The sequence below is a fragment of the Heterodontus francisci genome, chromosome 42, assembly GCF_036365525.1.
Source record: "Heterodontus francisci isolate sHetFra1 chromosome 42, sHetFra1.hap1, whole genome shotgun sequence".
NCBI lineage: Eukaryota > Metazoa > Chordata > Chondrichthyes > Heterodontiformes > Heterodontidae > Heterodontus > Heterodontus francisci.
In genome coordinates this window covers 20,312,129-20,456,307 of record NC_090412.1, presented here as the reverse complement: position 1 = coordinate 20,456,307, position 144,179 = coordinate 20,312,129, and the positions used below count along the sequence as shown (strand labels likewise).

The 144,179-nt window shown below is 44.5% G+C and overlaps 2 protein-coding genes and 1 pseudogene across 2 annotated transcripts; all 3 read right to left on the bottom strand.

The window, feature by feature from the left end:
• Positions 1-3,407: 3,407 nt before the first annotated feature.
• Positions 3,408-8,153, bottom strand: LOC137355369 (steroidogenic acute regulatory protein-like). Its single transcript, XM_068020362.1, has 7 exons — positions 8,090-8,153; positions 7,668-7,784; positions 6,829-6,974; positions 5,098-5,256; positions 4,813-4,997; positions 4,615-4,705; positions 3,408-3,518 (listed from the first exon to the last, which is right to left on the bottom strand). Exons 1-7 carry the CDS (start codon positions 8,151-8,153, stop codon positions 3,408-3,410), a joined length of 873 nt encoding a protein of 290 aa, XP_067876463.1.
• Positions 8,154-39,697: 31,544 nt separating this feature from the next.
• On the bottom strand, positions 39,698-133,161 carry LOC137355505 (microsomal triglyceride transfer protein large subunit-like). The gene is made up of 18 exons (XM_068020726.1): positions 132,937-133,161; positions 127,412-127,602; positions 124,241-124,384; positions 122,958-123,065; positions 107,473-107,589; positions 96,263-96,402; positions 94,360-94,507; positions 70,369-70,526; positions 69,074-69,242; positions 64,595-64,702; positions 61,222-61,434; positions 57,879-58,093; positions 55,529-55,626; positions 55,241-55,362; positions 54,300-54,530; positions 52,749-52,873; positions 48,718-48,888; positions 39,698-43,750 (listed from the first exon to the last, which is right to left on the bottom strand). The coding sequence occupies exons 1-18, from the start codon at positions 133,004-133,006 to the stop codon at positions 43,603-43,605; spliced, it is 2,676 nt and encodes an 891-aa protein (XP_067876827.1). The 5' UTR covers positions 133,007-133,161; the 3' UTR covers positions 39,698-43,602.
• LOC137355529 (U2 spliceosomal RNA) lies at positions 88,061-88,169 on the bottom strand (annotated as a pseudogene).
• Positions 133,162-144,179: the final 11,018 nt, after the last annotated feature.

Below are 144,179 nucleotides of genomic sequence, written 5' to 3'. Positions count from 1 at the left end.
ATTCCATCACACTCCTGACTTGTGCCTTGTAGATGGTGGACAGACTTTGGGGAATCAGGAGATGAGTTACTCGCCGCAGGATTCCTAGCCTCTGGCCTGCTCTTGTCGCCACAGTATTTATATGGCTACTCCGGTTCAGTTTCTGGTCAATGGTAGCCCCTGGTATGTTGATAGTGGGGGATTCAGCGATCGTAATGATATTGAATGTCAAGGGGAGATGGTTAGATTCTCTCTTGTTGGAGATGGTCATGCCTGGCACTTGTGTGGCACGAATGTTACTTGCCACTCATCAGCCCAAGCCTGGATATTGTCCAAGTCTTGGCTGCATTTCTACACGGACTGTTTCAGTATCTGAGGAGTCGCGAATGGTGCTGAACATTCCCACTTCTGACCGTATGATTGAAGCAAGGTCATTGATAAAGCAGCTGAAGATGGTTAGGCCTAGGACACAACCCTGAGGAACTCCTGCAGTGATGTCCTGGAGCTCAGATGATTGATCTCCAACAACCACAACCATCTTCCTTTGCGCTAGGTATGACTCCAACCAGTGGAAAGTTTTCCCCCTGATTCCCAGTGACTTCGGTTTTGCTAGGGGTCCTTGATGCCATACTTGGTCAAATGCTGTCTTGGTGTCAAGGGCAGTCACTCTCACCTCACCTCCTGAGTTCAGCTCTTTTGTCCATGTTTGAACCAAGGCTGTAAGGAGGTCAGGAGCTGAGTGGCCCTGGTGGAAGCCAAACTGAGCATCACTGAGCAGGTAATTGCTAAGCAAGTGCTACTTGATGGCACCTTCCATCACTTTACTGATGATTGAGAGTAGACTGATGGGGAGGTAATTGGCCGGGTTGGACTTGTCCTGCTTTTTGTGTACAGGACATACCTGGGCAATTTGGAACTGCAAAAGCTGCTCCCGTGCCATAGTGAAGGCTGGCAGCAGGGAAGCTCAGGTGAAGGGTAAAGTGCTGGACAGGTGAAGTGCTTTCCAAGAAGTTGGCAATTACCTGTCGAGCAGTGATAAGCAGAACTTGAGAGAAGTGCTTTGAACAGCAATCTCTCACCTGGCTGTGGCTGGAACGTTCCCAGCTTCTCAGTTTCACTGAAGAAGCTCTTACTGCTGAGCACTCGCATCAATGACTCTAGAGAGTTGCTGGCATGTCAGGAACCAGTTTCCATGGCTGGGAAAGCAAGGATTCAGTACTACATTTGCATACAGCAAGCTCCCACAGACCGCAATATGACGATGACCAAATAATCTGCTTTTGTGATGATTTGAAGGACACTGGGAATTAATCCCCTGCTCTTCTTCGAAATAGTACCATGGGATCTTTTACATCTACCACCGAGAGCAGTTGAGACTTTGATTTAATGTCCCATCTGAAAGATGGCACCTCTGAAAGTGCACCACAAAGGAGACATTACAGTAAATACACTCCATTACTTTCATTTCCGCATTAGACTCTTGGTTGCCCACAATTTCCATTATGCTCTTTGTATCTAGGTAGCAGTTTGACTTGATAGCATTCTTGTCTCTGAGTCAGACAATTGTGAGTTCAAGTCCCACTGCAGATACTTGAGCCCAAAAATCTAGGCTGACACTCCAGTACAGTCTCTCTTTTATGGCTGATGTAGATGCAGAGCAACAACTATAATTTTCCATTCAGATGGTTAAGCCAGGTAATTGCATCAGGAGTAACAGTGTGTATCGGTGTGATGCTTCCATTGTGATGTCCTGTTGGAGGTGCCGTCTTTCAGATGGGACATTAAACCAAGACCCCGTCTACTTTCAAAGGTAGATGTAAAAGATGCCATGGCACTATTTCAAAGAAGATTAATCCCCAGTGTCCTGCAATCAACATCACAAAAACAGATTATCTGATCATTCTCACATTGCTGTCTGTGAGAGCTTGCTGTGTGCAAATTGCCTGCTGTGTTTCCTACATTACAACAGGGACTACACTTAAAAAGTGCTTAATTGGCTTTGGTGCATACTGAGGTCGTGAAAGGTGCTATATAAATGCAAATCAGTCTTCTACTGTGAAGACTGATGCACTGTACTTGCTTAATGCTTCTGCCATTTTCGTATTCTCCATTATAATTTCTCCTGTCTCTGCCTCTAAGGGACCCATGTTTACTTTTACTAATTTCTTCCTTTACTCATGCTTGTAAAAGCTCTTACAATATGTTTTTATATCTTTTGCTAATTTACTGTCATTCCATTTCCTCCCATTCTTTTTCCTCCCTCTTTATCAATGTTTTGTTCATCCTTTGCTGATAATTAAACATTCAATCCTCATGCTTACTACTCTTTTGGAAACATTGCAAGCTTCCTCCTTTAATCTAATGCTATCCTTAACTTTTCTAGTTCGCCATGAATGTACCACTATTGCAGTGGAGTTTTTTTATTTCTCAAGGAAATGTATGTTTGTTGAGAATTCTGAATTATTTCTTGTTTGTCCACAGTTGTATCTTTTAATCTAATTTTCCAGCTACCTCGGCCTACTCGTCCTTCATACCTCCTTAATAGGCATATTTTAAATTTAAGACTCTAGTTTTGGACCTAACCACATCACTCTCAAATTTAATATGAAATTCTATTGTATTATGATCACTTTTCCTCAGAGGATCCCTTCCCATAAGACCGTGAATTACCCCTGTCCCTTTATGCAATGCTAGATCTAAAGTAGCCTAAGTATCACTAGTATGCAGTGGATGATCAAGCTTGCCAGATAAATGCTTATAAAGTGACTTCTCAAGGAGCTGAAAGCTGTCAGTAGTCTACAAGCCCCAGCTAGTGTTGCTATCAGTATATTCTCAGTTTTCTACTCCTGTTGATTTAAATCTCTATCGGTACTAGTAGCAGGCAACATACCCATGCAGCTTTTAATACATTAGAACGAATAAAAATAAAAACTCAAAGATCCTGAACTGCAAGCAGTTTACTGGCAAATCATTCAAGTAATCAGAAATAAATTAACAATGTTATCACAAAAGTAGCAGCAAATCACACCAGCACTACAGGGTATTTAACAGTCTTCAGTTGCTTCCATCCCTTGCACTTTAAGTACTGTTTACACCTTCCAAAATATTAACACAGCTACTGAAACACAATGCGATATTTGGCTGTGCTTCTACAGAATCGACGCATGTATCATCTGACGCATGAGTTCCACAAAGTATTCTCTTTTCTTCATCTCGCAAATGTGCACTTGAATTATTTTGTAGAATATGTAAATAACTTGTCTCAAGTATCTAATAACACAGCAAACCTAAAGGCACTTTTCCTCCAAGCCTTGATTCATTGCTATGAAATAATATCTTTGTTGCAGCATATCAGTTAACCAAACAATTTAAGGTGCCTCCTAGTGATTCCATTCATATTTGCACTGCTCTTTCTGCTCCCTACGAATTCAGCAGGATACAGAGAACGAACTAGTCGAGAGCTGCTGGCGTAAGTGTTCTGCAAAATCCACTTGTGCCTGTGACAATGCTTGATTGATAAGAGACTTTGGCAGCCAACCCTGTAGAAAAAACACAAATACATCTTAAGTAAGAAGTTCTAACATTTTATCAAGAATATGTCAAAACAGACATGTTCATGTAAGTGTAGAATATTTAAAGAGAAACTATCGATCTTAATTATAGTAAGTTTTTATTTTAATTCATAGTTACTATTACAAACCGATTTTAACATAATTGGTACGATGCAGTTAGTTCCTCTGAGAATCAGTGTTCTTAATGCAATGTTTGCTGTGATACCAAGCCATGTAGATCAGGAAGGTCCCAGAGTTTATCGCTGGACTGTGCTAAGTTAATTGATTTCAGTGAAGGCGATACAATTGGAAACAGTTTCTTCTACCGCTGGCCAGGGACGAGCCTGAGATGCTGCTCTAGCTACACCCACTAGAAAGTTGTATGCACTTGAAAGCCATGATCAGGCTGGGATGTGAGGCTGCCCATGGTTCAATAATTGACACCAAGGGTGAAATCTTTTGAGACCGCCACATCAATAGGCAGAGATTTGCACACAACAGGCTGATTGGAAAATTGTGGGTGCAATACCCGCAACCTCCTGACAAGCCGTTTGCTGTTTGCAAGGCCCAGCCAGTGGTGCAGGGATTTGGAAGGTTTTCTTCTAATTCTCTAGGCTCATATATAAAGAATGGGCGCTTCGGTGGAATACCGAAGTAGTCATAGAGTGATACAGCACCGAAACAGGCCCTTCAGCCCACTGAGTCTGTGCTGACCAAAAACCACCCATTTATACTAATCCTACATTAATCCCATATTCCCTACCACATCCCCACCATTCTCCTACCACCTACCTACACTAGGGGCAATTTACAATGGCCAATTTACCTATCAACCTGCAAATCTTTGGCTGTGGGAGGAAACCGGCGGAAACCCACGCGGTCACAGGGAGAACTTGCAAACTCCGCACAGGCAGTACCCAGAACCAAACCTGGGTCGCTGGAGCTGTGAGGCTGTGGTGCTAACCACTGCGCCACTGTGCTGCCCTTTGTGCCAGTGCATTTTGAACCATTTGTTACTGCTGACAGGAGGAGCAGTGAAAGACAAACCTGGAGGTAGAAACACAGTATAGAGTAACAAACTAACCTTAAGATCCATGCTGAGAAGCCAAGTAAATTGAGTCTTGTTCTTGTTGCCTGCTGGATGTAGGATAATACAGGAAAGCCCAATTTCAGCTCTGTTGGAACAAAAAAGGGGCAAAAATCATTGTTTCACCTTTTTAGCTATTTGCAATAGAAGTCTGCATGAATGAGTTAATCACAATTTTCTGCAGCTGTTCCGTACCTTACAAAGCCTGTCTGTGGTGGCATGGACTTGGATTCTGTAGCTATTCCAGCCAAGTAGCAATGTGATCCTTCTTTCCAGCAATGCCTCACGCTCACAAAGTCTCTCGTTCCAATGATGTTTCCTGCTGTGTCTCCCATGATTTCATAGGTTACCATGGTTTCTTTACCAATTTTTTGGAGGACCTGAATGAAATGTTAACAAATATTTGTCAAAATTACGTTCCTGGGCAAGCTATCCAATGAGTATTGTACGTGTAAGAAGGAAGATTTCCAGTTAACCTACATGTATGTGTTTGACGCTTGGATTCCACAAGCTCATTTGGTCTACTTTTTCATAAAGTTCATTATAGACATGTTCCATAGTTGCATCCAGAACAGCCTCCAATTTGAAGACCTTTCCAGTTCCCGGCAGCAGATTGCTCACAACATTGTCACCATTCTCCTGAAAGAAGAGAGAAATGCATTTCTTATTAAAACCTTAAATCTTAAAAGCTTCACTCTCTACCAGTTTTGTCCCCTGCTCACCTCAGTGGGCTAGTGTTATTAGTTGCCCTCCTGCATCCTACCTAACTTGCCACTCTTCATTTGTGAGCCTGGGAAGTGAGTGTCAGTAGGTTATGCAACCTTGCAGGCATCACAGCTGACCTCGACCTTGGCCTCACTTGACGTAGATACACATGCAGCAGGGGACGCTATATAGTGAGTAGGTATAGCAATACTGGATGGCTTCTATCGGTCATAGTCTAGGGCCAAGGAACAACTATAATGCCCTAAATTTCATTCTAGTTGCTGGAGATCGGGTCTCATGAGATTGGAGGTAATATGTTAGCAAGGATTGATGATTGGTTAATGGACAGAAAACAGTAGAAATAAAAAGGGACATTTTTCAGGATGGCAGGGTTTAATTAATGAAGTGCTATAAGAATCATTGCTTGGGCCTCAGCTATTTATAATTTATATCAATGACTTAGATGAAGGAACACTGTAATATATTCAAGTTTGCTGATGCTACAAAAGCTAAGAGGGAAAATAAGGAGGAGGATGCAAAGAAACTCGAGAATATAGACTAGTTAAGTGATTAGGCAAGAAGGTGGCAGATGGAGTATAATATGGGGAAGTGTGAAATTATCCACTCTGGTAGGAAGAATGGAAAGGCATAATATATTGTAAAAGATGAGAGACTAGTAAATGTTAGTATGAAGAAGGCTTTTGGGGTCCTTGTACACAAATCACGGAAAGTTAATATGCAGGTACAGCAAAAAATTAGGAAGACAAATAGTATGGAAAATGAAAAATGGAATAGTGTAGGTCAGATGGTTTCACAGGTCGGCGCAACATCGAGGGCCGAAGGGCCTGTACTGCGCTGTAATGTTCTAATTCTAATTTTATGCTAGCCTTTATTGCAAAAGGGTTGGAGTATAAGAATAAGGAAGTCTGACTGCAATTATAAATGGCTTGGATGATACCATACCAGGAGTACTGTGTACAGATTTGGTTTCCTTACCAAAGGAAGGATTTACTTGCCTTGGAGGGTTGCAATGAATGTTCACTAGATTGACTCTTGGGATGAGAGGATTGTCCAATGAGGAAATATTGAGCAGAATGGGCCTATATTCTCTGGAGTTTAGAAGAATGAAAGGCGATCTCGTTGAAACCTATAAAATTCTTGAGAGGGCTTGACAGGACAGATGCTGGGAGGCTGTTTCCCCTGGCTGGATAGTCTAGAACTAGGGGTTCTGGTCTCAAGATGAAGGGCTTGACATTTAAGACTAAGATGAGCACTTTCTTCACTCAGAGGGTTGTGAATCTTTGGAATTCTTTTCCCGAAAGGGCTGTGGATGCTCAGTCGATAAATATATTTAAGACCAAGATCGATAGATTTTTGGGAATTAAGGGTTATGGGGATAGGGGAAATTCAGCCATGATCTTATTGAATGGTGGCTCAAACCCTTCTGGTGGTGGCTGTATGGCCTACTCCTACTCCTATTTCTTACATTGTCAGGAAGAAAATTACCATTTTGATTTCTGTTGTCCATCCAGCATCCTGGTTTAAAATGCCCAGAGATTTTTTCAAAGCAGCTTCCCCTTGCTTAACGTAGGACAGTTCTTCTGTGTTGAGAGTCCTGTTTATTTCCAGCCTTTCATCTTCTACCTTAAAAGCTGTGTTAAAACCAAAATTATACCACAAAGTGAGATAAACAGTGCTTTTTTTTTTAAGCACACACTGCTTTCACTCACCCCATTACAAACCTTCCCTTTAGTTCTTTATCCCACCCTCCCTCCCTCCCTCTCACTTGCTTAAAACCTATTACACTCCTAACTTTTCCCAATTCCAATGAAAAGTCATTGACCTGAAGTATTAATTCTGTTTCTTTCTCTGCAGATGCTACCAGACTTGCTAAGCATTTCCAGTATTTTGTTTTTATTTCAGATTTCCAGTATCCACTGTACTTTACTTTTGCCTTAATTCCTTCTACCCGCCTTGGTTTCATAACCTTTTATACCCTTACCTAATAAAAATCTAACAATCCAGTAACTATGGCTTATTAAACAGCCACCATCAGAAGCAGGTGATCTGGCCAAACATACTCCCTCTCCACTCTAGCGGCGGAGACCTAAGCTGTTCCTCTACCGCTGCTCAAGCCAACATCAGCTGTCTTGGTTATGACCAAGGCACAAAACTAGGATCTCCATGGACTGTGTGGCTTACTGCCACCATCATTAGAGGAACTGTACATTTTATTACCATCACATTATTGCTGTAAACACCAAAGAATTACTCTTAATAAAAACTGGATTCTTACAGTTAATATCTCAGCAATATAAAGAAAGCATGTCAAATTGCACGTGTACCATCGTGAAGCTTGTTTTTCTGGGCCGGGCTATCCCAGTTGCCTGACAGAAAATGTTCTTTTATTTTCATTCTTCTCAGTTCATGTGCTACTGCAGCCACTGCAGTTCTTTTCAATCCTGTATGAGTAAAGAAATTGAAAATGTTCAAATTAATCCTTTTAATCTGACTTAGAAAATGTATAAATGCCTCGCACAGCATAGCTGCATAAGTTATTACCATCTGTTCCTCTTAGTTATGGTCTGTTGCATTCAAAGTAACCTAGACGTCAATCTTGTTAACATTAAAATTTCTACTTTGCTGCATTCTTTAATTCAAATTATTTTATGATTGGCATTTTAGTGTAAAAAAAACTTTGAATTACCAGAAGACTGTACACATATTGCAAGATACTTAAATAGTTCTAAAAAGGGCATTCATTTACCTGTCATGTTCCTGAAGTGCTGATGTGAGATTCCACAGCACAGTTTGAACGTCGCTGGTAACATGTTTTTCAGCCACTTTACTGCTCCCTGCTGAGCTTATGCCTCACTTGTACAGTTGCTCTGCCTTTATAGTCACTGCGCGAAGGCCAACACTTCAGATAAGAAGCCTGCAGATAGATACCCACCAGATGAACACAGCATTCAAGGACAGAAGCAGAGGGAGCAATGAATGTAACACTATCATAGGGCACTCTGCGATAGCCTCCTGAGTAATGTACAGTCCTGTGTAATGAAGAATTACTCACTGATGGCCATAAGACATTTCTTCATTTGTGACAAAGTAGCAAGTGTTAGCAAATGTGGGTCAAAATCCTTGAACTCCCTTCCTAACAGCACTGTTGGGTGTACTTACCCCACATGGACTGCAGCAGTTCAAGAAGGCAGCTCACCACCACCTTCTCGAGGGCAATTAGGGATGGGCAATAAATGCTGGCCTGGTCAGTGACGCCTACATCTGGAGTGAGCTGGTTCTAAACTAAGCAGCCTATTCAAATGTCCAAATTTGCATCCAATTATGTTGCTTGTGTAATGTTTGGGAATAGAAATACAAAATGCTGAAAATTCACTGTGGGTCTGATCTAGGATAGCAAACACTGGTTGAGCATATTCCTGGAGGTTTCATCGCAGGATCTCGTGCCTCCCACCACCCACTTCCACCAATGATTGCCGAAATGGCCATCTTCACGATTTAACACTTTCCCCCATCAATCATTACCTGATTGGATGATTTTTAATTGTGTCAAACTGCCTTTTTTTTCCAATCCCCAATATTTTTAGCAATAATAAATGAAAATATGCAAAGAAAATGAAAGGGAAACACTTTTTTTTAATGCCACTATGATTTTTATCCTGAGTTATTTGCAGCAGTGCCCTCTGGATCAGTGGTTAATTGCTGGAGATTCCAGATCAGTCCAAGAGGGTGGACAGCCTGTGGAATAGTGTCAGAAAGGACAAAGATAAACGTATGTTTCTGGCAGTGAGAGCTGAAGTAAAGGAGTGTTCAGGCAATGAGTTAGAAAATGGTATGGTGGAGAAAATGTATGGAAATGATGTTCCATAGATGCCATATTGTTTATACACTGTAATGCCCTGTATTACATAATTGCTTATCTGGAAGTTTGCTTAAACTGAGGCCCCACTTGCCTCCTCCAGTGGTGCAGGTAAACTCTAAAGGTCCCAGGTCACTATTTGAAGAAGAGCAGGGAATTCTTTTGGCTCCTGGTCAGCATTGCTCCTTACACCAATACCAACAGACAGATGAACGGCAGATTCACCTCATTGCTGAGAATTTGAGGAGACATTCACACATCTATCACTAATAACAATGTCATCCATCAGAGTTCCGTTGGATCTAATGTTCCAAAATCCTTTCACCAGCAGGAAAAAAAAACAGGAATTCGGATGGGAGGATTGAATGGAATCCTTAGAACCTTTAGTTCTTTACTAGTATAGGCTCAATTAAAGTCCCAGATAATTCACAAATTTACCTGCAGACATTTAACATGTTGATAAAGAAAGAGAGAGGGAAGAGCAAGAAAGAAGGAAGAAACAAAACAGATGAAAAAGGATGCTAACAAAGAGTTAGAGGTGGAGGGAAGCAAATGGATGACTTTGGTGGACAGAGCAGGCTAGACAGAAAGAAATTGGAGAGTAACATCAAACTCATCTTCAGACCCACAGTGCCCCACCCCAGCTGCAAATGTGTATCAAAGGAAAGTTAGAGCAGAGCAAGAAAGAACAGATCATTTTACAATCATTCATTGATTTAAGATGCTTTCTGTGACTATTACTTCGCTGTGCAGCATCTGTGTATTTTTCATGTTTTCTTTAACTTTAGATGTCAATCATTTGCAATATGTTGTGCCAACCACAAGAGGGTGGTGTTGCAGTTGTTGCTGTCAGTGCTCATGTTCTGATCTGCTTTCCCCAGCACTTGTTTAAATCAACAACAACTTGCATTTACATAGCACCTTTAACACTGTAAAACAACCAAGGCACTTCACAAGAATACGATCAAACAAATGTTGACACTGAGCCTCTTAAGGAGTTATGAGGTCAGATGACCAAAAGCTTGGTCAAAGAGGCAGGTTTTAAGGAGTGTCCTAAAGGAGGAGAGAGGTAGACAGGTGAAGGCATTTAGCAACAGAATTCCAGAGCTTAGGGCCCAGGCAGCTGAAGGCACAGCCAGCAATGGCAGAACAATTAAAATAGAGGATATGCAAGAGACCAAAATTAGAGGAGGACAGATATCCTGGAGCATTGTAGGGCTGGAGGAGATTGGGATAAGTGAGACCATGGAGGGGTTTGAAAACAAGGATGAGAATTTTAAAAGCAAGGCATTGCTTAGCTGGGATCCAATGTCAGTCAGTGAACACAGAGGCACAGGTCTAGGTGCAAATAAGGACATGAGTAGCAATGTTTTGGGTGAGCTTAAGTTTATGGATGGTGAAAAATGGGAAGCTGGCCAGGAGAGCTTTGGAAGAGTCAAATCTAGAGATAATAAAGACATGGATGAGCATCTCAGCAGCAGATAAACTGAGGCAGAGGTGGAACTCAGCAATGTTACAGAGGTAGCAATAAGTGTTCTTACTAATAACATGGATACGTCGGAAGCTCATCCCGGGGTGAGGTTGTGAGCAGTCTGGTTGAGCCTCAGGGAGAGGGATGGAGTTTGTTGCGGGGACCGAAGACAATGGCTTCGGTCTTCCCAATATTTAATTGGAATTGAAGAATGCCTTGCAATGAAAATCACACATTGTGTTGGATAGTATCTGAGACACAGCCATTTGTTAAGCAACAAATGTTTTAACTGAGCTTTCCAGCCTTTTGCAAAACTTGGGAGACACGTAACAAAATAAAGATCTGGTGTGGGAGTAGAAATGGAACAAAAGACAGAAGGGGATTAGAAAGGCATTGAAAAAGAAAGCAAATATGGAAAGCTGAGTGAAACAAACAGTGGAACATAAATACGAGGAAAACAGATGGAGAAAAAATCTAATTAATGAGACATGCTGTTGTGTTAGTAACATTGGAACAAAAATTCTAAAACTCTTATTAGTGAGAGATGCCATATTCAAACCCAACAATGCGCTGCATTACATCCTTGTCTCTTTGGACATATCTTAAACCAAGGCCCATTCCAGCAGTACAGGCAGATGTTAAAGGCCACTGATCGAAGAATGGGGAGTGTTCCTGCTCCCTAAACCAGTGCTGTATCAACCAATATTAAATTAACCGCTGATTCACCTCAGCCTGACAAAACAGCACTTCAAAGACTGACTCATTGTGCCAGAATCTTGATCAGTTGGGACAGCCTATTTAGTAACTGAAAGTGCACCATACTAATACACAGTGATTAAGGACAGTCACACTGCACCCAGTGGAGCAGTAAAGACTACGGTTTTCTGGCAGCACATTCTTAAACATATTTTAAATCCTCTAAAAAGAAAAAGATGCAAATGTCGACAATTTACAACAAATACAGCAGATGAAACATCTGAAAAGGAGGGATAAAGAAACCTGAAGACACAGGCTCAAGGAGCTGAAAGGTGCACTCCTCTTCCTATGTTTGGAGTTAGGACTGTCATCATCACTAGCTGACCCAGATCTTTAAGCTATCTTCTTTCAGAACACCTTGGCCCTGTTGTGGATTTCTGTTTATTTGTACATTCTTCTAGGTGTTTATAAATAGTTAGAGTTAAGCAGCTGGAGTATCTCCACAACACACTGGAGAGATACATACACAAGACTGGAATTGAATAAATTCGCCCTCATTTAGAGGATATTTAAGATAACGCTGGTCACCTCATTCAAAAGATATGAAGCAGCTCACATGAGATAATGAGGATTATGAAAGTTCTCTCCAAGCTCCAACAGTCATCTTTAAATAATTGAAATGTAATACGAAGTCTATTTCATTATAGACTAGAAATTATAGCTTGTGATATCAGTACATGTTTATCTGGTATTCTTCATTTATTTGAAATATAGAAAGACATGCATTTATATAGCACATTTCACAACCTCAGAATGTTCCGAAGTGTTTCATAGGCAATGAAGTACTCTTGTAGTGTGGACACTGTTGTAGGGAAATGGGTAAATGCCTCCATTAAACAGAGACAGAGGAATGACTTTGTGAAGAGTGTTGTTGGAACCGAGGATACTTCAGCACAGCAAGTGGTTAAGGCAGAGACCATTGCTTCTTTTAAGGGAAGAGTGGATAAATACTTTAAGCAGAGTCAGAAAGAGGGCTGTCGAGAGAGCACAGGGCAATCGAATTAGTTTTAGGATGTTCAAACAAGGAGCCCAATTTCAGTGCTGCAAATTCCTATGGTTTTTAAAAGTTAGAAATATATTACTTTGATTGAGTGTAGTTAGAATTAGGAACACACTTGACAGCTAAAAAGATTTGCAGAGTGGAGAGGTTTTTGATTATTTTTCCCCCTCTTTCTCAAATATTTGCTTATCACTGAATTATAGTTGATAAATGCAAATCGCAATTTAAAAAAACAGATATAAATAAGCCAATCCAATGAAAGAAATTTCGAAGACTTGGATTTATATAGTGCCTTTCATGTCCTTAGCACATTCCAAAGCGCTTTACAGCCAATGAAGTACTTTTGAAATGTAGTTGCTGTTGGGATGTAGGAAGTGCAGCAACTAATTTGCGCACAGCAAGCTCCCACAAAGATAAACGAGACGATGACAGATAATCGGTTTTAGTGGCATTGGTTACGGGATAAATAGTGGCCGGGACACCAGGGAGAACTTCCCTGCTTCTTTAAATGGTGTCATATGATCTTTGACAACCTTCCCCATGCCCCTCCACCACCGAGTAGGCAGACAGGGAGTTGGTTTAACACCTTATCTGAAAAATGGCACCCCTGACTGTGCAGCACTGAATGTGTCAGCTCTGGTTACATGCTCACATCTCTACCTCAGTAGGTTGTGAGTTCCTGCCTCACTCCGGATCTAAGATGCTACAAACTGAACCAAGGCTGACACCTTACAATGATTTAAGTGGTTTATGCTAGCATTAAGAATTTTGAATTCAACAGGAGTATGTCAATATAAAGAAATAATCTTCATTAAAATCTTTATTTGAAAAACCTATTTAGAATAAATCATTTTAAAATAAGTTCATGCCATAAATAAACCATGAATTCAGAAGATAGCTGATGCAGCAGTACTTTAAGCCTAATATTTTATTTAGAGTCATAGAGTCGTACAGCACAGAAACAGGCCCTTCGGCCCACCGCGTCCATGCCGACCAGAATGCCAATCTATACTAATCCCATCTTGATGCATTAATTCCATATCCCTCTATGCCTTGCTCATTCAAGTACCTGTCCAGATGCCTCTTAAATGTTGATACTATTCCTGCCTCCACCATCTCCTCTGGCAGCTCATTCCAGATACCCACTATTCTTTGTGTGAAAGATTTCCCCCTTTGATCCCCTTTAAACCTCCTCCCTCTCACCTTAAATCTGTGCCCTCTAGTTTTAGTCACCCCTACCATAGGAAACAGACTCTGGCTATCTACCCTATCTATGCCTCTCATAATTTTATATACCTCTATCATGTCCCCTCTCAGCCTCCTTCGCTCCAGGGAAAACAGACCCAGCCTATCCAATCTCTCTTTATAACTCAAGCTCTCCAAACCAGGCAACATCCTTGTGAATCTTTTCTGCACCCTCTCTAGCTTAATCACATCTTTCCTGCAGTGCGGCGACCAGAACTACACACAGTACTCCAATTGCGGCCTAACCAACGTCATGTACAACTGTAACATGACGTCCCAACTCTTGTACTCAATGTCTCGGCCAATGAAGGCAAGCATGCCATACGCCTTCTTCAACACCCTGTCTAAATGGGTTGCCACTTTCAGGGAATTATGTACTTGCACCCCAAGGTCTCTTTGCTCAACAACACTCCCCATGGCCCTGCCATTCACTGTATATGTCCTGCCCTGGTTTAACTTCCCAAAATGCATCACTTCACACTTGTCTGCGTTAAATTCCAGTTGCCACTCCCTTGTCCACTTTCCCAGTTGATCTATATCCTGTTGTAACCTTAGACAACCTTCTTCACTGTCCACTACACCACCAATTTTGGTGTCATCTGCAAACTTACTAATCATGCCCCTTACATTCACATCCAAGTCATTAATATATATGACAAACAGAGGGCCCAGCACCGATCCCTGCGGCACACCACTGGTCACCGGCCTCTAATCTGAAAAACAACCCTCCACTACCACCCTCTGCCTCCTATCACCAAGCCAATTTTGTATCCAACTTGCTAGCTCACCCTGGATCCCATGTGTTTGAACCTTCTGGACCAGCCTACCATGCGGGACCTTGTCAAAAGCTTCAAATGATGTGAGACAAATACCAGTTATTATATTGCCAATATGGTTAAGTTGAACTTTGAATTGGTACCAAAAGGAGGATACCAAACATCTAGATTAGACACCAAGCACAGTTTGACCTTACATATTAACTTTTAATACAATGAAACATCCTAAAGTACTGCCGAAGTATGAGCAAAGAAAGTAGACATGAGGCAGGAAGGCTTGAAGCACTTAGGAGGGGAAACCAAAAACTTTGCTGGAGAGATTGGTTTTGAGGAGCTTTCTAACGGTAGAAAGAAATTTTGCGAGATTTAGGGAGGAAATTCCAAGAATTAAGAATGAAACGGATGAAGGCTGTGCCGCCAGTGCTGGGGCGAAGGGAGAATGGCATACACAAAAGGCCAGAGACTGAGGAATTGAGCATATGGGAGGGGATATAGGGCTTGAAGAACCTTCAGATATAGGATGATGCAACGTCATGAAGGGATTTGTAGGCAAATACAACGATTCTGAATTTAGTGAATTGGGACTGGGAACCAATATAGGTCAACAAGGATGGAGGTGATGGGCAAGCAGGAGTTTGTACAAGATGGAATGTGACCAACAGAGTTTTGGACACGTTGATGTTTGTGGAAGGTGGTCACTGAGAGACCAACTAAAAGTAGTGACCCAGGTTAATAAGGCCATTAAAAACAGCAAACAAAGCACTGAGGTGCATTTCTACGGGAATAGAATTGAAAAGCAGAGCAGATATGTTAAACTTATATAGAAGATTGGTTAAACAATGCTGAGTACTCTGAACAGTTCTGGTCTCCATGCTATAAAAAGGACACGACAGCACTAAAGAAGATGCAAAAAAGAGGAGTCTTGCGTGGAGCATAAACACAGCCATGGAACAGTTGTGTTGCATGACCTGTTTGTGTGCTGTAAGCTCCATGTAATTCTGTGTAAGAAAATAATTATTTTATCGCCATTTCTTGCCTTCAAAGATTTCCAATGCACAAATGGGAAGAAGGGAGGAATGATTCCACAGTCACCAGTACAAGGAGCTGAGGTGTAAATGGGAAGAAACCTTCTATGCTGGGCTCCTTGCAGTGAATTTTAACCCCAAAAATGGGCGGGTTTGGGTCAGGTGGAAAGTTAAAGTATTAAAAATCTGAGTCTTGACCCTAACCCACCTCCAGCCCACCCACTTCTAGATTTTAACTGCAAGGCTCAGGGAATCCGGCAGCTAAACCCACAGGAGGGCAGCTGGATCTAGGAAGTAAATGTCTTTCGACCTACCTGTTGGATCCAATGTGCCTGCTTGGACTTTCCGCACCCCCCCCCCCCCCCACCCCCCCCACTTTCCCTCAAGGTCTTTGATCTCCCGCTACCCCAGGCCTCTGATACCCCTCCCCACCAGGCCTCCAATTGTGTCTTCCAGGCTATTAACCAACTGCCTCTCTGGACCCCCGGGATTGGACCACATCCCTAGACCCCAGGAGCGGCATCCACCAGGATTAAGCCACTAGGAGTCACATAAAGAGATATTAGGGAAGATGACCAAAAACTTGGTCAAAGAGGTGGGTTTTAAAGAGTGTCTTAAAGGAGGAAAATGAGGTGACGAGGCAGAGAAGTGTAGGGAGGGAATTCCAGAGCTTAGGGCCCAGGCAGCTGAAGGCACGGCCACCAATGGGGGAGTGATTAAAATCGCGGATGCACAAGAGACGAGAATTAGAAGAGCACAGATATCTTGCAGGGTTGTAAGGCTGGAGGAGATTACAGAGATAGGGAGGGGTGAGGCCATGGACAGATTTGTAAACAAGGATGTGAATTTCAAAATTGATGGGTGGAAAGGACTTGGTGCACGTTAGATCACAGGCAGCAGATTTTTGGATGATCCAAGTTTGCGGAATGGGGAACGTGCGAGGCTGGCCAGGAGTGCATTGGAATAATCAATCTAGAGGTAATAAAGGCATAAATGGGAGTTTCAGAAGCAGATGAACTAAGGCAGGGATGTAGTCAGGTGATGTTACAGAAGTGAAAATAGGCGTTCTTAGTGATGGCGCAAATATGTGGTCGGAAGCTCATCTCGAGGTCAGATACGACGCCGGTTGTTAATAGTCTGGTTCAACCTCACACATTTGTCAGGAAGAGGGATGGAGTCGGTGGCAAGGGAATGGAGTTGGAGGAAATTTCTGCTCATTCAGTACTTGATGTCTGACAATTTAGAGGCTGTGATGGGATCAAGAGAGGTGATGGTGAGGGACAGCTGGGTGTCATCAGCATACATGCGGAAACTGATTCTGTGTTTTCAGATATGTCGCTGAAGGGCCTATAGATGAGAAATAGGAGGGAGCCAAGGATAGATTCTTGTGGACACCAGAGGTAACGGTGCAGGAGCAGGAAGAGAAGCCATTGCAAGTGATTCTCTGTGTACGACTAGATAGATAAGACTGGAACCAGGTGAGTGCAGTCCCACCCAGCTGGATGACAGTGGAAAGGCGTTGGAGGAGGGTGGTGTGGTCAGCTGTATCAAAGGCTGCAGACAGCTGGAGAAAGATGAGGAGGGATAGTTTACCACGGTCACAGTCACATAGGATGTCCGTTGTGACTTTGATAAGAGATGTTTCGATGCTGTAGCAGGGGCAGAAACCTGATCGGAGGGATTCAAAACTGGAATTCCAGGAAAGATGGGCATGGATTTGGGCGGTTCCTTCACATTCCAGAGCTTTGAAGAGGAAAGGGAGGTTTGAGATGGGCAATCTTAGTGGCAAAGAAGGCCATGAGCTCCTCGCACCTGTTGAAGGTGAGGGTGGAGGAGGCGAGGGAGAGGGCTTTCATTAGGATGAAGAAGTACCGATGCAAACTGTTAAATATGAAATGAACATTTCATTTATAACAAAATCCAAATGCTCCAGGCTATATCTTTTTTTTAAATCCTAGATCAATTCTTCTGTTTTCTCCTATCTTGAAGGTTCTGACCATTACAGTTCCACAGGCACCAGCCCAGTACTTCATCAAGGTGAGTGCTATTGTTGGACAAGTCGACAGAGACTGTGACTTAGGCTTTCCAATTTGGGACTTGTCGATTGAGGCCTGAGGTGCACTCCTGATCTTGTCTGGCCTTTCAGCCCCAGGGTGTTTTGCGTGCCAGGGACCTGTCTCTGAGCTGATGGAGAAAAGCTGGAAATCATCTTTTAAGCTCTTGACACTGCGGCCGAGGTTTGTGCAGGGCAGCAGCGCTGGGAGTGAAAGCCCCAGTATAGCTTATCAGGCCAGTCACTGACCACGCTGTGGATGCTGGATGGCCGTTCTTAAGCTGGCCAGAGTTCTAACCAGGAAAATGGGGCGGCACGCACTTGGGTCCGGACGTTATGCGCCATCGGCTCCGCTATCTAGAGGCGGAGTTGTGGGGTGGCAGGAGCACAGCAGAGGGTGGGGGGTTCAGGGATCAGAAATGCTAGGCGTTAGTGTCAGCAGGATATTTGACAGTCGACTCCAATCCTGTCGGGGACAACTGCACACAGGAAATTTCCAACAAAGGTCATTTGGCTGCAATCCGTGACCTTTGCTGATTTTCTCCTCCTCCTTAAAGGGACCTTCCTGGGGATATGAAGGCCAATTTGTAACATTGGACCTGCTGTCATGACTGAAACCAGGTGACTCAGCACCAGCAAGGGAATCAAATCTGGAACCTTCTGTACGTTTCTGTACAATACCAAGCAATGCCTTTATCTAGTAGGCCATCTGGGAGTTTCCCAGCCTTACATTCAGCCCCAAGCCTTGTTTAGCCTTAATATTTATACATTATGGAAACAAACGATACCTCAGACTTGTTTTTGATAACTTTAGATGTTTTGTGTTTTAATGGTTTATTTTAAAGTATAATTGCATCATATAATAATCATCTGCAGTCAAAATTAATAGTTACAATGGTGTGTAGTCACAACAATAGATACTGTTTAGGAAATGTATTTTTGTATCAGTGCTTGATTGAGTAAAAAGGTTCCAACTAACCCAAAGGGATAGTTCCTTAAAATGCTGTCGAGAATTCAGTGATTCCTAGGATTCTATACCAGATCTAAGATCTGTCCCTCAATGTTAGTGATGCAAATGGTCCATAAGCAGCAAAGGCACTCATTTCTAAAGTGTATTGGCATATGTTAGAAAATGCAGCATGATTTTCATGTTTCTCACAATTTGGAGTCTAAAAGACAGCAGCCAGATTGTATTAGTGTAGAAAAACAGAAGAGGAGGAGAATATTGCAACTAGCCTGCAGACCGAAAGAACTGTACAGGCGGAGTGAGATATAATCTCAGAGTCACTGGGAATACAGTCAGTTTATTGCACATACTGTGTAGGCAGTCAGAAATGAATATTTCCTCTTGGAAGAACAGACAACTCATTCAGATTATATCTTGCTAATTAGTGATGTTACGCTGATCATTTTGTCATGGGTTCAGTGATGTAGTCATTATTTTACTGGGCAATCCTGAGGTCTGGGCTAATAATGCAGTGAGTTGAAATCCCATCACAGCAGTTTAAGAACTTAAATTCTACTTAAATAAATCTGGGAATAAAACGCTGCTGTTGGAAAACGTGGCTATGAAGCTGTCGGATTGTCGTCAAAATCAAACGCTTTAGGGAGGGAGATCTGCTGTCCTTATCTTGTCTGGCCTATATCAGCCTCTAGGCCCACACTAACATGCAGTACTGGTAGGAGTGACCATTGAACAGTTGTAGGCAGCTCAAAGAAAGATGGTTGGCGTTGTTGGAAGCCAATCATCTCAGCTGCAGGATGTTGCTGCAGGGCAAAGCCCTAGGCCCATCTATCTTTAGCCACTTCATCAAAGACCATCATAATGGCAGAAGTGAGGCTGTTCACGGATGAAGGGGGCATCTGCCCACATACCGCAAGAACTGGAAAACCTCCAGGTTTGGGCTTGTAAGTGATAAGTAACATTGGCATCACACAAGTTCCAAGCAATGACCATCGACAACAAGAGATAATCTAACCCATCTCTGCTTGGCTAATTGCTACAACCCCCACCATCAACATTGACCAGAAACTCAACTGGCCCAGCCACATAAATGCCGTGGTTGCTAGGGCAGGTCAGAGGCAGGACATTCTGTGGCAAATGGCTTACCTCCTGACTCCCTAATATCTTGCCTCGACCTAGAAGGCATAAGTCAGGAGTGTGATGGAATACTTGACTGGATGGGTAAAGCTGCAACAACAATCAAGAATCTCGACACCATTCAGGCCAAGGCAGTTCATTTGACAGCACCCCCATCCACTGTCTTAAACATCTACTCCCTCCACCACCAGTATACCAACTTGCCAAGGCTTCCTTCCCAAACTCCTGACTTCCGCTACCTACAAGGACTAGAGCAAGAGATGCATGAAAACACTATCACCTCCAAGCTCTTCGCCAATCACACGCCATCCCGATTTGGACAAGGATCTCCTTTTTTTTCCATCATTGTTGGGTCAAAATCTTGGGACTCCCTGCCTAACAATAATGGGGAGTGCCTTCACTATACAGACTGCAGCAGTTTAATAAGGGTGTCAATTACCACCTTCTAAGGATGGACAATAAATGCTGGCGGTGCCAGCAATGTCCACATCCCCAGAATGAATTTTAAGAAATTTCCCCCACACTGATGACTCCAGTTTGTTTTGGTATACTTTGCACAGAAAGCCTTCAAATTGACATTCAAAGGGTTAGCATAAAATTTTGCACAGTAATTTGGGTCAAATTGTGAGATTCCCAGCTCCAGTCTTTAAGTAACATTAGCTGCATGAAATGAAACAGAATCTGTGTGGGTATTTTACAATGATGCCCAGATTGCAGATAATTCTTCAAAGTGTTAGAACAGAACTGACCTCTGGTGTAACTCATCATGAGTCACAATCATCGCAGTCCTATATTTTCATGACAAACACCGCAAGCAGAAGGAACCGAGCATATTGATTCAATAAAAAATGATGATACAAAATGTAAAGCTGTCATTGCATTTGCACTGACCTAATGAAGCAGAGGCTCTCATTGATTTCAGCTTCAATGACTCTAATGTGAGCTTATTCTTTTGCACAGAATCAGGAGCGAAGGTGTCAAAAGTCTGTGTTCTATGTTGTTGAACATGTGGAACAGACTGTTCAGGGAGGAAATTTTATTTTTATTCTGTCATGGGATGTGGGCGTTGCTGGCCAGGCCAGCATTTATTGCCCATCCCTAATTGCCCTTGAGAAAGTGGTGGTGAGCTGCCTTCTTGAACCGCTGCAGTCCATCTGGTGTAGGTACACCCACAGTGCTGTTAGGGAGAGAGTTCCAGGATTTTGATCCAGTAGGTTTAGAGTTCGATACAACCTGATGGATATTTGAGGGAGAGGATGGGCTGAATTATGAGGCTGGGCTGCAGGTCCCGATGTCGACTGGAAATGGGTACTATTTTTATTCGGGCATTGAGCGGCCGGGCGCACTCGTACAGCAGCTGGCGAATTAACATTGGGGGAAGTGCAGAGGCCATTCACTCAGTGCCAAGGTGGGAAGCGAGGCCACAGAGGCAGCATCAGCTGCTGCGCTAAATGCTGGCACCATGTTTAAGGGGATATCAGCCCTGCATTCAGTATTGACTGCCTCCCAGGTGCTATCGACCTTCTGAGTGCCTGCCGGCTGGTGACTGCCAGCCTGCAAATCAGAAAATTGAATGGAAACCTGCAGCCACAATGGCAGATGGAGGACCACCCATGTGGCCCAACAGTTCAGCAATGCCTCCTTGCAGGCGGTCATCCAGGCTGCAAGGGCAAGATGGGAGGTAATCTTCCTCAGGGACAGGAAGAGCAGGCCGACCTGCCTGACCAAGCAACCCTGGACGGAGATTGCAGAGGAGGTCAGCAGCCATGCGGTCACCCAATGAACCTGGATCCAGTGCCGCAAACACGTCAATGACCTGCTTTGTTCTGCGAAGGTGAGGACTGCATACCTCTTTTCCCTTTGGGCCTCACATGTGGCAATGTGAGAGGATGAGTTTGACGGAGAGGAAGTGACCACCCAGTCAGTGGCAATGGAGTTAGACAGTAGTGTATCCTGTCAGAGGCATGGCTGCATCTCAGTGAGAGGTGCCCGTCTGTCATTGCAGGAGGCATTCGTGTGGCCCCATCATGGACAGCTGGGCTGCCACCAGCATAGGCGTTGTTCTTTTCTCTATGGGTCGACTAACAGTGTTCACTTTCTGCTTGCAGGAGAAGAGAGCCCATAACAGGAAGGAAAGGACCAAGAAAGGATGAGGGGTGCTGATTTATCCATCCTGACTTCCATGGAGGAGGAGTTCTTGGAAGTGGCAGGGTAGCAATACAGCTGTACCATCCCTGTTGGCGAAGCAGGAGAGTCAAAGCAAGAGAGTGGTTGAGTGCAGGGGCACAAGGGTGAATCTGCCACACACCAGGCATAGTGTTTATGTGTCCATCACTGGACAAAAGGAGCTTCACAGTAAGGATAGCTGGATTGAAGCAATGGTAAGCCCAGATCCCTTCAATGTTTCCGTTCTCTCATGCAGGTCAGGGTCATGCCAAAGAGCAGGAAGCTGGAGAGACCGGGCACCAGCGTCTGAGGAGGAGGGATCCTCAGAGGGTGCAGCATCACATCATTCCCCGCACCCTCCACCAGCATTGACACTCCCCGGTGGGTATCCGTTTGGCACTTCGAATCGGGCACACAATCTGGTGAGCATAGCACAGATGCGCCCAAGCAACTGACGGAGGTAGTGACAGCTGAGGCCACTGACAGTTGGAGGACTGTGGGAGGTCAGGCCAGTGCTGAGCCCCGGGCTGATGTGTCCCTGCAGTCGTTGGAAACATGGCAACTGCAGCAAGAAGTAAAGGAACACCTGGCGGAGCTGCCAGAGGCTATGCATGCCCATGCAGAGACGATGGAGGAGTGCATCCAGGCCATGGGTGCTGCCATCTCTTTGGTGTGTGCGCGCTTGGCTTCCTCCAAGATTGGCGACCCTGGTGGAGAGCCTGATCCAGCAGACCACTCAGTGGATGCCAGTGCTATGCACACACCTGCATGCCATCACCTTGAAGCAGTAGCAAGATGAGAGGGGGAACGTGGTGCCTGGAGTTTCCATCAGGTCCTCGGGCTTGTCAGGTCAGCAGAGAGGTATTGGGAGGAAGAGCAGCTGCCTTTCGCATCCGGGGGCTCCTCTCAGGGTGTTCTTGGTGCGGACAACAGCTCCTCAGCCCCTCTGCCAGTGACACCAGCGTCTCAAGTAGCCGTGACAACCAAGGAGGATCCTACACCTGTGCAGGAGCCCCTCAGCATGGAGTGCAAAATTAAGGAGGTGACAGCAGACCTTCATAAAGGTGAGGCTTTATTGGTATAGTTCCAACAGGTAAGTAAGGGTTATATGAAACGTCTATGTATAAGCACATCCTGAGCCTCCTTTGTGTGTATCTCAATGCGCCTTGCCTATGGTCCCCGGGGTCCCTCATCTTGTATTGCCCGGTCAGCAGCCTTCTCCACATAGTCATCATCAGATGAGATATCGTGATTGTCCAAGGCCTCCCGCCCTCTACAGCACCAGGTTATGCAGAGCACAGCAGACCACGATACACAAGATCCTCGCTGGGGCATACGGAGGGCTCTACCAGATCGATCGAGGCACCTGAATCGCATCTTCTAGAGACCAATGGCCTGCTTGATGGTCACTCAGGTTGCCCTGTGGCAGGTGTTGTACCTCTCTTCTGCACCCGTGCGCGGGTTCCTCACAGGCGTAAGTCGCAGCCATGTCCTCTGTGAGTAGCCCTTGTCTCAGCTGGGGCACCTGGGACTGCTGAAGTATGAAGGCATCGTGGCTGTTTCCCAGGAACCATGCACGCACCTGAAGTATCAGTCTGTGGTGGTCGCAGACGAATTGTGCATTGAGCGGGTGAAAGCCCTGATGAAGGCCACTGGCTGGTCTGTGGGAGCCTTAATGGCCACACGTGTGCAATTGATCACACCCTGCACCTGAGGAAATCCAGCGATAGTCCCGAGAGCAATGGACCTCTCCGCCTGACTGTCCAGATCGACGCAGTAGTGCACATAGTCGCCAGACAGGGCATTGTCACCTTCTTGATGCACCGATGTGTCACAGACTGCGGGATCCCGCACATATCTCCAGCGGATCCCTGGAAAGAAGCAGGAGGGGTAGAAGTTCAGAGCCACAGTGACATTTGGCACCCCTGGTACTGACCCATGGGTCTTAGCTCATCCCGCAGCACAGCAAGGAAATCAGTGACCGCCTCCCTGGGAAGGTGCAATCTTCGTTGACACTGCCTCTCGGACATCCGAAGGTAGTTGAGCCTTGGACGGGTAGACTCTTTCGTGAGCGTGTCCCTCTGTGTCCCCACCCTGAGGCTGGCCCTCTGGTTAACCTAAGGTTGTTGGTGTCCCGCTGTAGGTGTCTGGACCTCCCTCCCTCTTTGTAGCTCCTCCTCCTCTACGGGAGCCCCCAAGCCTGGGTGGATGTGCAAAGTCCACCCCCCACATCGGCCACTGTTGGTAAAATGTGGAAACAATGTCTCTGAGCCTGTACAAAATGGCCCTATCAAATTCCAGCCCATGATTCAGGGACTAACCAGATCGGTATTTGCGATTAATCTCTTGTGCAGAACTCGAGGTTAACTTATGTTGCAGCCATTCATTGTGAAATCATGAAAAAAAAAATCATACAAAGTGCCAACTAAATGTCAAAGATCCAAACCAAGTCAGCAAAGCTCTTGTTGAGATTGTTTAGTCAGAATATTACCCTTTCAGTGCATCTGTGTACTGCATTTGTGTGTGAATTCATAGAAGGAGGCCATTCGGCCTGTTGTGTCCATGCTGGATCTCTGCAAGAGCCATTCAGCTAGTCCCACTCCCCTGCCTTTTCCCCGTAGCCGTGCACATTTTTTTCCCTTCAGGGACTTATCCAATTCCCTTTTGAAAGCCCCATTTGAATCTGCCTCCAACACACTCTCAGGCAGTGCATTCCCAATCCTGACCACTCGCTGCGGAAAAAAGGTTTTTCCTCATGTCGCCATTGGTTCTTTTGCCAATCAACTTAAATTGATGAGAATTGGTCAGATTGTTGCCAGACCTGCTGGGTACTTCTGGCACTTGCTATTCTCATTTCAGAGTTCCAGCATTCACAGTATTTTGCTCTTACCTTAAATTGGTGTCCTCTGGTTCTTGTGCGACCAAAAGGAGAGGTAGAGGCAAATAACATTGACGTATTTAATGGGAAGCCAGATACACACATGAGGGAGAATGAAATAGAAGGATATGCTGATAGGGTGAGATAAAGAGCAGTCGGAGGAGGTTCACGTGGAGCATAAACACCAGCAGTTGGGCAGAATGGCCTGTTTATGTGATATGTATTCTACGCAGTTCCAAGTAATCACAATCATTTGTATTTCTGTTCTAAAACAAGCTGAGGCAGAGTAATATCAGAGTGTATTTCCAGACTGTTGGAAGGTTACACCTCAAACTAGAGGGCAAATACTACAGCCATCTGAAATTTACCTTCCCAATGTTAATGGATGTCCTAACCCATTCAAAATAAGTGGTCACTGCTAAATTAGTGCAGTGAGAATTTCAGAACAATGCATAAAAGAAACATACGGACTATTTTTGTAATTTTCTGCACACTTCGGCTTAGGAAAGTGGTAAACATTCCTGAGAAGTACAGCCTCAGTTAATGGCATCAGCATCAATAGAGTGCTTAATGTGGGAGTCCTGCATCATTAATGATTCCAGCCTTCTGGTGAGATGCTAACATCTGCCGCTATTCAGAGAAGGGTAAAAAAAAAATTGTCCGAGCTAACAATGAGCAAAAAAAGATCAACTGGTTGATTTGCTCTTTGTGGGATCTTGCTGTGCATAGATTCACTGTTGTGCTAGCCGACATCACAATGACTGCACTTCAACAGTAATTCGGTGGGTGTGAATCACTTCAGGATTCCCCGAGGACAGGAAAGGTGTCATATAAATGAAAGTTCTTCTTGGCAATTGGTAAGTTTGATTTATTCCTTCCTGAAGGAGAAGCCAGTGAAATTATTGATCTGTGGGGCTGATTACTTCCGGTCTTGGGGCTGATTTTAACTGACTCCCTCTCCGCTTCCCCCCAACTCCTAGTGTCGTGGCTTGGAAATGGGGTTGGGTCACTCACTGCACTTCAGTAATACTTTGAGTTGGGTCCTGAGATGGGCAGCAGGTTGGCCTGTTGTAAGTGGGAGACCACTGGTTATATGTAAATGTAATGGTTATATGGAACTGGTTGCATATTTGAGGAAGGTGCAGCCACCTATACTGGCATTGACCAATGGTCCTTAAACACACTGCCGAAAGCTGCTGAGAAAACAGCCAAAGTTTCTTTTTCATTTTTATTTTTGTGGGGGGTCCTCTTCTCCCAAACCCCCTCCCTTCCTCCACCCGTTGGTCTCCTTGTAGAGGCCAACTGATTTCCCTGCCCTCTCCAATTAGCGACTTGCCTTGGAGTGCTGGCTTGATGCCCGCAGCTCATTGGCTGAGTGTCTGGCCAGGGCCATGAAATGAAGCTTGGCGTATGGCTCTTTGCTGCCTTTGAAGCCACGTTGAGTGGAGGGTTTGGTTTGCTGCTCTGTCTATGGCTACAGGTGGGAATCCACCCCCTCTGGTGCAGCATCCCTGGATGGCTGTTACCCTCAAATATTTCTAGGTGGCTGTGAATAGTGGTGTAGCCATGGCTACATATGAATGGAGAGTCGACTGTCGTCGACAGTACTATCAAGCAGTACTTACTCATCAATAACCTGCTCAGTGACGCTCAGTTTGGGCTCTGCCAGGGTCACTCAACTCCAGTCCTCATTACAGCCTTGGTTCAAACATGGACAAAAGAGCTGAATTCCAGAAGTGAGAGTGACTGTCTTTGACATCAAGGCAGCATTTGACCAAGTGTGGCATTAAGGAGCCCTAGCAAAATTGAAGTCAATGGGAATCGGTGGGAAAACTCTCCTGGAGTCATACTGAAGATGGTTGTGGTTGTTAGAGGTCAATCCTCTCAGATCAGGACATCCCTGCAGGAGTTCCTTAGGGTAGTGTCCTAGGCCCAACCATCTTCAGCTGCTTCATCAACGTCCTCCCCTCCATCATAAAGGAGAGAGAGGAAAGGTCATTGATGAAGCAGCTGAAAATGGTTGGACCCAGGATACTATCCTGAGGAACACCTGCAGCAATTTTCTGGAACTGCGATGATTGGCCTCCAACAACCACAACCATCTTCCTTTGTGCTAGGTATGACTCCAACCAGTGGAGAATTTTCCCCTTGATTCCCATTGGTTAAGGCTCCTTGATGGATACTCGGTCAAACGCTGCCTTGATGTCAAGGGCAGTCACTCTCACCTCACCTCTTGAGTTCAGCTCTTTTGTCCATGTTTGAACCAAGGCTGTAAGGAAGTCAGGAGCTGAGTGGCTCTGGCGGAACCCAAACTGAGCATCACTGAGCAGGTTATTGCTGTTTAAGTGGCACTTGGTAGCAGTGTCGATGACACTTTCTATCACTTTGCTGGTGACTGAGAACAGGCTGATGAGGCAGTAATTACGGATTGAATTTCTCCTGCTTTTTGTGGCAGGAAATACCTGTGCAATTTTCCACATAGTCAGGTAGATGCAAGTGTTGTAGCTGTACTGGAACAGTTTGGCTAGGGATATGGCTACTTCTGGAGCACAAGTCTTCAGTACTATTGCCGGATGTTGTCAGGACCCATAGCCTTTGCATACAAACATATGGATTCAGAGCCGAAGTAGGCCCTTCGGCCCCTCAAGCCTGCTCCGCCATTCAATAAGATCATGGGCTGATCTGTTTATGTCTCAAATTCCACACTCCCATCCTTCCCGATAACCTTTGATTTCCTTGCCTAACAAGAATCTATCTACTCCTGCCTTAAAATTATTCAATGACTCCACCTCCACCACCTTCTGAGGCAGAGAGTTCCAAAGTCGCACAACCCTCTGAGAGACCCCTAATTTTAAAACAGTGCGGTATCCAGTGCCATCAGCCATTTCTTGATATAACGTGGAGTGAGTTAGATTGGCTGAAGACAGACATCTGTGATGCTTGGGACCTAAGGAGGCGGCTGAGATGTTTCATCCACTTAGCACTTCTGGCTGAAGATGGTTACAAATGCTTCAGCCTTTTCTTTTGCACTGATGTTCTGGGCTTCCCCACCATTGAGGATGGGGATACTTGTGGCGCCTCCTCCTCCTGTTAGTTATTTAATTGTCCACCACCATTCATGACTGGATGTAGCAGGAATGCAGAGTTTTGATCTGATCCATTTGTTGCGGGAATGCTATCAATCGCATGCTGCTTCCGCTGTTTGGCATGCAGGTAGTCCTCTGTTGTAGCTTCACTGGTTGACACCTCAGTTTTAGGTATGCCTGGTGCTGCTCCTGGCATGCCCTCCTGCACTCTTCATTGAACCCGGGTTGGTCTCCTGGCTTGATAGTAATGGTACAGTGGGGGCTTTGCTGGGCTATGAGGTTGCACATTGTGGTTGAATACAATTCTGCTGTTGCTGATGGTCCACAGTGCCTCATGTAGGCCCCATTTTGAGCTGCCAGATCTGTTCTGAATCTATCTCATTTAGCACAGTGGTAGTGCCACACAACACACAGTGTGAAGACGAGACTTTGTTTTCAAAAGGATTGTTGTGCAGTGGTCACTGCTACCAACACTGTCATGGACAGATGCATCTGCAACAAGTAGATTGGTGAGGACAAGGTCAAGTAGGTTTTCCCTCTTGTTGGTTCCCTCACCACCTATCGCAGGCCCAGTCTGATAGATATGTTCTTCAGGACTTGGTCCCCTTGGTCAGTAGTGGTGCTACTGGCTCAGTCTTGGTGATGGACATTCAAGTCCCCCACCCAGAGTACATTCTGTAATCTTGTCACTTTCAGTGTTTCTTCCAAGTGGTGTTCAACATGGAGAAGCACTGATTCATCAACCGAGGGGGTCAGTCAGTGGTAATGAGCAGGAGGTTTCCTTGCTCAGGAATCTAGAGTCAATGTTGAGGACTCCCAGGGCAACTCCCTCCCAACTGTATACCAACTGTGCCGCCACCCTCTGCTGGGTCTGTCCTGCCAGTGGGTCAAGACCTACTCAGGGATGGTGTTACTGGTGTCTGGGACATTGTCTGTAAGGTATGATTCTGTGAGTATTACTATGTCAGGCTGTTACTTGACTAGTCTGTGGGACAGCGCTCCCAACTTTGGCACCAGTCCCCAGATGTTAGTGAGGATGACTTTGCAGGGTCGACAGGGCTGGGTTTGCCATTGTCGCTTCCAGTGCCCAGGTTGATGCTGGGTGGTCGGTCCAATTTTATTCCTTTTCAACTTTTGTGTCGTGGTTTTGTACAACTGATTGGCTTGCCAGGCCATTTCAGAGGGTAGTTAAGAGTCAACCACATTGCTGTGGGTCTGGAGTCACAGGTTAGCCAGACCAGGGATGGACAGTAGATTTCCTTTCCGAAAGGTTAGTTAGTGACCCAGATGGGTTTTTACAACAATCTGTCATAGCTTCATGGCATCATTACTGAGACTAGCTTTCAATTCTAGATTATTAATTAATTGAAATTAAATTCCATGAGCTGCCGTGGTGAGATGTGAACCCGTGTCCCCAGAGTATTAGCCTGGGACGCTGGATTTCTAGTCCAGTGACATTACCACTATGCCATCATCTCATTGCAGGAAGTAGGAAAGGTCAAAGGAAGTAAAAAGTTTATAATATTGATAACCTTTGACCTCAAATACACTGTAAAGTTTTGACTTTTTTTTTTATTCGTTCATGGGATGTGTCACTGGCAAAGCCAGCATTTGTAGCTATCCTTAATTGCCCTTGAGAAGGTGGTGGTGAGCTGCCTTCTTGACCTGCTGGAGTCCAGCTGGTGTAGGTAGATCCACAGTGCTGTTAGGGAGGGAGTTCCAGGATTTTAGCCCAGTGACAGTGAAGGAACGGCGATATAGTTTCAAGTCAGGATGGTGTGCGACTTGGAGGAGAACTTGCAGGTGGTGGTGTTCCCATGTGTCTGCTGTCCTTGTCCTTCTAGGTGGGAGAGGTTCGCGGGTTTGGAAGGTGCTGTTGAAGGAGCCTTGGCGAGTTGCTGCAGTGCATCTTGTAGATGGGACACACTGCTGCCACTGTATATCGGTGGTGGAGATGGTGAATGTTTAAGGTGGTGGGTGTTTAAGAGCAGCACAGTGGTTAGCACCACAGCCTCACAGCTCCAGTGACCTAGGTTCAGTTCTGGGTACTGCCTGTGTGGAGTTTGCAAGTTCTCCCTGTGACCATGTAGGTTTCTGCCACATGCTCTGGCTTCCACCCACAGCCAAAGACTTGCAGGTTGATAAGTAAATTGACCATTGTAAATTGCCCCTAGTGTAGGTAGGTGGTAGGAGAATTGTGGGGATGTGGTAGGGAATATGGGATTAATGTAGGATTAGTATAAATGGGTGGTTGATGGTCAGCACAGACTCAGTGGGCCGAAGGGCCTGTTTCAGTGCTGTATGTCTCAATGATTCTATGGATGGAGTGCTGATCAAGTGGGCTGTTATGTCCTGGATGGTGTCGAGCTTCTTGGGGCTGTCCTTATCCAGGCAAGTGAAGAGTATTCCATCACATTCCTGACTTCTACCTTGTAGATGGTGGACAAGCTTTAGGGGAGTCAGGAGGTGAGTTACTTACCATAGAATTCACAACTTCTGACTTGGTTTTGTAGCCACAGTATTTATGTGGCTGCTCCAGTTCAGTTTCTAGTAAATGATAACTCCAGCATGTTAATGGAGGGGGATTCAGTAATGATAATGCTTCTGAATATCAAAGGGAGATGGTTAATTCTTATTGGAGAAAATTATCATTATCCCATCGCTGAATTGCTGTGGCTAGGGTTGTTTTCCTTGGAGCAGAGAAGGCTGAGGGGAGACCTGAAAGAGGTATGCAAAATTATGAGGGGCATTGATAGATTAGATAGGAAGAAACCTTTTCCCTTAGCGGAAGGGTCGATAACCAGGCGGCATAGATTTAAGGTTAGGGGCAAGAGGTTTCGAGGGGATTTGAGGCAAAATGTTTTCACTCGGAGGGTGTTTGGAATCTGGAACACACTGCCTGAAGAGGTGGTAGAGGCAGGAACCGTCACAACATTTAAGAAGTATTTAGATGAGCACTTGAAACATCATAGCATACAAGGCTATGGGCCAAGTGCTGGAAAATGGGATTAGAATAGATAGGTGCTTGATGGCCAGCACAGACAATGGACCAAAGGGCCTGTTTCTGTGCTGTATAACTCTATGACATGGGAACACCATCATCTGCAAGTTCCCTTCCAAGCCACACACCATCCTGACTTGGAACTATATCACCGTTCCTTCACTGTCACTGGATCAAAATCCTGGAACTCCCTCCCTAACAGCACTGTGGATGTACCTGCACCACATGGAATGCAGCGGTTCAAGAAGGCAGCTCACCACCACCTTCTCAAGGGCAATTAGGGATGCGGAATAAATGCTGGCCTAGCTTGCCACGCATCCCAGGAGCTATTACGATAGATGGCCAAAAGCTTGGTCAAAGAGGTAGGTTTAAGGAGCATCTCAAAGGAGAGCGAGGTGGAGAGATTTAGGGAAGTAATTCCAGAGCTTAGGGCCTTAGTGGCTGGAGGCAGCCAATGTCAAAGGGAGTTGGAGGAATCCAAATTTGGAGGAACACAGTTCTCAGAGGGTGTAGGGCCAGAGAAGGTTACAGATATCCAGTACTGAATGAAACTCAGGTTAGATTATTTCCAAATGCATCATTTTATTCAAAACAAATTGTTATGTGACAATGGCAGATAAATTAAAACAGAAGTTAATTTAATCAGTTTGACAGAAGTTGCATTTATATAGCACCTTTCCTAATGAACTTCACAACCAATGAAGCACTTATGACGTGTGGTCAGTGTTATAATGTAGGGAAACATGGCAGCCAATTTGTGCACAGCAAGCTCCCACAAACAGCAACGAGATAATGACTAGATAATCTGGTTTTAGTGATGTTGAACACGGGATAGGTAAAGGCCTGACACGGGGGAGCTGATTGTTGCCAAAGTAGTGCAACGGGACTTTTTTGTTTTACGAGAGAGCAGATGTGCACTCGGTTTAACATGTCATCCAAAAGACCGGCTAAGTTTTACATTCGCGTCTCTGGGTCGGGTGTTGAAACCACAACTCTGACGCAACTGTAAGAATGTTAGCGACTGAGTCACGGATGAATCAAACTGACATTATCGCTGTGGTAAAGGCTGCATTTCAAAAGGATGGAAATGAGTAATATTACTGAGCATGTGTAGCAGGAGGCTGATTAAACTACTTTAACCACTGGAACAGTTGTCATTAGCATCTGCTGAAATGTATTTTAAGTGAAGTAGAAATTCTAAGCTCGTATAAAGATATAATTGAAAGTCGACATCCTAAGTTTAAACACTCCGAAAAGTGGCTGCTGTGCAGGTGGGAGCGGGGACTTTTGTGGTGGTGAGGGAGGGATGGTCCTGTTAGATGATCAGCTGTAGATTCGGAAGAAGGGCAGAGTGAGTTGCTTTGGATAGGGGACAGCAGTCCGAGAACATCTCCCCATTACAGCTGGCCACATCGAAGTCACATCAGAACAGTTGGACGTGAATAGCTGCTGTCTGCACTCTGCTCCAGAAACACGGCCTAACTGCAGGCTTCAGACGGTCAATAAAACAGCAGCCGGTGTGAAGTAGTAAAACGTCCCAGGGAGCGTAATCAGACAAGATTTGACAGAGAAATATTAGGACAGGTGACGGAAAGGCTTGGTCAAAAAGGTTTCTTTTGAGGAGATAATCTAAGTAGGACAGAGGGCTAGTGGGGCGTAGAGGCTTATGGAAGAAATTCCAGAGCTTGGGGCCTAGGCAGCTGAAGGCATGGCTGCCAGTGGAGGTGTGAAAGAAATTGGGGATGCACAAGAGGCAAGAATTGGAGGAGCACAGGGACCTCGGAGGTTTGTGGGGCTGGAGGAGGTTACAGAGATAGGGAGAGGGTAAGGCCATGGAGGGATTTGAACACAAGGGTCCTGATATCGGGGCCAGGCAAACTGCAGGGAGTAGGATTCCCAGATTTCTGGGCGGGAGACCTGGAAGTCCAGGTTTTCCAGATGTCCTGCTGAAATTAACAGCAAGTCTTCTTGAAATTGGTTTCAGCTGGTTTCCCACCCGACAGCTAGTTTGATTGGTAGGCTGGAAAGCAGCGGAGAGTGTGTGCCAGACAAGTAGGAGAATGCAGAGGGTGGATGGTTAGGGGAGTCAGAAATTGGGGACTGAACACTCAGATCACGGGAGGATCTGGATGTCATGGGTCTCTTTGCGGGGTCTATAAAGAGGTAAGCTTATTGGGCCTGGAGAAAAAGCTCCTGCTCCTCTAAGCCCACAAGCTGTGCTGGAAAGGCATTTAACTCAGTGATCCAGACATTCCCGCCTCCTTTTAACTGCTGGGAAACCTGGCCTTCTTTAGATAATACCAATTAAAATGGAGACAGACAGCCTTCTCAAAAACTTACACTGACCGACCTGCCTCCTGGGAGAAGCTTGGTTGCCCACACCTCCACCTGCCTCCAGTAAAACTGAAAGTAGCCGGGTTGGGGTCGGGTTTGAGATTTACACATTTTTTACTTCCCACCCATGCCAACCAACCTGTCCTTGAGAGTAAAGCTCCCCACAAGGATGAGAAACTAAAAATCAAGTTGTTGCTGGACTGGGAGCCAGTGTAGGTGATTGAGCACAGGGGTGATGGGTGAATGGGACTTGGTGCGAGTTAGGATAGGGGCAGCAAAGTTTTAGATGAGCTCAAGTTGATGAAATGGTGGGAACTGCAAGGCCTGCCAGGAATGCATTGGAATAATTGAGCCTAGTGGTAACAAAGGCATGGATAATCAGGCCCTACTGCATTTCCATGACACACCCAGATCCCAGAGGGGTAAGTACATTATGCCAACCCACTTATGCCACCCAATCACCCTCAGAAACTTTTTTATACATAGACCTGCCCACTGAATAATCTAGATGTAATTAGATTAGGAGACAGACTGATCTACCCAAAGCAGGATGCACAGGGAGTAAAATTCCACCTCAGTACGGGCACACTGCCGTTATACACCCATTGGGTTGGATTTTCCCATCTGGGTTGTGATCTTGACGTTAGCCTCAATTCTAGATCCGGAACCCCAACGTGGTCGTGGCAGGATGTCAGTCTTGATATTCCTCTTGATATTCCGGGGAGGCGTTGGCGTGGTGGTATTGTCACTGGACTAGTAACCCAGAGACCCAGGGTATTGCTCTGGGGACATGGGTTCAAATCCCACCACAGCAGAAGGTGGAATTTGAATTCAATTAATAAATCTGGAATTAAAAAGCTAGTCTAATGATGGCCACGAAACCATTGTCGATTGTTGTAAAAACCCATCTGGCTCACTAATGTCCTTTAGGGAAGGAAATCTGCTGTCCTTACCTGGTCTGGCCTACATGTGACTCCAGACCCACAGCAATGTGGTTAACTCTTCCATGCCCTCTGAAATGGCCTAGCAAGCCACTCAGTTGTACCTAACTGCTACGAAGTCAACCTCACGTGGACTGCAGCGGTTCAAGAAGGCAGCTCACCACTAACTTCTCAAGGGCAATTAGGGATGGGCAATAAATGCTGGCCTAGCCAGCGGCGCCCACATCCCATGAATGAATTAAAAAAAAATTCCTCGAGGTGGCCAATTAAGAAGCTGCCTCCGGGAGGCCTGTCCAACTCAGGCCAGTGGGTGGTCTAGGGAACTGGCAGGCCCAATGATGGGGCCCTACAGTGATGTCAGGATGGCAACCTCACTGGGCGAGGCAGGTGCTGCTGAGGCAGGCAGGAGACCACAAGGCTGCCTCAAGATGGAGGCACCCTCTGAAGAATTAAGAAACTGTAAAATAAAAAACGTGCCCACAGCTGTCGATGCAGCAGTGTGAAGGAGCCCCTCCACAGAATGGCCAGGGGCACGCCTGTGGCCCTCCGATCCCTGCGGCTCTGGGAGGGGCGGACTAAAGGAGGCCTCGCAGGCTCCCTGGCCTGCCACCAGGAAAATCCTGCCACTGCTGGGTGGTAGCCAGTGCCAATCAGACACAACCTCCAGCAAGATCACTAGGAGGCAGGAACATGTTGGGGAGCCACCCTGACCGCAAGAATCTGTAATCTTGCTCGCAGTCCCTTGGCAATGCTGATCATCAGCCAGTTTTAGGAGAGAACAAAGTGTCTCCTTCGATAGGTGTGACTGCAAAGAGGGAGGCAGATGAACAGAAAGTCACCATTTAATACAGACAAATCGGTGGAGCTTTTTTAAATTGGTAAATGTAGGGAATTAATGAGAACTTACTGAACTGCCTGAAATACTCAATGCTCATAATATGTTAATTGACTTGTAACAACACTTATGGTCGTGGAAAATGGTTAGCTCATTTGCCCAATTGGCCGGCATAGGCGGGGTCAGTGCGAGTGGTGCAATGTATTATCTATTCAGATCGCTTGTATTTTATTTATCCATTAACATTGCAGAAATAATAAATCAAATGAAAACAACTGGAAGCAGTAAAGCTACTGGACAGTGGGTATTCTCCCCACATCCTGGAAAAGTGGGAATTCTCCCCGTGTCTTGGAAAATCGTGAATTCTCCCCGTGTCCTAGAGAATCAGGAATTCTCCCCGTATTTTGGGGAGCGGGGAATTCGCTCTGCGTTCTGGAGTCAGAAATTCTCCTCGCGTCCTAGAGAGCGGGGAATTCTCCCCGTGTTTTGGAGAGCAGGGAGTTCGCCACACCTCCTGGAGAGAGGGGTATTCTCCCCGGGTCCCGGACAGAGGGGAATTCTCCCTGCGTCCTAGAGAATCGGGAATTCTCCCCACGTCCTGGAGAGAGGGGAATTCTCCCCGTGTTTTGCAGAGTCTGGAATTCTCACCATGTCTTAGCAAAGATTACATCCTCGACCAATATCACTAAAAATCAGATTAAATAGTCATTCATCTGATTTTCTGCTTTTGGGATCTTGCTGAATTTTTTATATATTTGTTCTCTGAATACAGGTGGTGCTGGTGAGGTCACATTCACTGCTGGTTATCCAGCAGGCTTTAATAGTCAATCAGAGGTTAGAAAAGGCAGAAACAGCAGGTTCCCTTCCCTGCAAGTTACTAGTTGGACTTTTTTTTTACAACAATCTGGAAGCTTCTATGATTATTTTAACTGCCACTAGGCCACTAATCAGCAGATTCAATTAGTTCCATTTTCCAGTGTCCCAGGGTGGGATTTGAACTTGCAGCCTCTAAATTGCTCCTTGAGTAGAATACTCTTTGGCTGCCATATCCAAGCCTACACAGCAACATCCACCACACTTCAGAAAGCAATTTGGGAGGCGCTGAGGATATAAGTACCAGTTCTTGCTTTTTCCTTTGCTCAATATAACAAATTTACAAATCAAAGCTCACATAGGCTTTACTGAAAATCTCATTCAGAAAGAAAGTCAGTGTGACAGAATATCTCCCTTTGAAAATTTCTAGCTAACTGACTGCGTGACAATGTTTGAGGGTGTGAGGCCAATGCTGAACAAGCCCTTTCCTTCCCTCCCAACAACAAATTTTAAGCTCAACAGGGGCAAACTGTCTTTGAGGCAGGGTGGTGAGGGGGAGGGGCAGAGCCCAGGTCCATCACACATCGGCTCACACTGCGGAGCTTTGTGGCTGTGGCGAATTCCCAGGCTTCCCTAGGAATTCCGCCTGAGTCTTATCCACAGAAGGCCTAAAACCACCAGGTGAACAACAGTCATCAACCCTGGTCAACTTTTTGCCCAATTTCCCAGTGACCCCTCTGCCTCCTGACTACAGGATTTGAATTCTTCGAATTGTTTCTGGTGTTAAGTGCCCATTCGTCCCCCCCCCCCCCCCTCAGGATGGCACTCAACATTTCTGCCTCTGCTGCAGGTATGGGTGCCACCCTGAATAGCTAATTCACCACTACCCAGGCTTTAGGACGTGAGGCTGGGACGGGTCAATAGCAGGTTACAGCCCTGGGCCCTGGTAATGGATTATGGAGTTTTTATACAAAGCCTAGTTCTTTTGTAGAGTACCACAGGTTCAAACCAGTACAACCTACCTCACCATGTAGCTTGCTGGAGACATTGTTAATATGAAAGCAGCATAATGACTAGACAGCTTAAACAAATAACGATTACTTCAAGGACAAGTCTGAGAGCAGTTCAAAACCATTGTATTATAGGATTGCTCACATGACTTCAAGCAGGCTGGAATCTGAAGGCTTGGTTGGCACCCCAAGTGTATATCGGGCGGGTGATGGGCACTACAATCGACCCGTCATCCAGTTCGATGCCCGAGCCAGAGTGAAGGCCGGGCCTGATTTACATTCGCCCAGCAAGCTATTTCGATGTTTACAGGCACCTTGCCAGTCTTGGTCAGGGGGGGTTCCGTAGGCTAGGATGCAGAAATATGCCAAAAATTTATTCGGCTGAGAGGGCACGGAGCGAGGCATTTCAGGGGAATTAAGGGGGTGCAGAGAGGGCCAGAAGATTTCTGAGGGGCACAAATGCTCCTCTCAACCCCCCCCAAAAATCAAAGGAAAATAAACGCACCATTTCCCCAGCAGCCTGCGGTGCTCACTTCAAGGGCTGTTGGCGGTTAGACCATTCAGCACCTGGTACCTGGTGCCCACCGACTGCTCTGCCCTTTGATACGGCAAACTGCCTTGGTGGTTTACCCGTTTAGCGCACCAGAATGAGGCCCTCACCTGAAAACTATGTGAAGACCCCCAGGAAAGTGGCTGTGGGCGCGAATGGGGCAATGAGTTCAGTGCCCTGAATTCCAGACAACTGTTATCCCGTACCCGCCCAGCACAGCAACTTAAAATCAGCCTCTCAAGCATTTTAAGTCATATCTAAATATTGGATCATTGTGCCTTGAAATGATCTTTGTTACAATTTCCTGCGATACGAATATTTCTTTGGCTTTGTTCCTTCTAAGTTTAACTTTGTTTAGACTGAGCTCCTCTCAGAACGCACTGAGCTACCGTACAGTGGGACAAATGAATGCAGGCTAGATTTTCAGCTCGGGACATTGATCGGAAACAGATAATCGGATCTTACCTCCGGCAGAGAATGATACAAACCAGAAGCAGGCCATTTGGCCCATCATGCCTGTGCTGGTACTTCGAAAGAACTATCTCTTGCTCAAGTATTTATCCAATTCCCTTTTGAAAGTTACTATTAAATCTGCTTCCACCCTTTCAGGCAGTGCAGTCCAGACCAGAACAACTTGCTAGTTATAAAAGAAGTTCTCATTTCCCCCCTGAATTCTTTGCCAATTATCTTAAATCTGTGTCCTCTGGTTACTGACCCTCCTGCTAATGGCACCAACTTCTCCCTCCCTACTTAATCAAACCCCTCATCATTTTGAATGCCTCTATCAAGTCTGCCCTCAACCGTCTCTGCTGTAATGAGGATAACTGCAGTTTCTCTAGTCCTGCCACATAACTGAATTCCTACATTTCTGGCACCATTCTGGACCCTTGTTAAGATCTTGACATATTTCCTGAAATGTGCTGCCAGAATTAGACACTTCTTAGCAAAACAACGGCGATTCAATTAGGACTCGAGTCTTAGTGGGGGGAAAATTGGGCTTCCAACAGCCAGTAGATAGAGGAGACAGCATGCTTTCCTTCATTGGACGGGGTATTGCATATGGCATGCTTTCCTTTCCTTCATCGGATGGGGTATTAAGTACAAGGGTTGGCAGGTCATGTTACAGTTGTATAAGACTTTGGTTCGGCCACATTAGGAATACTGCGTGCAGTTCTGGTCGCCACATTACCAAAAGGATGTTGCCTGGTATGGAGGGCGCTAGCTATGAAGAGAGGTTGAGCAGATTAGGATTATTTTCATTAGAAAGACGGAGGTTGAAGGGGGACCTGACTGAGGTGTACAAAATCATGAGAGGTATAGACAGGGTGGATAGCAAGAAGCTTGTTCCCAGAGTGGGGGATTAAATTACTAGGGGTCACGAGTTCAAAGTGAGAGGGGAAAAGTTTAGGGGGATATGCGTGGAAAGTTCTTTACGCAGAGGGTGGTGGGTGCCTGGAATGCGTTGCCAGCGGAGGTGGTAGACACGGGCACGATAGCGTCTTTTAAGATGTATCTAGACAGATACATGAATGGGCAGGAAGCAAAGAGATACAGACCCTTAGAAAATAGGCGACATGTTTAGATAGAGGATCTGGATCGGCGCAGGCTTGGAGGGCCGAAGGGCCTGTTCCTGTGCTGTAATTTTCTTTGTCCTTTGAGACCTTTATCCCAGTAATGGGCTGGGTTTGAGTCCAGTTCCAGAGTTGAATGGACAGAGCCACTGCCCTCTGCTGCCTCGTGAGTTACCTCTGAGTGCTACCTTTGCCTAATGACTGACAGTTAAATTGAATAATTTGGAATTTCTGCTCAGTTTCTCCAGCGGGAAATTAGCAGAGCCCCAGCAGACACAATGTAAATGTCTAAAATTAGCTAATGTTATGGCTGGAGATGGGAAAACCCCAGAGAGATTCAGGACCCGTACACCTACCTCACACAAAGTGATACACGTGAACTATATTGCAGAGGCCCAGCGAGTACCAAAGCTTTAGTTCACATACCATGTGCTGGTGCCTTCTTTAGAAGCTCCAGGACTACCTCCTGTCTCCTGGAACTTTGCCAGTGTTCCTTAGGAAGTGTGAGGGGAAGAAACCAAGGTTTTTCCTGAATGCGCTGTAGCTTTTTCTGCTCTCAGGTGCCGGTGCGGTTGGTTGGGCAGGGGTGGGGAGGTTACACCATGTCTGTTTCCACCTTTGTTCTCATGTACACCCAATGATGGGAACTTTCTTCCTGTGCCAGTACTTTGTGTACAATAATTTCTACAACTGGTTAAAGGTTAGTGTTACATTAATAAGAAAGGGAAATGTTTGCCTGCTATTTTCGGTGTCTCCATGAAGTGTTTGGCAGCCAGCAGTACTCTAATGAACACAGGAATTGCTAGATAAAAAAGCACTCAAAGGCCCATCTAGTTGACCTGCTACCCTCCTGGTAGTCACATAATATAACAAGGGAGTTGTTGAATGATTACAACAATCAATCTTTATCAATCAGTCTACAAAGGTCCTGGATATCAGACGGGGAAAACCCATCGGTGGAGAACTTTGGGAACCAGGGATCTAAAGTCACCCGTTCCTCTCAAGAATGCAACACAGTACTATAGCGAGGCCACCAGCTCCCTGGTTACATCACCCTCCATTATCTCTATGTAAGATAACCATTAGGTTCATCTTTAAAACAGAACTTAATCGAACGCATTGTATCATTTAGCGTATAGCGGCCCCGCTAGAAAATAACTCAGAGCGACAGTATCTTCAGGGTTGTCAACTTATTCGCCTGCGGTCACTTGGGAGGGGGAGGGGCATTTTTCTCCTAACCAGTTAGAGTTGGCAACGCTCCAGGATTGTTCTGCAGTCTCCAGGAATTGAACCTTAATCTCCAGGACACTGCAGGGAACAACTCCAGGAAAAACAAATCATAGGGTCATTGAAAAAATCTTTTTAACAAATAAACGAAAATGCTCCAAATAAATTAAAAATAAGGAAGGATGTGAAGGTCATTGAGAGGGTGCAGAGATTTACCAGAATGGTTCCAGGATTGAGGGATTTTAGCTACAAGGTTAAGTTGGAGAAGCTGGGGTTGTTCTCCTTGGAGCAAAGGAGATCGGATAGAGGAGTACAAGATCATGACAGGTTTGGGTAGGGTAGACAAAGAAAAGCTGTTCCCATTAGCTGACTAGAGAATACAGATTTAAGGCTTTAAGCATGAGATTCGGGGGAATGTGAAGAAGAACTTTATTACACCGTGTGTGGTTATAACCCAGAACTCACTGCCGACAAGGGTGATGGAAGCAGAGACAATCAATGATTTCAAAAGGAAATTGGATGGGTACTTGAGGAAATAAACTTGCAGGGCTACAGGGATAGAGTTGGGCGAGTGAGACTCGACAGAGAACTGGCATGGACTCAATGAGCCAAATAGCCTCCTTCTGTGCCATAATGACTCTATTCGAGAGAAAGGTTGTTTGACTAACAGTCAAAATTCATCCAATTGCTAGCAAAAGGTGGAATCTTAGCCCCGTGGAGACAGGGGGAGGGGAAATTTTTTAAGTTGTGCCCTCTGACGCATTCCCACCTCCACACACTTTTGCCAGAGGTGGGCGTACAGTACCAGCAGCTACCCACCTGGCAGTGGTGGGTAATTGGGCCAATAAAGGCCCAACTTAGGGGGCAATTTTCAGGTGGCGATGGCAAATTACCAGTGTTCAACTGACCCCACCCCTTGCTGAGTGCAGAGGCCAGCGGCAGCTTAGAGGTCGCCTCCTGGCAACTGGCCGGAGTGCCATTGGTGCCTGCCTCCTCTCACTGGCCCAATCAATGAGCCGCAGGAATAAAAAGGCCACAGCCTCAGCCATAACCATTCCTGTGGAGAGGTTTTCCCTCCACACTGATGGTCTTAAGAGCTGTGGAACTTCCTTATATTTAACATTTAAGTAGGTGCCCAAGAGTCCCTCCATTTTGAGGTGTCCTCGCACTCCCCTACCTGCCTCAGAGCACCCACCTCTCCCAATGGGACTGCCGGCCTGGCAGTGCTGTGGGCCATCGTATTGGGAACCCACCTGTCATTCTTAATTGGACAGCAAACGGGGAGACGGCCTCTTAAATGGCTGCCTCCCATAAGGTTCCCTGTCAGGGGCCTCTGACCCAAATGGAGTTGAGACCTGGGAATGGTCCGAACCCGCACTTATAAACAATGTCTTTAAGATTCTGCCCCATGCGTCTGTTCTCCTTTCAATAGACAAATTCCCAAAGTGGGAGGGTAGTGCTTCAAAAAGATGATGCGAGTGTGGGGGAGGGGCAGGTCGAGGTGGTGAAACCTCCAGGAATAGACCCAGAGTTGACAACCCTAGAAGTAGTGCGCCCAAATTGAAAAATTTCAAACTGTGACAAAAAGTTAAATTCATAAAGACAGTGCATAATTCAATTAACCGTATATCAAAACAAAATGATTGTAAACGGGGCTGACTGTAATCAGGTTAACGACAGATTTATCAAATTAAATTTACATACAAAAAATGCTTTTATGTACGAGGCCTAACCCTGGGTAGAGTTCAAAGCTGCAGTACTTTGCTTGTTAGTTATACATTGAAATGGAATCTACCCAACATCCCTAAAATCTGCCACAAATTATTTTCTTCAAAATAGAGTATGGTTTGCTGTCTTTGGTAAAATCTTGTTGGTGTTCATTTTTATAGAGAACATGGGGAGTAAAATTAGTCTTATCTGGTAGCGAATCGGCTGCTGTCTGACATCTGCCAGGGATTATCTTCCCTGTTGAAGTCGTGTGGCCCAAGGTTCAATCTGCGGTCTGTGCGGAGTTCATGGATTTCAGCCAGGGCTTCTCGAATGGTCCTCAGCACCCAGTGTAGGAAGGTGGGCAGTAACTGGCCAGGTTTCCGGTTTCTGAATGCAGTGCAGGAACTACCTCCTTGAAAGTTGGCCCGTGTTGATTTTAGATGAGGACAATGATGGGTCAGGATTAGCCCCTCCTTCCAATGAACAAATTGCTCATAATCGCAGCCTAGGCTCTGACACTAAGAAAGGTTTGCTTGGCTGGAGGGCACTCGGATTTCAGAGGAGGTGGGATTGGGGGAAAATCAGAAAAGAAAAACAGAAAATTGCATTCATATAGCACCTTAAACACAGTTAAATATTCCAAGGTGCTGCACAGAAGGGTTATCAAACAGAATAGGCCACGAGCCACATACTGGAGACATTAGCACAGGTGAGCAAAAGGTTAGGTTTTAGGGAGCGCCTTTAGAGAGCAGAGAGAGGCAGAGGGGGAATTTCGGAGCTTGGGTTCTAGACTGTTGCAGGCATGGCTGCCAATGATGGGGTGAAGGGGCTGGAGGATGTGTAAGAGGTCACAGTTGAAGAAATGCATTGTTCCCAGTCTAGTATCAGGCTGCAGATATTTACAAAGATAGGGAGGGGGAGTGAGGCCAAGAAGAGCTAAATAGGAGCAGGGACTGTTAGGAGCGACAGCAAGCTTTTTTTAAAATTCCGGAGTGAGTGCAACATTTGAAATATGGCAGCTTCTATCCAAGTAGAAAACGAGCAGGCTCTTTCAGAGCTAATGGGTGAAAGTAACTGAAAGGGCGGCTCCTGTTTATTCTGAATGCATTAAATCCAATCTTGCAAATGGTAGCCAAACAAACTAATTTTTTTGGGAGGGAAGTTTTAGATAATTCAACTTCTGTTCCCAGCTATCTGACTGCTCATGGAGAAGCACTGCACCTTCAAACCATCCACTGCAACCTCACCGGCCTCGTAATGGCTCGACAGAAATAGGCAGGCAAGTCAAAGCCCATAGTTCTGACCTTGCACTTGACGAACACACAGGAGTGAATGCAACTGATAAGGTGATTAAAGTGGGAAGAAAGAAAAACTGGGTAAAAGGGAAAACAAAAATATTGAAGCATAACTTAGGGAAAGGGAGACTGAATGACATCAAATTCTGCATTATTGGGTTTGAAAGATCAACACATGGCATACTGCAGCTTTGACAAGTGGCTTTTGAAATCGCAGTGAAATGTATTTTGATTGCTCCAAGCAACATGCTGTTATGTCCTAACGCTTTTACCAATTTTCACATTAGGCATTTTTCTTTGAAATCACTTCATTAATATCACCAACTCGAGCATTACATCTGAAAGAGGAATGGTTAACCCTAACTTGCCTGGCAACAGATATACTGAGGCTGGGAATTTCCACAGTCACCTGTAAATGCGATTTAGCCACACTTCCAGCTAAGTTACAGTGGGGGGGGGGGGGGCGGGGGAAAACAGCTCCAAGGAAATTCCCGGCCCTGCTAATTTTGCCCGTTGACTGGACACTCAGTGTCAAACAAGTTCACCACCCAGTCTGAAGCTACACCCGCTCGGAGAGCAGCTTCTTACACATCGCTGAGTTGGCTTGATGCAGTGGTAACTCTGTGCCCTGAACATTCAGTGTTCTCTTTTTCCTGCTGGTAAACTGTAACCCCTTTTGCAAAGACTCATAGATCGTAACCGTCTCTCTGAAAACAAGGAGGAAGAAGACAACTTTAATACTCAAGTTCAAGTTTTGTTTATATTCTGTGATTAAGAACAACTTTGGAGACATTTGAATGTGATAAATACAAACTCAAACGGGAAAATGAGAATGACATTAGACAATCCATAGGCTCCCTAGAGAGTAATTAGTCAGGGGTGAGAGTGCACGCGCGTCTCAGAGCATCATGAGGGAAATTAGAGATAGCATTAGATCCAAGGAAGAGGCATACAGATTTGTCAGAACAAACAACAGACCTGAGGATTGGGAGCAGTTTAGAATTCAGCAAAGGAGGACCAAGGGATTGATTAAGAAGGGGAAAATAGAGTACGAGAGTAAGCTTGCGGGAACATAAAAATTGACTGTAAAAGTTTCTATAGGTATGTGAAGAGAAAAAGATTGGTGAAGACAAATGTAGGTCCCTTACAGTCAGAAACAGGGGAATTTATTATGGGGAACAAAGAAACGGCTGACCAACTAAATGTATACTTTGTTTCTGTCTTCACAAAGGAGGACACAAATATCATACCAGAAATGTTGGGGAACACAGGGTTTAATGAAAGGGAGGAACTGAAGGAAATCAATATTAATAGAGAAATGGTGTTGGGAAAATTGATGGGATTGAAGGCCGATAAATCCCCAGGGCCTGATAATCTACATCCCAGAGTACTTAAGGAAGTGGCCCTAGAAATAGTAGATGCATTGGTGGTCATCTTCCAAGATTTTATAGACTCTGGAACAGTTCCTACAGATTGGAGGGTAGCTAATGTAACCCCACTATTTAAAAAGGGAGGTAGAGAGAAAACAGGGAATTACAGACCAGTCAGCCTGATGTCGGTAGTGGGGAAAATTCTAGAGTCCATTATCAAAGATTTTATAGCAGAGTACTTAGAGAACAGTGGTAGAATCGGACAGAGTCAACATGGATTTACGAAAGGGAAATCATGCTTGACAAATCTACTAGAATTCTTTGAGGATGTAACTAGTAGAGTTGATAAGGGGGAGCCAGTGGATGTGGTTTATTTGGACTTTGAGAAGGCTTTCGACAAAGTCCCACATGAGAGGTTAGCGTGTAAAATTAAAGCGCATGGGATTGGGGGTAGTGCATTGCGATGGATAGAAAATTGGTTGGCAGACAGGAAACAAAGAGTAGAAATAAACGGGTCTTTTCCCAAATGGCAGGCAGTGACTAGTGGGGTACCACAGGGATCTGTGCTAGGACCCCAGCTATTCACCATATATTTTAATGATTTAGATAAGGGAACTAAATGGAATATCTCCAAATTTGCAGATGACACAAAACAGGGTGGGAGGGCGAGTTGTGAGAAGGATGCAGAGAGGCTTCAGGGTGATTTGGACAAGTTCAGTGAGTGGGCTAATGCATGGCAGATGCAGTATAATGTGGATAAATGTGAGGTTATCCGCTTTGCTGGCAAAAACAGGAAGGCAGATTATCATCTGAACAACTATAAACTGAGAGAGGGGAATATGCAATGAGACCTGGGTGTTCTCGTACACCAGTCGCTAAAGGTAAGCATGTAGGTGCAACAGGCGGTAAAAAGGGCAAATGGTATGTTGGCCTTCATAGCAAGAGGATTCGAGTGTAGGAGTAGGGATGTCTTGCTACAATTATACAGGGCCTTGGCGAGGCCACACCTGGAATATTGTGTGCAGTTTTGGTCTCCTTATCTGAGGAAGGATGTTCTTGCTATAGAGGGAGTGCAGCGAAGGTTTACCAGACTGATTCCTGGGATGGTGGGACTGACGTTTGAGAGAGATTGAGTTGGTTAGGATTATATTCGCTGGAGTTCAGAAGAGTGAGGGGGGATCTCAAAGAAACCTATAAAATTCTAACAGGACTTGACAGGGTAGATGCAGGAAGGATGTTCCCGATGGTGGGGGAGTCCAGAACCAGGGGTCATAGTCTAAGCATATGGGGTAAACCTTTCAGGACTGAGATGAGGAGAAATGTCTTCACCCAGAGAGTGGTGAACCTGTGGAATTCGCTACCACAGAAAGCAGTTGAGGCCAAAACATTGTACGTGTTCAAGAAAGAGTTAGATATAGCTCTTGGGGCGAAAGGGATCAAAGGATATGGGGGGAAAGTGGGAACAGGTTACTGAGTTGGATGATCAGCCATAATCATAATGAATGGTGGAGCAGGCTCGAAGGGCCGAATGGCCTACTCCTGCTCCTATTTTCTATGTTTCTATGTTCCTAAATCCTACTCCAGAGACTTCAGCCCATAATCCAAGCTAACACTTCAGTGCCGTACTGCAGGAGTGCTACACTATCGGAGGTGCTGTCTTTTGGGTGAGATGTTAAACTGAGACCCCTTCTGCAGTCTAAGCTGAACCTAAAATATCGAAGAGGGCAGAGGAGTTCTCCCAGTGTCCTGGCCAACATGCATCTCTCAACCAACATCACTAGAAACAAACTGAATAGCCAATTATCTAATGTACTGTTTGTGGGACCTGTTAGCTTATTGGTTGCTATGTTTCCCTCCAATACTGCATATACTTTAACAAAAAATCATTGGCTGTGAAGGAATTCGAGACGTCCTGAGAACAGGGAAAGTGATATATGAAAGTGAATTATTTTTTAACGTCCAGTTTCAAAAGAATGGCTGCTGATTTATAGCCAAACACATGGGAGTGCTGAACTGTTGCTTGACACAAAAAGTGCTGGAAATAGAGAAAAGGTTGAGGGAAGATTTGATAGAATTGTTCAAAAATCATGAGGGGTCTAGGCAGAGTAGATGCAGAGAAATTGTTTCCATTGGCAGAAAGGTTGAGAACCAGAGGACACTGATTGAAGGTGACTAACAAAAGAACCAATGGCAACGAGAGGAAAATCTATTTAATGCAGTGAGTGGTTAGGATCTGCAATGCACTGTCTGAGAATGCGGTGGATGCCGATATAATCGGGGCTTTCAAAAAGGAACTGGATGAGCTCCTGATCAGGAAATTTTTGCAGGGTTATGGGGAAAGAGCGGGGACGTGGAAATGGCTGAGCTGCTCTTGTAGAGAGCCAGCACAGACACGATGGGCTGAATGGCCTCCTTCTGTCCTGTTAGCATTCTATAATATGCAACAGGTTCCACCATAAAGACAAAAGGGTCCATACCTGAAAGGTTAACTTGCTTTCTCTTTACAGATGCTTGGTGTGTTCAGCATTTCCTGGCTCCATTTCCCACTTCCAAATGCTTGTAATTTTCCTTCAGATATTCCATCTCCTGGGCTTATTTCAAGTGTCTTTTCCACACAATTCAACAGCAGCTACACAAAACTGTGCACTGTTTACCTGAGGTTTGAATCTGACAGTCAGATCTTACTAAAGTCCAACCTCAGGCTACATTTACTCAGTGAATAGTATGGGTACACTTCGGCAGCTCAATGAAAACAGTAAGAGTTGTACAGAGAGTCTCTCCCGTGGATACTACGCTACCAATCAGTCTGAAAGCCAATGCCCCACCTTCCCAAAGGGTGTGTTGGCCATGGCAATGCTGGATGATTTGGGCACAGTTGGAAAACTTTTCCCATTTAGCTCTGGCAATGTGGGGCAGATGGGGCATCTTGGGGATATGGGTGTGGAGGTCGGTATCTATCCCCAGACATATAGACCATTTAAACAACAGAAAGTCACACGTGCTGGGAATTGGGGCATGTCCACACACCTTTTCAAAATTGAACACAACATTCTAACTGCAACCTAACTTATGGTTTGGTATGGGTTTAGCATGACCTCTTTGCTTTTATACTCAAGCCCCTATTTATGAAAGTTCGTGTCTGCTTTGTTGTTTTCACTATCTTGAGCTCCCAATTTTAAAGATCTGTGGTTCTGATGAGGGAGTTGTAATCAATGCTGTAGTATTAACTGCCAATCATTTCACACCTTCCACAGTTGTGCAAGTTGTGAAATACAAAGGGATTAAGAAGTTGTGTATCAATACGGATTAGGAGAACGGCGACAACAGCAACTATTCAGAATCAAGACGAGGCACTGGCCCCCATGCAGTTCCAGCTAGGGACAGAATATGGAAAATAGAGAAATTAAGGAAAGAAGGAAAATATTTATAGAGTGTTTTTCACGATCTCAGGGTATCCCAAAGTGCTTCCCGATCAATGAAATACTTTTCAAGCGTAGTCACTGTTGTAATGTAGGAAACATGGAGCCAAATTACGCACAGCAATCTCCCACAAACAGCAATGAGATAATACACAGTATTCACAGCACAGAGACAGGCTGTTCAGCTCAGGTCCACTCCAGTGTTTATGTGCCGCACGGGTGGGTCATCTGTTTTGCCTAGTGTGGGGAGACAGTGGCGTAGTGGTAATGTTATTGGATTAATAACCCAGAGGCCCAGGATAATGCCCTGGGGACAGGGGTTCAAATCCCACCATGGCAGCTGGTGAAATTTAAATTCAATTCGTCAATAAAAATCTGGTATTGAAAGCTAGTCTCAGTAATGGTGCCATGAAACTATCGACTGTCATAAAAACCCAAGGAAATCCGCCGTCCTTACCTGGTCTGGTCTACACGTGACTCCAGACTCCAGCAATGTGGCTGACTCTTAACTGCTCTCTGAAATGGCCCAGCAAGCCACTCAGTTCAAGAGCAATTAGGGATGGGCAACAAATGCTGGCCTTGCCAGCAATGCCCACATCTCATGAAAGAATTAAAAAAAAATTGTTTGTTGAGAAATAAATATCGGCCAGGACACTGGGGAGAACTCCCCTTGCTCTTCCTCGGAACAGCACCGTGGAATATTGAGTGTCTACCGGAAAGGGTGGATTCGGTTTAACATGAGATGCCCTAGTCGGACCACAAGAAAGGTAACAGAAGGAGTTTTGAAGCAAAAAGAAAAGGGTTAAAAAATGAAAGCAAGATGAACTCTTGTTTTATTGATCAGAATGCAGCACAGATCGAGGATTTGCATTCAATGTGTTTTACCTGTACGGGAACGACTCTTTTAGCAGCTGTAGACAGATCAGAATTGGGGAATCCATAAACGCAACAGTGCTGACAAAATCCAAAGAAGCTGCAGCCTCGGAAGTGCTGTTCACCCCCGCTTGAACAAAGGAGGTGTCCACATTGATTACAGAATTAAGCACTAGTGTCCCTCTGCACATCAATGGAAAATGCATTACAATTATATAGCGACAGTTAACAAGGGTGTAAACAAACAAACAGGCAACAGATCTACATTTAGCAGTGCTTGCAGAGTTAATTCTTCACCCTTCCAGGATGGACGAGACACGTTTTGTAAATCCTACAAACTCTATTATATTGCCTACTTTCTTCAGCACTGTGGATACCTATAAATATTGCTTGACAGAGGTTTAAAAAGATAAATAAGATACTGTGGGTAGCAGAGACATCATCCATATGGTGTCTCTGTTGTGCATCTCCATTTTCCGTTGCTCTACCCTTGGCGGTTGTGTCTAGTCCCAAAACTCTGCAATTTCCTCCCTAAATTTCACTGCCTCTTTCCTCCTTTAAGACACTCCTGTTTGTAAGATCTTGCTATGCACACATAGGTTGCTGCATTTAAGAATATGGGAAACAGGACCAGCAGCAGGCCATACAGCCTCTCGAGCCTGCTCCGCCATTCAATACGTTCATGGCTAATCTTCTGCCTCAACTCCACTTCCCCACCCACTCTTCATATCCCTCGATTCTCTGAAAGACTGATCATCAGTCTATCTCAGCCTTAAATATATTCAGCAATGGAGCATCCCCAGCCCTCTGGGGTGGACACAATGGGCAGGATTTTCATGGTGAGATGAGGGCAGGAATGAAGGCAGTCAAGCCTGGAATTTCCTGCTGTGGCTGCCGTGCTGGTTCCCCGGCACAGCCCAAACTCCCAGCCATTTTCCAGGAGGGCGGATCGGGTCCAAAATGGCTACCTGCCTGCAAGTGGTGGGAAGCCTTTTGAGCCAATTAAGGGGTCTATTAAGGCCCCTCTCCCATGCCGATTGGGAGTTTCCAGTCGGCAGGTAGGACTCCCGCAGTGGCCAAAACACGGCCAGAGAAAGGAGGTGGTTCTAGGTGGCACACCGGGAAGGGGGAAGGGGGTTGGGGGTGGGGGAGGGTGGGGAAAGAGGCGGGCTCCAGTTTGCTTTTAAACCACTCCCCCTCCACAAAGACTGTCTGGCAGCTGTGGCCATTTTAACTTTTAGAGGTATTGAAAGTGCTGAGAGACTGCCTCCATCTTCAGGCAACTTCTTTCAATCTCACTTCGCTGCAGTGGCAGGCTGCAGCTCTGTTATTGCAAGAGGGCATCCTATTGGCCGTTCCCTCCGCGACACCCTGGTCCACTCCTCAGTCACCCCCAACAGCCCCTCCCCTTCCCAATGCACCTTTCCACGCAAGTACGGGAGATGCAACACCTGCCCTTCGACCTCCTCTCTCCTCACCATCCAAGGCCCCAAACACTTTGTCCAGAAGCAACAGCGATTTACTTGTACTTCTTTCAATTTAGTATACTGTACTCACTGCTCACGATGTTGTCTCCTCGACACTGGGGAGACCAAATGCAGACTGGATGACCGTTTGTGGAACACCTCTGTTCAGCCTGCAAGCATGACCCTGAGCTTCCTGTTGCCTGTCATTTCAATTGTCTATCCCACTCCGACTCGCACTGTCCTCAGCCTGCTGCAGTGTTCCAATGAAGCTCAACACAAGGTCAAGGAACAACACCTCATCTTTCGACTGAGCATTTTACAGCCTTCTGGACTCAACATCAGAGTTCAACAATTTCAGATCAGAACCTCTGCCCCCATTTTGTTTTGTGCTTTTTTGCTGGTTTGTTTTCTCCTCATTTCTTTCTTAATCTCTTTGTCTTGCGTTCAGACAGCTGCCACTCACACCTCCTCTACAAACATCTTGTGTTTCTTTACTTCTCCCATTACCACTCACTTTGCCTTTGTACCATGAAACCTTTTGCTATTTAATCTCTCCTGCCCTCTACTCTATCACAGATCCCTTTTGTTCTTCTTCCCGCCCTCCCCTTTCACTTGCTGAAAACCTATTATAATTCTAATGTCTTCCTAATGAAAGATCACACACCTGAAATCTTAACTCTGCTTCTCTCTCCACAGATGCTGCCAGACCTGCTGAATATTTTCAGCATTTTCTGTTTTTATTTCATTTAGTTTATTTATTTTTTATTTCTTTATTTCAGATTTCAGGCCATGATCTGTTTGAATGGCGGAGAAGGCTCGATGGGCCAAATGGCCTACTCCTATTTCCTATGGTCTACAGTATTTTGCTTTTGTGTGTTCTAGAGAGTCGGGATAAATGGTTAATGTTCAGGTTGGCAAATTGTAACTAGTGGAGTGCCACAGGGTCAGTTCTGGGGCCTCAACTATTTTACAATCTATATTAACGACTCAGATGAAGGGATCAAGTGCACTATAGCCAAATTTGCTGACGATACAAAGATAAGTAGAAAAGCAAGTTGTGAGAAGGACACAAAAAGTCTGCAAAGGGATAATAGATTAAGTGAGTGGGCAAAAATTCGGCAGATGGAGTATAATGTGGGGAAAATGCGAGGTTATCCACTTTGGTAAGAAGAATAGAAAGGCAAAGTATTTAAATGGAGAGGAACTACAGAATGCTGTGATACAGAGGGATCTGGGGGTACACGAAACACAAAACATTAGCATGCAGGTACAGCAAGTAATTAGGAAGGCAAATGGAATGTTGGCCTTTATTGCAAAGGGGGATGGAGTATAAAAATAGAGAAATATTGCTACAGCTGTACAGGTTGTTGATGAGACCACACCGAGAGTACTGTGAATAGTTTTAGTCTTGTTCTTTAAGGAGGGGTGTATTTGCATTGGAGGTAGTTCGCAGAAGGTTCAGTAGGTTGATTCTTGAGATGAAGGGGTTTGTCTTATGACAAAAGGTTGAGCAGGTCGGGCCTATGCTCAGAATTTAGAAGAATGAGAGGTGATCTTATTGAAATATCTAAGATTCTGAGGGGGCTTGACAGGGTAGATGCTTAGAGGATGTTTCTACTTGTGGGGGAATCCAGAACCGCAGGGCATAGTTTCAGAATAAGGAGCCTCCCATTTAAGATGGAGATGAGGAGGAATTTTTTCTCTCAGAGCGTCGTGAATCTTTGGAATTCTCTTCCCTAGAGAGCAGTGGAGGCTGGGTCATTGAATATATTCAAGGCTGAGTTAGACAGATTTTTGAACTATAGGGGAGTCAAGGATTATAGAGAACAGGCAAAATCAGATCAGCCATAATCTTAATGAATAGCTGCGCAGTTTTGAGGGGCTGTATGCCCTTCTCCTGCTCCTATTCTTTACATTTTTATGTGACAGTTGACATTGAAAAATTGAATGGGAAATGCTGACGTACCAATTTACAACAGTAAATGTTGACAGAAAAGTTTGACCAAAAATAGTGACAACAGCAAGTAAGGTCTGTAAACAAGAAGTGCACACTATGCAAAATATACAGATGTTAACTTTCGGGATTATTCTGAGAGTAAATAAAAATTCTTTCACTTCAATCGGGGATTTTAATGTTGAAGGTGGCACATGCCAGAATATTCTAGAGGAGTGGCAACCTTCTGCAGCTTCAACCTGGTAGCGGTCACTCATGTGTAAGCCTAGGTTATCAGTGCCAATTGAATGAGTCAGAAGAATCATAGGTGATGCAGTTAAACCAATGGAATGGAAAGGGGTGAATTCTAGGAAGGGCAGGCAATCCACTCCACCAGCTTAGCAGACAAAAACCAACCCTCAGTGATCTGTAGAATTGATTCTGATGGTGCTGATTGTCCAACAGTGTCCACAGGAGCACTGAACTTAAAGACTAAAGTGATGAATTAGGGTAATTTAGCTAAGGCTAGATTATGCTGTACAGTTTACTAATTGTTCCGTGAATGGTATCAGTACCACTTTAATAAAAAAAACATAATGAGGTGCTGGACACCTTGTCTGACTTCGATACTTCCACTTACATACCTATTTCTAATGTTGGTTTTAGACTTTTGACTCCACAAGCTGAGTTCGATATTGCCTGAAATGTCAATTCCAAGTCCCCCTTGGAATTCAGTGCTTGCTTGAAGCCCAGACTGCAGTACGATTGCCTGCAGGAGAGAGGGAATTGAACACACTATATCTGTGCAGCAAAAGCAAATGTTTTCAATTGGTGTTGAGTACTCTGGGAAAATGTGTTATCTCTATTACTTACATGCAGTTTTATATTCCCCAAGTTTCCGAAATTGAAGCAGACTAATCTGAAATGCCGCAAGGTGAACAATGACTTCAGCAATCACCTTATTTTCAAACCTGTTTTAATTTCACACCTCGTCCCCACATTTTTCATTTATTTCCTAATTCCTCAGGCCTCACAGCCTTTGTCATACAGACTTTGCTGTCCATTACTTGACTGAAATGATCTGTAACATGATTCCATTCATGATTTCTCTGTGTTTTATAAATATTTTTCCCACCTGCTGATTCTGATTATAATATCCCAATCTGCCTCTTATTTTTGAGTTTCGAATACGGGGCCGTACTCAAAACACTAACTTGTCTGTTCTCTACAAACATATGACTAAACAGCTGTGTTTCCAGCATTTTTTCTTTTTGCTTCTCAATCCCATCCACTTGAATTCCATAAATTTATATTGCAAGTAGAAAATGTTCGTGCGATTCCCCATAGTTAACTATACTTTACATTCACAGACATTTAGGAAACGATTGCTAATGGACTCGCACCCCACCGTGGGCTTTGTGCTGACATTTCACTGCAGTAATGAGGAATTGCTGCATTGTCAGATGTGACGTCTTTGAGATGAGACTTTAAACTAAGGCCCGGTGGATGTGGAAGATTCTGTTGTCTGTTGGACGAGGAGCAGGGAGTTCTCCCAGGGTCCTGGCCAACGTTCCTCCCTCAAACAACACCACCAAAACCGTTCATTCATTTGCTGTTAGAGGGGTCTTGCTGTCCACAAATTATCTCCCATATTTTCCCTCATAACAGTGTCTGCATTTCATTATGGAAAGAGATTTAGGACATTCTAAGAATGTGCTAACGTGCTTCATTATTACAAATTCTTTCTTTCCAACAGCTTACAGTAGAGAAAGGACTGGTTCCATCCAGGATAACTAAAAGGTATTAATTATTTAAAACGAAGAGGTAAAGTAAAACCAGGACAGAATGGTACATTAAAATATCAAAACTTAAATTACAATATTCTCATACTGGATGTCATTTATGTTGTGTGCATGATATAACATCTATAAAACCTATATTTCTCTGCATAAATACAATTATTTTTCTTTGTCATTTTTTTTTCTATTATCTTGGCTTCATTGAGCATTGTCACATACTGTTGCTATGGGCATACCACATTATTAATGCAAACTTGTAGGGACTGGCAAAGTAATAATTTTGATTGCAATCATCTTATTTGACTGTTGCTATTGACTACTGTAGATCAATGGAAAAGTTTATATGCGTTTGTATTAATCTAGTTTGTAATAACGAAGTTTATTGGACTTCATTACCTGTGGATGGTCAATAAGTAAGATGGATCCTTTTATAATGCTTGTAGGCTCTTCAGTGATGGACCAGAGCTTTTCCATTAGGTCACTGTACCCTTGGAAGAACACTACAGGAGGGAATTGGACATCAAAGAGGATCACGGACATACCAGCCATGACTTCATCATCATCATTCTGAACCTCCTGAGAACTTTCTCTGAAGAATGAGTCCAGACCTTGGGCTTCAATTGATACCTGTTCCAGATGTGAAGAAGTGTATGTAATAAATAACAGTGACAACTGCACCATGTCAAATCAGAGCTGGAACCAGTTCAAGTTCTGAGAAAGCCAGGACTGGTATGAGAAAACATGCTGAACACTTAATATGAAGCTGGAGCATCTACTATGTGAAATTGTCACTATCCAAGACTCCTGTAGCCTGTACAGAATCTATCTGGCAGAAACTACTGTGTCACCACAACAAGTAGAATGGTTGTCATGGACATCAATCTCCTGTTTTATGTAAGGGCTTTTCTTGATTAGTTCTTGAGGTGGTGACACTGGGGAAACATCGAGACAGTGGTGGGTCAGCCTACTCTTTGAACAGACTCATTGTTATAATGGTGTAGGTAAAGGTGCAGCAACCTCCTAATCAGCGGCTGTAACTTCAGAGGACGATGATCAGAAATGAGCTGTAAGCAATGTAGAGAGGGTTTCTGCTGACATTATGGCGGAGAAACCCAAGGAAGTTCCCGGTGGGAACGCCAAGATTTTCACCGTGCAAAGATGAAGGATTAGGCTCACATTGTGGGCGGCCAGAATGCTGACAGTAAACAATCTTAATCAAAGACGTGATCCCGTGCAGAAAGACTCCAACAGGAATTTCCACAAATGTAACTAAAATCTAAATATACACATTATTTAAAACAATTATTTAAGAGCAACACGAGAAGAAATGAACAGACCTGAATTGCATGAAGTTTATTCTCCCGGGTAAATACAAAGAAATTGGAATTACTCTGCTGTAAGATTCCAGTGTCTCCAAAGAGTAAATCCATGTTGTATGAGGACACCATATCTGTGGTAACTTATAAAGAAAGCAATTAAATTGAAACAGATTTCTTTAAACAGGTAATATTTAAGTGATTATATATGCAGAAAAAAAATGTAATCCAATAGCTCAATTTTAAATGTTGTAATATTTTATAACCAAAAATAACGAAATGTTACTTTGCAGATTGTGTCTCTTTTACCTGCTAAATATCCTGAAGAAGATGAAGAACTCCCAGTTCTGGACAGTCGATTGTAATTATATATCATTGGGTCTTTCAGGACTTGGCGGATTACTTTGCTACAAAAAATAGAAGTGAAAGGTTTTATGTAAGGTTTAAGAGGTTTTTCTATAATTCTCAATACTGACTGTAAGTGCAACTACAGGGAACATAATTCAACAAGAATTTGGGACAAAAATAGAACTACAACTCAGCATGCAACATATTATTTTCCCACAGACCAGGCTAATGGCATGAAATTATCTTCCTCAACGACTTTAACTGGTGGCCTCTGCACAGCTCGAACGATGAAAATGTACAGAGTGCATATTTGAGAGCTTCATAGGGGTCAAGAGGATGGATAATGTGGAAAATAAAAACTGCTTCAAAAGTGTTTATTCTAAGTTTGAGGATGTGACTTGCTGTTGGGGCAAAGCAGTGGAGACATTTTAACTAGTGAATCCTGATGGATGGGCTCCGCACAACCAATTGCATGAACAAATAAAAACTTACTGACATCCCCCTACCAACGCTGGCAGAGGACCCTTTCTTTGGTAGCTATCCAATCTGCTGCAGGTACTACAAACTCTTTAACAAAAACAAGAAATGCTGGATTCACTCAGCAGGTCTGGCAGCATCTGTGGAAAGAGAAGCAGAGTTAACGTTTCGGGTCAGTGACCCTTCTTCGGAGTTCTGAAGAAGGGTCACTGACCCGAAACGTTAACTCTGCTTCTCTTTCCACAGATGCTGCTAGACCTGCTGAGTGAATCCAGCATTTCTTGTTTTTGTTAAAGAGTTTGTAGTACCTGCAGTATTTTGCTTTTATACTACAAACTCTTTCCTGGGCTATCTAAATGCAGCTCTGCAAATCAATCACCTTCAGGCTATGAGGTAAATTAGGACCATAATGGAACGATGCTGATGCACAGGATTGACTCAGAGGCGTTCCTGCAGAAAGCACTTCTTTTCTTGCCAGATGATACCAGAACTGAGGCGACACTTATAAAGGTTGACCAGGCTAAGACTCTTTTCTCTAGAAAAGAAAAGGCTGAGGGGTCACCTAACAGAAGTCTTTAAAATTATCAAGCGGTCTGAAAGGTAGATTTGACGGGGGGGCGGGGGGGCGTGGGGGGGTTGTTGGGAGAGGAATTCCAAAATGAAGGGATATAAATATAAGAGAGACGCCAATAAATCCAATAGGGAATTCAGGAGAAACATCTTTACCCAGAGAGTGGAGAGAATGTGGAACTCACTGCCACAAGGAGGCAGCCAACGGGGGTCTTGATGTCTGGCAAAAGCACCGCCGAGAACCCTGTGTCACACCTTCTGTGGGAGGCCTGTTGAATCAAGTGCCAATTAGACACTTAACTGGACAGTGGCAGGCCTTCCACGGGATAAAGGACCCCGGCAACGGAAGTCCCGCCCTCTGAGAGCAGCCAGCCAATCACAGGCCAGCAGGTCTTTCAATGCTGCCGGCGGAGCACCCATCCGAGGCCTAGGAGCAACGCTGGACCCAGGACACAGGTAGGTCAGGGTGGGAGGGGTCTCGTGGGGTGGGGGTCATGGGGGAGGAGGCGTAGGGGGCACAGCAGCAAGGGCAGGTGGGTGGCTCTCAGCAGGCCCTTCCCAATGCCAAGTCCCTCGTTCAGGGATTGTGCCTTCTAATGAGGGAACTCACCCCATCCCATCCCTCCACCCTGGAGCCAGCAAGCAGCCCTCACAGTTTTTCTTGCCATGCATTAATTGCCCACTTAAGGGCCTCAATTGGCAGCAGGGCAGGAAGGCCATTCACACGCCTTCACACCCTGGACTTAATTTCGGCATAGGCGGGAAGGTGGCACGTACCCTCCCCCAACCGTGCCTGATTATGTGCTCTTCCCCGCAGTGGGTTTGCAGGCGGAGTAGCTGAGGCGAATAGCTCAGATGCATTTAAGTGGAAGCTAGTTAGACACATGAGGGAGTAAGGAACGGAAGGATATTCTGTAGGGCGAGACGAAGCAGGGTGGGAGGGAGCTCATGCGGAACATAAACACCAGAACTGACCAGTTGGGTCAAATGGTCTGTTTCCATCCTGTAAATTCTATCTAAATCAATGTAGTCCGGATGCTTAACCGGGTCCTAAATGCAGTCACAGCTGATTTGGGGGATTTAGTGCTGCCTGTTGTCAATGATTTGCCCAATGTTTGAGAGGGAATTCGCACACTTTAGCCCACAGTCTGAAACCAGCAAGCTGGTGTATAAACCAGTGGAGGAATCTTTTCCCAAAAGATCTCATTGACCTATGACTGTCAGAGGAACAAGAGTTTCCAAGTTACTGTAACTCTGCTCTCACCTTGCCGGATGATAGTCAGAGCGCAGAATATTCTGTAGTTTTGCTGCGATATACTTTGACGGTTCCGATTCTATTTCTCCAACAGACAGCAAGATATTTTTCAATTCCATAGCTGAAGGGTGGTTATTGAGAATCACATCGAGTGCAGCCAGTCGCACCATTGTCCCATAGTGATTCCTGCTCTGGTGAAAAATCCTGTTCATCTGCTTCTTCACCTAATTGTGAATAAGTAATATTTTTATAGATGTAACAGGTCATCAGTAATGCAGTGTATATCACCAACTTACACAGTTCATTATTCAGTGTTGTCACTAAGCTTGTTTGGTGTATGGGTGTCTAGCATTCCGTCCTTGAGCGCACTCCTCTCCTCACTCTGCCACAAGCAATTTGGCCCTCGAAGCCCGGGCTACCTTTGTCCCATTTATTCTCACATTTCCTACTTGCTGGTTTGTTCTTCTTTGATTTTTCAGGTTTACAGGTTTGGAAGGGGCTGTTTTTAGTGCTCCTGGCTCACTGGTGGATGGATTGCAAATGGAGCAATGATGTAAACTTTACAGGTTTAAGTATCGGACTCGGCACTCCCAGCAGGGAGCTCCGCCTGGCACACATCGGAAATTCAGAGGCATGTGGCACATGTTTCATCCTGTTGATTTAAATGGTTGGAAAGTCATGTGCTGCACATTCCCAAATTTCCATTACACTCTCACTATGAGTAACACTCCCTGTGAGTGATCCGACCTGAGTGAGGCTCCCTGGGGGCAAGGCTCCCTCGGGGCAACATTTCCCATGGGCAAGGAGGCGAGGCTCCCTGCCAGAGGTACAAAGTCATAAAGTTACTTTTTATACGCGACCCTCAAAACTTTGACTGAGGGGACATCAATCAGTTCATCATTGTGCCACTTGCACAACACAGGAAGGATGCACCTCCCACCCACATCGGGTTACAGGGTGACTGCAATCACATATACAACAACAAAAACAACTTACATTCATATAGCACCCTTAACGTTCTAAAATCATACCATGGCACTTCGCCGGATTATTATTAGACAAAATTTGACATTAAACAACATAGAGAGATATTAGGACAGGTAAGCAAAAGCTTGGTCAAAGAAACAGCTTTAAGGATTAACTTGAAGGAGGAGAGAGAAATATAGAGGTGAAGAGGTTTAGGGAGGGAATTCCAGAGCTTAGGGCCTAGGCAGGTGAAGGCACAGCCACCAATGTGCAGTGAAGAAAATTGGGAAACTCAAGAGGCCATCCTTGGAGGAAAGGAGAGATCTCGGAGGGCTGGAGGAAGTTAGAGATAGACAGGAATGAGGCTATGGAGGGATGTGAATACCAGAATGAGAATTCTTAAATCAAAGCATTGCCAGACCAGGAGATAGGGGGATGAGTGAATGGGACTTGGTGTGCAATAGGATATACATGCAGCAGAGTTTACAGTGAGCTCAATTTAACTGAGGGTGAAAGGTGGTAGGCCAGTCAGGAGTGTATTGGAATCACAATGCTCGCTATAACTCCAGTTTCATCAAGCTGATATTGAATGTAATTGTGCTTCCATTCATTTGGTGTCAGGCTGCTGATAGCTTTACCACAATGAGTCTGCGGGAATTATTTAGAAGCTTGTACTAGAAATGGCCTTTGGTCTTTCACTTTCTGCAAACCATTCATCCTTTGCAAGTTTTTTTTGAGCTAACAGAAAACATTTAGAAAATATTATTACAATTGTAGTGATGGTGAGTGTGTTAAAGGAGCTCGACAACAATTAATAAGATTGCGTAGGGAGCAGGAATTGGAGTATGAAAGAAATACAGACAATGCCAAACCCCAATCCTAAATGAAGCATTACTAATCTCCTCCAGCATATTCCACACCCTTAATTGTGAATTATCAGTACATAAAAACTTGAATTTTCTGACTGAATTATTTTAAATTGGTTGCACATGGCATTAAAATAACAATTGGAAAACAAAGGCAAATGTTACAACTCTCCAGAAATTATATAACGGGGACAAGTGTTTCTTGTTAAGTCACTGAGCTGCTCTGAAACCAGCCGCCTAGACTTTTCCTGCAACATTTCACTACTTGGGCAGCAAAACATTTGGTAAATGTAGAAATTTGTGGGATTTGTCATGGGATATGCTGTGCTTCCATGTCTCTTGCCTCAGATATGATTAATTAATCAATTAGAATACAATTAAGCCTTTTTCATAATTTCTACCTCAACAAAACGGTTGAAAATAATTGAGCCATTGGGGTTCGCCCTCGTCAGCCGTTAATGCCCTCAAAATGGGGTCAGTTGCCTTCCCGCCCTGTCGCCACCAGCGATGTGACTGGCACCCATTTTGAAAGGGTCCTACCATCGGGCATCCAGAGCAGCTGCCTGTTTCAGGTGATGGAAATCAGGGTCCTTTGACGTAACCAGGACCCTGATTGCCATTTTATGTCGGAACTGGTCGGAGTCTGCACAGTGCACACTCCATCGACGATGGAAGCAAAGAAACCCAACAAATGGGAGGTGTGGAATTATTTTCATGGACCCTTAGGAGGAGTTCCCTGACAGGGCCCACAAAGCCCCTGCTATCCTCGGGCTGCCACCTGCCATGATTGCAAGCAGCCCCTCCCACATAAATGACCTTGCTTGCGGCCAACCCGGACCATTTTGAGGCTTCAGCAACAGCATCGTATTTATATATCATCTGTAATGTAGTAGAATGTCCAAGGCACTTCAGCTGGGCATTATCAACCAAGAGCTTGGGCAAAGAGGTAGGTTTTATGGAGCTGCGTATAGGAGAGGTGTGGAGAGGTTTCGGGAGAGAATTCCAGAGCTTAGGGTCTTAGCAGCTGAAGGTGCGGCCACCAAAGGAGCGATTAAAATCAGGGATGTGCAAGAGGCCAGAATAGGAAGAATGCAGGTATCTCGGAGGGTTTTAGGACAGGAGGATGTTACAGCGATAGAGAGGGGTGAGGCCACAGATGGATTTGAAAACAAGGATGAGAATTTTAAAATTGAGGCATTGCTTAGCCGGGAGCCAATGTCGATCAGTGAGCACAGGGGCGATGGGTGAACAGACTTGGTGTGAGTCAGGGTACGAGCAGCAGCCTTTTGAACGAGCTCAAGTCTATGGAGGGTGGAAGATGGAAGGCCCATCAGGAAAGCATTGGAATAGTCCAGTCTGGAGGTAACTAAGGCACGGACGAGGATTTCAGCAGATGAGCTCGATCTGGCGAGCTGCATCGGGGGAGGCCTGTTTGACACCCAAACCTCACCTGTGGAACAGGTAGCTGACCAATGGCGTTGGTTGTCCAAAAGTCAAGACCCCATTGTGTGTGACTTTACCTCTTGGGTGATATAGACACCTGGGAATCGCTGCAGTACAGTTACTGCAATAGCTGCTACAGAGCTTGTCTGCCCTTCAGTGTACTGTAACAGAAGTGGGATGGTTTCCGGAAGAAGTGCATTCTTGAGGGCTAGAAGGTACATCTTTACATCTGCCTCTTCTTTAGCCACATTCAGCCCATCCAAGATCACTTTCTTTGCAACCTCAACTTCCTGCGAACAATGAGAAACATACAGTAGAGTTATGGGATGGTCTGACATTGTAACTGCTCATCCCTAGCTTCACATTCCGAATGTTTCCACCTCCCCTTCCCACCCACCTGCCCCCTCACGCACAGGCTCCCTCTCCAAAAAAGGAGCTGAGTTCTGCCACCCTCTGGTACCTTATCCAAGTGATCACTCTTCCTGTGTGATCCTGTAGAATTGCAGAATCGTTACAGCACAGAAGGAGGCCATTCGGCCCACTGTGTCTGCGCCAGCTCGCTACAAGAGCAACTCAGCTAGTCCCACTCCCCCACCCTTTTCCCTGTAGCCCTACAAATGTTCCCTCTTCAGATAATTATCCAATTCCCTTTTGAAAGTCAGGATTGCATCTGCTTCCACCACAATCTCAGGCAGAGCATTCCAGATCCCAACCACTCGCTGTATAAGAATGTTTTTCCTCATGTCTGGACCGAGACTGTTGGCAGATTATTTGGCTGATGACCCATCAAAGCCAAGATGTGAGAATATGAAGCTTCAGTGCTCGTACTTTCCTGCAGGAGTCACTGGATAGTGTTCAGGAATGGGATTTTTCTTGTCAGTAGCCCGAGGTATAGTTTAGTACTTGTGTCATCCTATCTCTCTTTCCCGCAACTCCACCCGCCCCCACCCCTGGCCACCCAACTGAGATAGGGAACTCAGTAAGATCAAGATTTGACTTTCTGAATTTAAAAAAAGACTAACATTTAGATCATACCTTTCACAACTTCAGGAAATGTCGTCACTGTTGTAGGAAACACGGCAACCAATTTGTACACAGCAATGTCCCATAAACAGCAATGAGCAATGATAATGACCAGATAATCTGTTTTTTTTTAAATTGATGTTGGTTGAGGGATACATATTGGCCAGGACACCAGGAATAACTCCCCTGCTCTTCTTCAAAACAATACCACGGGATCTTCTACATCCACCTGAGGGAGCAGACGGGGCCTCAGTTTAATGTCTCATCCGAAAGACAGCACCGACAGTTTAGTGTGCCCATGGTATTTTATTAGAACGTTACCCTACATTTGGTGGTCAGGTCTCTAGAATGGGACTTGAACACATGATCCTCTGATGCAGAGGCAAGGATGCTACCCACTGAACCACAGCAGAACACTGTGATCAGCTTACCTCAATCTCCCAGTGGAATAAGATCATGTGGAGAGGACATGCCGAGCTGGGATAGGGATGAGTGGGCTGTATTTGAGGGCCACTGAAAAAGAGTCTTATGAGCAAACCACATTTTGAATCAAACCCCATCAATTTGAAAATCATTTTGATTCCATTTCAGGGACACTCTCACTTGAGTCGCAATGTCAAGGATTCAAGGGCCCACTCCCGAGACTTGAGTATATCAGCGAGGCTGACACCGAGGGAGTACTGCACTGTTTGAGGTACTGTTTTTTGGATGCGATGTCAAACAGAAGCCCTCTCAAGTGGATGTAAAAGATCCCACAGCACTATCAGAAGAGAAGCGGGGCGCCCTCCCAATTTCCTGGCCATCAGTTATCCCTCAAAGAGCATCTCTAAAACAATTTTATGATCATTTACCTCATTGCTGTTTGTGGGAGCTACTGAATGCAAAATTAGCAACTATATTTCCCTACATTACAACTTCAACCACACTTCAAAAGTACTTCCTTAGCTGTAAGGTGCTTTGGGATGTCCTGAGGTTGTAAAAGGCAATGTATAAACGCCAATCGTTCTTTTACTCCATTTTATGCTGTTTTCCAGTTATACTATGATGGGCAGTGCTGTCTCATTATCTTTCCCAAGACATTATTCTCTAATTGTGCAGCTAGGTCTGTTTTGCTCAGCACCGGCAAGCCTCAGAAGAACCCACAAGTTCAAACTAGTGCTATGACTTGGTGAGATCGGGGTCTAGGGGTTCTTTCTCAGCCTTTGCCTGGACTAACCGTAACAAGCTTAAATTTTAAAAACACTGTTTTTGGCTCCCCCCTCAGTGAATCCTTATTCACTGCTTTCCAATTGTAAGGCAAAGAAATCAATCAGACAGATTTTCTTAGATTTAAACAAGAAAGGTGAAAGTTTATTCATCTTAAACTCTAATTCGGTTAACGAATATGCAACGCAACCACGCTAGCATGCATACGCGATAAACACACACGCATATAGAGACAGAAAAAATAGAAAGAATAAAGGGGAAAAGTTTGAGGCAATATCTGGTAGTTATTTACTATCCTTTAAGTTCAATGTTGAGTCTTTGGTTGCCGGTAAGTCTTGCTGTTCATTGGGGCCCAGTGCACGCTTCAACTTGTTTCGATGTAGGAGTCTTTTCTCTCGAGGTTTATGTGTCTTCAGTGACTTGTGAGAAAGTGAGTGAGAGCCAGCCAGGAGAGAGGCTGTTTTGTTCCAGGTTCAGTTAAAATCTGCAGTCTGTGTTCAAAACTGTCCTGTGAGCACAATTCAAACCTCCAAGTTGGCCAGCAGGTTAATCATGTGACTAAGTTTATTTCAACAAACTCCTGTGTTTGTGGATTCCAAAGCTCTCGGTGGGGGGTTGTAGTGCTGTCTCTTACCCTGACAAGATGTGGATCACCATTGGCCAGCCCAATCTCTGCTAACTGAATCAGTGAGCAATTCTTCTGTCTCTCCAAGCACTGTCTCTTAGTATGCAAATATTCTTCCAGCCACTGCTGATCTCTTTAAACAAGTCATTTCTTCACTCTAGCAACAGTTTAAAAATTAATGTTCATATGATGAAATTAATATGCCTCATTCTTGGCTGGTGGGGGTCTTCATGACACCAGCAACAAAAACTCAACTGCACAAGGGGAATAATTTTAACAACTTTCTCTCTGGGGCCAGTATTTAACCCACAACATCACTAAAGTGGATTATCTGGTCATTACCACATTGCTGTTTGCGGGAGCTTGCTGTGTGGAAGTTGGTTGCTGTGTTTCCTACATTTCAACACTTTAAGAAGTACCTCATTGGCTGTAAAGCACTTTGGGTTGTGACAGGTGCTATGTAAATGCAAGTCTTTCTTTTACTCTGTTTTATGTTCATGGGAGAACAATCTGATCCACTATGTGTTAAAAAAATCTTTCTTGCAAATTATTAATCCGCACATTAGCAATTGGTCAACAGTATTGGAACGACTAACCTGGAGTTTACACAGGCTCCTCTGACACATCTTGCCAATCACTGCTCCGATCACTGAAACGGTGGTCTCTCGGATTTCTCTGCTTGCAATCGTACCTTGAAGCTTAGTCTTTAAGGGAAACATACCGATCAGATTAACATTCTTAGTTTAATAACACCTGTCTCACGGAGGGACTACACTGCGCTTGCCTTGGTTCATCGATTCCTTTCAGTCAAACTTCAGCAGAAAAACAACCAATACCCCTAGATTTCTGAAAGAGGCTCAGATTTACCCCTGTCTGGGATCTAAACTATAGCAAATCGCTGGCATACTCTTGGATTTATTCAAGCTTAAAACTTAATTTGACTTCCATTCATTGGAGAAGTTTAGTTTAGTTTAGAGATACAGCACTGAAACAGGCCCGTCGGCCCACCGAGTCTGTGCCGACCATCAACCACCCATTTATACTAATTCTACACTAATTCCATATTCCTACCACATCCCCACCTGTCCCTATATTTCCCTACCACCTACCCATACTAGGGGCAATTTATAATGGCCAATTAACCTATAAACCTGCAAGTCTTTGGCATGTGGGAGGAAACCAGAGCACCCGGAGGAAACCCACGCAGACACAGGGAGAACTTGCAAACTCCACACAGGCAGTACCCAGAATTGAACCTGGGTCGCTGGAGCTGTGAGGCTGCGGTGCTAACCACTGCGCCACTGTGCCGCCCTGGATGGTTGGTGTACTGGATGGTTTTGGCAGCAGAGCCACATGGTTTTATTTGGCAAAGGAACAGGGCAGCAATTGGGCCGCAACTATTGAACCCTTAGAGATCTCCACTTCTCTTTGTGCATCCCTGATTTTCATCACTCTACCACTGGTGGCTGTGCCTTCACCTCTCAAGGCTCTAGGCTTCCCTCTGTAAGCCTCTCTACCGCTCTCTCCTCTGTTAAGATGTTCCTTAAAGCCCATCTCTGACAAAGCTTGGTCATCTGCCCCAATATCTCACGTGGGTCGGTGTCAAATTTTGTTTTGTTTGATAACGCTCCTGTGAAGAGCCTTGGGACGTTTGACTGCTTTAGAGCTGCTATAAAAATGCATGTTGTTGTTGTTTTGCCAAAACACGTTTCTGACCTTTACTTGGCTCAGTAAACATGGCGTCAAAGCTGGACCCACCAAGTCTTGTTTCACCCAGTGAAGGGAGGCAAACCGAGCACCACAAGTCAATCCATTACTACAAGCCCAGGACAGTGGGTACTGCAATGGACATCCAGGTGCCCTGACCACTAAGTTAGAATTCACTTTCTTGGGTGTGTTGAGTGGGAAGCTTTGTCCACTAATGCTGCATATCACAAACTCAGGGCTCTCGCTGCCCACCATTTTTCATCAATCGCAATGAACAGATGGAAAATTGTGGGCAATGGTGTCTAAATCTCCCTTTAGGCACTGCCAGCAGGTGAGGCTACCCATCAAAAAGTGGAAATTTGGGAGCATCGCCAGAGTTTGAGGGCTACTTCTTGGGCCAAAATGCAATATTTCTTTTGATGATATCGTGAGTAACTTCAATATGCATCATCGCCTTGATCTGACAACTCAGTGATTTGATCTGATTATGCACCAAACTTCAGAGGTTCAGAAATAATTCCTGTGCTACTTTGATGTTATCTTACATGTGGAATTCACAATGATCAATAGATGTGACCTTCTTAAATTCTTTGAATATTCAACCTCCACATATATTGATCTCCTTCAACCTGTCTTTTGATTCACTTTCCTGATCTGTTGCCATAGTCATAGAGATACAGCACTGAAGCAGGCCCTTCAGCCCACCGAGTCTGTGCCGACCAACAACCACCCATTTATACTAATCCTACATTAATCCCATATTCCCTACCACATCCCCACCATTCTCCTACCACCTACCTACACTAGGGGCAATTTACAATGGCCAATTTACCTATCAACCTGCAAGTCTTTGGCTGTGGGAGGAAACCGGAGCACCCGGCGGAAACCCACGCAGTCACAGGGAGAACCGGCAAACTCCGCACAGGCAGTACCCAGAATCGAACCCGGGTCGCTGGAGCTGTGAGGCTGCGGTGCTAACCACTGTGCCACCATATGGAGCCTCTCTCTGTGTTGGAGCTGCTTGCATTAGCAGTTGAGTTTCTCCTCCTTCCTCCAGTCAAAGATCTAATTGTATGGTGCAGGACAAAGCTTCACAGAGAAACAGAACATAGATCACCATCTGCCCAAAATGGCTGAGAAGGTTTTATAGAGGTAACGTTCCGCATACTCTTCTCTCCTCTCTCCCAACATGGATGACAGCAAATCCTATTTGTATCTGGACACAGGACTTTATTTAGACCATTTGAAGAATCAGACATGTGGTTATTAATGTAATTTAAACAATTTGGAGCTTCCCCACTCAGCCCAGCCTGTGCCCGACTTGACATCTGCTGAACCTGCCGGGTTTTTTTTTAGTTTAGTTTAGAGATACAGCACTGAAACAGGCCCTTCGGCCCACCGAGTCTGTGCCGACCATCAACCACTCATTTATACTAATCCTACACTAATTCCATATTCCTACCACATCCCCACCTGTCCCTATATTTCCCTAACACCTACCTATACTAGGGGCAATTTATAATGGCCAATTAACCTATAAACCTGCAAGTCTTTGGCATGTGGGAGGAAACCGGAGCACCCGGAGAAAACCCACGCAGACACAGGCAGAACTTGCAAACTCCACACACAGGCAGGACCCAGAATTGAACCCGGGTCACTGGAGCTGTGAGGCTGCGGTGCTAACCACTGCGCCACTGTGCCGCCCTTTCTTGTGTTTGGCTCATTGCCAGTTTGGGACTATCATCTCAGATTTGCCCCATGCTCACAATAGGAGCTGGGAGGTCATCTGCAGGTCAGGAATTTCAGTGGTGAACCCAGCACTGGTGGAAGCTCTTCCTGCCAATATCCATTGACTCTCCAAGCACACACTGCAATTTTGCTGCCCCCATGCACCAGAATCTACTCGAAAGTTGCTAACTGCCTCTTTGAGGATGCTTCGGTCTCCAGATGCAACACACCAATGTCTACCACCAAGTTTGCCCAGGTATGTGTCACCCAGGAGGCTGCATAGCAGAATGCCTGGGAAGTGGACTAGCAGACTTCACGAGTGGAATTTTATGCTGTCCCCGGCGATGGGTTTGGAGGCTGGTAGAGCACAAAATTGGGTGGGATGGTGGCTGCCATGTTTCCCTACATTACAACAGTGACGACATCTCAAAAGTACTTCATTGGCTGTGATGGCAAGCCCTTCTTTACATTGCAATGAAATGCATTGTAGATTACTGGTCTAATTCTAAAACAAATATTCGGGCCAATAATGTGATGAGAAGCGTCCTGTTGCTATAGGGCGGCACAGTGGCGCAGTGGTTAGCACCGCAGCCTCACAGCTCCAGGGACCCGGGTTCGATTCTGGGTACTGCCTGTGTGGAGTTTGCAAGTTCTCCCTGTGTCTGCGTGGGTTTCCTCCGGGTGCTCCGGTTTCCTCCCACATGCCAAAGACTTGCAGGTTGATAGGTTAATTGGCCATTATAAAATTGCCCCTAGTATAGGTAGGTGGTAGGGAAATAGAGGGACAGGTGGGGATGTAGTAGGAGTCTGTGTAGGATTAGTATAAATGGGTGGTTGATGGTCAGCACAGATTCGGTGGGCCGAAGGGCCTGTTTCAGTGCTGTATCTCTAAACTAAACTAAAGCTATATTATGAGGCATGAAGTCCGATGACTTTGAACATGTCAGAGACCAATGAGGCGAGCCCACATGAAAGAGCACTGGCACCCTGCACACAAACTGTGAGCAAGTCATCTTAGGGACATCCGAAAATATTTCAATTTGTGTCTCTACACATGAAACAACCAGGGAAGATGTTTCCACTTGTGGCTGAGACCAGATCTAGGGGCCATAAATATAAGATAGTCACTATTAAATCCAACAAAGGAATCCAGAAGAAAGTTCGATATCCAGAGTGGGGTTAGAATGTGGAACTCGCTACCACAAGGAATAGTTGAGGCAAATAATGTAGATGCACTTAAGGGGAAGCTGGATAAGCACGAGGGAGAAAGGCATGGAAGGATACGTTGATAGGGTTAGATGAAGAGGGTGGGAAAAGACTGGTGTGGAGTATAAACATGGCTCTATTCAGCCGTATGACCCGTTTCTGTGATGTTAATACTTTGTTACCAGAAGCCTTAATATAGATTTCCCCCAACCCAGGAAAATCCACTGACACTTTACCGGCAAGGAAGCAGCCCTTTATCGGCTGCTGGCATGTAACATTCCATCCCTGCAGCCCGGTGTGTCACGAATGGCATAAAATTATTTAAATACACTGTCCTCATATTATCAGGCTAAGTCAACTCTGTTGTGCTCAGGCCCACTATACCATCATTGTGCCAGCATTACTGATTCTGTAGTTGCTCAACTCATACATACCAGCAATATGTGTAATAGCTCTTTGGATGGTTGTGAAGAAAAGGCACTGGCATACACGAATGTCTGCAGTTGAGAGAACTGTGCCTCCTTGGCAAAGTCCAGATATTCTGAAAGTGCACTCAGGCACGATTCTGTCTGTGCTGCTGTTGCCGTGTCAATCAGAAAGGAGCTGGAATAAATCGCAGATGATAAGAACCCTGCAGCGTGGTCCCCAGGCTTAAAAGGATTGCAATTCTCCAACCAACCTTCAATTTAGTTTCATTTGCAAGCAGGAAGTCAGTTCCAAAAGGAATTTAATGAAAAAGCACAGAACCCAGCATATGTATGAAACAGCGGTGAAAAACCTCACATCCAGTTTTTGCCACACTCCTGAACTACATATCACAAAGGTGCACACTGTGATTTCCCATCAATTAGCTTTACCCAATGGTAAATGACTCACAAAAACAAGAGTGAGGGAAAATCTGACCAGGTAAAGGTGATCATGAAGACTTTGTCTGATTGTTACATCTTATGAAATTGTCAACACCCTCAAAAAGAACATGTCTTCAACTTAGTTAGAAAAAGCACACAGAGGAAATCTTTGTAACTAATGATTACAATGTCACGACATGCGTCACCCAGGCTAGTTCTGCCCTCCTGCTCCCTCAAAAATGAGAGATGAAAGGGAAAGTTCAGCTTACTCATTGTTTGTTTCATTAACTACCAGACTTCCTTTACCATGCTGGAGTCCTCTGGACTCATTGTTTGTTTCTATATTTGCCTCATTATCACCCCCTTTTGTCATCACTTTTGTCCTTTAAACTCTTCTGCCCATCACCCAATCACAGACCTCACTCTTTTTGTTCTTTTCCTGCCTCCCTGACTCTGCACCTGCTTAAAAAAGCCAGCATCATCCACTTCTGACAAAAGGTCATCGACCTGAAACGTTAACTCTGTTTCTCTCTCTCCAGATGCTGCCAGACCTGCTCAGCATTTCCAGCATTTTCTTTCTTTATTTCCGATTTCCAGCCTCTGCAGTATTTTGTTTTTGTTTAAGGGACAGGAGGATTGTCTCCAGTTGCTATTGTGTGTCCAAGCAACACGGTGTCCAAGCTTTTGTCTTCATTGATACCCCAAGATGGAGTCTTCTATTGCCACCCTCGGTATATCCCTGCCTCTATAGCACGAGAGGAGTAGGAGAGTGGGTGAATGATCTCACATGAGATGGGTGCATGTCTGCCAAAGGGCAAGTGATAGGATCCTAAGCATGTGCACATTTATAATCGTGAAAGGAAGATGGACCATTGACTCACATCTCATCGTCAGTTGCCTTCTTCAGTAAGTTCAGGATGTCAACCTTCTTTGCTTCTCTCAGTAGCTGGACAAAAGCCAGAAAAGTCCTTGTTGTAGAAACTTTAGAAAGATCTTGCAGGTCAGTGCGCTTGTCAAGGCTTTTCCAATAGTCATTTGCCTTAAAGAGAAACAAAGTAATCTTTCATTGCAGGTTCTGGCCAATGCTTCTTATCAGATCAATTTAGCGAAGGAGCCTAGAAATATCCAATGGAAAAGGCAGCTGCTAAATGCATGTAGAATTAATCCAATAAGTGACAGCTCCATAATGGTTTGGATAAATTGTGTGGGGAAATTGTGACATGGTTATCCCTGTGTTCTGGCCAATATTTATCCCTCAAGCAACATTGCAAAAAAGAACCAAACTATCTGGTCATTATTACATTGCTGTTTTGTGGGAGCTTGCTGTGTGCAAATTGGCTGCTGTGTTTCCTACATTACAACAGTGACTACACTTCAAAAGTACTTCATTGGCTGGAGTGTGCTTTGGGACATCCTGTGATTGTGAAAGGCGTTATAGAAATGCAAGTCTTTTTCTTTTTCATGACGGAGTGTTGTGCATAAATGTTAGTTTTCATATATGTTCACTGCTATTCGTGACTGTAATTTTCAGTGGATATATCTACTGAATCAAACAATTTTGTTTTTAAAGCTATACCTACCCCACCTCAAAGTTGGATAACTTTTATCTTATGAGCTTGAATGCAGTTCTCCAGTGGCTGAAGTGTTGGTCTTTGTTGAGCAGTCTTGCCCGACTACTACACTCCAATGTCTGAAGTGCAATCAGCCATTGCAAAGCAGGCCACCCTCCTTTTATTCTGTCCTGGCTACTCTTAGTATTTTTAATTCGTTGCAATACTGTTAGGTGTGCTGTAAATTGGGTACGCTCTTTGTCTATGTCACAGCGTACAAATAAACATGGCCATTAGTTTTATGTCCATACTGGTCAATCTTCCAATGGCATTGCACACGTGATACAGCCTTCAGAGGAAGTACGTTTAAAGGGCAGGGTGGGGGAGAAGGGGAAGGGGGGAATAATTGGACCAGGGTCATTTTAAATTCATACATTTTGCTCTTATTTTTCTATAATAGTTTGATTTGATATTGCTCATAGTTACGTGGCAAAATTTATGACAATTTGGGAAGTGGAGTTGTTTGGAAAAGCATGTAAAGCACCTTGGGCTGCTTTACTACATTAAAGATGCTATACAAATGCAAGTTGTTGTTGATATTGTTGAGAAATCTACATAGGAAGTTTCTAGTGCAACTATGATGTAAATATTTACACTGGAAACAGAAGTGTCATTCTCTGTCAATATTTCATCTCCTGTCATTTCCTATTTCTCTGTCCCTGTTATTGTCTCTAATTCGATCTCCTTGACTCCCTGACCTGAAATTTCCTGGAAAGTTTCAGTGTAACTATGGTGTACAAGTGGAGTTACTATTCATGTGTATTCACGTGGAACTGATCCATGTAGGTTTTACTCTGAAAAATTGCTACGTGAGAATATCCTGGATCATTAGTGCTATTACAGAATTACATTCGCTGATTAACATCACTTCCCCCCTTATGCAAAGGGCCAATCAACCCTCGATTCCTGCATTTATAAGCATCCCAAATTTTGGGTGCAGCAGGACCTATTTCTGGTGCTTTATAGCAATTGTTAATGGGAAGTAGGCCAGACAGCATCTGAAAAAGCAGGTTATAACTTTTCAGGTGCATTCACTGAGGAAAAGTACAGATCCGGAATGTAGTAACCTTTCTATTCTCTACCCAGTTACTGAGTAACCTGCTGTGTATTTCCAATATTTCCAATTTTAACTACTTTCTGGATGTCTATTTGATGCTGTTGGGTTTTTAATTTTCACAGTAAAATCAACTGAATTGTGAAAAGTGAACTCAAAACACTAATAGTAATCCCGAAATCTAATGTAATAAAGAAGAATGTAACATATTCAGTTGCTTTGAAGCTGTGACCTTGGCCTTAGTATTGTATTCAGGACTACTTTCCAACTGAAAGCTGTTTTTTGAGTTGCCAGCTTTTCTGTCCTTTGAAGCTGATTGCCAGCTTTTCCAGGTTTTTGTAGGCTGGCATGTTTGCATCATTAGAAGCTTTCAAAACGGGGTGACGGTTGTTATGGAGATACATACGGCAGCCATTCTGCCCCAGCAAGATCCCACAAACAGCAATGAGTCGAATGACCATTTTGGAACACAGGAACAGGAGGAGGCCATTTAGCACTTAGAGCCAGTCCAACCACTCAATGAGATCATGGTTGGTCTGTGACCTAACTCCATATAGTTGCCTTCGCCTCATACCTCTTAATACTTTCGGTTCACAAAACAATCTATCAATCTCAGATTTAAAATTAACAAATGATCGAGCATCAATTGCCTTTGCGTGCAGAGGTTTTTCCTAGCTTCACTTCTGAAAGATCTGTCTCTAATTTTTAGGCTATTTCCTTTAGTCCTAGACTCCCAATCAGCAGAAATAGATTCTCCATATCTACCCTGCCAGTTCCCCTGAATATTTTGAACATTTTCTGTTCTGTGCCAGGGAAAGGGTTGGCCCACTCAAGAACAGAGGAGGGAATCTATGCGTGGAGCTGGAGGAAATGGGCGAGGTACTAAATGAGTACTTTGCATCAGTATTCACCCAAGGGAAGGACTTGGTGGATGATGAGTCTAGGGAAGGCAGTGTAGATAGTCTGGGTCATGTCAATATCAAAAAGGAGGTGGTGTTGGGTGTCTTGAAAAACATTAAGGTAGATAAGTCCCCAAGGCCTGATGCGATCTACCTCAGAATATTGAGGGAGGCAAGGGAGGAAATTGCTGGGGCCTTGACAGAAATATTTGTATCCTCAATGGCTACAGGTGAGGTCCCAAAGGACTGGAGAAAAGCCAATGTTGTTCCTTTGTTTAAGAAGGGTAGCAAGGATAATCCAGGAAATTACAGGCTGGTGAGCCTTATGTCAGTGGTAGGGAAATTATTGGAGAGGATTCTTTGGGACAGGATTTACCCCCATTGGGAAACAAATGGACTTATTAGCGAGAGGCAGCATGGTTTTGTGAAGGGGAGGTCGTGTCTCACTAACTTGATCGAGTTTTTTGAGGAAGTGACGAAGATGATTGATGAAGGAAGGTCAGTGGATGTTGTCTACATGGACTTCAGTAAAGCCTTTGACAAGGTCCCTCATGGCAGACTGGTACAAAAGGTGAAGTCACACGGGATCAGAGGTCAGCTCGCAAGGTGGATACATAACTGGTTCGGTCATGGAAGACAGAGGGTAGCAGTGGAAGGGTGCTTTTCTGAATGGAGGGATGTGACTTGTGGTGTTCCGCAGGGATCAGTGCTGGGACCATTGCTGTTTGTAGTATACATAAATGAGTTGGAGGAAATTGTAGCTGGTCTGATTGGTAAGTTTGCGGACGACACAAAGGTTGGTGGAGTTGCGGATAGTGATGAGGATTGTCAGAGGATACAGCAGGATATAGATCGGTTGGCGACTTGGGCGGAGAAATGGCAGATGGAGTTTAATCCGGACAAATGTGAGATAATGCATTTTGGAAGGTCTAAATTCGTCTCAATTCATTCCATCTTTGCTGCCTTCGGAGAATACTTGGCATCAGGTGGCAGGACTATATCTCCAACACAGAAGTCCTTGAAGCGGCCAACACCCCCAGCTTACACACACTACTGAGTCAGCGGCGCTTGAGATGGCTTGGCCATGTGAGCCGCATGGAAGATGGCAGGATCCCCAAAGACACATTGTACAGCGAGCTCGCCACTGGTATCAGACCCATCGGCCGTCCATGTCTCCGTTATAAAGACGTCTGCAAACGCGACATGAAATCGTGTGACATTGATCACAAGTCGTGGGAGTCAGTTGCCAGCATTCGCCAGAGCTGGCGGGCAGCCATAAAGACAGGGCTAAATTGTGGCGAGTCGAAGAGACTTAGTAGTTGGCAGGAAAAAAGACAGAGGCGCAAGGGGAGAGCCAACTGTGCAACAGCCCCAACAAACAAATTTCTCTGCAGCACCTGTGGAAGAGCCTGTCACTCCAGAATTGGCCTTTATAGCCACTCCAGGCGCTGCTTCACAAACCACTGACCACCTCCAGGCGCGTATCCATTGTCTCTCGAGATAAGGAGGCCCAAAAGAATACAGGTGGGAAATATACAGTAAATGGCAGAACCCTTAGGAGTATTGACAGGCAGAGAGATCTGGGCATACAAGTCCACAGATCACTGAAAGTGGCAACGCAGGTGGATAAGGTAGTCAAAAAGGCATACGGCATGCTTGCCTTCATCGGTCGGGGCATAGAGTATAGAAATTGGCAAGTCATGTTGCAGCTGTACAGAACCTTAGTTAGGCCACACTTGGAATATTGCATACAATTCTGGTCGCCACACTACCAGAAGGATGTGGAGGCTTTGGAGACGGTACAGAAGAGATTTACCAGGATGTTGCCTGGTCTGGAGGACATTAGCTATGAGGAGAGGTTGGATAAACTCGGATTGTTTTCAATGGAATGACGGAGGTGGAGGGGCGACCTGATAGAGGTTTACAAAGTTATGAGTGACATAGACAGAGTGAATAGTCAGAAGCTTTTTCCCAGGGTGGAAGAGTCAGTTACTAGGGGACATAGGTTTAAGGTGCGAGGGGCAAAGTTTAGAGGGGATGTGCGAGGCAAGTTTTTTTTACACAGAGGGTGGTGAGTGCCTGGAACTTGCTGCCGGGGGAGGTGGTGGAAGCAGGTACGATAGCGACGTTTAAGAGGCATCTTGACAAATACATGAATAGGATGGGAAGAGAGGGATATGGTCCCCGGAAGTGCAGAAGGTTTTAGTTTAGGCAGGCATCAAGATCGGCGCAGGCTTGGAGAGCCGAATGGCCTGTTCCTGTGCTGTACTGTTCTTTGTTCTTTATTTTCATTAAATGACTTAAACCATAACCTTCTAAATGCCAAAGAATGTAACCCTAGTTTATGTAATTCCTCCTCATAAGTTAATCCTTGCAGTCCAAGTGTCATTCTGGTAAATCTGTGCTAGGCTCCCTTTAAGGCCAATTGGATTCAGTAACATTGTGGTTATTTTACTGGACTATAATCCAGAAGCCTGGACTAATGATCCAGAGACATGAATTCAAATCCCACCATGTGGCTGGGGTATTAAATTCAATTAATGAAATAAATCTGTAATAAAAAGCTAGAACCAGTATTGGTGACAATGAGATTAGTGGATTGTCATAAAAATCCATCTCGTCCGCTAATGTTATTTAGGAAAAGATATCTGCTGTCTTTACCTGGTCTGGCCTGCACTTGACCCCAGATCCACAGTAATTGTTGACTCTTAACTGTCCTTTGAAATGGCCTTGTGAGCCACTCAAAGGTTCACCACCACCTTCTCAAGGGCAATTAAGATGGGCAATAAATGCTGGCCATGCCAGTGATGCCCATATCCCGTGAATGAAGTAAAAAAAACTAAGGTGTGGTGTCCAGAACTGTTCACTGTACTCCAGATGTGGTCTAACTAGAACTTTTTATGGCTGCAGTATTACTTCTAACCTCTAGCATTCTAGTCCTCTAGATATTTAAACCAGCATTCCATCAGTCTTTGTGATTATTTGCTGTTTCTGGGTGGCATTGGCTAACACTGCCAGGAGATTGTCACATCCACCTGAACCACCAGGGTAGGCAGACATGACCCTAGTTTAACACCACATCTAACAGACAGCATCTCCAACAGTAAACTACACAGGAGTATAAACATAGGTTATAGGTGTTTCCCTTGGTTTGCGATGTGAACCCCATAGTGTCTGATCTAGTCAGAGTCCTAACCACTGAAGCAAGCAGACACTTAATGTCATTAAAAATTCTGTAATTGGTTCCAATCATGATATATTAGGGTAGAGTTGTCTTGTCCCTGCACCTGGGCACATTGAATTTCCCAGCAGAGATAATGACTGGCTCACAAAGGTCTCACTCAGTACCTCTATGTGCTGATCAGTGCCACATAAATAAGTCAAAACTGCACATGCATATCCAGCAACCTTTGAGCCCTGTTCGTGCTATGACCATGGAGACAGGAACAACGGAACTGAACTACCCAAGGAGCATTGCAAATCATTGCACATGCACCAAAGAGGTGATTTGGACTAAGAAAAGGAGGATTTTTCACTACCTCCTCCTCCCTGTGAATGGCTGCCAACTGTGATTGAGTGACATTTTTTCACACACTTTAATGTGATAGGACCCTAAATAAAGGCAACTTCTAAAACATTCATTCTATTACTCATCCCTAGTTGCTCTTGAGAAGGTGGTACAGTCCTGCAGTACCCGAAGGTGCTGTTAGGGAAAGAATTCCAGGAGTTTGAGACGATGAAGGAACAGCGATATATGTCCAAGTCGGGATGATGTGTGACTTAGAGGTGATGGTGCTCCCATGCACCGACTGTCCTCGCCCTTTTCCACATAAAGGGAAATCCTACCCTATGATATTAATAAATCAGCCAAGGCTCCAGCCTTGCCTGTGAAAGGATAAAGAAGCTCTCTTCAAAATATTAAACAAGACGCTAGACTTTAGTTACAACCAATGCAAACACACAACATAAAGCCAAAACAAAAGTTGAATTAAAGTGCATCCCAGAACTCTAAACTGAACAAACGTGCGAAAAAACAACCAAACAAGCAACACTCCCACATGGCAAATCTTAAAAGATAGTCACTGCATTAGCTTTTCATGATGCAGATAGTGTGATATCTCATCACACAAGCACGAGGTGAATAATTTCTCCCCTACTTTTCAGTACACAGAATTTGTCAGGACCACTGCGAGCCTCATCATTGTGCCGTCACCCAACTATTGTGGTCAGATCTGACGCTTTGTGTGGTCGAACTTAGCATGGTTAGATAGGCGTCAGCTCTGGCTCAGTCAGAAGCACTCATGCCTGAGTCAGAAGGTTGTGGGTTGAAGTCCCACTGCAGAGGACTGAGCACACAGTCCAGGCTGACTCTCCATTGCTGCACTGTCGGAGGTGCCGTCTTTCTGATTAGAAGTTAAACCAATGCCCAGTTTGCCATCTCAGGGGAATGTGAAAGATCCCATGGCACTATTCAAGGAGCAGCTGCTGTCTTGGCCAATGTCTGTTCCTTGATCAGCAACACAAAAACTGATTGTCTGGTCAATTTGCACACTGCTGTCTGTAGGAACTTCCCGAGTGCAGATTAGCTGCCAAATTTCCTACGTTATGACAGTGACTGCATAACAAAAAGTAATGCACTTGGGATGTCCTAAGGTTGTCGACCTGAATCTTGGTCTTACTGAACAACACTGTACATTACACACAGACACACACACGCGCAAACAAATACTCTTACTCGCTGCCACTCACTTGTTGATCTCCTGTGGCATTGCACAGAGGAAGTCAAGACTTCCAGGCTGCAAATGAAAGGGGTTAGAGGTCAGGAATTAATTGGACCGGGATGCCAAGAAGTAATTTAGTCCCCATTTTCAAGTTATGCATTCTTTCCTTAAGTTTCTATGATGCTTTGATTTGGTATTGTGACTATATCATCCATTTGGTTTTCAATAAGAGCAGTAATATACTTACATAGGTGATCTATTGAGCAAGTTGGACGAGTCTAGGCTTACTGGGGCAAAGTTTCCTTGTTAGTGTTTGGGTATAAAGCATCAAATGGATGGAGGAAAATTGGGCGGGGAAGGCTGCTGTTGGAGGATTATTTGCTGGTTATGTAGTCAGCCCAATTGTCTTTCCACTAATTTCAATATAATCTGCTCTTCACCTATGTAAGAACATAAGAAATAGAAGCAGGAGTAGGCCATACATCTCCCAAGCCTGCTAAACCATTCAATAAGATTATGGTTTATCTCGTACCTCAACTTCCCTTTCCTGTCCTGTCCCCATATCCCTTGATCGCCTTCATGTCCAAAAATCTATCGATTTCAGTCTTGAATATACTCAACGACTGAACATCCACAGCCTTTGGTCTACAAACTCCTAGCCACCATCTCCATCCCTCTCCCTGGCAGCTGACTTAGGCTGAACTAGACTGTTGGCAAACTTGGTGGTGTTTTTGACCCCAAGATGAGCTTCCAACTGCATGTCCAGCCATTACGAAGAACGCCTACTTCCACCTCTGTAACGTCACTGGACTCTGCATCTGCCTCAGTTCATTTGCTGCTTAAACCCTCACCATGCCTTTTTTTATCTCTAGACTTGACTATTTCGAAGCACTCCTGGTCCACCTGCCATCTTCCATCCTCCACAAACTTAAGCTCATTCAAAACTCTGCTGCCTGTATCCCAACTCTCTCCAAGTCCCATTCATCCATCACCCCTGTGCTCATGATCTGCATTGGCTCCTGGTTGAATAATGTCTTGATTGTAAAATTCTCAACCTGGTTTTCATATTCCTCTGTGGCATCACCCTTCCCCATCACTGTAACCTTCTCCAGCCCTAGAACCCTGAGAGATATCTGTGCTCCTCAAATTCGGACGTCTTGCGCATTCCAGATTTTATTTGCTCCACCATTGGTGGCCATGCCTTCAGCTGCCAAGGCCCTAAGCTCCAAAATTCCCTCCCTAACCATCTCTGCCTCTTGACCTCTCTTTTCTCCTTTAAGATGCTTAAAATCTATCTCTTTGACCATCTGCCCTAATACTTTATGTGGCTAGGTATCAAGTTTGGTTTGGTAATGCTCCTGTGAAGCACCTTGGGATGTTTTACAAGGTGCTATATGATTGCAAGTTGTTGTTGCAGTAAAAACAATTCCAAAGGTTTATAACACTTTAAGTGAAAACATTTCTCCTCATTCTCAGTCCTAAATGGCTGGCCCCTTATCTTGAGACGTTGTGCCCCAGTTCTAGCCTCTGTAGCCAGGGAAAACAGTATTTTAATCAGATCACCTTGCATTCTTCTAAACTCCAGAGAATATCGGCCTGTTCTATTCAATCTCTCCTCACCGGACACCCTCTCATCCCAGGAATCAACGCAGAGGACCTTTGTCCCCTCTGTGGCAAATATATCCTTCCTTAGATAAGGAGACCAAAACTGTACACAGTACTCCAGGTGTGGTTGCCAAAAGCTCTCGATAATTGCAGCAAGACTTCCTTACTCCAATCCCCTTGCAGAAAGGCTAACATATCATTCACCTTCTGAGTTGTTTGCTATGCCTGCATGTTAACTTTCTGTGATTTGTGTACAGGGACATGCAGATCCTCTCTCCATACTGCCATTTAATGGTCTCTCACCTTTTTTAAAAAAAAAAAATCTGCTTTTCTAACCAAAGTGGATAATTTCACATTTCCCCTCATTATACTCCATCTGCCACCTTCTCAGAGAGAGATACAGCACTGAAACAGGCCCTTCGGCCCACTGACTCTGTGCCGACCATCAACCACCCACTTATACTAACCTTACATTAATCTTATTTCCCTCTCACATCCCCACCTTCCCTCAATTCTCCTACCTACACTAGGGGCAATTTACAATGGTCAATTTACCTGTCAACCCACAAATCTTTGGCATGCGAGAGGAAGCCAGAGAACTTGCAAACGCCGCACAGGCAGTACCCAGAAACAAACCCGGGTTGCTGGAGCTGTGAGGCTGCGGTGTTAACCACTGCGCCACTGTGCCGCCCTAATCATCCTTGCCCAATCATTTAACGGGTGTATATTCCTTTGCAGCCTTTTTGCATCCTTCTCTTACTTTCCCACCTAGTCTCGTATCGGCATTAAACTTGGATACATTACACTCGGTCCTCTCGGCTAAGTCATTGATATAGATTGTAAACAGCTGAGGGTCAAGCACAGATCCTTGTGGTTCCCCATTTGTTACAACCTGCCAACCTGAAAAATACCTGTCACGCTGTTTTCTGTCCATTAACCAAAGCTCAATCCATGTTAATACATTACTCCCAATTCTGCAAGTCCTATGTGATGTTTCACACCCAAGCACTTATGGGGATGATCTGTCTCACTGCCTGTGTGGAGATGATTCCATTTCACCTGCTTTCCACTTGTAGTTATAGCTAACAATCCAAAGGGATTTTTCCCCTGGCAGATCTCATCCCAGATCCTGTAAAAAGCTTTGAATGGCAACCAAATAAATCAACGAAAGGGTTCAAAAGCACCTCCTCCAAGCCACACACCATCCTGACTTGGAACTATATCGCCATTCCTTCACTGTCGCTGGGTCCAAATCCTGGAACTCCCTTCCTAACAGCACTGTGGGTTGTACCTACCCCACATGGACTGCAGGAGTTCAAGGCGGCAGTTTACCACCACCTGCTCAAGGGCAATTAGGGATGGGCAATAAATGCTGTCCTAGCCAGCAACGCCCCCATCCCAGGAATGAATATTTTAAAAAAATTCAGTCTTACATAACACAACAAGAAAAGCAACAGTGAAACAATTTTTAAAAATTCTTTCGCTGGATGTGAGCATCGCTGGCAAGGCCAGCATTTATTGCCGATCCCTAATTGCCCTTGAAAAGGTGTTAGAGAGACGCCTTCCTGGTATTGTAGAATCATAGAATGGTTTCAGCACAGAAGGAGGCCATTCATTCCATCATGTCTGTGCTAGCTCCCTGCAACAACAACTCAGCTAGCCCCACTCCCTGCCTTTTCCTCATTGCCCTGAAAATGTATATCTTTAGATAATTATCCAATTTCCTTTTGAAAGCCAAAATTGTATCTTCCTCCACCACACTCTGAGGCAGTGCATTCCAGATCCTAACCACTCGCTGCGTAAAAAAATTGTTCATGCCACCCTTGGTTCTTTTGCCATTCACCTTAAATCGGTGTTCTCTGGTTCTCGACCCTTCCGCCAATGGAACAGTTTCTATTTACCAACTCCGTCTAGAGCCTTCATTATTGTGAACACCTCTATCAGACCTCCTCTCAACCTTCTCTTCTCTAAGGAGAACAATCCCAGTTTCCTGAACCACTGCAGTCTGTGCAGTGAAGGTTCACTTTAAGAAACACTGGCAATGAATGATCAGGCAAAAATCAGGGAACAGAAATCGAGAAGCAATCGCAGGTAACTCAGCACTGTTGAACTTACTTGAACCCTGTGAAAAAGTGTTATTTTCAGTAAGCACAGGCTATAAGAATTTGCTGGTTCTGCTTGTATTGAAACTTTTCTTAAAGTGCATCACAGTTACAAACCAACAGGCCCACCTTCTGTGCTTCTAATTCAATGATTCTAGATAGATTATAACAAAAGAGTACCGAAAAAGATTCTCCTGAATTAAACAATAGTCTTAAATCACAATACCCCATCTTCATTTTCAGCCACACAAGAACCTAATCATCACAAAAAATTACAAATGAGGAAGATCTATCTAAGTTCACCCACCCAGAAAAATCTGAACGCTCCCTCCCCACCAATCCAATCATTTCTTCAATGATTCCGAGGAGTTTATCTCCGCTACTCTTCTCGGATCTTCAGTGATTCCTTGACATGGTGCTGATTCCAAATGCACATGGACAGTCTACCAAATATACAGCAGCATCTCAAACGTCCCTTACCACCAAGCCCTGGGAGTAGTATCTATTGATGGTGCTGCCTTTAATCCCCCAACGCCCCTGAATCCCAATGCAGCTATCTGTCCCTGGTTACATATTCAAACAGGATAGAGAAAACAGCGGAGTGAGAACAGCATTGTAAAAGGGGGAATGGAGAGAAGAACATAAATTAGGAGCAGGAGTAAACCTTATGGCCCTTCGAACCTGCTCCGCATTTCAATAAGCTCATGGTTGATCTTCTGCCTTAACTCCAGTTTCCCGCCCACTCCCCATATACCTTGATTCCCTGAGACACCAAAAGTCTGCTCATCTCAGTCTTAACTATATTTAACAACGGAGCATCCACAACCTACTGGGGTAGAGAATTCCAAAGATTCGTAAGCCTCCGCGTGAAGAAATTTCTCCTCATCTCAGGCCTAAATGATCGGCCCCTTATCCGGAGACTGTGCCCCGTGTTCTAGATTCCCCAGCGAGGGGAAACAACTTCTCACTCTCTATCCTGGCAAGTCTTTCCAGAATCTTGTATGTTTCAATGAGATCAATTCTCATTCTTTTAAAGTCCAGAGAGGATAGGTCCAATTTACTCAGCCTCTCGCCCGAGGGCAACACCCTCATCCCAGCAACCAATCTAGTGAACCTTCAATGTACCGCCTCCAAGGCAAGTATATCCTTCCTTAGATATGGAGACCTAAACTGTGTACCATACTCCAGCTGTGATCTCACCAAAGCCTTATACAATTGTAAAAAGACTTCCTTATTTTTGAACGCCAATGCCCTTCCAATAAACGCCAACATGCCATTTGCCTTCCTAATTGCTTGCTGCACCTGCATACTAACTTTCTGTGCTCCTTGTCCGAGTACACCCAACTCTCTCTGAACATCAACTTTTTTTTTTTATTTCCAAAATATACTTTATTCATAAAAATCTGTAAAAATTACATTGCCAAACAGTTTCCAAACAGCACCAAAAAATACAAACATTGCAAGGGAGATCAGTTTCCTTCAATAATGTCATGGGTTTCTTCCCAACCCTTCCGTTTCACAATTGTCATGTCAATTACAGTTTTACATTTACAGCAATTGAGAATATTAACGATACAGTTCGAGGGGTTTACCATGGATCCAGCCCCTCAGGCAAGCTTGGTGGGGGAACCTTACACTGTGGTCTTTCCCCATTGAGCCTTTGCTGCGGCTGCCCCAAGCTTTAGTGCATCCCTCAGCACGTAGTCCTGGACCTTGGAATGTGCCAGTCTGCAACATTCGGTGGTGGACAACTCTTTGCGCTGGAAGACCAGCAAGTTTCGGGCAGACCAAAGGGCGTCTTTCACCGAATTGATAGTCCTCCAGCAGCAGTTGATGTTTGTCTCGGTGTGCGTCCCTGGGAACAGCCCGTAGAGCACAGACTCCTGTGTTACAGAGCTGCTTGGGATGAACCTTGACAAAAACCACTGCATCTCTTTCCACACCTGCTTTGCAAAGGCACATTCCAGGAGGAGGAGGGCGGCCGTCTCTTCCCCACCACAGCCAACGCGGGGGCACTGTGCGGAGGGGGCGAGACTTCGGGTGTGCATGAAGGATCTGACGGGGAGGGCCCTTCTCACCACCAGCCAAGCTACGTCTTGGTGCTTGTTTGAAAGTTCTGGTGATGAGGCATTCCACCAAATGACTTTGACGGTCTGCTCGGGGAACCATCCGACAGGATCCACCGTTTCCTTTTCCCGTAGGGCCTTGAGGACATTCTGTGCAGACCACTGCCTGATGGACCGGTGGTCAAAGGTGTTTTCCCGCAGAAACTGCTCCACGAAGGATAGGTGGTACGGCGCCGCCCAACTGCACGGAGCGTTCCGCGGCAATGTGACCAGGCCCATCCTTCGCAACACCGGGGACAGATAGAACCTCAGCACGTAGTGACACTTGGAGTTTGCGTACTGGGGATCTACACACAGCTTGATGAAGCCGCACACGAAGGTGGTCATCAGGATGAGGGCCACGTTGGGTACATTTTTCCCGCCCTTGTCCAGAGATTTGAACATCGTGTCCCTCCGGACCCGGTCCATTTTAGATCCCCAGACGAAGCGGAAAATGGCTCGGGTGACTGCCACGGCGCAGGAGTGGGGTATGGGCCAGACCTGCGCCACGTAGAGCAACAACGTGAGCGCCTCGCACCTGATGACCAGGTTCTTACCCACAATGGAGAGAGATTGCTGCCCCCACATGCCCAACTTGTGTCGTACCTTGGCTACTCGCTCCTCCCATGTTTTGGTGCACGCCCCGGCCCTTCCGAACCATATCCCCAGCACCTTCAGGTAATCTGACCTGACGGTGAAGGGGACAAAGGATCGGTCAGCCCAGTTCCCAAAGAACATGGCCTCGCTCTTGCCGTGGTTGACTTTGGCTCCCGAGGCCAGTTCGAACTGGTCGCAGATGCTCATCAGTCTGCGCACGGACAGCGGATCCGAGCAGAAGACGGCGACGTCATCCATGTACAGGGAGGTTTTGACCTGAGTGCCTCCGCTGCCTGGGATTGTCACCCCTCTTATGCTCGCATCCTTCCTAATAGACTCAGCAAAGGGTTCAATACAGCAAACAAACAAGACCGGGGACAGAGGACAGCCCTGTCTGACTCCAGATTTGATCGGGAAACTTTCAGATTCCCACCCGTTGATTGACACTGCGCTACTGATGTTTGTGTAGAGCAGTTGGATCCAATTGCAGATTCCCTCCCCAAACCCCATTTTGGAAAGCACGTCCATCATGTAGGTGTGCGATATCCTGTCAAAAGCCTTCTCCTGGTCCAGGCTGATGAGGCAGGTGTCCACCCTCCTGTCCTGTACGTAGGCGATCGTATCCCTGAGTAGCGCGAGACTATCAGAGATCGTCCTGCCGGGTACAGTACAGGTCTGATCGGGGTGAATCACCAACTCCAGAGCAGACTTGACTCGACTGGCTATGACTTTGGACAGAATCTTGTAATCAACATTAAGCAGTGAGATGGGCCGCCAATTTCTGATTTCTGCCCTCTCCCCCTTCTGCTTGTAAATGAGGGTGATGATGCCTTTTCTCATGGACTCTGACATGCTGCCGGCCAGGAGCATACCCTCGTATACTTCCAGCAGGTCCGGGCCGACCCAGTCCCACAGGGCCGAGTACAACTCGACCGGTAAGCCGTCGCTCCCGGGGGTTTTGCTCGTCTCGAAAGACTCGACGGCCTTTGTCAGCTCGTCCAGAGTTAGCGGCTTGTCCAGTCTCTCCCTCCTGCTGTCATCTAGGACCTCTGTGATAGATGACAGGAAGGACTGGGAGGCTCTGCTGTCTGTGGGCTTCGCGTCATACAGCCCAGCATAAAAGGATTTGCTGATCCTTAGTATGTCGGACTGCGAAGACGTTACCGAGCCATCTTCTTCCTTCAGGCTGCTGATAACAGAGCTCTCTCTGTGTACCTTTTGGAAGAAGTAACGCGAGCACGTCTCATCCTGCTCGATGGAGCGGACTCTGGACCGGAAGATGATCTTGGAGGCCTCCTTGGCAAAGAGCGAGGCCTGCTGGCTCTTCACCTCTTGGAGGTCCTCCTTGACCTCGACCCCCATTGACTGCAACCGGAGTAGATTTTGCATAATTTTCTGGAGTCGGGACAGTTCCCTCTGTCTCTCTCTCTCGCCTTCTGAACACCTTTGTGGATGAAGAACCTCTTGATGTTCTCCTTAATCGCTTCCCACCAGTGAACTGGAGACTCAAAGAGGGGTTTCACGGTCCTCCAACCTTTGTAATCCCTTTTGAGTTCCTCAACGTTCTCTGGGGTCAGCAGTGTCGCATTGAGCTTCCACGTCCCTCTGCCAACCCGCTGGTCGTCCTGTAAATGACAGTCGGCCAGTAAGAGGCAGTGGTCGGAGAAGAACACCGGCTTGACGTCGGTGGATCCGACCGTGACAGCACGGGACACAAGCAGGAAGTCAATCCTGGAACGGGCAGACCCGTCCGATCTTGACCATGTGTATCTGCGCTGCGCTCCGTCTGCAGGTTTGCTGAAGACGTCGTGCAGTTTGGCATCCTTAACTGTTTCTATGAGGAATCTGGACGTAGCGTCCAGTTTGCTGTCGTCACTGCCGGATCGTCCAGCCGCATCGATGATGCAGTTGAAGTCACCGCCTAGGATGACCGGCCTGGACGTCGCCAGCAGCAGTGGGAGCTGCTGGAAGACGGTCAGCCGCTCGCTGCGTTGTACCGGGGCGTACACGTTTATCAACCGGAGCGGAGCGTTCTTGTACATCACGTCTGCTACGAGGAGGCGGCCGCCCACCACCTCCTTAACTTCGGAGATGGTGAAGTTACCTCCCCGCAGCAGAATATCCAGGCCGGAGGAACGGCAGTCATTACCCCCCGACCAGATCGATGGCCCGTGGGACCACCATCGCGACCACTGCCTGTAGGTGCTGAGGTGTGGTATTCCACACTCCTGCAGAAACAGTAGGTCAGCTTTGACCTTGGCAAGGTAATCCAAGGTTGAAACACATCGCGTAGTAGATTTAATGCTACGCACATTAATGGAAGCAATTCTTACACCCATTTTTTACTAAAAATTAGTTGTTGCTTCCCATACCATTTGTCCTCGCTAGTCCCAGTCCTTCGGGATGTTCCTGCATACCCATCGTGTGCGCAAGCAGTTTCACGTTGGTTGGGCTCAGAAACCCCTCCTGAGTTTTCATGCAGGGCTTGTGCCGCTCGGGTGACATCGGGGGGGTCTTGTAGGCAGAGAGCATTGGGTTGTCCTCAGCTGCTTCCATCTGTTCCTCCTCGAAAACGTCACAGCTCCTGGTCTCCCGGAGCTCAGGTGCGCCAGACGTGTCTTTGCTCCCGGTGTCCCGGAGCTGAGATGTGTTGGCCACGTCGTTACGTGTGGGGCATTGGGGTTGGGGCACGCCGGGCCCATCACAGCTTCCAGTGCCCGGGGCCTGGGATGCTTTATCATCCATCTCGGAGTTCTGTCGCCTCTTTTGAAGGGGCTGTCGTTCCAGCATTTCCCCGTCCAGTGAAGAGGAGTTGTTGCAGTCTGATTCAGAAGAGAGCCTCCTCTTGCCACTGGTTTGGGTGGTGGCTTAGAGATGTTTTTTCTTTGTGGTTTTCTTCTGGACAACTTGCCACTGACCTGTTTGTCCATCTGCTGCCTCCTCCTCCATTGATTCTGTCTGTGGAGGAGGGGTTTCCGGGCGCTGGGTAGGTGCTGGGTCGTTGGTTTCAGCTGCCTCCCCTTCCTTCTCAGGTTGAAGTTCCTCACTGCGAAGAAGGTTGCTGGTCTCCTTTCGAACAGCGGACGCCTTCGTCGAACCTTCTCCCGGCCTTTCCTTGGACCTTGCCGCCTGAGCATAGCTGAGGCAACGTTTGGGGCAGGTCTTGTAGAGATGGCCTGCCGCACCGCACAAGTTGCAACACTTAGTCTGCTTACAGTCCTTGGTCTGATGGCCTTCCTCCTTGCAGTTCTTACAAACAACCGTGCTGCAGTTGGCTGCCATGTGACCAGATTTGCCACAGGTGCGGCAAACTCTGGGCTGCCCAGCGTAGACCAAGAAGCCTCGACTTCCCCCGATAGCGAAGCTGGAGGGAGGGTGGATGATGGCTCCACTGGGATCTACCTTCAAGGTCACCTTGACCTGCCGCTTGCTGGTCCAGATCCCAAAGGGGTCCTTGACATCAGTGCTGCTGCCGGCCACCTCAACGTACCTGGCGAGAAAGGCGAGTACATCCACCACCGGAACATGGGGGTTGTAGAGGTGAATCGTCACCACCCGGTCCCGTTGTGACGGAAGCTTGAAGAGCGGCTCCGCTGTGAGGATCGACAGTGGCGCCCGGTCCCCTTTCTCCTTGAACGCCTTCAGGAACTTGATGCATCCCGCCACGTTCCGGAACGTCACGTCGAAGTATCCACTGCTGGGGAAATCCTGCAGGCAGAAGACGTCCGTCGCTTGAAATCCGCAGCAATCGAAGAGAATTTTCTTGATGAAGAAGGTGCGATCGACCGGTGCATCTCCTTCCTTGTCCTTCACGACCACCCGAACGGTGTTGCGCACTCCCTGGCCCGAAGCTCGAAAATTGGTTATAGCCATTTTACTCAAAGCTTCCCCAGGATCAAAAGGCAATGATCATGGTCTCTTCTCAATCAAATAAGCACTGATAAGAACAGATACTACACTTGATCTTAGCCAAAAGGCCGAGAAGCGATGGCTTCTCTGAACATCAACATTTAAAAGGTTCACGCCTTTAAAAAATATTCTGCTTTTCTATTCTTACTACCAAAGTGAACAACCTCACACCTCCACACATTATACTCCATCTGCCACCTTGTTGTCCACTGACTTAGCCTGTCTATATCTCTTTGTAGCCTCTATGTCTCCTCACAGCTTACATTCCCATTTAGTTTAGTATTGCCAGAAAACGTAGATACATTACTCTTGGTCTCTCCATCTAAGTCATTAATATAGGTTGCAAACAGCTGAGGCCGAGCACTAATCCTTGCGCACTCCACTAGTTAGAGCCTGCCAACTTGAAAACACCCCGTTTATCCCTACTCTCTGCTTCCTGTCTGTTAACCAATCCTTGACCCATGCTAATACATTACCTCTAACTCCATGAGCCCTTATCTTGCATATTAATCTTTTGTGTGTCACCTTATCGAATGCCTTTTGGAAATCCAAGTATACTACATCTACTGGCTCTCCTTTATCTATCCTGCTAGTCACATCCTCAAAAAACTCAAATTTGTCAAACATAATTTCCCTTTCAATAAAACCATGTTCACTCTGCTCATACTATGATTTTCTAAGTGTATTAAGACTTCTTCAATAATAGATTCCAGCATTTTTCCAATGACTGATATTAGGCTAATTGGCCTGTAGCTCCCTGTTTAATCTCTCCCTCTTTTCTTCAATAGCAGTGTTACATTTGGTAACTTCCAGTCCTCAGGGACCATTCTAGAACCTAGGGAATTTTGGAAAATCATAACTAGTACATCCACCTCTTTTAGAATTTTCGCTGTCTCTGCTTCTAAGGGACCAATGCTTACTTCAGCTAGTCCCTTTTTTATATACTTGTCCAAGCCCTTACAAACTGTTTTTGTATTTCTGGATAGTTTACTTTCATATTCTATTTTTTTCCCTTTTTATCAACTTCTTGTTCGCCCTTTGCTGGTTTCTAAAAAAACTCGCAACCCTCAGGCTCACTACTATTCTTTACAACATTATAAGCCTCCTTAATGTCGCTAGTAAGTCACAGATGGAACTTGCTTGTTGAGCTTTTGTTTCTTATTGGAATGTATTTTGTTTAACATTTTGAATTGGGAAGTGTTGAATTTCAAAGGAACTTAAGTGTCCTTGTTCATGAGTCACTGAAAGCTACCATGCAGGTACAGCAAGCAATTAAGAAGGCAAATAGAATGTTGGCCTTTATTATAGGAGGATTTGAATAAAGCTGTCAGCCTGCTGATTGGCCGGCAGCTCACTGAGGCGGGACTTCCTCCCTCAAGTGGGTGGAAGTCCTGCCTCGGGACAATTAAAGCCCGGGGATCTGTAAAATACGGGACGGATCCCCAGGCTAGGCGAAGCGGGATTGCCACCAACATTTGCGTCGGTGGCGAATTCCCATCCACCTAGGGTAAAATCCAGCCCCATGTCTTTGTAATGGCGATTAGATCAAAATCATTTATCGCTATTTGTGCCACCAGTTCCTCTTTCTTATTACAAATGCTTCGTGCATTCAGATAAAGAGACTTTAATTTTCTTTATCACTATTCTTTGCATGGACTTTATTCACGAATGCAGTATCACTGTTTAACTCTCTGCCCCTTCAAGTCTCACTCTGCTTGTCTTTAGCCAACTTGCTACACTGCTCTATTGTCTGGCCTTTTCTCTTTAGATTTCTAAACCTCCCTTCACTTCACCCCTCCCCCATCTCTTTTAGTTTAAAGTCTTATCCACAGCCCTAGTTATTTCATTCAAGCAGGACATTCATCCCAGACTGGCTTAACTGGAGCCCATCCCAACATAACAGCCCCCTGTCCCCGCCCCTCCCCCCCCCCCCCCGTACTGGTGCCATTGCCACATGAATTGAAACCTCTTCACATATCACTTTTTGATCCATGCATTTAACTCTCTAATCTGCCTGACTCTATGCCAAGGCTCCGGTAAAAATCAAGAGATTATCTTTGAGGTTCTGTATTTTCATTTGGACCCCGACTCCTTATACTCTCTCAGAACATCATTCCTAGTTCTATCTATGTTGTTGGTTTCTGTGTGGGCCACGAGAATGGATCCTCCCCCTCCCATTCCAAGTTCATCTCCAGCCATGAGGAAATCTCGTTAATCCTGGCACCAGGCAGACAACCCAACCTTTGGAACTCGCGGTCGCTGCCGCAAAGATCAGAATCTATTTCCCTGACTATACTCTCCCCTATCACTGCCACATTCCTTTTTACTCCCCCGACTTGAATGGCTTCCCACACCATTATGGCCAGTTAGTTCACCCACACTGCAGTACTTGTTCTCATCCACATAGGTAACAAGCACAAAGTCAAGGGCTGAGTCTCCTTCATCACTACATCCTGGATTCTCATACCGACCTGAATCACGGTCGCACCCTCCTGTCTCTGACCTTTGACCAACTATAAAGTTCTACTTAACCCAAAGGGTGTAACTGCCTCCTGGAACAAAACGTCCAGGTAACTCTCCCCCTCCCCGATGCCCCACAATATCTGCAGCTCGAACTCCAGCTCGACAACTCTGAGCCGAAGTTGCTCGAGATGCAGACGCTTACCGCAGATATTGGGATTGCAATGCTCTCCACAAACCCCCACATGTTGCAGTCATGTCATGTCTATCCAACATTATTTATTTGACCAGTTCATGCGTTACTAATTTAGTGAAGTGACAGCAAGTTCCAGTTCTTTAGCTTAGAGGCAAAATAAAAACACTCACCAGCTACTGGAGGTAAAACAAAAACAATTTTAAAAGATCAGATAAAAAGAGATGAAGGAAGTCAAGAAAGAGGGAGCGAGAGAGAAGCAGAAATGGAGAAGAGACATGCAAAAGTGAAGGAAGAGGAGAAGCAAAGAAAGAAGTCGACAGGGAGAAAAAGAAAAGTGAACAACAAAGAAAGGCTGGCAAGAGAGGCAGGCAGAAGTAGAATGAGAAAAGCATATTCTCACTCTCACTGCTGACCTGTAAATTTAATGTCACAAAGGTTTTTTTCTCTGCAGCTATCCTGAAATTAATTACCGGTTCATGGCTTTTGGGGAGAAACATTTTGTAGATTGGCAGTTGCTGGCAAATATCCAGCTCTAGGTCAAAGGAAATCAGCAAGGCTTTGACTTACTTGGTTTGTCATATTGATGTTTCACAGTATGAGGAATGCTTTCAAAACTTGTACTCAGATGTACAATTAGAGAAAGCTAAAAGAAATAAATTGCTATCATTAAACCAGTAAATAAACTATCGCAGTACCCACAGGAGAAAGAATTTCATGGCAATTAAAGTAGGTAATAGTTGTTTGCGTAATGCCACAATAATTAAGTGATGTTTGGAATTCAACTGCCAGTCATTATCAGGGGAACAGACCCCAACCTGAACTAAACTGTACTGTTGCAGGTACAAGCTTTTAACTTCAAGGCTGCAATCTAATCTCAAAGTTCAGATGAAAATTTAAAAAAATCATTTACACTTTGCTTTTGCATTCATGCCATCTAATGTCCTTGATAGCATTACTGTTCTGAAATCTCTCCCACTATTTTACATTTAACAAATAACCCATGGGCTATAGCCAAAGGAAGATAAGGCAAGAGGAGAAGATTATTGGGTTACATTTTCTGAAGAGGTGAAAGGCATAATATAAACACATGTTCTTTCTTCTGCTTCCTAATAATTGTCTGATGTCGCTGCCCATTTTGGTTACTTGGCCAAAATGTATTTACTAACCTAACAGATTGATGCAAAATGCTTGGTAGGAATAAAAAAAAACCTGCATTCATTTTTTTTTTTAATTGAAATTACAAATTTCATTGGAGCTGGGATTTAGAAGCAGTGTGCAGCTTAAAATGGGATGGTCTATCCTTCTGGGCTTTCCCAGATGATGACCTTGGGGGAGATATTTAACTTGCTGGCTGGATGTACCAGTGCTGTTTGGATTGGTCGCCTGTTACCGATAATGCCTGATGTACTTTTCCATAGGGGCAACAGAAATTAGCTGCCTTCGATAATGGACACAAATACCCCTTTTATGCCTGAATGGTAACAACAACAATTTGCATTTATATAGCCCATTTAATATAGTAAAACACCCCAAGGTGCTGCACAGCAACATTATCAAACAAAATTTGGCACTGAGCCACATAAAGAGATATTAGGACAGGTGTCCAAAAGCTTGGTCAGAAAGGTAGGTTTTGAGGAGTGGCTTTTAAGAGCAGAGGGGGAGAGGTTGAGGGGGGGGGGGGCGGGAAATTACAGACTTTCAGGCCGAGGCAGCTGAAGTCACAGCCGCCAGTGGTGGAGCGATTAAAATCCGCTATGTACAAGAGCCCAGAATTGGAAGAGTGCAGAGTTCCGGGAGTGTTGTAGGGCTGGAAGAGGTTAAAAAGATAGGGAGGGGTGGCACCACGGAGGGATTTGCACACAATGATGAGAATTTTAAACTCAATGGGCATTGCCGGGAGCCAATGTATATCAGCGTCTATAGGGATGATGGGTGAATGGTAGGTTGAAAATATACCACAGTCGTTCCTATGTACAAAAGCACATCAAGATAGCTACCAACTGATAGATCGCAATAGGTTGACCAACATTTGAGCAGCAGCTGGCTGGGTGCAGGAGACAGAGCAAAAGATGACGCCATGAAATTCGGCTTGAGATTCAGGCTACTTAAACAACGGAATATTAGTTCAGATGGGAAGGCGCAGGAGCAAAATTAAAATTTTTTCAATTGATACTTAAACTTCTAATCACTGCTTCATCTGAAAGGCAGAACAAATTAGGTCAAGATGTAAGCTTTTGAATTAGCTCGAAGATTGCATCGTGACTTTGCAGAATGGAACTGGCAGAAATCCCAAAATCCCAAGGGCAGTACAGAGAGATCGAAGTGGTTTGATTTTGTGCTCCCCAACTCTTTATTAAGCCATGAACCTTCCTTCTCGGGAAGACAGCAGCTGACCACACACTGATCTATCGACTGCAGAGAAATTACATTTGCAAATAATTGCACTTGTGTTCAAATGATGTCCTCTGCTATTAATTCGGCTGTAAAAATGTAATGAATAGATTTAATCTTAATTCCACTAATATTGCACTTCATTCCTCTGCATATTGCTGCCCTATTTCATTTCACTGACACTTGGTACAAAAATGGCTTTTCTGAGAGCAGTCAGTTCTGAGGCATCTTTAGATTGTTCTGAAACTCCATGGAAATGTATGGCTGGGGCAAACCCCATCTAGAAAGGATACTGGAGTGTACAAAAAGTGGGACGGGAGGATACCCATTCCGATGAGAGATTGGTTAAACGGGTGCAGAGACGCTTCGGGTGAATTTAACTGCAAATTTCAACGGGATGATGAAAGGATTCGGGAGAACAGATTTTACGGAACTGGTGTGGCAAGAGTCTCACTTAAATATCATGCACGCTCGGAACTCAACTACGAAGCTCATGTACACCAATTGCAGCCTGCTCAATTTTCGCTCGCTGTTAAAATTAACATTGCAAGATCAATTCCGCTGGTTGTTGAATCAGCAGCAACGGGAACTCAAGGGTATTACAAGAAACATAAAGACAGCACTGATGAGGCATTAATCCTAGGACATTTCTGACCTAGATGGCATGGTCCTTTCAGATGTATCGCCTTAATTAGCACTGTCAGTCTCATCCTTGTTTTCAAATCCCTCCTTGACCTGTCCCCTTTTTTTCTCTGTAATCTCTGCCAGCCCGACAACCCCTCTAAGATCTCTGCGCTCCTCCAATTCTGGCCTCTCGCACATCTCCAATTTTAATAACTCCACAATTGGTGGCCGTGCCTTCAGCTACCTAGGCCCTAAGCTCTGGAATTCTACTTTAAGACACTCCTTAAAACCTCCCGCTCTGACCAAGCTTTTGGTCAGCTGTCCTAAGATCTCCTTATGTGGCTCAGTTTAAATTTTGGTTGATAACGCTCCTGCAAAGGACCTTGGGATGTTTTATTATGTTCAAGCAACTACATGCACAAGTTATTGTTATTTGTTGAATGGTGCAGTATATAATAATACTACCTCACACAGCACAGGATGACACTGAACTTGTTTCATGACCCAGCTTAAGCTAACTGTGTAAAAGAAAGACCGCAAACAGTATCCAGCATCTACTAATCAAACTTGAGACGTTAGAGCACAATGTGGATACTTACAGGTGTACACACTTTGCAGGATGCCTGCTCCAGAATACCAGTCATAGATAAGGGTGTATAGAGCCCAAGATTACGCAGTGTTTCCTCAAGACTTTGCCCATAAAATTCTTTGGGTCGTGGTTCTGAACTCAAGTACTGAAGGAGCTGTCTGTTGTGAAAAATAATAACTTCAGTCAAAAAGGTTTAATAACTGCATATTTCACCCACTTCAGACCTGGAATATTAAAACACATTTGGCACAGTTCAGAATAAGGCACAAACAAAACAGATACTACTCGCATTAAATAGTCAAATGCATTAAATTAGCATTTTGAAATGCTAGATTCCCAACCCAAGCAGCCCTCGAAAATTTCTGTCAGCTGTTAACTTCTCAATGTTTTGACCAAACAAACTTTCCAATATCCGGGCTGGTTTTCCTCTGCTCTACAAATCAGGGCAAAACTGGGCTAACCTTTTGCTCCCATTCCACTCCGGAAATGTACTGCAGTTGAAGAAGGTGGAACCATATAAATTGCATTCCCGATTTCCTGTACCTCACTGTTGGTGGCTGTGCCTTCAGCTGTCTAGGCCATAGGCTCTCTCTGGTACATGTTGAGTTAAATGATTTCAGTCAGGACACTAATATTTGCCTTAACTCTATTGTTGCAAGTCAGCGTCCTCTCTCGGTTGCTAGCTAGTGTCTCCTGTTGGAAGGTCTGTGTGCACGTGTGTGTGTGTGTTTGGGTAGGTCTGTGTGTGAGAGTGAATGTGTGTGCTTCAGAGCGTGTGCAGGCGCATGCGTGAGAGAGAGCGCGAGTGAGTGAGAGAGGGCGTGCGTCTGAGGGATGGCGCGCTTCTGAGATTGAGCACGTGTCTGAGAGAGTGCGCGTGTGTGGCAGTCAAGTGAGGATGAGGTTTGGATGCAATGATCCCTCCCCTTCATGGTCAAATAGCCTGGCAACACTCTGCAACCAGACTCACAGCTGAAGGGTGGTCACTTTGATCGAGGTAAATGTCGCTCAGCAGGAGTCAATGCCTTCAGGAGACGAGGTAGAAACCCAGAGGAAACTAAAATAAGATTAGCTCGCACTCTGCACATTGTTGATGTGGTTGCTCGGTGTAGGGCGATGCTACCACAGGATCAGTTTGAAACTCCCTCATTAACACACAGAGCAGGTTAAACATTCTGGCCCTGGATATCCATGGGGATTCTCCCAGCTGCCTGCCATAACTTTGTTGGAGCCTGAGAGAAACAGCGTAGGCCTTTTTTTTAAAGCTATTTAGGCCATTCCTTGAATGGTTCTGGTGATCTCCCGCAGAACTCTGGTAGAAATTCCAAGCACCTGTTTGAAATATTATGTCTGTTCCCTGTATGGCTGTCAGAGTCCTTGTTTGGGTGGGAATGAAGAGCAGAGGAATCCAGCATCATTTCGGTTGCAATGACATTGTGCGGAAGGCTGGCTTTCGACCCAGTCTATTCATTACATTACCTGCCCGCAAAAAGAATCCTTATATCTGAAACCTGGCTCCCTTTAAAGGAAGAAATTGCATTTATATAGCGCCTTTCATGATCTCAGGCTGCCCCAAAGTGCTTTACAGCCAATGAAGTACTTTTGAAGTGTCGTCACTGTTGTCATATGGAAAAAACTCGGCATCTATTTTACACACAGTAAGGTCCAACAAGCAGAGATAAAGGACCAGATACTGTTTTTTAGTGATGTTAGTTATGGGATAAATGTTGGCCAGGAAACTGGGAGAACTCTCCTAATCTTCGAATAGTGCCATGAGTCTTTTCGGCCTATCCACGAGAGGAGATGAGGCCTGGGTCATATCCATGGAGCACTGCACACAAATACAACACTTTTACAAAAAAAAAACCTTATCCTTCCATTCCACAGCCACGTACAAGTGAAACTTGGCAAACCTTGAGCTGATCTTGGCTCCAATTGTCGATTGAAGATTGAGGTTGATCACATGACTCTCCTCAGTGACAGCTGTCCTGATAACACCATTCTCCACAGAATAAAGACCTTTACAGGTGGGCTGCCACTGAACTCCGAGAACCTTGAATGAAAGGTCAACATTCTTTGATCAAACATCTGTTTTAACCAACAGCTGACTGAAGGACTTCTAAGCTTCTGAAATGCACATCACATTGGACGATCTGACTACTTTCCTTTGGCATTCTATAAATTAAAACAGTTGCATTGGGGAAAGGTAACTGCAGTCGATTAGACAATGAGCTTTCACATCTAGGAGCTGGGTTCGAAAGAAGCCCAGAACAATGCGCTGTCCGCAGTTTAAAACCAGTTCATTATGGGCCTGTGCCTACGTCACAGGGTGGGCCCTTGATCAGTAATCGTCGCAATCTCAGTCAGAAAGGCTGGCGTGGGAAATTAAAAAGATGTCACTGGTGTAGCAGGCGTACTGTGCTGAGGTACATTTTTTTGTCCAGAAAAAGATAGACATGCATTTATATAGCACCTTTCACGACCTCAGGACATCCCCAAGCACTTTACAGCCAATTAAGTTCTTTTGACGGGTAGTCACAGCTATAATGTAGGAAACGCAGCTTCCTTCTGGGAACGCAAGAACGCTGAATTCACCCTGTTTTAGAAAGACGTACGTGCACAGTTAAAGCCTAGAAAACATTCGCTTGATATTATTCCCATATTTCCAGCAATTCACAACTATCTGTCCCAACATGAAGCTAAGCTCAACACATCTAGGTCGCATCTGAAGGTACACATAAACTTGACTCCAGCTTTCCATTCAGATGTTCCTTGGAAGTGCTCACATCAGCAAACACCTTACCCGCTGCAGTAAGTAGACTAATCCCATTCAAATTCCTTTACCATTTCACGAGACGCTACTTAAAGAAAAGCAGAGCAGTTCTCCCTAGTGTCCTGGTCAATATTTATCCTTTAACCAACATCATTGAGATGGATTATCTGGTCATTAAGCCAGTTATGGGATCTTTTGGTTGCCTACATTACAATAGTGATGACATGCCTAAAGTAATTCGTTGGTTGTAAAGCTTTGAGATATCCTGAGGTTGTGAAAGGCTCTATATAAATGCAAATCTTTCTTATTGTCATTGGCCGTTTCATGGGCGTGGCAATGAAAAGGCTTGTATTTATATCGCGCTTTTCATAACCAGAGGACATTCCAAAGCATGTAACAGACTATGAAGTATTTTTTGAAGTGTTTGTAATGTAGGAAGTGGGCAGGCTGAAGGTGGTGAACCTGAAGGCACAAAACAGGTCATGGGAGATAAAGGACCTGCAACATACAGATATTGTTGACATCCTCACTGTATTACTTATCACTGCCTATTGACCAAGGAACTGGATGTTGAAGGAAAGAGTTGGGCTCCAGAAACTTCCTAACAATTGCGATTAAACCCATTAAGACACAAGAGAGTGAAAGCAGATTGAACTCATCAATGATGGTGATAATGCACAAACGGAGGTTAATTGTTTTAAAAAAATCATTCTCGGGATGTGGGCGTCGCTGACAAGGCTGGCATTTATTGCCCACCCCTAAATGCCCTTGTGAAGGTGGTGGCCACTCTCTTCTTGAACCGCTACAGCTGGGAAGCTGGCTGCTGAGTGAAGGGATGTGGGGCAGAGGTGAAGATGTACTTTTAGTTGGAGGAACCTGAAGGAAGGGAGATATACCACAGGTTGTGGACAGGACGGTGTCTCAGTCTCGCGTCCAGGTGGTATGCTGCCATGCTGCTGAGAAGACCCTGAAAACAGCACCAGAGCAGAGGTTGGATGTTTGTGGAGCGTGCTGTGGAAACAGGCAGTGGGATAACAGTTGGGACATCAGAGTGGCCAACACTGAAATTACCAGGCAAGAGCTGAGCACATTGACTGAACATGTTGTGGAGAGAAGAATGTAATAGGCAGGGTACAGCAAGTGTGCTGAATGCACCCTGAGAATGTAAGGGAATAATATGTAGCAACTACAGTATCAATGCCTCTCAAGGTGCTTCACACAATGAATAATGTTCAAGGGGCAGCGACGGTTGTTATGTGGACATATGCAGCAGCCACTTTGCATAAACAGCAATGAGATGAAAGGCCCATTATTCTGCTTTTTAGTGGTCTTGAATGAGGGAAGAATGATGATCAGGACTCAGGCTGGGAAGAGTTCACATGGAAGGTCAAAATTATATTGGCAGGCCATTGTATGGGAACAAATGAATGCAACACCGGCCATGCCCTGACAAGGGCAGAGAGAACAGCTCAACAGTCAGGGCTTGGATCAACTGCAGTCTGTTCGCTTGGTGACTCAATGTTGCTGAACCAATTTCCTGCCACTAGAGGGGAGCTTCAACAACAGTCTTTGAGATGATCAGAAGAGATACCAAGCACTCCAGTTAAGGAAAATCCACATCACTGTTCTAACTAGCAGCCAGGTACCATTTCCCTTCAACACCACCTGCGAACGCCCTACCTCACAGAAAATGTATTTCCTTTCCCAACTTGTCTTGGGGAAAGAATGTCAAAAAGAATCTCTTAACCTTTCAATCTAACTTCTCAACTGATATGGATTGAGGTTCTATTTAAAGATGTACATCCTATTATCCTTTGCTGAGATCTTATTGCACAAATCAACTATTCCTCATCCTGAACCTTCTTAAAGGCTTGCAAATTCTACAATAGTGTCCTCTTGTCCTTTGTTTATTGTCCAAGCTAAACAGGCTGTTCACTGCAATTTTATTTGCCTCCACTCATAGAGTCATAGAGAGAAACAGCACTGAAACAGGCCCTTCGGCCCACCGAGTCTATGCCGACCATCAACCACACCCATTTATACTAATCCTACATTAACCCCATATTCCCTACCACATCCCCACAATTCTCCTACCACCTACCTACACTAGGGGCAATTTACAATGGCCAATTTACCTATCAACCTGCAAGTCTTTGGCTCTGGGAGGAAACCGGAGCACCCGGCGGAAACCCACGCAGACACAGAGAGAACTTGCAAACTCTGCACAGGCAGTACCCAGAATCGAACCCGGGTCGCTTGAGCTGTGAGGCTGCGGTGCTAACCACTGCGCCACCCACTCAATCTTTCTTCCAGTGAAAAATAACTTTTATCACTTAAACCTTTCAACTTTCTGGTCACTTTTGTCTGACCACACTCGCGTCCCTCCATCACCGTTGCAACCCCAGCCCCACCCCCCCCCCCACCCCCACCAGTTTTAATATATCGGTGGCTGGAAAATTTCTTTGAGCTGCTCCTGCTTTGCTGACAGTGCGATGGAAATATAGTCTATCTGCTATGCACGTGCGCAAACAGGACTTATGATGCACTTACAGTCAAGTAGCGGCAGCAGAGTGGGAGCAGCTCTCAGGGTTTTCCCAGATGAAAGGTCACAGATCTAACACATTAAACTCTGTAACTCTCTCCACAGATGCTCCCAGACCTGCTCAGTGCTTCCAAGATTTTCTGTTTTTATTTCAGACTTCTGGCATCTGCAGTATTTTGCTTTTGTCTCAATTTCTATTCCTGGTCTGTGACAGTTAAAAGCTCAAGTTCTGTACGAGAGGCTGTTACCTAAACTGCAGCCCATGGCCAACTAATCAGAGATGATGAAAATAAATATGAAGCCTTAGGGGATGGAACCTTCTAGATAAAAGCAAAATACTGCAGATGCTGGAAATCTGAAATAAAAACAAAAAATTGCTGGAAATACTCAGCAGGTCCGGCAGCATCTGTGGAGAGAGAAGCAGAGTTAACGTTTCAGGTCAGTGACCCTTCATCAGAACTGGCAAAGGTTAGAAATGTCATAGGTTTTAAGCAAATAAAGCGGGGGTGGGGCAAGAGATAACAAAAGGGAAGGTGTTGATAGGATCACAGAGAATAACTGACCAGAAGTTCATGGAGCAAAGGCAACGGTATGTTAATGGTGTGCTGAAAGACAAAGCGTTAGTGCAGAGAGGGTGTTAAATGATGGAATAATGAACAACCCTGGCCAAAAGCACAAACATGAAAAAAAAGTGGGCAAGCACATGGTAAAAACAAATGAATGATGAAACAAACTGTAATAAAATAAAAATAAAAAATAAAACTCAAAATAAAAAGGGGGGCTCTGAAATGATTGAACTCAATGTTCAGTCCGGCAGGCTGTAGTGTGCCTAATGAGATGCTGTTCCTCGAGCTTGCGTTGATGTTCACTGGAACACTGCAGCAAGCCCAGGACAGAGATGTGAGCATGAGAGCAGGGGGGGGGGGGGGGGGGTGTTGAAATGGCAAGCAACCAGAAGCTCAGGGTCATGTTTTCAGACTGAGCGAAGCTGTTCCGCAAAGTGGTCACCCAAGCTGCGTTTGGTCTCCTCAATGTAGAGGGGACCACATTGTGAGCAGCAAATACAGTATACTAAATTGAAAGAAGTACAAGTAAATCACTGCTTCACCTGAAAGGAGTGTTTGAGGCCTTGGATAGTGAGGAGAGAGGAGGTAAAGGGGCAGTTATTATAGCTCCTGCGATTGCATGGGAAGGTGTCGTGGGAAGGGGACGAGGTATCGAGAGTAATGGAGGAGTGGATCAGGGTGTCATGGAGGGAACGATCCCTTCGGAATGCTGACAGGGGAGGGGAGGGGGAAGATGCATTTGATAGCGGCATCACGCTGGAGGTGACAGAAATGGCAGAGGATGATCCTTTGGATCTGGAGGCTGATGGGGTGGAAAGTGAGGACAAGGGGAACCCTATCACGATTCTGGGAGGGAGGGGAAGGGGTGAGAACAGAGGTGCAGAAAATGGGATGGACACGGTTGAGGGCCCTGTCAACCATAGTGGGGTGGAATCCTCGGTTGAGGAAAAAGGAAGACATATCAGAAGTGCTGCTGTGGAAGGTTGCATCATCAGAGCAGATGCGTCAGAGATGGAGACTACTGGGAAAATGGAATGAAGTCCTTGGAGGCAGAGTGTGAAGAAGTGTAGTCGAACCTTCTCGATGTCTGCTTTGACTTAACAAAAACTTGACTTCAAACTACATTGAAAAACTCAACAGGGCATGCAATAGTTAAATGACACAACACAAAGCAGCAGAAATTCTGATCATTCTGGGCAAAGGAGAGGCAATGGAGGCAAAGGAGAGGCGATGGAGGCAAAGACTGCAGACAGTGAGTAAATGGAGTAAATTCATTCATTGCTACAGATAAATAGCAATACATTACAAGAGTATAGAGAGACAAAATAGGGCCCCCTGTACCAATCAGAGTGATAACTGCAAAGCATCTGGATGACCATGAAACACAGGTTAGCCTTGAACCTTCTTCTCTGAAGCATGAATGAGTAATAAAGCTGTTTTGATAGTACACACAGCAGTTTCTGCACTGGAATGCACTCTGCATGTAACTGTGGCCTGCTGATGACATCACTGGGACACCCGCATTGTCCCACTTACAAGCCCTAGTCTCCTATCCACAGGTACAGAAAATATTCAGAGCATTACATCCTCGCTTGCATTTTACAGGATAGATTTGCAGAACTCTGCAGTGGGGGAGTGGGGGGAGAAAGAGACAATCACCAGAGAACCAATGGTACCAGGTCCTTATCAGCTAAAACCATCAGGATATTACCAGAACGTGATTATGCTTTAGATTCTCTAGTTGCTGGAGGTGACTAATTATTTGCTTTTGAACAACCTCAAAACTAGCCAGCTGTACACTAGGAATTCATATGTGTTGTGACAGAAATCACACCTGCCAAACGGAAACCTATTAATTTTGTCATATGGACACTATTTGAACTGTTACTGGACCTTGAACTGCACATTTGCATTCTCTGAGAGACAGTTGACTAGAGAGACAATGGGAGTGCTCCCTGATTCAATTAGCCAGATGAGTTTTGTCAATAAAAGCAAAATACTGCGGATGCTGGAAATCTGAAACAAAAACAAGAAATGCTGGATTCACTCAGCAGGTCTGGCAGCATCTGTGGAAAGAGAAGCAGAGTTAACGTTTCGGGTCAGTGACCCTTCTTCGGAACTGGGAGGAGTTTTGTCAATAGTGATGATCAAAAGACATTGAGAGCCACTGTCTGTGTAAGAGCCAGCATACCACCCCCCACCCCGAGTGCATTTAGTAAGCTTTGAAGAATCAACAAACCTCACAGAAGATCCTGTGTCAAACAAAGAGCTGGTCACATGACTAACCTGCTGGCCAACCTGGGAATTGATTGAATTGTGCTCACGTAAAGTTTTGAGACAGACTGCATTTTGAAGACCAAAGAGAAGCAAGGCCCCTCTCTCTCTCTGTCTCTGACACACGCAAAGTTCCAGGGACACACGGAGGTAACATAAGTCTCAAGGCAGAAGACCCCTTCAGCCTTCTGGTACCAGTGAAACAAATTTGAAAGTGTGCACTTGGCCCCAAAAAGAACTGCAAGACTTAACTTCAATCAAAGACTTTACCTCCAACCCAAAACCAGTAACTGAATTCCATCTACTACTTCAAACCTTCCCTCCCTTTAATTCTTTCTCCTCCTCTGTATCTATTTGTGTGTGTGTGTTTATTGCATATGCATGCTAGTGTGGGTTGTCTCGCGCATTTTTAGCAGTTTTAACTGAGTTAGAGTTTTAAGGTTAATAAACTTACACCTTTCTTGTTTAAACGTGAGAAAACCTGTCTGGTTGATTCCTTTATTATTACAATTAGAGAACAGTGAGCAAGGACTCACTGAGGGGAAGCTAAACCACTGTGTTTTTAAACGTTAAACCCTGTTACGGCCAAACAAGGAAAAGGGCGAGAGGGGAGCCTAAGACCCCTTCCTTACCTGGTCGTAACAGTGTAGAGATATAGACCTGTTAAACACATCAGAAAATTCATATGGCGGGGGAGGGGGATAGTGCAAAAAGGCTGAGTATCACATCAGTCACCCATTCTAGGTCACACCCAATAATATTTAGTTCCACAGACATCAAAGCTTTGCACCAATGCCCAAAACAAATTTTTACCCTCATTTCAGTTTTGGCCATTGCTCTTTTAAATGCTGAATTTTTCAGATGCAGGCAGTGCTGCTAATATTTGAGTCCAATTCCTTCCCTTGTCTCCTTGTGTCTATGTTCACAGTTGCTATATACCATTGTAGCTCATCCAGTCAGCCCCTATCAGAGTGACAGTGACAGTATTTGGCTACGGGCTGAGTTGAACTCGGTCGTGCCCTCCCAGTAGCCACACTTGCGCACTTCCTGTAGGGTTCACTAGGCAGTGATTAAGAGCAGGAATCCTGTCCAGTTTTGTCCTCACTAACCCAGCTGAGACTCCCTGCTTTTAAATAACTTCAATTCCTGGCTGGAGATCTGAAAATTTCTCTGGCTCAAGGCGCAAAACGATTTTCAGAAAGTAGCAGGGAAGATTCAATTGCCTGTGGCATCTCACACTGCATTAGTTACCATTAAAAGAGGAAGAATAATTTAAATAAGTCACATTTTAATTTTCTACCGCAGAAACAAAATAGTCACCATTGAATTTTAAGCCACATATGAAGGGACTTGATAACTCACAAGGGGAAGGAGTACTGGCAAGTTATTAGGAAGGGTGTTTCAGAGTGAAATGGACAATATATTTCTGTACTACAATGCTCCACCTGCTGCGTAATAGGAGAGCTGCTGTTACTCTACTGTGAAGGACACCAGAAACATCATGTGGCCAATCCTGGCTGGATGTATCCCTGGAGATTTCATCACTGACACTTCTCCTTCAACCACGCTCCCGCCATTGGTCACTTGTTGTCCAACATGCTCATCCTCGCCTTCGCACACCAATTGAAAAACGAGCAGACTCCATAATGCCCAATTGGATGATTCTTGACTGTCAAACAGCTTACATTTCCCCATCTCCAATTACTAATAGGCAAAAGTATTTCATGAGAAAAAAAAACCCCAACTTTGTTTTTAATATCCCGCTGTTTTTACTCCCTCGTCACTTCAGGCACTGCCCAGGAAATTAATCTTTAATTTCTGGAGGCTCCAGGGCAGTCCTGAAAGGTTGGCAACCAGGTGCAAGTGGCCCCAACAGGTTGGATGTTGTCTATGATTCTACTGAACGGGGCACGTGTGGGTCAATTTACTGAGACTGTAGTATATTGGGCACTGCAAACTGGTGCCGCTTGTACTTGGCAACTCCCTAACTGTCAGTCCCGAAAATCTTACTCAGATTGCAAGATACTGTTCAATTTTAAATATGTGGCTAATTCCGTGACCTCTCTCGCTCCCAGAGAAAGCGAGGGGGCAGTGAGAGTGGGGGCCATACTCGAAGGGCAGAACCAGGAGTGTTGTGGCTGGGTTGATGCTAGATCCATATAGTATCTTATTGGAGTCTGCTTTGAGGGACATAGTCACAAACATTACTACCAGTCTAAGAATCTCCACCTCAAACATTAACCTGTCTTTACAGTGCTAAAATGCTCAGTGGGGTATTTCCAGCAGCTTCCGTTTTTATTTTATTCCGACAGTTTTCTCTTTAATAGCTGCCACACGACAGGAATAGCATATGCTTGGAGAACAGAGCAGGATTTCTACGCTTTTAATGTGTTGTTGTGAATCCCCAACATCCTTCGCCCCACCATTAACACTGTATCTTCCACTGTCTAGGTCCCAAGTTCTGGAATTCCCTCCATAAACCTCTTTACCACACTCTCCTACTTTAACACGCTGCTTAAAACCTGCCTCTTTGACCGAGCCTTTGGTCACCGATCATAATGTCTCCATCAGCTTGGTGTCAATTTTTGGCTGGTTGTGCTCCCTTGGCGCTATATAAATTCGAACTGTTGTTTACATTTACATAGATGATGACAACACTAAGCGTTTAATCAATGAATGTAACTCCAGATCCTACCAGGATTAAGTAACCTGACCTAGCGGGCAATGAAAAAGAAAGATAACACTTACCAATACCCCATCATGATACCCCCTAACTATTGAGCTCGATTGTCACAGCAAGGATAGTCGCTCAATACTTACCCTTATGTAGATCTCCTGGATCTCAGCCCTCTGAGTGGAGATGTTACTTTGTGTCTTTACCTCATTTAGAGTTTTATTTTCCAAGGGGTATGTGGTCTCCTTATTCCTTATACCTAAATGTACCACCTCACACTTAACTACATTGAAATTCATTTATTTACACGCCCATTTTGCAAGTTTATTAATATCTTCTTGTATTTTGTCACACATTTCCTTCGTATTAACTCTATCCCAATTTGGGGTCATCTTCAAATTTTGATATGGTACTTCCAATTCTCAAGTCCAAATCATTTATGTAAATGGTGGACAACAATAGTTCCTGCACCGAAGCTGGGAAAGCACCATTTCCCACCTACTGTCAGTCTGAGTAACTGGCTTTAACACCTACTCTCTTATCTATTTTGTAGCCAGTTGGCCATCCATTTTGCTACTTGTCCCCTGACTCCTCATGCTCTGACCGTAGTCATGAGTCTACCATGCAGTACCTTATCAAAGGCCTTTTGAAAGTACATGTACATTGTATTAGCTTTGTCTACTCTTTCTGTTACCATTACGCTTGGTCAAGTTTTCCTTCCATTTTGAAATCCGTGCTATTTGTTATATTTTCAATTTTTTGATATTTTTCTATGACATTTTTGAGTAAGGATTCCAATTATCTTTCCTCTCACCAATGTTATATAACTGGTCTATAGTTCCCTGGATTTGTTTGATCTCCCTTTTTGAATACAGCAACATTAGCAGTCGGCCAGTGGTCTGACACTATTCCCTTTTCTACTGAATTTTGTATACATGTATAGTGCCTCTCTCCCGATCTCTTCTCTCCTCCCTAGCTTATCTTATTATATGTGGATGTAATCCATTCAGACGAGGGTTTTATTCTCTTTCACTTCCTCTAGTTTATTATCTCCTTCCTTTCAATCTTAAATGTCTTGATATTCATTTTCAATCCCTTCTTCTTATGTCATGTTCTGGTAAATATTGAAGCAAAGTGATTATTCAATATTTATGACATTTCACCGTCCCTGTGATTTTATCTTGTGCACTCTTTCATGGTCCTATTCCTACCTTAATTTTCATTTTGAAATTGATGTGACAGTAGAATATTTTAATAATTGTTTTCCTAAATTAAAAACCTCACATAGTTAAAGATAGGGTTGTAGACAAATTATCAAGTCGAATTCTCTTTGTGTATGCAATCAGCACAGTGCGATCCCACTATATTGGGACTGTTGCCAACAACAAGGCATGTCACGTGACCTTATTAAGTACCATTAAATCATAAATAGATAACCCTGAAAACAAAAAAAGAGGCTCCCAGGTATAAAGGTTCTTTAAAGAGCTTCTGCTCTTATGCATCCTTTCATATGCAAATACGAGGCCTTGGCTCATTGGCACCACACTTACCCTTAGATTCAAAAGGTCGTGCATTCAAACCACACTTCAGCAACTTGAGCACTTAATCTGGGCAGATGGTTCAGTGCAGAGGGAGAGCAGCTGTGTTAGACAGGCCATCCCTCAGGCGAAATGTTAAATGGAGGCCCTGTCTTTCCTCTCAGGTGGATATTAAAGATCCCATTATGTTAAATACATCGGTGTCCATGGACCCCTAAATCTCTTTGGACCTCTACTGTTGCGAGCTTTTCACCAATTAAACAACACCACAGATCTATCCCTTTTTGGTTCAAAATGGATCACCTGCGTTGAAATCCATCTGCCACAATTTTGTCCACCCACGTAATCTATCAATATCGCTTTGTAAATTTAGGCTCCCATCTACACTACTTACCAAAACATCAATCTTTGTGGTATCAACAAACTTGGGTATATGGCTCTCTATTATGTTATCTAAGTCATTAACAAATGTACTGAAGCCCCAGCATAGATCCATGTTACTTCATCCCAATTCGATTAAATACCCATTGTCCAACTCTATGTCTTCTGTCATCTAACCAATCTCCCAATCAGGTCAATATTTGCCTTCAATTCCATGAGCTTTAATTTTAGTTAATCCTAACCTTCATGGATCAGGTAACTGGGGTACCGACTGAGACAAACTGACACTCAAATTGATGTTCGGAAAAGTAAAACACTAATGTTGCTTGTTTCAGAGTTACATCAACCAACCAATCAACAAAAAATGGAACATACCTGATTGGATGCAGCAAACTCAAATTCTGGTCTCTCACAACTGCGAAGGTCTTTGATCTTGGTCACTTGGCTATCACCAGTTTCATAGGTGACTCTGCAGTTGCCCGATACATCAATCTAAAAAGAGAAACGGATTCGATAAACAATTGGTAGGTCCTCAATGTCCCTTAATTTTAGGAAGCATCCTGCGCCACTCTGCTTGAACTGCATTTCCTAACCCGTCCAAAAAGAACGTTTGCAGCTCAGACTGGTGGCCACTTTCAGTAACTGAACAGCAGAAAATTTGATCTTTAAACATTGCAGGCAGTTCTGAAAGCCTCGCAGCATACAGAAAGAATGATGCATAGATCATTCAAAAAGCTGATGACTCAAGTCGGGACCAAAAACTTGAGAAAGGCTCCGAGTGTAGGCCTTGACCGAAATCCTGCAATTAGATGAGGGAATGGTATATTCGTAAAATGATGCAGCACCGAAAGAGGTCTTTTGACTTATTGTGTCTGGTGCCAGCTCTTTGAAAGATCTATTCAATTAGTTCCACTCCCCTGCTCTTTCCTGATAGCCCAACAAATATTTCCCCTTCATGCATTTATCCAATTCCCTTTTGAAAGTCATTATTGAATCTGCTTCTACTACACTTACAGACAGTGCATTCTAGATCATAACAACTCGCAGTGTAAAAATTCTTTTCATGTTGCTTCTGGTTCTTTTGCTAATTACCTTAAAGCTGTCTCCTCTGGTTACTGAATCTTCTGCCATTGGAAACGATTTCTGCTTATTAACCCTAGCAAAACCCTTCATGATTTTGAACACCTCTATTAAATCTCCTCTTAACCTTCTCTCCTCTAAGAACAACACACGTCTCTGCAGTCTCTCCATGAAACTGAAGACTTTCATCCATGGTCCCGTTCTAGTAAATCCCTACACTCTCTTGAAAGCCTTGACATCCTTCCCAAAGACCAGAATGAGAGGCCATAAATATAAGAGTCACTAAAAAATCCAATAGGGAATTACGGAGAGACTTCTTTTTCAGAAAGTGGTGAGAATGTGGAACTTGCTACCAAAGCGTGTAGTTGAGGCGAATAGCATAGGTGCATTCAAGGGAAGCTAGATATGTATATGAGGGAGAATGGCATAGAAGGATATGTTGATGGGTTTAGATGAAGTGGGGTGCGAGAGGCTGATATGGACCTGCTGCGAAAATGGTCTGTTCCTGTGCTAGAAATACTTTGTAAAGTGTCGTGCCCAGAATGGGCCACAATACTCCAGCGGGGACCTGATCAGCATTTGGAAAGGTTTAGCACAGGCGTGTCTAACCTTTTTACATGACGGGGTGGGGGGCCCACATTACAGTGCTTGACTTACATAGGGGGCCAGTGAGACAATTTTGGAAAGATAAAGGCATTAAAATGTATCTTATTATTAATCAAAACAACAACAAAGGTGCATTTTTATGAAGAAGCTTTAAATAAGAAGATTAGTTTATTGATTTACTTTCTTATCACTATGTTGGACACTGATTTAGTGAGATACCAGGCATTTTTTTGCTTGCACAAGTAACCAATGTTTGCTCACACACTTGTAGCGATGTGGAGTATTCCAGATAGATATCCATTTGTCTGGAGTGATCTTGATCATTCTCTTTCCCTCCCCTCTCTCTGTCTGTCTGTTTGTCCCTCTCTCCCTGTGCTCCCCCCTCTCTGTTGTTCCCCCCCCACCCCGTGTCAGCCTCGCTTGCTGTGTCCCCCACTCTCTGTGTCTCCCCCCTTTCTCTCTCTGTCACCCCCTCCCTCTGTCTCTCTCTGCCCCCTCTCTCCCTGTTCTGCCCATCTATCTCTGTCTCTCTCTGTTCCTCCCCCCTCTCTCTGTTCCTCCCCCCTCTCTCTCTCTCTCTGTTACACCCTCTCTCTTTCTCTGTTAAACCCCTCTCACTGCTACCCCCCCACCGTGTTTCCCCCCCTCTCTCTCTGTTCTCCCCCCCCCGCCCTTTCTCTCTCTGACGGTTGCAGGGAGTGGAAGCACTCAGCACAGCAGCTTTGTGGTTGGTCAGTTTTTTTCTAATTACAGTCAGTTTCACAGCTGACAGGTCGGTTTCCAAACTTCAGACAGATTCGGGGTTTGCCAACGGACTTGAAAAGAAAAGAGTTGGAACCCACCCAGTCTGTGTTTGGTCTCCCAAATGTAGAGGAGACCACATCATGAGCAGTGAATACAATATACTAAATTGAAAGAAGTGTAAGTAAATCACTTCAAAGGTGTGTTTGGCATCTTGGACTCTGAGAAGGGTGGAGATAAAAGGGTAGGTGTTGCATCTCTTGCATGGAAAGGTGCCATGGGAAAGGGAGGAGGTGTTGGGGAGAACTGAGAAGTGGATCAGGGTGTCATTGAGGGAAGTGGTGGAAATGGCAGAGGATGATCCATTAAATATGGAGGCTGTTGGGGTGGAAGGTGAAAACAAGAGGAACTCTCTCATGGTTCTGGGAGGGAGGAGAAGGGGTGAGAACAGTAGTGCATGTAATAGAACAGACTTGGTCGAGGGCCCTTTTAATCATGGTGGCTGTTAGCAATACTAAAGCTCATGGGATTAAAGGGATAGAGGCAGCTCGGATACAAAATTGGCTGAGGGACAGAAAGTTTGCAGATGACAGGAAACTCTGGACTAATAAATAATGAGGAGGATACGAACGGACTTCAGGAGGACATAGACAGGCTGGCGAAAAGGGCAGACACATGGTAGATGACATTTAACGCCGAGAAGTATGAAGTGATACATTCTGGTAGGAAGAATGAGGAGATGCAAATAGTACAACTTAAAAGGGGTGCAGGAAGAGAGAGACACCTGTGGGTGCACGTACACAAATCTCTGAAGGTGGAAGGACAAGTTGAAGTGGCTTTGAGAAAAGCATGTGGGATCCTTAGTTTTATTCACAGTGGAATAGAGTATAAAAACAAGAATGTTATGCTGAACAATTATAAAACACTGCTTAGGCCCCTACTGGAGAATTGTGGCCATTCTGGGCATCACACTTTAGAGAGGGTGCAGAAGAGATTTACTAGAATGGTATCAGGGATGAGGGACTTCAGCAATATGGAGACACTGGAGCAGATGGGGTTGTTTTCCTTAGAGCAGAGAAGGTTAAGAGGAGATTTGATAGAGTTGTTCAAAATCATGAACAGTTTTGAGAGAGTAAATGGGGAGAAACTGTTTCCAGTGACAGAAGGATCAGTAACCAGAGGACACAGATTTAAGGTCATTGGCAAATGAATTCGAGGTGAGATGAGGAAACATTTTTTCTTTTACACAGCGAGGTATTGTCATCTGGAATGCACTGTCTGAAATGATGGTAGCAGATTCAATAGTAACTTTCAAAAGGAAATTGGATAAATATTCAAAGGGAAAAATACAGGGCATGGGAAAAGACTATTTGGACATGGGACTATTTGGAGAGCTCTGCCAAAGTACAATGGGTCAAATAACTTTCTTCCGTGCTGCATCATTCTATGATTCTAAGGGCCACGCCTATGACAGAAAATTAGTAGTTACACTGAAAGTGTAGTGGATTGTATGCTTGTTGTAAATTAAGCTGCAGGTGTGCCCCATGGGAGCAGTTTTCTAAGTGAGTGCTGCCCGCAATTGTCTATCCATTGATACATAGATCGCTGATAATACAGAGGGAAATTGAAGTATACAAAGCATATTTTTCCACAGTGTTGGATTTAGAATTTTGGAAAGGAGTGGGTGCGAGTACTGAAAATGTAACATTGATTTCCTCGGGTACATGATGTTAGAGGGACATTTTGATCTTTGACTCTTTTTTGTCTCCTTTTTTCCATCAACTAAGGGTTGCACATTCAGCCATCAAAAACAATAACATATTCTGGACCAACTTTAGATATTAAAACAAATTGCAGGTTTTGGACAATAACGTACCTAATGAGTCTAAAACAATTGACCTAGATGTACGCAGGTTCGGTAACTGAATGAGGTAATTACCTAAGTACTAATGGACTGTAAACTTATTGAAAACATCATATTGAAATAAATGAAAACAATTCTTTTGATGCCAACAGCAATCGACCACAAAGAGCAAAGTGACAACGATTTATTTCAAGTGCTGGAATAATTCTCAATACACATTGCATTAAGTAGGGAAAAAAACATACTTAAATGAGCCCAGCTGCATCGTAGTAAAGGTAAACCAAGCTCAGTTAATCCTCCTCAGAACTTCTACTCCCACAGAATTAGACTGAATCATTTTAAGAGCAGAAACTGATAATCACATTCTGTTAAGTACAGAACCAAATACAAACACATCATGATCCAATGAGAGAACGTCAGTTGATTTGCTAAATGCTGGACCAATTCGGCATGGGACCAACCCATTCCCACAGCAGCCTTGGCACATGTGAACAACTGCTGGATTTTCGTGCACGTGCCAGGGAGCCCGACCTCTGAGCAGGGGCAAAACTCCGTGCACAGCCACACACCCGATTTCAGGGTATTCTAAGAACATAGGTACAGGAGTAGGCCATTCAGCCCCTCAAAACTGTTCAACCATTTAATGAGAATGTGATTGATCTACATCATAATATTTGCCCACTTTAACCGAGGATTTCCAGAGGCAGTAAATCCACTGACTTGAAACAGCAAACTCTTGGAGCTAGAATTTGATCGCTGCTGTTTTTTTTGCATGGGGGTCACTATTTGCGGCCTACCCACACCTGTAGCCAGCTTGCAAATTTGGTGCTGCCTTCTCATTTACCCGACTTTAGCATTGGTCTGAGCGGGGGCTCGTGTTGCTGGCTGGGTGAGTTAGCAGGGGGCCAAGAAGCATTCACAGAGAACACATGTTTCCGATAGACTGCTCCTCTTAAAGGCAGTGCGTCCCTCTTAAAGGGGAGCTGCAGAGAATTACAGGAGGCTGCTGATGATTGCTATTGCTGCAATTCTGATCAAGGAAAGTAGAAAACCAAGGCAGAGAAAGGGCTTCCAGGTTCAAGGATGTGGCACTGGAGGTCTTAGTGGTGCAGGCAGACAGGAGGAGAGAGGCCACATTTTCATGGGCGGCCGGGAGGCCCTCAAGACAAATCCTCAGAAAGGAATGGAAGCAGGTGACCAGAGAGGACAATTGTTGGAATCTGGCCCTGAAGGCCTGGCAGCAGTGCCAATAAAAGTCTAAGGGTTACACACGGTCAAGATCAGTGACTGCATTTTCACAAGACATCTCCTACTCACCATAACACCAGCCTCTCAGGCACCTAATGGACCACACCCCTATCTGCACTCCCTGCCTCTCAGGACTCATGCTTAACATCCAGATACTCCACCTCACCCTCACACATATTCCAATGATGCCAGCCTCATACCCAGATCCCAGTGCTTACACTATTCAGCTGTAGCAGGCACATCATCCAAACACAGTGCTACACAATCAATCACTCCGTCTTCCAGGACAAGGTGGCGCACAATAGAGCGGAACTGGTCCGAGACAAAGACACCTGTACCTCTGAGCCCTATGGAGGAGATGGCTCTCTGCATCATGGGGCCAGACGTGACAAAGCCGGTGGTATATGGTGACACGGAGAGCATTGAAGTCGATGGTACGTTCCTGCCTTAAGCCCCTTCTCAAATCCCAGCTCACCCTCATCCTGCTATTTGGCACGATGAGCAAGCTACAGATGGTGTGACTATGGGCCCCCTGCTTTCCATCCCACCCCACTTCCCTCACCCCAACCTTCTCCTTTCTGATCTCCTGCTCTTAGGCACCCAAGAAATGGTGCCCGCCCAGGCACAGCCAGACCAGGAGGAAGAGAGAGAGCAGTGGTACAGCACCAATGATGAGGCCTCGTCATTTGATCTGAAACTCGCTGCCAGCACGTACCTTAGAGCCTAGAATTGATTTGGGATCTGCACATGGTAAGTCACTGGGGATGAGTTGGGGGGGGTGGCGGGGGGAGGCGGTAGGAAGGTTGGTTCGTGTGCCAGCTCACTGGAGGGCGCAATTGCAGCCATATTCTACTCTAGAGGATTCAGATGAGGATCTTGGTGGGGGCAGCATACTGCAGAACAATAATGGACATGCACACCGAGATGTTGGGTGCATTGGCTGGCCTGCCAGAGAGCATCTTGTTACAGTCAAGGAGCATGGAAAACTCCGGCTCCATCTTGGCAGAGGACATCGCACAAAGCTTGCCCTCTCAGCAACCTCTGCTCCATCTCAGAGGTACTGCAATTGTTGCCCCAATGCCTTGTTGCAGCCTTTATGTACCAAATCCTCTGCCTTCCCCGTGAAGATGCAGCAACACACTGGCAAATGCAGGAACTGACAACATCTCCAAAAACACTCCACAGTACTTCCAGAGACTTTGCAATTGCAGAAATTAATTACCTTAACTGCAATTTGGATTCCTGGTTATACACGTAATGCTCGTGCTGTGCCCTTCTTGCAGCTGAACTCTTGTTCTTATGTGAGTGGCAAGCAAATATGTTGAATGGACCAGCGTTGTCCAAGTTTGTAGGTAGAATGTCATGTCAGCCAGTCCTACCCAGTGACGTCACGACTGTACCAGTTCCAATGCAACTGGGCACATATTGCAGGCCACTAAATATTGGGAAGGATATAGAGGATGAAATTTGCAGAGAAATTACAATAAGATGAAAGAACCACAGTGTAGTGATAATGGAGGACTTCAACCATGCTCATATTGACTGGCATAGTAACAGTGTAAAGGGAAAAGATGGAGAAAAATTCCTGAAATGTGTACAAGAAAACACTCTTGATCAGCATGTTTCCTGCCCAATGAAGGAGGAGGCAATGCTGGAGCTAGTTCTAGGGAATGGAGCATGTTTCAGTGGAACACCATTTGGGCAACAGTGATCATAATATTATCAGGTGTAGGATATCTATGGAAAAGAACACGGAGTAATGAAGCATAAACATCATTAACTGGAGGAGTACTAATTTCAGTGATTATCTGGCCCAGCTGAATTGGAATCAAAAATGGGTAGGCAAATCAGTAATTGAAAAATGGGAGGGCTTCAATAGGAGATGGTTTGGGTGTATATTCCTATGAAAGGGCAAGGAAGGGCATCCAAACATAGAACTCCCTGGATGACTAAAGATACAGTGGCTGAAATGAGACAGAAAAAGAAGGCTGATGACAATTGTAAAGTTCATAATATAGTAGGGAAGCTAGCTGAATACAGAAAGTAGAGATCTAAAAAAGGGAGTAAGAGAAGCAAAGAGAGTATGAGATTACATTAGAGGTTAGCATAAAAGGGAACCCCAAAATGTTTTATTAGAAAATGAACAGTAAAAGGTAGTCAAAGGAAGGGTGATGTTCTTGTGGAAGCAGAAGGCATGGCTGAGATACTAAATGAGTACTTGGCATCTGTTTACACTGGAGAAGAGGATACTGCCAATGTAGCAGCAAAGGAGGAGGCAGTAGAACTACTGGATAGAGTAAAATAAACATGTGGTACTTAAAAGGTTGGAAGTAGTCAAAGTAGAAAAGTTACCTGGTCTGATGGGATGTATCCAAGGTTACTGGGGGATGCAAGGGTGGAGATTGCAGAGGCTCTGGCCACAATGTTCCAACCCTCCTTGGATATGGGAGTGGTGCCAGAGCACTAGAGGATTGTAAATGTTACATCCCTACTTAAGAAAGGCGAGAGGGTTAAACCCGGTAACTACAGGGCTATGGGGAAAGAGCAGCGGAGTGGGAATAATTGGAGAGCTCTACCAAAGCACAATGGGCCAAATAACCTCCTTCTGCGCTGCATCATTCTATGATTCAAAGAGCCTTATCTATGACGTGAAAACCAGTAATTAACTGAGAGTGCAGTGGATTGTATTTGTTGTAAGTTAAGCTGCAAGTATACCCTGCAGGAGTAGTTTTCTAAGTGAGTGTTGCCTCTGATCTTCTATCCACAGAGATCACTGATAATACAGAACGAAATTGAAGTACACAAAGCATATTTTTCGCAGTGTTGAATTTAGAGTTTTGGAAAGGCAGGGGCTGAGAGCACTGAAGATGCAATGTTGATTTCCTAGGACATAGGCTATTTATTTATTTAGAGATACAGCACTGAAACAGGCCCTTCGGCCCACCGAGTCTGTGCCGACCATCAACCACCCATTTATACTAATCCTACACTAATCCCATATTCCTACCACATCCCCACCTTCCCTATATTCCCCTACCACTTACCTACACTAGGGGCAATTTATAATGGCCAATTTACCTATCAACCTGCAAGTCTTTGACTATGGGAGGAAACCGGAGCACCCGGCGGAAACCCACAGGGAGAACTTGCAAACTCCACACAGGCAGTACCCAGAATTGAACCCAGGTCGCTGGAGCGGTGAGGCTGCGGTGCTAACCACTGCGCCGCCCTTAGAGGGAGGTTTTGATTTTTGACCCTTTTTGGTTCATTTATTCCCAGCAAGTTGGAGCTGCATATTCAGCCATTGAAAACAACTTCTCCTGGATCAACTTTAAATGTTAAAACAAAGTACAGGTTTTGTACAACAATGTACCTAATGAGTGTTATAGAACGGACCCTAAATGTATGCAGTTTCAGTAGCTGAATGAAGTAATTATGTAAATTCTAATAGGCTGTAAGCTTATTGAAAATAAATGTAATAAATTGAGAACAATACGTTTGATGCAAACAGCACTGAACCCAAAGAACAAGGCAGCAGCAATTTATTTCTGCTTTCCATTTTAAGTGCAGGAATAATTCTCAATATACATCACATTAAGTAGGAAAAAAAAACATGAAAAAGCCCAGGTGCATCGCAGTAAAGATAAACCAAGCTAAGTTAATCCTCCTCAGAACTCCTACTCCCACAGATTTAGGCTGAATCAAATTAAGAGCAGAAACAGCGATGTTTAACTGACAACTGCATTCGGTTAAGCACGGAACCAAGTGCACCCAAAGAGAGAACTTTAGTTTACTTGCCAATCCAGCACACCCTCCCACAACAAATCTGCAGCCTTGGCACATGTGAACAAACTGCTGGATTTTTGCGCACATGAAGCCCAAACTGTGAGTGTGTGCAAAACTCCGAGTAGAGGAGCAAACCCAATTTCAGGGCATTGTAGGAACATAGGAACAGGAGAAGGCCATTCAGCCCCTCGAGCCTGTTCAATTAGATCTGTATCTTAACATTTGCCCACTTTTACCAAGAATTTCCAGAGATAGTAAATCCACCAACTTATATCAGCAAACTCTATACATCTACACAGCACTGTGGAACAGCTGAGCATCAACAGGTACCTACAATGGCAATGCGAGCGTGTGTGAGTATACATACATGTATGCATTGGCGTGTATATGTGCATCTGCCTGCCTGTCTATGCCTGTGCAGTGGCATCAGGGTAAGCAACATCAGCGCTAGTGATCAGACCTTTTGTCCTTTGGGCAACCAAACACTTCCAGGTCAGGAACGATATGGGCCCAATGAAGTTTCCTTCTACTGCGCCTCATTAATGAGGGTGACTTTCGCTTTGAAACACCCTTTGGTTTTGCACATGGCATCTACCTTCCCACCGGAGTCAGTGTGGGACCTCATTATAACACGGCAGACTGAGCTACCAAAATGAAACCTGTTCCTTAATAGACAACTCGCCGATCTGGAGGTAGGAAATCGGCCAAGGCAAGGCTGAGTGTGAAGGGCCTTAAAGGGGAGGAGTGTAAGCAGCACTTACATGCAGTATGTCATCTTGTTTGCAGAACCTAAAATAAATTAAATTTGTATGCCTTCAAGGTCAAGAGCGAGTGCCATAAGATGTTTCCTAATCCTCCAGCCCAGCTTTCCTTGACTGCAGCTGAGGATTCCTTCAAATTTCACTGGAAATGGCCATTTCCTGACTTGCGCTGCCCATGGTTGGTGAACAGGAGCAGGAACTGGTGGCATTCAGGCAGGAAATGGGCCTCGAGGTCTTCATTTGGTCATCTGACTCTGATTCACACATCTTCGTACAAAGGGTAGTGGAAATCTGAAACTCTCATTCCCCCCAGAAAACTGGGGTTCAACTGAAACTTTCAAAATTGAGATTGTTAGAGTTTTGTGAGGTGAAGTATTAAGGGATATGCAGCCAAGGTGGACTGATAGAGTTAAGACACAGGCCAGCCATGATCTAACTGAAAGGCGGTTTAGCCTCAAGAGGCTTATTCTTGTTCCTATTTTCCTAAAATGAATTAATGTCAGAGGGGTGGGCAAAAGTCCCATCTCAAGATAAACAATCCCACTCTAAAATCAAAGAAGCAACGAGATAACAAGTAGATGATTAATTATATGATCACAATCAAGCATGGAACAAGATAAGACTGTTGCTTACACAGACAACAAACCATTCCACCCCCCCACCCCCCCCCCCCCCCCCCCGACTCTATTCAACCTGTTAAATTACCCGAGGATAGATTCTACCAGGTTTTTCACAGTTGTCTAAAAGTGAAAAACCATAAAACATCTATTTAATCTCATGTCTCACTTTACACGTCATCAATCACACCTCAATGTAGCATTCCCCATGGTCCCAACAGTCTGGGACATTCACTTTCTACATACTATTCAATCTGTACTTACACGAATAAATCATAATCCTGCTCTTTTTAACACTATATGTTGAAAAAAGGAAAATATAGAGAGACATCATGGACTGAAAATGCCCTGAATGTAAACTTTCAATTGTTTTGAACCTTCTTGATTTTCACAGAGACAAGATGTTAAAAAGCTGCTCAAATGTGTTTGAGATAAAAGCTTTATTTGCCCTGGAGGCAAATTGAAAAAACAGACCAGGGTGTTGAGTGGGCAAGATGTCAAAGTCCTAATAGTTTGCCCAATGTACATGTCCCAAAAATAAAAGGTGCGTAGAGAAAAGCAATTGCTTTCATTATTTAAAAAAAAGTCCCTTTCACATTACTGTTTTAACCTATATTAATTTCCTTGCATATAGTGCACGTCGCCTCTGTTATATTTACTTCCCTATCACACTCAGTTGATAAAGCCCAAAAGTTATAAAACAGGATCTCTTGTGGCATTGCCCATAGTAGGTCAGATAATAGGCTATTTTATAAAGAGAGGTCTTATACAATTCAACACACACAAAAAACCCTCTCTTTTCAACATTTATGAAAGTTCTAACGCTGGCACAACAGGATCGCTTAGTGAAGCAAAGACAATCCAAATAACTTCACTGATCACCAAACCTCCCCTTTCCCCCAACTTCATTTCTTCCCCTTTATTAACTGCAAACTATGGTGTAAAGTTCAAGTTTGGTCCACTCGAGGCCTGAAGACTGTTCCTAGATCAGGTGTGGGATGGGGGGACAGCGGAGAATCTTCTAACATCTTTCTGCTAAACCACGTATCCTGTGCTTTAATAGGTGGGCTCTCGCTTGCCTCTAGTCTCTAACCTCTGTCTTTCTCTCTGGCACAACCTTCTTTCTCTATCTTTTCAATAATATTGCACTCGTTGCTGCATTGACCTTTTCCCTTACTCCTCAGATCTAACCATACATGCCCCTTCTCTGTATTAAAGCCTGGCTACCCGACCAAACCCAACTACATGTGTCAGGCTCGGGTCGGGTCTGTATTAGGCAACCAGCATTTGGGCTGGGGTCGGATCGGGTTGGACTGTACTGTTTTGTTTTGTATTGTTTTTGTTTTAGCCTATGATCTTTTTCTGTTTCAAAAATATGTTTGTTACTTTCAGGTCGTTTCAGGCATTTAAAAAAAATTAAAGGACTCGGGACTGAGTCAGGTTCGGGTTGGCTGTTGTCAGGCTCGGTTTGGGTTTTAATTTTATACCCAAGCCAGGCTTTACTCTGTATCCTCGCTGTGTAGAAATCAAGATTCAACTCAGATTTATCCTTTCCCAGGATAAGTCCTGCAAGTCTTTGGATGTGGGAGGAAACCGGAGCACCCGGCGAAAACCCACGCAGACACAGGGAGAACTTGCAAACTCCGCACAGGCAGTACCCAGAATCGAACCCGGGTCCCCTGAAGCTGTGAGGCTGCGGTGCTAACTACTGCGCCACTGTGCCGCCCATAAACTCCCTCCACTCTGCTAGGATTGCCAACTCTGGTTTGATGTATTCTTGGAGATCTGATCACATAATATTTGCACATATGACATATACCCCCGTTTGCAAATTTTAACACATTTATCTTAGTTGAGTGTCTCACCAAATAAAATAGGTGACGTTTTTGTTTAAAGAACATAATTTAAAAATCAAAGAAAAATGCAAAGGCATAGACAAATTTAAGGATGTCTATATCTTACACCAGCAACTCTTCTACTATTAGTACTTTGCACTCTAATCTCTACTGGTTAAATAACGAGCACATCTTTCAATATTATGCACAGGATGTGGGCATTGGCTGGGAAGGTCAGTGTTTATTAACCATCCCTAATTGGCCTTCAGAAGGTGATGCTGAGACTTTCTCGGCCATTTCAGAGGAAAGTTAAGTGTGAACCACATTGCTGTGGTTCTGGACTGGATGCAATTTTCCTGGGGATTCTGCTGCTCTCCCACTGCAGTTATTGAAGAACGATTTTGTTTTTAGATGATGAAGGGCTTTGATAGAGTAAACAGGGAAAGATTTATTTCTCTGGTGGCACATCAGCGATGAAGGGGCATCGATTTTTATCATTTTCACTGAGAGGGAGGAGAAAGATTAGGAAAAAAAGATTCTTTAGACAGTGGGTGGTTGGCGCATGGAATGGTTTGCCATGGGAATGGTTGATAACGGAAACCACTGCATATTTGAAGAGAAATTTGTATTAATACTAGGAGCAGTGGAAGACACAGGGCTATGGGAAGAGCACTGGGCAGTGGGACTAGTATTGGATTGCCCTAGCTAGCATAGACACAGTGGCCCGAATGGCCTCTTCCTGTCTTGTAAACATCCGCAGCCCCACAGAATAAACTAGAAAGTGGGATCTTAATTTTGCCTCGGTGTTGCTGCCATCATTTTGAAGAGGGTACAGCCCCCTTTGCTAATTTTCTTTTTTACAGAAAGTCTATATAAGGAGGGTGAACAAACCTGTACCAGGTGATGTGATGTTACTCTCAGACTCACTGGATCTATGCTCAGGCTTTCTATCAGTGCCATACACTGCCCTCCCAGACTCCCTAGATCAACAATAAACAAGCTGCAAAAAAAGTTCACCAGACCAGCATTTTATTTATTTTCTCTCAAAGGCCCTTGAGCATTCGCTCCTCCAGTGTGTCTCATTATGGAGGTGGTTAAAATTTCTAAGAGAGTTCACACGTATCCCAGATGGACTATTGAAGACCACTCCTGCACACAGAGGCCACATCTCAGTGACAGGCAGACAAATTGATTGTTTCATAAACTGTGTGAAGCTATCAGAATGCTGACTGCCCCTCTGCAATTCTGCAAATGCACTTCCACAACAACACTGACACCCACAAATCTGGCAAAATCGCTTCTGGCGACATTTGTGCAGAATGTTGCTACTGCAGTCATCGGACCACAGAATCATACAAGGCGGCCATTTGTCCCATCTGTGGCTGTGCTGTCTCTCTGAAAGAGCTATCCAATTAGTCCCATTCCACTGCTTTTTCCCCACTTTTTAAGTGGAGATGTAATTCCCTCTGGAAGCTGCCAGTGAATTTGCTTCCAACACCCTTTCAGGTAGTGCATTCCAGGCCATAATGGCTTGCTGAAAGAAATTCTCCTCGTCTCCCCCTGGCTTTTTTGCCAATTATTTCAATGTGTTCTCTGGTTACTGACCCTCCTACCAGTGCAAACACTTTCTCCCTATTTACCTGATCAAAACTCCTCTATTAAGTTACACCTTAACCTTCTGTGCTGTAAGGAGAACAACCCCAGCTTCTTATGTCTCTTCAGAGAACTGAAACCTTTCAGTCATATATCCTACGTGACCGTTGTCCCGAAATAAGACCTCATCATAAAATCCCACAGAAGGTTTAAATAAAACATTTTAATTCTTTTGAGACAGTAATGTGCTATGATATAAAATAGACCAAGTCAACAGGAAAAATAATCTACAGGAGGACCGGTCACCAATGTTTTGTTGAAGGCCCCTCTTATTGATTACAAAGCAACTTTATGCACTTACTGTTCTCCACTCCCCCCTTCACCGCACCCCCCCCCCCCCCCACAACCTCAGGCAACATGGTCCAGACCATCCTTCTTTCCTAAAAGAAGAAATAGAGTGGTGGGATGCAGCATAAAGGAAAAGAGGGGCGGGGTGAGGTTAATATAAATACGGTCAAACTGTTCATTTTGCAAACAATTCTAGCACATTCTAAATAAAGGGGGTGAAGCTCAGGGCTGCCCATACTGTAACCAGCTGCTGATGGCAGTGAGGTCGGTCAGTTTTTGTCTTGTCTGTTGCAGGGAGTGTTTTATCCTAATGGGACACCCAGTCTTTGGGAGGAGTGGAAAAGCATGAAGAGAAAACTAGCACGATCAACCTGCCCTGTCAGTCATCTCACAGTCATCAAGGTCAATCTATGGTTCACATTGTCCTCCCTTTACAGAAATACAGCCGAAAGGAAAGAAACAAAGAATATAAGAAAAGTGCAAGTCTTGTTTACATAGTGCCTTGTCATTTCTCTCACAAGAACACAAGAAATAGGAGCAGGAGTAGACCATATGGTGCAAAGAGCCTGCTCCGCCATTCAATACGCTCAATCTTAGGCTTCAACTCCACTTTCCCGCCTGCTCGCCATATCCCTTGCTTCCCTGAAAGATCAAACATCTGTCTATCCCAGCCTTAAATGTATTCAATGATGGAGCATCCACAACCCTCTGGAGTAAAGAATTCCAAAGATTCACAACCCTGTGAGTGAAGTAATTTCTCCTCATCTCTGTCCTAAATGATTGGCCCCTTATCCTGAGACTGTGCCCCCTGTGTTTTAGATTCCCTGACTAGTGGAAACAATCTCTCAGTGTCTACTCTATCCAGCCCCTTCAGAATCTTGTATGTCTCAATTAGATCACCTCTCATACTTCTAAACTCCAGAGAATACAGGCCCAGTTTACTCAGACTCTCATCATAGGACATCCCCCTCAACCCAGGGACCAATTTAGTAAACCTTTGCTGTATCGTCTCCAATGTAAGTATATCCTTTCTTAAATGTGGAGACCAAAACTGCACACAGTATTCCAGGTGCTGTCTCACCAAAGCCCTGTACAATTTTAGTAAGACTTCTTTATTCCTGTACTCCAAACCCCTTCCAATAAAGGCCAACATGCCATTTGCTGTCCTAATTGCTTGCTCTACCTGCATGCTAACTTTCTGCGTTCCTCTCAGGACATCCCAAAGTGTTTTGAATACAAAGAATTACTTTTGAAGCACAGTCACTGTTGCTATGTCGGCAACTGCAGCAGCCATTTTGTGCACAGCAAGATCCCGCAAAAAGGCAACATTAGAAGAAAAAAATGGGGAAGGAAACCAAAATTGTTGAAATGAATAGGTTACCTCAGTGATTGTTCCAGAAACCATCTGCAGCTGGAAAAGACTGACCAGACCTCGTTTTAGGTTTAGAATTAACCCTGTTTCTTCAGCAGCGCCATACAGAGCCTCTATCTGAAAGAAATTTAAGTAAATTACTCATGAAAGGCCCCAAATTTCAGACAGCTTTTGTCCAGTATCACTCCGAATAAACAATTACAAACAAGGTCCAGGAGTTACTCATAAATTGACATACCATCACCAACAATCATGAATATTCAAATATTAGGGTTAAACTATCAATATACCTCATATTTTAAATTTAAATGTGATACTACTACAACTTCTGGCTAAATGGGAGATACTCACATATAAAACTTATATTAATAAAACGCAGTTCAGGTTTCATAAACATAAGAACATAAAAAATAGGAGTGGGAGGCCATTCGGCCCCTCGATCCTGCTCCCCCATTCAATAAGACCATGGCTGACCTATCTCAACTCCACCTTCCTGCACTATTCATAAATATCCAAAAATCTATCCACCTCAGCCCTGACCATCCACAGCTCTCAGACCTACAGAAGTCCAAAGATTCACAACCCTTTGAATGAAGAAATTTCTCCTCATCTCAGTCCTAAATGGCCACACTTATTCTGAGGCTGTGACCCGTCTTCTAGTCTCCCAGCCAGAGGAAACATCCTCCCAGCATCTAACCGGTTCAGCCGCTTAAGAATTTAATATGCTTAAATTAGATTATCTATTATTCTTCTAAATTATAGGGAGTATAGGCAGAATCTACTCAACCTATCAATTGTAGTTAAGCAAAGAACCAGTTAATAGGGGTGAAATTTGTCGTAAGCAATAGTGAAAAACACATGGTAGTAAATTGACTGCCCGTTTTCAACCTCCATTAATGGGAAAGAAGGTGCAGTGGGCTCCAGTTTTGCAACCATCCATTTTGTGCCATTGCCCAGACAAATTTCAGCCCAAATCTGTTTTTGTGATGTTGTCTGAAGGAAGATGTTGGCCAAAGCACCAGGCCAAATCCCTCATTCTACTTCAAAACGTGCAATGGAATCTTTCACATGCCCCTGTAGAAGCACACAAGGCCTTGGTTTAAGATCTTAGCTGAAAGACAGTACCTCCTACAGCGCACCACTCCTTCAGAACCGCACAGATGTGTTGGCCTATATCGTGGGCTCAAGTACTGGAGCTTGACCCGACAATCTTCAGGCTCAGAGATGTGAGTGCTACCTCAAGTTTATACTTGTCAAGAGTTTTATTCCAATTAAACAGGGAAAAAAATTACCTTTCCAGAATTCCAGTGAAAGACAACAGGCCTTTTCAAAGCTGCGATAGTTGTAGGCCCCAGCAAAGCCTCAATACGGATGTTTCTGAAGATGTTTTGGCTCTCCTTTCGTCCTGACACATTCAGCAGTTTTACTTCACGTATCTGTCGAACAAAGCAGAGGGAGACATAATGTAAGATTATAACTGTAACAGAAGCCTTATCAAGGGATAGATAAGCATCCAACTCTTTGTGTAATTAGCTAAAATGCTGTAGCCCCAAAGTACTTTTCAGATCTGTCTAAAATTACAGCCCTCATTACTTCCCAAATAGGTTCTAATTGCGTAGAATCATAGAATTGCAGCACAGAAGGAGGCCATTTGTAACTATGCTGGCTTTTTGCAAGAATGATCCAGTTAGTTTCACTCCCCAGCTCTTTCCCCTTTTGTTATTATTGAATCTGCCCTGTGCCTTTGCCCATGTTACCAATCTGTTTATGCACTCCTCAAGTCTGTTACGATCCTCTTCACTGTTTACTGCATTTCCAAGTTTCATGTCATCTGCAAACTTAGAAATTATCAAGTCCAGGTCATGAATATTTGGCAAAAGGGGTTGTGATCACAACATTGACCCCCTCCCCCACTCCTCCTCCCCCTCCCACACACAAGGAACATCACTGTATACATTCATCACGACTCTCTCCTTTCGGCCCTTGGGCCCTACATCAATGCAGGCACTGTTCCTTTAATGCAATGGCCTTCAAGTCTACAAACAATATAGTGATTGCTTTCTATTACTGATGCAATCATAATTCTGCAGCAGGGAAGTGGACTTATGTAAGAGCCTTCAGATGTGCAGTAAAATTGACATTATTAGGAAAATCCACTTTCTCCTACTCTCTGCTTTCTATCCTTCCACCATCTCTCTTCCATTAGCCATTACTCTAACTATGCCACTGTTTTCCTTTAATATCATGGTGCCTTATCAAAGGCTTCTAATGCACATTCTAACTCAAATTGCTACTTTGATTGGATCAGCAGGGAAGGATTCAGAAAGGATTCCAGGTAGAACCGAAGACCGTTAAACTGACCAGCACCAGTGGCAAACATTTCAAGCAGAAATCAAATCTGTAACTTATTGATATTTCTGATCTGTGAAGTAACTTCAGCATATTCATCGAGCAAAGCATCAACACCCATTGAAACATCATCTACCAAACGATGTGGGAAAATTGCCCAGGTATGTCCTGTCCACAAAAGGCGGGACAAATCCAATCCAGCCAATTAATGCCCCATCATTCTACTCGCTATGATCAGCAAAGTGATGGAAGGTGTCGGCCACACTGCTATCAAGTGGCACTTACTCACCAATAGCCTGCTTACTGATACTCAGTTTGGGGTCTGCCAGGACCACTTGGCTCCAAACCTTGTTATAACCTTGGTCCAAGCATAGACAAAAGAACTGAATTCCAGAGATGAGGTCCGATTCACTGCCCTTGACATCAAGACATTAGACTGAGTTTCAAGGGGCCCAAGTAAAATTGAAGTCAATGGGAAGCAGGGGAAAAGCTCCACTGGCTGGAGTCATATCTAGCACAAAGGAAGATGGTTATGGTTGTTGGAGGTCAATCATCTCAGCCCCAGGACATCACTGCAGGAGTTCCTCAGGGCAGTGTCCTGGGCCTAACCATCTTCAACTGTTTCATCAATGATCTTCCCTCCATCATAAGGTAAGAAGTGGGGATGTTCGCTGATGATTGCAGAGTGTTCAGTTCCATTCATAACTCCTCAGTTAACAAATCTGTCCATGCCCACATGCAGCAAGATCTGGACTCAGTCAGGCTTGGGCTAAAAAGTGGCAAGTAATATTTTCACCACATAAGTGCCAGGCAATGGCCATCTCCTACAATAGAGAGTCGAACCAACTCCTCAACAGTCAATGGCATTACCAAAGCTGAATTGACCACCATCAACATCTTGGGAGCCACTATTAACCAGCCATATAAATACTGTGGATACAAGAGCAGATCAGAGACTGCGAAGTCTGCAGTGGGTAACTCACCTCTTGACTGCCCAAAGCCTGTCCACCATCTACAAGGCACAAGTCAGGAGTGTAATGGAATACTCTCCACTTGCCTGGATGAGTGCAACTCCAACAACACTCTCCAGAAGCTCTACACCATCCAAGACAATGCTCGATTGGAACCCCATGCACCATCTTAAACATTCACTCCCTTCACCACCAGTGCATAGTGGCAGCAGTGTGCACCATATACAAGATGCACTGCATCAACTTGCCAAGGCTCCTTTGACAGCACCTTCCAAAACCTAGTAGGACAAGGAGAGCAGATGCATGGGAACACCACCAGCTTCAAGTTCCCCTCCAAGCCACATACCATCCTGACTTGAAACTATAGCACAGTTCCTTCATCATCGCTGGGTCAAAATCCTGAAACTCTCTCCCTAACAGCACTGTGAGTGTAGCTACCCCACATGGACTGCAGCAGTTCAAGAAGGTAGCTCACAATCACCTTCTCAATGGCAATGAGGGATGGGAAATAAATGCTGGCCTTGCCAGTGATGCCCACATCCCATGAATGAAGGAAAAATACCACCGATGATTGTTGTGCTTGTGCAGTTTATGATGTTGGAAATAATAAACACAAGGGACAATTTTGCTCATGTCAGGCCTTGCTAGAAACAAAGCTCATCACTAGGAGCAGTAACGAAAATTAGTACCCGGATATTAGATGGCTGCGGACAAGGCACTTCACAGGAGTGTTATCAAACACAATTGGCACCAAGCCACATAAAGAGATATTCGGACATGTAGTCACAATGGTGGGTTTTAAGGAGCAACTTAAAGAAGGAGAGGCAGGCGGAGAGGTTTAGGGAGGGAATTCCAGAACTTAGGGCCTAGGCAGCTGAAGGCACATCGGGAATATGCAAGAGCCCAGAAATGGAAAACTGCAGGGATGTGAACGGTTTGTAGAGCAGCAGCGTGTTACAGAGGTGTGTGTGTGTGTGTGCGTGCGTGCGTGCGTGCGTGTCGCGGCCATGGAGGATGTAAACATTCCAAAACCTCAATCCGCAATCATCCGGATCTTACCCTCACAAATACCCCCATGCCCCAACCTCCCATACAATGTTCCACGTGACTAACCATTACAATAGAAAATAATAATGCACTAACTTGCAAATGAATGAGCTGCTCATGCTGATTGCTGCTGTTTTCCCAAACCACATGAAGATCAATGAAAGCTTCAGTCCTGAATCCTGATCCTGGCAGTGCTGCTGGACTTGACAAGGTCTCCAATAACAAATCCACATTGTATTTATACTTAAACAATGCACCAGATTTGTATGTGAGACCCTCAGCTTGTGCTAAGGCAGAAAAAATACAAAGTTATTACATTTTAATCAAACAAGCATTTGTTGCAATAATGACTTATCTAGATGATTTTCTTGGCATCAATTCCAACAAAGTGTATTATCTGTTTTAGGTGTGCTTTAACAATACTGTCTGTGCAGGGGTTGAATAGGGTTAAAGCCTTCTCTCTGCATTGGCCGAAGGTCCTATGTTAAATTCCTTTGGTGCATATGACTATAATAAAATAATTAATGATGCTTCAAATGTTCCTACCAGCCTTACTGAAAAGCTCTAAGCTTCCCTTAATGGGCTGACCCAAGGTCCTTCTTCATAGCTCCAATGGCATTCTAATGATTTCTAAACTTCAGTCAACAGGTAGAATATTTCCTTAATCATACCCCAAAATACATCCAACATTGTTTTAATTCTGGTGAAACTACTTTAGAGATGGCATAGTATTGTGAGATGAGACAAACATTACATGAGTTTCAAATTAAAGAGACCCAATCCATCTATTTAGCCCCAGTTAGCCTGCTTTTAAACTTTGGCCTCAATTTTCGGTGTGACCCTGTTATAGCCTCCAGTGTTGGTCTGACAGGCTCCACTATCAAAAGGAGTTGAGCCCCTAACAAGGTGTATATTGCTCATCTACTGGGAGAAGTTGTGCACCTTGGGGGTCAATTTTGGACTTTAGACTGTATGAAGTGCGGCGGGAGGAATCTTTACATGAAGATTTGGAATTGAAACTTTTCAGTCATAGGAAGCCTTGGAAATGACCCCTTTAGTGGAGAAAACCTTGTGTTCATGGAGACAAAGAGTATGTACCATTAACAAGAGATTTACAGAACAGGAGTATTAACTTTGCAATTGGAGCCTTGAATGTCCAATCTGTGAGGGACAGTTTTCAACAGCAGTTCAAAACTATGGATGGCTGATAGCAGAAGTCTTCAGCCATTCCCCACAACCTGGAGCATTTTGATAGAAAGTCCCTCTATAGGGAGGATATAGGGAAGAATGGAGCAGCTTCCAACAAGAAGTCAGGTTTAGGTAATCACCAGACGTCATCTTGATGGCGGTGATTCTTGGACACACAATATTGGATTAGATGTTCAGTGTGCTGAATCAGGGTTAGCAGAAGACATTTTTGTGCTGCGTTATAACAACTGTTCATATGGCATGAATGTCATGCTTTCCTTCACCGGACGGGGTATTGAGTACAAGGGTTGGCAGGTCATGTTACAGTTGTATAAGACTTTGGTTCGGCCACATTTGGAATACTGCGTGCATTTCTGGTCGCCACATTACCAAAAGGATGTAGATGCTTTGGAGAGGGTGCAGAGGAGGTTCACCAGGATGTTGCCTGGTATGGAGGGCGCTAGCTATGAAGAGAGGTTGAGCAGATTAGGATTATTTTCATTAGAAAGACGGAGGTTGAGGGGGGACCTGATTGAGGTGTACAAAATCATGAGAGGTATAGACAGGGTGGATAGCAAGAAGCTTTTTCCCCAGAGTGGGGGATTCAATTACTAGGGGTCACGAGTTCAAAGTGAGAGGGGAAAAGTTTAGGGGGGATATGCGTGGAAAGTTCTTTACGCAGAGGGTGGTGGGTGCCTGGAACGCGTTGCCAGCGGAGGTGGTAGACGCGGGCATGATAGCGTCTTTTAAGATGTATCTAGACAGATACATGAATGGGCAGGAAGCAAAGAGATACAGACCCTTAGAAAATAGGCGACATGTTTAGACAGAGGATCTGGATCGGCGCAGGCTTGGAGGGCCGAAGGGCCTGTTCCTGTGCTGTAATTTTCTTTGTTCTTTGAATGTAGATTGCATTAGAATGCATGAAATGGACTAGCTATTTGTTGTTATACCTGAACCTGACCTCTGCCTGACAAGAGGAAGTTAATTTACACTTATCCATTGATTTGATGGGGCTCTTGGTGTAGATAAGTATAAAAATGCATAAAATTCTACGTGATTATTGAGTTTGCATATTCATTCAGGACAACTGCAGCTGGCAGAAAGAAAGAATGCTTACCCTATCAGACTGAGCTGAGTTCAAACCCCAGGTTCCAGAAGGGAAAGGACACATTTGAATCATTCTTTAAGTCACATTCTTTCAGTTTTCATCATAATCATCAGCAACCACAACAACTTTTACACAGTGCCTTCAATGCAGAAAAATGTCCACAGAGCTTTAGAGCAGTAACCAAAGATTGGATGGTAAGCCAAAAAAAAGAGATATCAGGAGGGATGGTGGGTGAGTGTATTGTAGGACTTCAAGATGTCACAGAAATAGGGAAGGGTGAGGCACAAAGACATTTAAGCAGCAAGATGAGAATTATACATGTGGGGTATTGGAGGTTGGGGAGCCAATGTAGGTTAGCAAGAACAATTGTGATGGACAAATGTGATTCGGTGTGGTATCGTATATAATCTGTGGATAAGCTGAAGTTCACAAAGCTGAAGCATAGAGGGCTGGCAGGAAAGAATTTGAATAATTGAGACTATAGGTAACAAAGAGGTGAGCAATGGTATTGGGGATCAAATCCCACCCAATATAAGATTAACTTTCTCTTGTCAACCAGAGCTCAGGCTCAGGAACTTGAGGTCTCAGTATAACCAGCCCAGAGCAGAGGCAGAGGCGAGTTATGTTACAGAGGGGGTTTTTGTAAGTAAGAAGATGTGGGGTGGGAAGCTCAGCTCAGGGTCCAACAGGATACCAAGGTTGTAAGCAGTCTAGTCTGAGACAACGGCCAGAATGGGATGAAATCAGTGGCAAAGGTACAGAGCTTGTAGTGGGGACTGAAGATGGTGGCTTCGGTCATTTCAGTGTTTAGCTGGAAGGAATTGCAGCTCATCCAAAGATTCAATGTCAAACAAGCAGTATGACAGCACAGACAACATGGATGGGTCAAGAAAGTTGATGGAGAAGTAGAGCTGGGTGTCAGCAACACACATATTGCAGTTGTCTGCAGTTATTGTCAGCAAGTGACAGCACATAGATGAGAAAGAGGAATGAAGAATAAATCATTGAGAGACTCAAGAGTGAGAGTGGGAAGAGAAACCGTTGCTGGAGATGTTCTGACTATGATTAGATAGTTAAGAGTGGAACCAAGCACGAGCAGTCCCACTGAGCTGAACAACGGACGGACGGACACTGAGAGAGGATGGTGTCAAAGGTTGCAAACTGGTCAAAGAGGATCAAATTGCACCCTGATTACAGTCACAAGAATGAGCTTGGTTAGAGTCATTTTATTGTTGTGGAAGGGGTGGAAACCTGGCTGGAGAGATTCAAACAGATAGTTGCAGGAAAGTTGAGCATTGATTTTTGAGGCAACACGTTCAAGGACTAGAGAGCAAAGGGAGGTTGGAGCTGGGGTGGTAGTTTGCACGACAGTGGCATCGAGTGGGGGAAAGGTGATGACAACAATTTGGAAAGGGATGAAACCACCTCATATACTCCATGAGTTCCTTGTACTTATTGCTGGAGGTGAAGTTGCATGGCAGTAAGGTAGGTGGTTGAAGGGGTTGGTTGGTAGTGCAAAAAAGAAGCCAGGGCAAAGTATTTGTTTTCCAGGGTGATCTTGGAATTTTGGTAGTTTTGGTAGAGGAGAACAAGGCACAATACCACTTGACGTTGCCCAAGCCAGATCTTGGACTAGACAGTTAAGTCAACTGTGCACCAGATATGCTCAAATCTGTGCCCTGTGGAGTTGAAGGAGCAAAGAAAACCATACCAGAGGAATGACCAGAATGAGAGACAACGTGTCTGCTGAGGTCAAGGCAAAGATGGTGATGAGAGAATAGTTGGGAAAATTCATCAGTAGAAGTATCATGGTGAATACAGGGACTTTAGCCAATTGGGAGTTTGGAAATGTAGCTGTAAATGACTTTGGAAAGTGTTTTCTTCCGGGGTGAGTGCAGAATGAAGTGGGCTCTTAAGGGATAGGGAATGTTGATCGTCAAGGAAGTAGTTGGAGATAGACTTGCCATTGATGAAGGCCGCAGGAAATGACGAGGTTGAAGGGGTGGCCAGGAATATGGATAGAAGATTTTATATGGAGGGAGAGGTTTAGGAAGACAGAAACTGTTGTTATGCAGGCCCCCACCTGCCAAGAATGAGGCATATTAATTTTGTCATATGAACATTGATTTCAAACTTGCTGGGAAGAAGAGAAGGCCTGTTACAAGGGCTGCCAGACACTTAGCTGCAAAACATTTGCAGATTAACAGACAGTGCTTGTGGAGACAAAAGGATCATTCCCTGACACATTCAACCCACAATGGCTTTTGATCATCAGACATTGAAGGTATAAGGAAGAGCATTCCAGAGACTGCTAAGGTGATACAACCCACAAGAGCCAGGACTGATTAAACCAGCTGGTCACATGACTAACTGGCTGGAGTCCAGGGTTTTTTGAACTAGCCACAGAGCTTTTGAACTCAGAAAGACTGTTTGCTCCTGGAGTGAGAAGACCTCTCCTGTCTGCTCCCATCTCTTTCTCACAAGCCTCTGGACCCATGAACTTCAAGAGCGAATAGTCTGCTACATCAAACAAGGTTTAAGAAGAATACTGGGCCCCAACGAAAAGGAAAACTTAACTAGAGTCAAGGACTCTACAATACTTGTAGGAGAAAACATGCAGAATATGGGGAAAGAGTGTGGGAATGGGACTAACAAGATGGCTGTTCAAAATTGCCAACATAGAATTGATGGGCCCAATGGCTTCCTTCTCTGTTGTACTATTCTATGCTTCTATGAAAAAAAAACTGCATTTAAATCATTTTCACAACTTTAGAGCCTTTCTAAATTCTTTACAACCAAATAAGTAGAAATGAAGGGCAGTCATTGTTATAATGTATTAATATGTTTTATATATAATTGAATTATATATAAATCTTGGCACCAAAATATTACAAGCATATACATGTACACAGATACACAAATATTTCATCTATGTACATATTTAAATTACTGGTGGCTTTTGGATTAAACAGAATATATGTAACTAACCAATCAGCCCTAGATCCCCTGTTGAGGCGACAATGTTTCTGCCACTTGTGTTTTCCCCACCATGAACTTTTCCTCGGAATATCTGAACTGTAAATGCTACACTGTTGGTAAATTGTGGATTAGTCAGCGACTAGACCACCCTGTCCCAGTGTCTTCTCTCCTCTCAATCCAGACCAAGTATCAGACAATAGCTCTGAAGGTGAGCTTGGTTCCTTCGGGGGCAGAGTTTGGAAAGACCAGAAACATCAATTCCTAACTGGTATTTTGCACTCAGGTTTTCTTTGAGCTTGGCGTTCAGTTCGCTTACTCTAACTCAGTGAGCAGACAGTCTCACCTCCAGCACATCGCAACGTGAAGAACACGAACAGCAACATCCACTTCTCTGAGACTTCCGGAGTGCCCATGTTCAACTCTTGAAGTTTCACTTGAACTCAGGACCCCGATCAGAAAGGGGGTCAGGGCTTTCACCGCCTGTAGACAGGGACAAGAAAGGGAGAAGCCAGGCAGGGGAAGAAAGGGCCAGAGTCTGGAGCCTGCAGACCTGGAAAAGGAATTAAAAAAAAGACTTGCGAAACTTGCCGGAACTTGCAAAACTTGCTGAAGTTTTGTAATTGAACGAGAGGTGGCCCGGAGAGGTCACTGACTCTGTAAAGTGGGTGGTGGGGCGAGTCTCTACCGATCTGAGTCTGTGTGATTGTATGTGTACCTGTCATCCTTGTGTGAGTGTTTTGCTGTGGGAATGTGTCTGATGATATGTCAGTGTATGTGTCTGTGGGTCTGTGAATGTTTGGGAAATTGTATGGCTATCTTTGAATGCCTGTCTTTGTGTGATTATATGGGTCTGCCTATGTGTAATTGACTTTGTCTCGCATTCTTATCTGTGTATGAATGTGTATCTCTGTTCTCTGCTCGCTGCTGGGTTCTATCAACACTGAAACCATCCTCCCTCACACTGCTAACTAGTGCAACACTTTCAAACTCCCCAGGAAATAGCCTAATGTTCGGAGTCGAGTCTGATATCTGGTTTGGAAAGGGAAGAGTATGACAGGGAGGAGAGGCAGACAAAGAGAAATGTGGTGACAAAAGCAATAACAATTAAACTGAGATAGAACAGTAGAAATACAGACTCGATGAGAAGATACTGAATAAATTACATCATTTTTAAAACAAAACTGACACAGAAAATCAGTTTATTTTTGATGAAGGAGTCCAGTGATCAAAACTCATTTTTTAAAATCAATTGTATGAGGAATTATGAATCTCCGGCAATGGGTACATCAGTAGGATACGCCAGAATCTCCTGTGTTGTAGGGTGAGGCTCTATGCTGGGCATCCATGTGGTCCAAGCTCTCAAATGAGGGATGGTCACTTGGGGGAAGCTCCGGAGGGCAGGAGAACTCCCTCATCTTTTCAATAGTGCCATTGGATCTTTTACATCCACTTGAATCGACATAAGAACATAAGAAATAGGAGCAGGAGGAGGCCATTCGGCCCCTCAAGCCTGCCCCCTCATTCAATAAGATCATGGCTGATTTGCCCCAGACCTCAACTCCTCTTTCATGCCAGCTCCTCATAGCCCTCAACTCCCCGATATTTCAAATATCTGTCTACCTCCTGTTTAAATACTTTCAGTGATTGAGCCTCCACAACTCTCTGGGCTAGACAATTTCAGACATTCACTACCCTCTGAGAGAAGAAATTCCTTCGCATTTCAGTTTTAAATGAGTGTCCCCTTATTCTGTAACTATGTTCCCTAGTTCGAGATTCCCCCACTAGTGGAAACATCTTCTCAACATCTACCCTGTCAAGCCCCCTCAGAATCTTGTACTTTTCAATAAGATCACCCCTCATTCTTCGAAACTCTAATGAATAAAGGCCTAACCTGTTTAGCCGTTCTTGATAAGTCAACCCCTTCATCCCAGGAATCAGCCTCGTGAATCTCTTTTGAACTGCCTCCAATGCCAGTATATCCTTTCTTAAATACGGGGACCAAAACTGTACGCAGTACTCCAGGTACGGCCTTACCAAAACCCTGTACAGTTGTAACAAGACTTCCCTATTTCTAAACTCCAACCCCCCTAGCAATAAAGGCCAAAATTCCATTTGCTGCCTTAATTACTTGCTGCACCTGCATGCTAACTTTTTGTGTTTCATGCACAAGAACACCCAGATCGCAATGTGCTGCACTTTTTTGGACTCTCTCTCCATTTAATTAATAGTCTGCCTTTTGATTCTTCCTAACAATGTGCATGACCTCACACTTTCCTACATTAAACTCCATCTGCCAAGTTTTTGCCCACTCACTCAACCTATCTATATCCCCTTACAGGTTCCTTATGTCCTCATCACAACATGCCCTCCCACCTATTTTATATCATCAACAAATTTGGATATATTACACTCTGCCCCCTCCTCCAAGTCACTAATACAGATAGTAAGTAATTGAGGCCCTCGGACTGATCCTTGTGGCACTCCACTAGTTACGTCTCACCAACCTGAAAAAGACTAATTAATCCTGACTCTCTGTCTTCTGTGAGTTAACCAATCCTCAATCCATGCTAATACATTACCCCCAATACCGTGAGCTCCTATCTTGTGCAATAATCTTTTATGTGACACCTTCTGGAAATCCAAATACACTACATCTACTGGTTCCCTTTTATCAACTCTGCTTGTTATATCCTCAAAGAACTCTTGCAAATTTGTCAAACATGATTTCCCTTTCACTAAACCATGTCGATTCTGTTTGATTGCGTTAAGCTTTTCTAAATGTCCTGCTATTTCTTCCTTAATAATGGACTCTACCATTTTCCCAACGATCGATGTTAGGCTGACTGGCCTATAGTTTCCTGCTTTTTGTCTCCCTCCCTTCTTGAACAGGGGCATCACATGAGTGGTTTTCCAATCTGCTGGGACCCTCCCGGAATCCAGTGAGTTCTGGAATATTTCAACCAATGCCTCCACTATCTCTGCAGCCACTTCCTTTAAAACCCTTGGATGCAGGCCATCAGGACCTGGCGACTTGTCTGCCTTTAGTCCCATTAGTTTGTCAAATAATTTGTCCCTCGTGATAGAGACTGTTACAAGATCTTTCCTCCCATTAGCTCCTTGCTTATCTGATATCTGTGAGATGTTTATAGTGTCCTCCACCGTGAAGAACGATGCAAAATATTGGTTTAAATGATCTGTCATTTCCCTGTTCCCCATTACCAATTCTCCAATCACATCCTCCAATGGTCCCACGCTCACTTTAGCTACTCTCTTTCTTTTTATATACCCATAGAAGCTCTTGCTGTTTGTTTTTATATTTCTTGCCAATTTACTTTCATAATCAATTTTCTCCCTCTTTATTAGCTGTTTAGTCATCCGCTGCTGGTTCCTAAAAAATTCCCAATCCTCTGGCCTACCACTAGTTTTCGCCGCTTTGTATGCCTTAGTTTTTGATTGGATACTCTCCTTGACCACCTTTGTTAACCAGAGTCATGACTTTTAAAAAATATTTGTTCATGGGTTGTGGGTGTCTCTGGTTGGGCCAGCATTCATTGCCCATCCCTAATTTTCTTTGAGAAGGTGGTGGTGAGCTGCCTTGTGGAACTGCTGCAGTCTGTGTGATGTAGCGAAGGGAGTTCCAGGATTTTGACCCAACAATAGTGAAGGAACAGCGATATAGTTCCAAGTCAGGATGATGCATGACTTGGAGAGAACTTCCAGATGGTGGTGTTCCCATGCACCAGCTGCCTTTGTTCTTATACATGGTAGAAGTCATAGGTTTGGAAGATGCTGTCGAAGGAGCCTTGGCGAGTTGCTGCAGTGCATCGTGTAGCTGGTACACACTATAGCCACTATGTGCCGCTGATGGAGGGAGTGAACGTTTAAGGTGTTGAAAGGGATGCCACACAAGCAGGCTGCTTTGTCCTGGATGGCGCTGAGTTCCTTGAGTGTTGTTGGAGCTGCACCCATCCAGGTAAGTGAAGAGTATTCCATCACACTTCTGACTTGTGCCTTGTAGATGGTAGACAGGCATTGGGGAGTCAGGAGGTTAGTTACTCACTGCAAAATTCCCAGCCTCTGATCTCTTCTTGTAGCCACAGCATTTATGTGACTGGTCCAGTTCAGTTTTTGGTCAATGGTAATGCCTAGGATGTTGATGGTGGTGGATTCAGTGATAGTAATGCCATCAAATGTCAAGGGGAGATGGTTAGAATCTCTCTTATTGGAGATGATCATTGCCTGGAATTTGTGTGGCACCAATGTTACATTCCACATTAGCCCAAGCCTGAATGTTGTCCAGGTCTTGCTGCATGCGGGCATGGACTACTTCAGTACCTGAGGAGGTTCGAATGGTGCTGAACATTGAGCAATCATCAGTGAACATCCCCACTTCTGACCTTAGGATGAAGGGAAGGCCAATTAATTTCTCATCAGAAAGACAGCACTTCTGACAATGCAGCGCTCCCTTGGAACAATGCTGAAGTGTCAGCCTACATTATGTGCTTGAGTTCTGTCAAGTGTTGGACATCCTGGAGAGATGTGTGTTTGGATATCTTGGTGAGTTAAGGGTTGATAATGGACCTTCCTTGTATCTTGAAACAACAGGGTAATTAACCATTTTGGTCTCATCTCTGTTCAGTTTTGGTGGTGTCTTGTATTATGAATCTTGATCCTACACCCCAAATATAAAAAACTATAATGGAGGGAAAGGCTGTAGCTCAGCTATTTGACACAATTTCCACAGTTAGTGGCCAGAAGTAGAGGATATGCATTACTAGTCTGCTAACTGCAATCCTTACTACACATTTGATTGGCAAGCTAAACTCAATCTCTTCTTCAAATTTCACATTACAGGGGGAGTGACGCACCTTCTGTCCCACAGCTTTCAAAATAGTTACCTTTTAGCAAACATATTCCACTGTAGAAATGGTTTCTTTCTGCGTGTGTTTTATTTTGGCACTTAATGCATTTAACCCTTTGCCACATAAAAGTTTGAATCAATTTTGGTCGAGCTTTCAAACAGAGGTTTGTATCTTACTCTTATGCATATAATAACCATGAATATTTAAGCTTGCAAAACAATGTTTTAAATTTATCTACAAGAGTTTACATAGAAATTTTACAGCGCAGAAACAGGCCATTCAGGTCTATGCTGATGCTATGTCCCACTTGAGCTTCCTCCCACCTTACCTGTCATTGGCAAACAGGATTAAGGATAATCCCAAGGCTTTTTATACATATATAAAGAGCAAGAGGGTAACCAGGGAAAGGTTTGGCCCGCTCAAGGACAGAGAAGGGAATCTATGTGTGGAGCCAGAGGAAATGGGCGAGATACTAAATGAGTACTTTGCATCAGTATTCACCAAAGAGAAGGACTTGGTGGATGATGAGCCTAGGGAAGGGAGTGTAGATAGTTTCAGTCATCTCATTATCAAAAAGGAGGAGGTGTTGGGTGTCTTGCAAAGCATTAAGGTAGATAAGTCCCCAGGGCCTGATGGGATCTACCCCAGAATACGAAGGGAGGCAAGGGAAGAAATTGCTGGGGCCTTTACAGAAATCTTTGCATCCTCATTAGCTACAGGTGAGGTCCCAGAGGACTGGAGAATAACCAATGTTGTTCCTTTGTTTAAGAAGGGTGGTAAGGATAATCCAGGAAATTATAGGCCGGTGAGCCTTACATCAGTGGTATGGAAATTATTAGAGAGGATTCTTTGGGACAGGATTTACTCCCATTTGGAAACAAACAAACTTATTAGCGAGAGGCAGCATGGTTTTGTGAAGGGGAGGTCATGTCTCACTAATTTGATTGAGTTTTTTGAGCAAGTGACAAAGATGATTGATGAAGGAAGGGCAGTGGATGTTATCTATATGGACTTCAGTAAAGCCTTTGACAAGGTCCCTCATGGCAGACTGGTACAAAAGGTGAAGTTACACGGGATCAGAGGTGAGCTGGCAAGATGGATACAGAACTGGCTCGGTCATAGAAGACAGAGGGTAGCAGTGGAAGGGTGCTTTTCTGAATGGAGGGATGTGACTAGTGGTGTTCCGCAGGGATCAGTGCTGGGACATTTGCTGTTTGTAGTATATATATAAATGATTTGGAGGAAAATGTAGCTGGTCTGATTAGTAAGTTTGCGAACGACACAAAGGTCGGTGGAATTCCGGATAGTGATGAGGATTGTCAGAGGATACAGCAGGATATAGATCGGTTGGAGACTTGGGTGGAGAAATGGCAGATGGAGTTTAATCTGGACAAATGTGAGGTAATGCATTTTGGAAGATCTAATGCAGGTGGGAAGTATACAGTAAATGGCAGAACCCTTAGGAGTATTGACAGGCAGAGAGATCTGGGCGTACAGGTCCACAGATCACTGAAAGTGGCAACGCAGGTGGATAAGGTAGTCAAGAAGGCATACAGCATGCTTGCCTTCATCGGTCGGGGCACAGAATATAAAAATTGGCAAGTCATGCTGCAGCTGTACAGAACTTTAGTTAGGCCACACTTAGAATATTGCGTGCAATTCTGGTCGCCACACTACCAGAAGGACGTGGAGGCTTTGGAGAGGGTACAGAAGAGGTTTACCAGGATGTTGCCTGGTCTGGAGGGCATTAGCTATGAGGAGAGGTTGGATAAACTCGGATTGTTTTCACTGGAACGACGGAGGTGGAGGGGTGACATGATAGAGGTTTACAAAGTTATGAGCGGCGTGGATAGTCAGAAGCTTTTTCCCAGGGTGGAAGAGTCATTTACTGGGGGACATAGGTTTAAGGTGCGAGGGGAAAAGTTTAGAGGGGATGTGCGAGGCAAGCTCTTTACACAGAGGGTGGTGAGTGCCTGGAACTTGCTGCCGGGGGAGGTGGTGGAAGCAGGTACGATAATGACGTTTAAGAGGCATCTTGACAAATACGTGAATAGGATGGGAATAGAGGGATACGGACCCCGGAAGTGCAGAAGGTTTTAGTTTAGGCAGGCATCAAGATCGGCGCAGGCTTGGAGGGCCGAATGGCCTGTTCCTGTGCTGTACTGTTCTTTGTTCTTTGTTCTTTGTACCTCATCTCACCTATCTGCATTTCCTTCTATCCTTTCTATACCATAGTTTTTCCTTAAATGTATCAATCCTATTCACCTCCACCACTCCCATGTGGTAGGGAAATTCCATGTTCTCACCACTTGTTTGTTTAGTTGAACTTCATTTCTGTAGTGCGCAGTCTGCTCAACAAAAATCTTCCTGTGCATTTGCTTTCATCACTGTACTGTTTCTTCTGCTCGCCCTCCCCCACTAAGCCTTACACACACTCACACGCAGCCCAAAGCTTATAGCTTGTACCGGTCGGCAAATATTAAACTTGTCATGCCCATGTTAATGTTTTGTGCATATACCATAGGATCTGAATGAGGAAGATCTTTTACTGTACATCAATTACCACTCTGGTTGCATATCAATGGGAGCTTAGGATTTGAGAAGTGCATTCTGGTGAGTTGGTTTTCCATGGAGACAGTAGCCAGTGAAAACATCCAATTCCTCAGCACTGAACCCGATTATGACTCCTCATGTGTGTCTAATTAGGGAAGAAAAGATCAGGATACAAAACACATGATTTAATTGCAGAATAGTATTAACCGAAAGAAGGACATCTGTCAATTAACTACTGCACATGCAGCATTGTTGGAGGTTTTATTTATTGTCTGGAGTTTGAAGACTCAAATTTCAGTCTCATTTATTTTCGTAGGTTAATTATAAACAACACTGATCGTTTCCAGGCCACGTATTGAAAGCAGTTTTTTTCCTTAGAATGCACTTTTGAAAATGTGGTGATAACGCACAATACTTGCAGTTGCAATGTATAAAACAATGTCATGCCATTTACTAGTACCTGCCAAAAGTATTGTGACCCAGTGCCACAAAGCCAAATAAAGCACATGAGCACTCTTACAGTGCATTCGACTTCCCAAGGCCAAAGTTTCCCAAAGTGTAGTCATTATTGAAGGATTGGGGAGTGTGTTTGCTGTGCATTGATTTTAATTTCACAACCAAATATTTGGCTACCAGAGGCCAACTGCAATGGTTAGCTAGAGATTTATAACCTCTGCTACATTTGTGACTTATGGAAATAGATGTTTTCTGGTCAATTAAAGATCTCTTGTTGGGTGGCTTAATGCCAGGGTCACATTGACCAAAAAGAAGTTGCAGTTCCATTGCAAATCATTGTCGTTTCTACATACCAGGTTATTCAAATACAGAGATAACAAGATGCGTGTTCTTAGAGTACCGTTATGGATATAATTTTGTACATCGTGATGCGAAGCCCAAATGTTTTACAAACAGCATTAAAGCTATTCATTACCTAACAAAAGAATCTGGAGTTAGAGTTAATGACAGCATATCCAACATGTATCAAAGCTGTGGAGTTTTCTGTAATTTGAGGTTTTTGATCACCTGTGCTCGTGGTGGAGATGCTTGATCTTAAATGAATCAGTTACATCTGAGACAATCTTTGAACAAAAGTGGCATGCACTCAATACCTAACACTGTTTATGCTCCAGAAATTGTTAGCTGCTGATATTGTCAGAACAGCAGATACTACTCAAATTGACTCCAGTAATTTTTCTTCATTGTGGGTGAGTTTGCTCTGGAGATAATGACAGGGGTTTGAAAAGTAGTCTGTTTTTATTTTTTTTGTTTTTGCTCAATATTTTAACCAATATTTTTTTGTTGGGAAGTATGAATGTGTGGGTTTTGTAACATGCTTGTTGTTAGATTAGTGAAGTTTTATTTGAAAAAGGACCTCAATTTGGTCTTGCTCAGTACCTTTCCGAGGGAGGGCTTATGGTAGATTTTAATGCTAGTTTATACTTATAAAGATATATAGCTATAGAAAGCTCCCCTCTTGTACTGAATCGTAAACCAAATCTTTCCAGCATGTCCCAGTAAACCACAGTTTTGCAGCACTGGTTTACTCTGAGAAAAGGAGAAAGAAGTACAGAAAGACTTGTATTTGCATGGCACCTTATCACTTTACTCAGAAATACCTTAAAATAATGAATGAAATGACCATTCAGATGTAGGTAAGTATGGCAACCATCTTGCATGCAGCAATATGTTGAATGAATGGCCTGTTAATCGCTTTCATGCCTAGAGAGAGGAACTTTGATCATTGCACCAGGACAACTCTCTGTTTTTTTTGAATATTGTCATGGGATCTCCAATGCCTACCTTTCGTGGAACACTGGAACAAGTAGAGAAGTTAGCAGTCCCTCGGTACTAGAATATCATCTTAGATTATGAGCTCCAGACCCAAATGCACCCTTTTGATTCAAAGGCAGGAGCCAAAGGATCCCAAGACTCAGTAACACTATTGAAGCTAAAATGTTTGATGCAAGATTCTTGCCACAAAATCAACAAGGTTACAAGAAGAATCAGGAAAATGAAATCCTTTCTTTTCCAGAAGCCCCTTATTTTTTGATCTAATCAAACTGAGCAGGAGGGATTGCTTGCTTCAATTTTTAGCACTTCTCAATTGGGACCTCTGACTTCAACAGCTGCATAGGGTACATGGAGAATGTGAAGGATTGGAGCGAATTCACCTTTAGCTGAAGTGCTATTAAATGGGAGTATGTGCCGCATGCCTTATGCTGTACCTGATAATCTATCAAATTACTGGTTCAGTCTACCTGATCTGTGTTGTTGTATGTGTATTTCTCCTCATTGCCTATGTTGTCAGACTGCTTGTCCAACATCTAATTCTGAGCTGAAATTTCTTCCAATTGAACTTGAGAAAGACCAAAGCCACTGCCCTTGTCGCTCAAACTCTGTTCCCTAGTCATTGATTCCAGACCCCTCTCTGGCCATTACCTGAACAAGACTATTTGCAACATCAGTGTCTCATTTTTACCCCAAGCTGAGCCTCTGACCCCATAATCCTCTTCATCCCAGGTTACCGAGGGAAGCGAGAGAGGAAATAGCTGGGGCCTTAACAGATATCTTTGCAGCATCCTTAAACACGGGTGAGGTCCCGGAGGACTGGAGAATTGCTAATGTTGTCCCCTTGTTTAAGAAGGGTAGCAGGGATAATCCAGGTAATTATAGACCGGTGAGCCTGACGTCAGTGGTAGGGAAGCTGCTGGAGAAGATACTGAGGGATAGGATCTATTCCCATTTGGAAGAAAATGGGCTTATCAGTGATAGGCAACATGGTTTTGTGCAGGGAAGGTCATGTCTTACCAACTTAATAGAATTCTTTGAGGAAGTGACAACGTTGATTGATGAGGGAAGGGCTGTCGATGTCATATACATGGACTTCAGTAAGGCGTTTGATAAGGTTCCCCATGGCAGGCTGATGGAGAAAGTGAAGGCGCATGGGGTCCAAGGTGTACTAGCTAGATGGATAAAGAACTGGCTGGGCAACAGGAGACAGAGAGTAGCAGTAGAAGGGACTTTCTCAAAATGGAGACGTGTGACCAGTGGTGTTCCACAGGGATCCGTGCTGGGACCACTGTTGTTTGTGATATACATTAATGATTTGGAGGAAAGTATAGGTGGACTGATTAGCAAGTTTGCAGACGACACTAAGATTGGTGGAGTCGCAGATAGTGAAGGGGACTGTCAGAGAATACAGCAGAATATAGATAGATTGGAGAGTTGGGCAGAGAAATGGCAGATGGAGTTCAATCAGGGCAAATGCGAGGTGATGCATTTTGGAAGATCCAATTCAAGAGTGAACTATACAGTAAATGGAAAAGTCCTGGGGAAAATTGATGTCCAGAGAGATTTGGGTGTGCAGGTCCACTGTTCCCTGAAGGTGGCAACGCAGGTAAATAGAATGGTCAAGAAGGCATACGGCATGCTTTCCTTCATCGGACGGGGCATTGAGTACAAGAGTTGGCAGGTCATGTTACAGTTGTATAGGACTTTGGTTCGGCCACATTTGGAATACTGCGTACAGTTCTGGTCGCCACATTACCAAAAGGATGTGGATGCTTTGGAGAGGGTGCAGAGGAGGTTCACCAGGATGTTGCCTGGTATGGAGGGCGCTAGCTATGAAGAGAGGTTGAGTAGATTAGGATTATTTTCATTAGAAAGACGGAGGTTGAGGGGGGACCTGATTGAGGTGTACAAAATCATGAGAGGTATAGACAGGGTGGATAGCAAGAGGCTTTTTCCCAGAGTGGGGGATTCAATTACTAGAGGACACGAGTTCAAAGTGAAAGGAGAAAAGTTTAGGGGGGATATGCGTGGAAAGTTCTTTACGCAGAGGGTGGTGGGTGCCTGGAACGCGTTGCCAGCGGAGGTGGTAGATGCGGGCACGATGGCGTCTTTTAAGATGTATCTAGACAGATACATGAATGGGCAGGAAGAAAAGAGATACAGAACCTTAGAAAATAGGCGACATGTTTAGAGAGAGGATCTGGATCGGCGCAGGCTTGGAGGGCCGAAGGGCCTGTTCCTGTGCTGTAATTATCTTTGTTCTTTGTTCTTTGTTTATCACAAAAACCACTGACTTTCATCTCCATAATATTGCCTGACCTCAGGCCTGCCTCAACCCACTGAAAATTTCATCCATACTTTTGTTGCCTCCAGAATCGAC

Bases quoted from the DNA above. Each gene is read 5' to 3' on its own strand.
- LOC137355505 (XM_068020726.1), bottom strand. From the start codon at position 133,006: ATGGGCACTCCGGAAGTCTCAGAGAAGTGGATGTTGCTGTTCGTGTTC. The intron at 64,703-69,073 runs GTATGTATGAGT...TTTCCCTTAAAG, and splicing joins AGCTATTACACATATTGCTG to ACTAAGCTTCAAGGTACGAT. The intron at 55,627-57,878 runs GTGAGAGCAGAG...TATTTTTTGTAG, and splicing joins TCTGACTATCATCCGGCAAG to CAAAGTAATCCGCCAAGTCC.
- LOC137355369 (XM_068020362.1), bottom strand. From the start codon at position 8,153: ATGTTACCAGCGACGTTCAAACTGTGCTGTGGAATCTCACATCAGCAC. The intron at 7,785-8,089 runs GTAAATGAATGC...TTACTCATACAG, and splicing joins GCACTTCAGGAACATGACAG to GATTGAAAAGAACTGCAGTG. The intron at 4,998-5,097 runs GTAGGTTAACTG...CATTTCATTCAG, and splicing joins CAAGCGTCAAACACATACAT to GTCCTCCAAAAAATTGGTAA.